This window comes from Onychomys torridus, chromosome 9 (assembly GCF_903995425.1).
Source record: "Onychomys torridus chromosome 9, mOncTor1.1, whole genome shotgun sequence".
Classification (NCBI taxonomy): Eukaryota; Metazoa; Chordata; class Mammalia; order Rodentia; family Cricetidae; genus Onychomys; species Onychomys torridus.
Window position 1 is genome coordinate 58,665,872 of NC_050451.1, and position 119,701 is coordinate 58,785,572.

At 46.0% G+C, this 119,701-nt stretch overlaps 3 protein-coding genes and 1 pseudogene across 4 annotated transcripts; 1 reads left to right on the forward strand and 3 right to left on the reverse strand.

Annotated features, from left to right (window-relative positions):
• Nucleotides 1-4,597: 4,597 nt before the first annotated feature.
• On the reverse strand, nucleotides 4,598-68,201 carry Piwil2 (piwi like RNA-mediated gene silencing 2). Of its 2 annotated transcripts, XM_036199875.1 has the most exons (22): nucleotides 67,992-68,201; nucleotides 65,271-65,358; nucleotides 64,967-65,105; nucleotides 56,671-56,874; nucleotides 55,852-55,962; nucleotides 46,577-46,694; nucleotides 45,844-45,968; nucleotides 44,768-44,848; nucleotides 44,357-44,470; nucleotides 35,093-35,281; nucleotides 34,472-34,556; nucleotides 32,859-32,948; nucleotides 30,895-31,035; nucleotides 28,581-28,694; nucleotides 27,265-27,453; nucleotides 25,767-25,868; nucleotides 24,463-24,579; nucleotides 23,073-23,161; nucleotides 20,520-20,625; nucleotides 7,085-7,338; nucleotides 6,464-6,571; nucleotides 4,598-4,850 (listed from the first exon to the last, which is right to left on the reverse strand). In XM_036199875.1, the coding sequence occupies exons 1-22, from the start codon at nucleotides 68,181-68,183 to the stop codon at nucleotides 4,694-4,696; spliced, it is 2,913 nt and encodes a 970-aa protein (XP_036055768.1). In that variant the 5' UTR covers nucleotides 68,184-68,201; the 3' UTR covers nucleotides 4,598-4,693. The 2 variants fall into 2 exon arrangements, with proteins under 2 accessions (XP_036055768.1, XP_036055767.1); XM_036199874.1 differs by lacking the exon at nucleotides 6,464-6,571 and having other exon boundaries at nucleotides 67,992-68,183.
• Nucleotides 64,508-64,614, reverse strand: LOC118591668 (annotated as a pseudogene).
• Nucleotides 68,202-82,945: 14,744 nt separating the features above from the next.
• On the reverse strand, nucleotides 82,946-88,341 carry Polr3d (RNA polymerase III subunit D). The gene is made up of 9 exons (XM_036199189.1): nucleotides 88,202-88,341; nucleotides 87,827-87,996; nucleotides 87,173-87,216; nucleotides 85,952-86,103; nucleotides 85,689-85,813; nucleotides 84,781-84,949; nucleotides 84,155-84,420; nucleotides 83,839-83,991; nucleotides 82,946-83,698 (listed from the first exon to the last, which is right to left on the reverse strand). Exons 2-9 carry the CDS (start codon nucleotides 87,989-87,991, stop codon nucleotides 83,576-83,578), a joined length of 1,197 nt encoding a protein of 398 aa, XP_036055082.1. The 5' UTR covers nucleotides 87,992-87,996; nucleotides 88,202-88,341; the 3' UTR covers nucleotides 82,946-83,575.
• Nucleotides 88,342-102,615: 14,274 nt separating this feature from the next.
• On the forward strand, nucleotides 102,616-114,074 carry LOC118591353 (phytanoyl-CoA 2-hydroxylase interacting protein). Its single transcript, XM_036199575.1, has 5 exons — nucleotides 102,616-103,394; nucleotides 106,935-107,119; nucleotides 108,445-108,619; nucleotides 110,634-110,751; nucleotides 112,013-114,074. Exons 2-5 carry the CDS (start codon nucleotides 106,955-106,957, stop codon nucleotides 112,545-112,547), a joined length of 993 nt encoding a protein of 330 aa, XP_036055468.1. The 5' UTR covers nucleotides 102,616-103,394; nucleotides 106,935-106,954; the 3' UTR covers nucleotides 112,548-114,074.
• Nucleotides 114,075-119,701: the final 5,627 nt, after the last annotated feature.

Genomic DNA, 119,701 nt, shown 5'->3' on the forward strand with positions numbered 1-119,701 from the left:
AAATAGAAAGTACTAGCAGGAAAGAGAGGAGTGAGGGACACCCCATCTCAGGGCCTGTGTGGCATTGTCACTTGTTTGTAGAACTGTCAAAGTCCACAGGGGCAACCGGAGGAGTTGATAAGCTATCTCAAGCTGATAAGCTATACACAAGAGAAATACAATCAATCATTAACATAGCTTAAAATCAAAAGGTCCTAAGTCTCTGTATCCGCCCCCACAGACATTTCTTCAGGAGGCATATCCTGAGTAGATGACATACCCTGACTAGGCCCTACCTTGTCCATGACAGTGATGTTCACCACACATAGTAAAACCTGACCATAGCCTTGAGACAGCGTATTGGGAAACACATAGTAACAGTTTGAAGCCTGGGTCCTATGTCATGACCCGTGTCCCTGCTCCCCTTACTGTACTGTCCCCTTTTGCCTCTCATCCCTTTCTCTTAGTAAGTTTCCTGAGTGTTCTGAAGTATGTTTGATCTATCCTTTCAGACTTTTCAGAAACCCCGTATTTTTAAAAAAGCAATATACTTAGTGTCTCACAACCCTCTGTAACTTCAGTTCTGGAGGGATCTGATCCCTCTCCTGGTCTCCACAGGCACTGCACACACATGGTGCACTTCTAGGCATGAAGGCAAATCACTCATATATGTAAAACTATAGATAGATAGATAGATAGATAGATAGATAGATAGATAGATAGATAGATAGATAGATATAGACAGATAATATAGTGCCACAACTGCAGTATAAATAATATACCAAGCAAAAACTCCATAAAATAAGGTCTAAGAGTGTAGTTCTTTTGGTACAACATTTGCCTAGCATGCTTGAGGCTTTGGGTTCAATTTACAGGACCACAGAACAAAGGGCCAGGCATGATGGTCCATGCCTTTGATCCCAGCACTCAGGAGGCAAGAGCAGTCAGATTTCTGTGACTTCAAGGCTAGTGACAAACCTACTAAATGTAATTTTGTGACCATTATTGGCTTATGATCTACAGAATTAATGACTATGGAACTTGGATTTTTCCCTTGAGAGCATTTCATTTCTAATACGAGCTTTTTATTATTACATTTATCTATTTATTTATTGCATATACGTGTCTGTACGTACTTGGGCACCATGACATGTGCATGGAGGTCAAAGGACAACTTTGGTGCCCAGGGAGTTGGCTCTCTCCTTTCTCCATGTGGGTCTCAGAAACTGAACTCTGGTTGTTAGACTTGGAAGCAGGTGCCTTTACCCACTGAGCCATCTTGCTGAGACCCAAGTATTTTATTTCTATCCCTAAACTTAGACCTTAACCTGCCTCAGTAAGAGATTCCAATGGGTACCTGAACCCCATAATATAGCAGTTTGTACATAACAGGTTCTCTTTAAATATTTGTTGGCCTGGCTAGTAACTCCCTCGAAATTGGATGTTGGGCAGTATTTAAGGGAAACTGACATGATCATGGCCCTGCCAATATATGCAGACAGATTTCCTGTAGGAAAGGAGAGGGAAACAGCCCTGCAGGAGAAGCCAAAGAAATGAGACACCCATCCTGTAATGGGGGTGGGGGGGTCCGGCTGAAGACTCAGAAAGCCACAGTCCCCTGAGTCAGCTATGCTGACAAGACAGGCAGGGGGTGAGCAGAGCAGACAAGACTCCTCATCCTTCCCATCGGTTCTGGACCATGTTGGTTTGGCCAAGAGTCCACAGCTTTTCTCCAGACTGTTAGATTAGTTCATTCCTCTGGGGGTTTTTGGGGGGTGGATTTTCTGGCCTTTTTTTTTTTTTTTTTTTTTTTTTTTGGTCTATGTTCTTATAGGACTTAACAAATTTAAGAGGATCAGAGAAAACATGACGATGTCCCTCACCTCAAATCCAGGCTGAAGGACCCAAGGACCCATGTGTTAACACCCTATGCTGTTAGGCAAAGCTCAGTTGATGGCCAGTGGCCTCAGCTGAGAATCGCACGTGAGCTTCTAACCTGGTCAAACAAGGGACAACTGGGAGAACACTTGGCTCTGGAGTGATTACCACTGGGAATTCTAACTGGGCAAACAAATATTACCAGTATTCCAGAACCTTTTTCTCCCTGCTTTTAGTAATTTGATTCTTCTTAGTCTGTTTCTGTTTTGGTATTTATTTCATGTTTATGAGCACTTTTGCATGCATGGATGTATATGCACCAAATACACACTTGGTACCTGCAGAGGTCGGAAGAGAGGCTGGACTGATTCCCTGAAGGAGGAGTTAGAGAAGGCTGTGAGCATCTGCGGGCTAGGAACCTGAGCCAGGCGCTCTGCAGAGGCAGCCGGCGCTCTTCATCTCTGAGCCATCTCTCTAACACCTTTAAACTTTTTTTTTACATTTATTTTGTGTATGGCAAGATGCTACAGTGATTGTGTGGAGGTCAATGGACAACTTGGGGAAATCAGTTCTCTCCTTCCACCATGTGAGTCCAGGGATTGTCAGGCTTGGTGGCAAGGGCCTTCTCGGACTGACCACCTCACCGGCCTCCCCACTCATTCTTCACTAGTCTAGCTAAAGGTCTACCCATTTTGATAGTCTTCTCAAAAAGACAAGTTATGGCTTTGCTGAGTTTTCTCTGTTTTTTTTTTTTTTTTTTGTCTTCTATTAATGTCTACTCTGACCTTTATTTTTAGATTAGCTGGGCATGTGGCACACACCTTAAATGTAATTCAGCTGGCTCCCTGGGAAGCTAAGGAAGAAGGACTACTTAAGTTTAAACATTTAAGATCAGCTTGGTCAACATAGTGAGACCTCCATCTCAGAAATTAAAAATTCCTTACACACTGTGGCATGTGTTTCTCCCTGCCTCCCTATATGTAATAAGGGAATGTAATTTTTAAGAACTTTTTAATGATAGAGGAGCACTTGGAATTGAGCTTACTGGCTCCCTTGAGCCAATGACTGTTAAGACCGACAGACAGTTCAAGCTCATACACAGCTTCAGTGCCTGACTGTCTGGTCCCCAGCCTGCTGGGGGAACCACCTGGCTACCAGTGCTGCTGCTCCCAACCTGCAGAGTAACAGATGAATAATGCTAACTTTTGCTTCTCTCTGAAGAAAAAGCATTATCGTCATTTAATAAACTATTTTTTTAGACACAACTACACACATTGATGGTTTTTATTTCACACCACAGGGCTCAATTACTTGGCACTGAAACTGAAAAACAAGGCAAGAACATCAGGTATGGAGAAGCACAGACATTCTGGCATTACGTTACGTACCTGCTCTACATAAAGACAAAGGAGTGCTGGAGACAGCAACTTCGAAGGACAAACCTAAACACTTCCAAAGAAATCCAAGAAGGAGAATTTGTTCAGCTAAAGACCCATTTTTCAGTCTGTTCTGTTTAATTCTGCGGCTTTTACATTTCAGGTCTCAGCCCAGCCTTGGTTACAGACGCCAAATAAAACCAGGGGTGCATTTGAAGAAATTAGAAGATTTTTGAAACAGAAGGGGAAAAAAACACACAGAAAACCAATGTTTCCCCCAAACACTGAAACCCACAGACCTGAGGACCACTTCTTAGATGTCGCCCTCAAGTGAGAGCGTCACATTTGTCCAAGCCAACTTTGGGAAGCCTGAACCTGGATTTTGAAATTTTCAAGCAACATCAGCCCACAGCTAGGAGAAACTCTTGCAAAATCTCATTTACAGACATTTGTAGAAAAAAATCTACACTCCATCTAGAATGTTCCTATGGTGAATCCTTCTCACGTACTCTGATGGAATTAAGGAAGGTCAGTCACAAAGAGCAAAGGAGTGTGCATGTGCATGCATGCATGCATCTGTCCGGGGCTGAAAGGTCCTGAGAAGCGGCTTTGGCTGGACTCTCAGGAAGCCAGGATAGCTGCACTCACATCCCTGGGGCAAATGGGTCCAAGGGCTTACTGTGCCTTGTGCTGGTTTAACTGCGTGTCTTTCACACATGCTCACAGCTGCGCTCTCTGAAGCACTATGCTGCACAGGCCTTTCTATAGCCCTCCCCAGCTGCCCAAGTAACTCTCTCATTTAGATGTCTGCAGTGACTTCCTATCACTTCTGGCACCAGAAACAGGATGGTCCTGTAGGCATGACCTCTGGGTATCACCAATGCTCACGCTGCCTTGGGGGGGCTTTTTTTTTTTTTTTTTGTCTTTACTTATTTTGGTAGGAGGATTGCTGAGGACTGGACTCAGGGATTTGACATGCTAAGTGCATGCTTTATCACTGACCTAGCCCCTAAATGTTCCTGACGCTGCGCTCCGCACAGGAGCGGCACCACTGACACCACTCTGCTCTACAAGAGCAGCAATGCAGCTTGTAGCAGGTGCCTAGAAACTTGCTTCCTGGACTGATGGCAAGGCTTGGTTTTGGTGTGGGCTTTTGGGGGATGGGTGTTTGTTTTCTGAGACAGGTCTCACTCTGTAACCTTGGCTAGCCTGGAACATGTAGTCCAAGTTGGCCTTGAACTAAAGATCCTTCTGCTTCAGTTTCCCAAGTGCTGGGAGAACAGACATGCACCACCACACTCTACTGTAATACCAGGGTTAAAAGAACAGAAATATAATTCTACAAGGATGGAGAAAGAGAAAATGCCAAGATAAAACCCCACTGCCGTTGCTGTTGATTCTGTGAGAATGAGCAGAGCTGGAGTCCAGCTGCTTCTTGTAGTCAGTGTCCATGCTGCCAGTTACAGGAAGAACAAGTTCTCACACAGCTGGATGGCTGGTTCATGATGCAGAATCTGTCCAGACAGGAAGGCTAGCTTGTGGGCATACTTGCAAGGAGCTGGAACTCGGATAGTACCAGGCCAATTCCAGTACATGTGGCACAGTTTGAAAGTCAACCTGAAGTTAGGAGGAAAATGTGTTAACACTTCCACCTTCACCTAGGGGTGGGCAGGGTTTCACTCACTTGGGGATACAACCCACAGCTCACTCACCAACAAACTGAGGAGTCCTGGAAACCTAATGCTATTTTCAGGAACTCTTGGTTTTGTATTTGCTTGGTTGGTTTGTTTTGGGGGTACATGCTCTCAACTATCTAGCCCAGGCTGGCTCAGAACTCCACTAGCCCAGGCTGGCCTTGAGCTGCCAATGATCTTCCTGCCTCAGCCTCTCAAGTGCTGAGATTATAAGTGTGAGCCAGTAGGTCTGAGAGAGTACTCATTATTTTTTTATCTGGAATTGTTTACATTTCCACTTAAGCCAAAGGACAGGTACCTTCTCATTTTAGGTATTTCCCTGGGTTTTTTTTTGTTTGTTTTTGTTTGTTTTTGTTTTTAGGTTTTTGGTTTTTGTTTGTTTGTTTGTTTGTTTGTTTTTAAAAGAAGGGGCTGGAGAGATGGCTCAGCAGTTAAGAGCACCTGCTGCTCTTCCAGAGGACCCAGGTTTGGTTCCCAACAACCACATGATAGCTCACAACCATCTATAACTCCAGTTCCAGGAGATCTGATACCCTTTTCTGGCCTCCTCAAGCATCAAGCACACATATGGTGTACATATATTCATGTAGGCAAAACACTGTACATGTAAAATGCAATACAATAAAAGAAGAAAGTCATCGCAAAGGGAAATCCTATTTTATCTACAGGAAAAGGCTAAAAGGCCATTTACCAGTCTCCTGGGTCAGTACATCATAAACATGGCTGTATGTCCTAGTCATTTGCAGTGGTTATCTATCTATCTTTCCATCTAGCTAGCTAGCTAGCTTTCTGAGGTAAGGTCTTGCTAAATAGCTGGGACTGGCCTGGAACTAACTATGTCCTTCAGGCTGGTGATTCTAGGTGATTTTCTGGCTTCAGCCTCCTGAGTGAGAAAATTATAAGCATGTGCTACCACATGCGCTGGAGCAGTCTGTTAAAATATAAATGCCTATAGGCATGGTAGTGTGTCCTGTAATCTCTGCGACTCAGAAGGCTGAGTGTTAGGAGCATGACTTTAGTTCGAGAGTTTGAGACCAACCTGGGCAACATAACAAAACCAATGCTTTATAACACACAGGAGTAAAGGCTAGCAGGTACCCATATTTTCTTAAAGCTCCTTAAGTGATTTTAATATAACACAGGAATACAAATCACTCCTCAAAAAGATAACTACTATATCAAGATCTGAGAGAGTCAAGGCGTAAAATACTGCTGGCCAGTTCAGTTGGTGAAATGCTTACTGCACAAGTGAGGATTGGAACTCAGTTCCTAGCAACCACGTGGTGAGTTCACGTAATCTCAACACCAGAGACAGAACTTGTCTAACTGGAGTTCTAGATTCCAGTGAAAGATACTGTCTCAAAAATCAAGGTAGACAGCTGCTAAGAAAAGACACTTGATGCTGACCTCAGCCTCTAGACCTGTGTTCATAAGAACACACACAAAAGGAATATACTATCTTGAGGGACAGTGACTAATGACTTAGCTATTAGTCAGGATGAACAGTGAGAACAAGTACATTTCTGACAGGCTCACCTCTGCATGTGATCAGGGCTCAGATTTGCCGTGTTCAGGACACAGATGTAGTGTGTAGGTATGCCACAGCCCTGCCGTACATGATGGGCAAGAAGGTAGAAATCCACCCTAGCAAAGAAAGAGCACCAACAAAACTTTTTTAGCTCGGTGGTGGTGGTGGTGGTGGTGGTGGTGGTGCACACCTTTAATCCCAGCACTCAAGAGGCAGAGACAGGAAGATCTCTGTGAGTTCAAGGCCAGCCTGGTCTACAGAGCCAGTTCCAGTACAGCTAGGGATACACAGAGAATCTCTGTCTCAAAAATAAAAAAATAAAAAAATTTAAGCCTCTGAACACAGCTTTGTGGTGGAGTGTTCATGAGACACAAGGTTAAACCCCCAGTAACAAAATGTCTATGCATGCCGTGTGTACTCGTGTGTGTGTGTGTGTGTGTGTGTGTGTGTGTGTGTGTGTGACAGAGATGCGCTTGTGCTTATGCAGGGCTATTGCTCCACCACTGAGCTCAATCTAAGCTTGCTTTCTTCAACACCTCAATGAGGAGGATTCCATTCTACACCTCTCCAGGAATATTCAGACAACAGACAACTTCTCCAGCTTACTCTTCCTCATTTTGTCTACTTACCACTCACAGCTGGTTATGGTATGATCAACCACAGTCCCAGGGGAGGGAGTCACAAAGTGATCGGGAGCGGCAAGGTACAGATTGGTGCTGATTTTCTTCTGAACCACAAACACCACCATCTTGGGGTGGTAGTTCTCAAAAGCTTCAAAGCACTTCTGCAGCTGAGGAATCTCATAGTTGGCAACTGTCTTTAGCTGGCCATCAGACACTCCATCTCGGTAGACCACGATCTTCTCTGGGAGACAGTGGTTCACCTGCAATGACAGCTGGAAGAGGTGACTCCAAGGGCCCTTGGCTCAAGGACCACAGTGAAAAGCTCACAGTCATTGTGCAGGCTGGAGTCTGGGCAGGTGGGAACTGTAGCAGTTAGCCCAAAGCACATGACTGCCAAGCATGCCATTTCTAGATTTGTTCAGAGTAGCAAACAGGCTTGATATGGCCGAGGTGCTATAAAATATGAAGGGAAACTCGGCAATGAGTGACGCGCTCACAGCCTGCCCTCAAACAGAGCAAACATGGTCAAAAGGCAATGGCAGCATCTGAAAGGCCGAGAGAGGAGGATCACCGTGAGTTCTAGGGCACCTGGGCCATATGGTGAAATCTAGTCTCTGGAAAAAAGGAAGGAAAGGAGGGAGGGAGGAGAAAAGGAGGAAAGAAGAAGGAAGAAGAAGGAGAAAGCAAGGACTCAAAAATTTTTACAAAGATAATGGCCAAAAAAGGTGAGTCAGTGTTTATCTGACTTGAATTAAGACTCAGATTTTAACACACAAGTAACATCCCAAGTTGCTGACAGGTGACAGCTTCTTTACTGAATGTCCCCTGACCGGCAGAATGTCAGATACACTTATGATACCTAATAAAGTAAGTGGGTTCTCACTGCATCAGCCCTGAGTAAACTGATCTGCTTACATGCAGTTTAATGTAGGTTCTTGTCCCTTAAAAGATAAATCACGAATAAAGCTCAAATACTCATTACACTCTGTAAAGATGGCTCTACAAGAAAAGTTTATCTCAAAAACTCTTTTCCAAAAATGATCTTGCTGAGCATGGTGGCTTGTGCTTGTAGTCCCAGCTGTCAAAAGTCCAAGGCAGGAAAACTGCTGTGGATATGACACCAGCCTAGGCTACACAATAAACTGCAGGTTAGCCTAAGCAGCGGGGTAAACTCTGGTCTCAAATTTCCTCCCTCAAAGCATCTTTTTAAAGTTTTCATTCAAATGTTTCAAGTTGGGTGTGTGATGATACATGCCTTTAACACCCCCCACCCCCACTCCAGGGGCAGAAGTAGATGGATCTCTATGAGTTCAAGACCAAGTTGCCTACATGTTGAGTCCCCAGGTCAGCCAGGGCTATATAATGAGACCCCTGGTTTCAAAACTTTTTTAAAAAAATGAATGTCCCCCTTTTCTGAGACACCTCAAACATTCCAACATTTACAAACATCTTCACAATCACTGGAGCTACTATCCCTGTCTGTGGTACTTTTTTCTGCCTCTCATCTCTCCCCCTGGGCCTTTTTTTTTTTAATGTGACAGGACAGAGTGACCGCAAGGTCTCCAGGCCCTAAACCAGGGTTTCTCAGCCCCAGGAGGCCAGTATCTGGAGCTGGACGAGTGTCCACTATTAGAGCTATCCTGGGCTCTGTACAGCTCTGTTTAGTGTTCTGGACACATGGCACTAAATGGCCAGGAGGGCACCACCTCAGTGCTCCTGGCACTGGGCAGCTGCTGAGCTGAATGCTACTTGACATGAGTGAGGCTCCACTCACCCACAAAACAAATGTGTCATCTCCACTAGATATGTGCCATCGCGCTGCCTCAGAAAACTGCAAAGTTCATTTTGTTTGTCCGTTTGGAGACAGGGTCTCATCCAGTGCAGGCTGACCTCAAAGTCACTGTGTACCTGGGGCTGGTCTAGAACTCTCAGTCCTCCTGTCTCTACGCCCAACGCTCTCTACTCTGCCAAGCTATTTTGTTAACATGCAATGCTCATGTGATTCAAATGAGACCTGGGAGCCAGACACACAAAGCAAATCTCCCAGCACTGCCAACACCATCAAAGAGGAGAAAGTAAAACCCTGCTGGCCGGAGTTCAGCTGCTACGTGCTTCCCTAGCATGCGCGGAGCCCTGTGCTCCACCTCTAGCACCAGATAAAACCCAGGTGGGGCGGTGCATGCCTGTAATCCTAGAATTCAGGAGATGGCGGTAGCAGGATCAAAAGTTCAAGGCCAGTCTCCGCTACAGAGAGTGTCAGCCTGTGCTGCCTGAGAACCTATCTCAAAAAGAATAAAAGGAAAAGTAAACCGCTCTGGGAACAGAAGAGTGCAAGAGGGAACATTGTGTCAGGACACACAGCCAGAGCCGGGAGTGAGAGACAAGGAGCAGTAAGGCCAGTGTGGCTGTCTGAGGCACGACACTGGAGAGACTTGTAAGGTTCCTCCACACTGACAGACTGAGAAGAAAGAGGGGCTGTCATGAGATCCCTTCACCTTAGGACCCGAAGACACAGAAGATCTGGGAATGATGGTGCACACCTGAAATCCTAGCACGGGGGTAGAAGTGGGGGTGGAGCTGAGGCAGGTGGCCATCAGGGATGGCTGGGATGGAGCTCATGGGAGAGTGTTTGCCTAGCATATGCAACGCCTTGGGTTCCATCTCCAGCAGCACAAGAAGGGCAGACAGGAGTGAGCAGGTCCTCCTTGGACAGCAATTGTTTGCTCAAGATAATGTTGAACCCCAATCTCTTCCCAACTATGTGAGAAAAGGGAAGCTGGACTTGAAATGCAAAGACAACATTGTCTCACAGGCCACAGGCACTTCCCTGTTCTGCTTTCTAGGATCAGATGTTCATCAAAAACACGCAGAAGCTGGACATGGCAGCATACCACTTTAATCCCAATAGTTGAGAGGCTAAGGCAAGAGGATCTGAAGAGGCTCCAAGACGCTGGGCAACACTGTGAGACTTACACAAACATAGTGACTCTCTACACAAGACAGAAAGTTCAAACAAACCAAAGTAGTCCAGCCCCAGGTTCTGTCAGCCCCAGGCTGAGGGCACCTCTGCAGCAATTTCAGGTTGCAGCAGTCAGGAGCTCAGGCAGAACTGTTAAAGCTCAAGTCAGTAGCAGGTCAAGTCAGTTCAGGGACTTAGTCATGAGAGAGAAAGCTGCAGAGGCAGGTGTAAACCTGTTTTGATTTCCACACGCAAGTGGTAGGCAATCTGGTACCCAGCCTTGTAAAGCTGGAGTGGCCAGGAAGCACACATGTAGACCAGGCAGCTGGACATGAGTGCAATGATTCTCAGGATGGGCTCTGGGGAAAACTTCTCTTCTCTCCTGCTGGAGACCAAACTAGGCAAGCACTCTGTTACCAAGCTTCACCCCCAGCATATCCTGATTCATTTTCATGAAAATTTTGACATAAATTACAATAGCACTTTTCAGAGTAAATGATGTGTAGTATTGCAATAGACTCAAGTCAGATATTTTGGCCATTTGCAAACATGTTAACATGTTAAAAAAAGAAAACAAACCAGCACTGGTCTCAAACTTTATTAGTTACTTTTCATTTAAACACCATTTATTCTAATATGCATTGAACTTAGTAGGTTGGGGTTTTTTTGTTTTGTTTTTTTGTTTGTTTGTTTGTGACAGGGTCTCATGTAGCCCAAGCTGATTTCAAATTCTGTATGTAGCTGAGCATGACTTTCCACTTCTAATCTACCCATTTCCTGCTCTCAAGTGCTAGATCGCAGCTTACGGTTATTTCAACTTCATACATTTCCTTTCTTCCCTCCTTCCTTTTTTCTTCCTTCCTTCTTCACTAGCAGGGACTGAACCCAGGGCCATATGCCAGGAAACTGATTTACTACCGAGAAGGTGCCTGGCCTTCTTTTTACTTTTTGAAACACAATCTCACTAACCTCCAGCATGGCCTTGAACTCTCAGTAATCCTCCTGCCTCACCCTCCTGAGTGCTGGGATTACAGACATGCATCATTATGCCTGGTCTCTCATTTCTTTTTAGCACTGAGTAAGCTCCTCATTGAGTATGCCAGTCATTTAGACGTTCACCCACCAAAGAGCACACTGGCTGCTTCCAGGTCTCAGTGAGCACGAGTAAGCTTCCAGGTAGTTTACTGTGGGCTCCTAGTTTTCAACTTGTTGAGGGAAAATGTCGAAGAGCAGGGCTCCTGGATTCTGGGGGAAGTTTTATGGTATACTATTAGTACGTTTAGTCGTGTAATGGCAAACTGAGCATTCTGACAGCTCTGCATCACCCCAGCATCTGGTATTCCCAGTGTCCTGGACTTAGCTATTGCCACAGCTGGATGGCAGATCAACGTTGGCTTACAATGTTGTGTAAGGCTCTAAGGGCATGGTTGAGCGTCTTTCCACATGCTTACTTGACATCTGGTGACATTCTTTCATGTCAGCTCTGGTCTTCTGTCTACTTTAGAGGAAAGAGAAGTGCAGTGAGTCTGGGCCTTCTTAGCCTTAGACAAGACCTATGTAGCCTAGCCTCAGCTGGCCTGATACTGATTTATGTAACCAAGGCTGGCGTCAAAGCTGAGGCAAAATCCTTCTCTCTTAGCCCCATGTACTAGGATTTGAGTATGGGCCACCATGCCCAACTGCTGTGTACCACCACTTCCTCCACTCCTGGACAGACAGACATCCCACACATGACACAGCCCTCTTGCCTCTGCCTCCCAAGTGCTGAATGACAGACTGCAGGCATGAGCCACCACAGTAGGCCATTTTGCCTCTTTTAATTGTGATTTATTTTGAGACAGGGTCTATGTAGCTCAGACTAGCCTCAGGGATTATAGCTATGAGCCACTGGGTTTTGCATCTTTAGAAAGACTCAGGTTGACTTTCAAACTGTGCCACATGTACTGGAATTGGCCTGGTACTATCCGAGTTCCAGCTCCTTGCAAGTATGTCTTCCTGTCTGGACAGATTCTGCATCATGAACCAGCCATCCAGCTATGTGAGAACTTGTTCTTCCTGTAACTGGCAGCGTGGACACTGGCTACAAGGAGCAACTGGATGCCAGGCCATCGCCAAAGGAGCAACAAGATGCCAGCAGATTGGTAACGCCACAGCTACGTGGCAACATATAGATGAATAGGAATGGGTTAAATTAAGATGAAAGAGCTAGTTAGCAGGAAGCTGAAGCCAGAGGCCATACAGTTTATAATTAAGATAAGCCTCTGTGTAATTATTTTATAAGCGGTTGCAGGACTGCAGGTGGGAGAGATTCATCTGGACCTCAGGGCCGGGCAGGACCGGAGAAACATCTGGCTACAAACTTTGGTCCTCTGCGAGAGAAGTGTGGACTCTTAACTACTGAACCATCTCTCCAGCCCTGGGTCTTAAACTTTAAGCATAGGTGTGTGAGGTACTGTCAGCTAACTTTTGTGCAGTGAAGGCTGTGCCAAGAGTATTACTTTTTGCATGTTTCAGGCCCACTGTTTCAGCAGCATTTGTTCAAAGACTTCAGTCTCCCACTGCCTTGTCTCCATTTCTTTAGCAAAGGTTATACCACTATACTTGCCCAGTATATTTCTGGGCTGTTCTTCTCCCTTAACTCTCTGTTTATCTTCCCATGAGACTCACACAGTCCCAATCACCACAGCTTTATGGTGAAAAGTGTTTAAGTTCTGTAGCATCCGTCTTCAGACTGTCCTTAGGTATTATGGTGGCTAGCCTGTGTCTTAGAATCACTCTGTTGATGTCCACAAAAGAACTTGCTGAGATTCCATTGACTCCGCCATTACAGCCGGGAAGAACTGACACCTCAATTATGTCAAATCTAACAATAAATAAGAATTATTTTTATTTCTTCATCAGTTTAATAGTTTCCACATGTGAATCTTACCATTTTCTTTTTTTTTCTTTTTTTTTTTTTTTTTTTTTTTTTTTTTTTTTTTGAGACAAGGTCTCATTATGTTGCTCTAGCTGTCCTGGAATGTATTATATAGGCCAGGTTAACCTTGAACTCATAGAGGTCTGCCCATCTTTGCCTCCCAAGTGCTGGGATTAGAGGCCACACCTCTAAACACCATAGTCAGATTAAAATTCCAGTCTGTCAGTAGCTACAGTGGAAATCAAATTTTAATACATGAAGCTGTGGGGCACGCCAACCATATTGGAAACATAGTTTCCTATCTTGCTAGACATTTTTTAAGATTTACTTTATATGTATGAACATTTTGCCTGCATGTATGCATGTTCACCATGTGTGTGCTGCCTGGTGCCCACAGAGTTCAAAAGAGGATGTCAGGTCCCCTACAACTGGAGATAGATGGTTGTCAATCACCGTATGGGTGCTAGGAACTGAACCCGGGTCCTCTGCAAGAGCAACAAGTGCCCTTAACCACCAGGACATCTCTCTATCCCCAACAGTTTCCTTTCTTATAGAACTGAACTTCAAATAAAACCACACACATCATTGCCATTAAGACAAAAAGTGAAAACATTTAGGAGAAATAAACCAGCTTCCTTTCTTTATTGCATTAGTTGAAACTTCCAGTATGAAGCTGCAATAAACAGAGACTGGAAAGGCAGGAAGCTACCTTTGTTTGCAGTGAGCATGCTTATTGCTGTTTAGCAAGGCTAGTTCAGAAGGGGACTTCAATCTATGTGACAAAAAATATCTTATCCAGGTCCTCCATGAAAAACCTCTACATTTAGTGGCATCACACTCACGAGAGACATAAACTAGCTGCTTCCCCTCTAAGATGAAGAGTAAAGTAGTTGCTTCCCCATGACTGTTCTTACGAAGAACCACAAACTGGGTGGCTCCAAACAACCGATGTTTGTTTTCTTATGGTTCTGAAAGCTGCAAGATGAAATCAAGATGTAAGTAGTGGGCTGAGGCTGTAGCCCAGTTAGTAGAGTGCTGACTTAGCATGCACAAACCCCATGTCTGACCCCCAGCACCACACAGAGTATGTGTGGTGGGACACTCCAAGAATCCCTGACCTTGGGCAGTAGAGGAAAGACAACCAGAAATTCAACACCATCCTTGGCTACACAGTGAGTCTGAGACCAGCCTGGGATACATGAGACCCCTTTTGTTGTTGTTGTTCTAAGACAGGGTTTCTCCGTGTCTGTAGACCTGCCCGACCTCTGCCTCCCAAGGGCTAGGTTTAAAGGTGTGCCACCATACCTGGTTGAGACCCCCTTTTAAAAAGTGTTTAAAGTGTCAGTAGAGCCACGCTTTCTCTGAAGACCCAGAGAAAGATCTGGTTTCGACCCCTCAAGCTCCCAGGGGCTATGGCTACAACACTGGAACTTCTGCACTGCTTTCACAGTGGAGTGGGGGGTGGCTCCTCTGTGGCTCGGCACTTCCACATGGAATTAATTCTCTCTGCATCTGCATCCAAGTTTCCCTTAGATAGCAGGCAGAGCTGGATGTGGTGGAGCATATCAGGACTTCTAGATGAGACAAGAGGATTACAATTCAAGGCCAGCCTGGGATGTGGGGAGTTTGAGATCAACCCGAGTTACACAGAGAAACCATATTTCCATACCCCACACTCACAGTCACAGAACAGTAGCCTAGGCTGGCCTCAAACTCAAGATCTTCTTGGCTCAACATTCTCAGTGCTGGGATTATGGACATGCCTAGCACAACATTCATCTTTATCACAATAAAATGTAACATAAGAGTGTCTTGTACTTTTTCCTCATAATTCAAAGTCTTAACATTGGAATGTTGTTTGCTTCTTCCTAATCATGAGCTGATATGCCACCTCTGTCATGGATGCCAGTGTAGACTCCCCACAAATGTATCCACTGCGACACTGCATGCTTTTAGATGTTATGCAGTCATTTAAAATTGCCCTCATATCTATTACTTTTACTGTTGCTTAGTCCTTTAACATTTCTATCTTTTACCTAGAGTGTCTTTTGCCTGTGAACAATGTTGTTTAGTAGTTTACCTTGGTGTTGATCTGATGAGGAGGGCATCTCCACTTCTCACGTCCCTGAACATCTTTCCCTTCATTACTGGAGTCATTTGAGGTGGACATTAGATCCAGTGTTGGTGGTCAGTGTCCTATAGCGCTTTGAAGTCACTGCTCTATATCTTATGGCTGCACTGTTTCTGTTGACAAGTTACCCATTAATCCATTAAGGATATAACCTCTTCTTTATATCTATTTTTATGCTTGCTCCCAACAAGTTTTTATAATGTGTCTAACTGTATCTCTGCACACATATACATAAACACATACACACTCACACACATACACATATTTTCATCTCCTGGGATCTGTTGGACTGTGTGTGTATATAAGACACACACAGACAGACCGACAGGCAGACAGACACCAGGTCTCACTAGGCTGTACAGGCTAGCCTTGAACTCAGGATCATCCTGCATCTACCTCCTGAGTGCTGAAATTACAGATGCACCATTGTACCAGCCTGCTTATTGGACTTTCTGAATCAATGACCTGACATGCTCTCTTCTACAGAACAGTCTTCTCTGCTGTCTTTTCAGATACTGCTTTGGTCCTTATGTTTTTCTGCTGCCTTGCATATTTTAAAACATGCTATTTTAATATTTTAAAATACATAGGAGGAAGAAAAGGGCAGTATGGAGTTAAAATACAAAATACAAGCCAGGTGGTGACAGCACATGCCTTTAATCCCAGCACTCAGAAGGCAGAAGCAGGTGGATCTCTGAGTTCGAGGCCAGCCTGGTCTACAGAGCAAGTTCCAGGACAGTCAGGACTACACAGAGAAACCTTGCCTTGAAAACAAAACAAAACAAAAAATACATATAGAAATGCATACCTGAGGCGCTGGAGAAATGGCTCAAGAGATTGAAAGCACCGGCTGTTCTTCCAAAGGACCCAGGTTCAATTCCCAGCACCCACAGGTCAGTTCACAACTATCTGTGACTCCAGTTCTAGGGGATCTGACACCCTCATACAGGTATACATGCAGGTAAAACCCCAGTGTACCTTAATTAAATAATTTCTTTCTAAAAAGAAAGAACTATCTGTTGGTTTCCCTGATTTTTAGCTCTTGCATCTCTGTGCTTTAGTCCGACCTTTCTTCAGCTGTATTTAAACCACTGTTACCCACGGCTCTGGATGGAGCATCCCTGTAAACCACTGTTACCCACGGCTCTGGATGGAGCATCCCTGTAAACCACTGCTACCCATGGCTCTGGATGGCAGCATCCCTGTAAACCACTGTTACCCACGGCTCTGGATGGAGCATCCCTGTAAACCACTGCTACCCATGGCTCTGGATGGAGCATCCCTGTAAACCACTGCTACCCATGGCTCTGGATGGAGCATCCCTGTAAACCACTGCTACCCATGGCTCTGGATGGAGCATCCCTGTAAACCACTGCTACCCATGGCTCTGGATGGAGCATCCCTGTAAACCACTGCTACCCATGGCTCTGGATGGAGCATCCCTGTAAACCACTGCTACCCATGGCTCTGGATGGAGCATCCCTGTAAACCACTGCTACCCATGGCTCTGGATGGAGCATCCCTGTAAACCACTGCTACCCATGGCTCTGGATGGAGCATCCCTGTAAACCACTGCTACCCATGGCTCTGGATGGAGCATCTCTGTAAACCACTGTTACCCATGGCTCTGGATGGAGCATCTCTGTAAACCACTGTTACCCATGGCTCTGGATGGAGCGCATCCCTGTAAACCACTGCTACCCATGGCTCTGGATGGAGCATCTCTGTTCACCCCAGGAAACTTATAAGCTGACACCCTACCCTGCTGAGTCTCACAATGTGACTGCTTTAAAAAAAAAAAAAAAAGATAATGACACCAACATAGAGGTAAGAATTGTGAAAATCCATTTAGAGGACAAAGAAAGAGACCAGGAGAAATCAACCCCACTGCCGCCTTCACCTCAAAGCTCTCACCTCAGGAACTGGGAGGAAACACATGTAATTCTTCAAGTCCTCCACCCACGGTGCTTTGTTATAGCATCCTTAAAACACTAACACACCTATCTATGGAGTGTGCAATCTTAATTATTGCAGTTTTCACTTCTAGAAATTGTAGATTTCATAGCTCCCAGTTCATTGTCCAAATCCTTAGTGCTTTTTAGAAAATCTCTTTGAAGATACTAAGTTGTTTTTATTTATTCATTCATTTTATTCTTTTTTTACATTGATTTATTGGGGGAAGATGCATGTTACAGTGTGTGAGTGTGTGTGTGTGTGTGTGTGTGTAGGGAAGCTATAGGAATAGGTTCTCTTCTATCATGTAGGTTCAGGGATCAAACTCAGATGGTCAGGCTTGTGGGCAAGTGCCTTTACCCTCTCATCTGTTTGAGACAGAGGGCCTCCCAAACTGTAATCCTCCAGTCTCAGCCTCTGGAGAAGCTGGTTCAACAGAAATGTGTCACCACACACAGGGTATCTAATCAATTAACTCAATCTGTGAGTTCCTCAGTTTCTTCTCATTTTCTCTCCTCACACCCTGGGGACTTGTGGGCTGCTCTCTGGGATGATGTCACTTCCTGCCGAGTATCTGCTTCTCCTAAGGCAGCAGTCACAGCCCAGCCCATCCACACGGGGGAATGAGAAGGAGTCAGAGTTCATTCATCTCTTTTTTTTTAAATTTGCTTTAAGCTTGGTAATATTTAGGATTTGCATCCCAAAGAGGGGGAAGATACATACTCAGAACAAGCATGTTGGGGGGCTCAGCTTTAGTTTTGGTCCTTGGAGACTTCCTCTAATGCTGAGCAATGTCTAACCTCTTAGCTGCATGTCCTTGGGGAAGGCACCTAAGAACCCTCACTTCTCTGCATTTCTGTTCTTTTGTTTGCATCTCCACTTCCTTATTTTTCTTCTTTCATTAGCTCTTTAATTAAAGTGAAGCACACTGGGCATAATGACTCACATCTATAAATTTAGCTCAGATTAATAGTGATTTCCAGGGTAACTTGAGCTACAATATAACACCTCAGCTCAAAAAACAAACAAACAACAACAAATAAGGAGAATGGCATATGTGTGTTCCTTTTTCAAAACCAAAAGCCAAACATGATGTTCACAATAAGCAAACAACAGATAATGTGGGTTCTGGAGTGATCCCTTTAAAGATCTGGAGGTTTGGGGCTGGAGAGATGGCTCAGAGGTTAAGAGCACCGACTGCTCTTCTAGAGGTCCTGAGTTCAATTCCCAGCACCCACATGGTGGCTCACAACCATCTGTAATGAGATCTGGCGCCCTCTTCTGTGTACATAATAAATAAATAAATCTTAAAAAAAAAAAAAAAAAAAAGATCTGGAGGTTTTCCCTGGGGGTTTTCCCTGGGTACCTGAGTACAGGCACTGACAAACTGGAGAACATCATGATCTTGGATCAGTAGATAAAATTCAAAACTTAAGATAATTCGAATGTGATTTCTCATGACTCTAAGGATCATGATTAACTTACTCCAGTGCTTTCTTTTCCCACCTGCAACCTTGATCCTGTGGTGACTAAAGATCAGCCATGACCACAGGATGGAGAGAAGAGGTTCACAACACCTGAGGAAATCCCTTAAGTTGTGTTTGGTGGTACACGCTTGCAATCCCTGTACTTAGGCAGCTAAAGCAAGACAATCACAGACAGAGTACAGCCTTGGCCACACAATCAACTCAAAATAGTTCAAGCCTTGTAGCAATTCTGCCTATTCATTAGCTATTAAGCTATCTGAATAGAGGCATCACAGGCTGCTTACAAGTCAGCTACAAACATTACAGAGTTCAATCAATCAAAAGGGTAATTAATCGGCCCACCACACCTATGTAAGCATCTCAGTGAACTTCTGGGTAGCAAGGCTCAGGTTATGGTTGGCAGTTCTCCACATGCCTTATCATATCTTGGTCCCAGGAAACAAAGTGCTCTGCTGTCACAGGGAGAGAACTACTGACTATGTTCCCTGTACGGTACTTCCTGACTCGGATGGTGCATTCCTTCTCCTAGATGACTTTAATCTGTTATCTTTTTCCTAAAACAAACCCCAAACATGGAAATATCAGCTTTTATTGAGTTCTGTGTCCCTTCAGTGAATTGTCAAAACTGAGTGAGATTTGGGGAGCCACTCAAACTTCCAACTGGTAGGCCTTCTGAACTGGGATAAGCTTAGGTAAAGTTCATTGTTCAGTCCTAGATTCTTGTATCAACAATGACATTTCTGAATTAACATTTGCTAGAAAAGCATAAGATATAAAAAATAGGACAGACACACATAAAAATCAGGAGACTTCCATCCAGAAAACCAGAAAAGGTAAGCATAAACAGATGAGAGGAAATCACCAAAGAAATGAATAGAAAAAACCCACTCCCAAGCCGAATATGGTAGCACTTGTGAGGCAGAAAAATGTTGGCTTTTATGAGTTCAAGGCCAGCCTGGTCTACATATGGAGTCTACATAGAGAGACCTTGTCTCAAAAACAAAAACAAAACAAAAGCAAAAATCCAGTGAGAGGTCTAGGAATATAGCTCAGAAGTAAAGCATTTACTTAGCATGTGCAAGGCCCTGAGTTTGACGCCAAACACCACCAAAACAGAGAAGGCTGGGTAATGACAGAAATAACAAACTCAAGTTATCAAGATGAGATGACCTGTAAACGGGACACAGTGAAGGACTCTGGGAAAAGAACACAAACCAATCATTTCAGCTAAGGGAGGGAACAGCAAGGAGAAAATAGGTTAGTGGCATAGAAATCATCTTTGAGTGAAGTCTGCAAAGAAACAGGAGTAAGAAAAGAAGTAACAGAGCTTGGGGATGAATTACCACATCATTTGGATCTTCTTAGACACAGAAGTCCCTATTGTCTAACATGTGCAGGACACTGAAAGAATCCAATTCCATAAAGAAACAAGGTGGGGTTTCAGAGAATGACTTCAGTTGTCTACTGTTGTCTATTCCCTGTCCAAAGCCCCACTGGCCCCACCGCCTCCTTTCATGTCCTGGCCAGTGCAAAACTCAGAACCCGGCTTGCTCACTCTTTTAGACCTCATATCAGTTTAATAACAGCAATTCTCCATGGGGAGCTTTCTTTGCAATTATGAGACGTGATTTACAGTGCAGCTTTTGTCCTGAACCAAAATGAAGAGTCAGCAGCTAATGATAGTCATAAACAGTTGAGTAAATTAGTAAGTCTTAATTGCTGAAGTTTACCTCCAACTCAGGCAGCAAGGGCATGGGAATTCTGTCTGAAGGCACCATGGTCAACCAGGTGGATCTGAACTGACCACACCAGGGTGCGGTGTCGGCTCTGAAGCTGCTCTTCAGCAGACACCTGACAGGACACTGAGCTCTCTACTGGGTTCCAGCTCTTTCAGAGATTCACCCTTGATTTCTTCCCACCACACCAGATTCCTGCTCAAAACTTAATAGGTAGCCCTTAAAATGAAGAAATGTTAGGATTTCTGGTCTCCTCACCTCATAATACTTTTTCAAGGAGCCCACCAGGCAGAGCTTCAGGCTGTCCACAATTTCCTGATGTGGCATCTGGAACACCACCCTCGAATACCATTTGGTGAGTGTGCTAGGCAGGTGCAGGGGGTGGGAGAGGGAGAGACAGAGAAGACAGTGAGCAGCCACTCCCACAGGAAAGCCTGTGGTCTGCTATGCACACACAAGATTCCTTTTGAACCAACTCAACACATATCTACCTGCCAAATGCATTTGCGGAGTCAGTATAGCCTGACAAACTGAGTTCCATGCCCACACCCATGTGGAGGTGAAAGGAATAACTGACTCCATCACAGGGATGGCTCTGTCGTCCAAGCATGTGCCACAGCCCTAATACCCCCCCCCCACACTAGTTAATACTAATTATTATTATTAAATAGCATAAAGTGATTGGGAGATACATGTAAGCTATATTCAGAATTTTTTATAAAACTTTCAAAGTGTGTATGATTATGGGTATTTCCTTCAAAACTGCTTCCAATAGAAAGGGTGACAAGTTGATAACCACCAGCACAGAATTACTGAAATAGTGAGGACACAGTATTCAGTCAACTCAGTGCAGAGCAGAGCTAAAGAGAGTTCCACATATTGATGGGGGAAGTATCCAAATTACAGCTTATGTACATAAAATAAACTGACAGGCTGAGGGGGTGTGGCTCAGAGGCAGAGCATTTGTCTAGCATGTGTAGAGCCTTGGGTTCCATACCTAACACTACACACAGATTGAAACTGATGAAGAGTGTGCACGGTAATATCCCATTCCTATAAATAAATACACATGTGTGTATTAGCTCACATGTATAGTTACCCTCAGTGTAATATTTTAGAAAAATACATCATCTAGTGATGGGACCTCCTCGATCTGTGTGAGCATGCTCTCTGATGTTCATTCTATAAACTGCTTCAGTGACATGGGACTGGTCTTGGATATTCACAAATGTGCATGAGAGAACATGAAGGTTCATCTGCATCAAACGTTTGGTGACAGTTAATCAAGGATGAACATTAGGAACTTTTGTTTTCTAAATTTCTACATATATGTGCAATGAGAATACCTTATTTTCATAATTATAATAAATAATAAAATCACTTCAGGGGCTGGACAGACAGCTCATCGTTTAAGAGCACTGGCTGCTCTTCCACAGGTCCTGAGTTCAATTAGCAATAACCAGATGCTCACAACCATCTCTAGTGGGATCTGATTCCCTCTTCTGCCGTCCGTGAAGACAAGTCACTCACATACATTAAATAAATAAATTAAAAAAAACAACAAAAAAACAAAACTTCAGGCTGGAGAGATGGCTCAGAGGTTAAGAGTACTGGCTGCTCTTCCAGAGGTCCTGAGTTCAATTCCCAGCAACCACATAGTGGCTCACAACCACCTGTAATGAGATCTGGTGCCCTCTTCTGACCTGCAGACATACATGCTGTATACATAAATAAATAAATCTTAAATTTTAAAACAAACAAACAAAAAAAAACTTCACTGGGGGCTGAGGAGATGGCTCAGTTGGTAAAGGGCTTGCTGCCCAAGCATGAGGACCTAGTTTGAGCCCCAATACTCTTGTAAAAACTGGGCTTAGTGGTATGTACCAGTAATCTCAGAGGTAGGAGGCAAAGAGGAAAATCCATGCACCTTGTGGGCCAGCCAATTTAGCAGAATTGGCAAGCTCCAAGTTCAGTGAGAGAGAGAGCCTGTCCCCCAAAATAGGGTGGCGGGGACAGAGAGATGGCTCAGCAGCTGAGAGCACTGGCTGCTCTCCTGGAGAACCTGGTTTGATCCCCAGCAACCACTTGGAGGCTCACAGCTCTAACTCCAGTTCCAGGGGACAAATGCCCTTTTCTGACCTCCTAAGCCTGGGGTGGTGGCCATGTCTTTAATCCCAGCACATGGGAGGCAGAGGCAGGCAAATCTCTGTGAATTTGAGGCCAGCCTGGTATACAAAGTGAGTTCCAGGACAGCCAAGACTACATAGAGAGACCCTGTCTTTTAAAAAAAAAAAAAAAAAGACAACTAATGTTGATCTTTGGCATGAGAAACACATACGTACACACACTTTCCCCAATGACAATTCCATATCTCTCTCTCTCTCTCTCTCTCTCTCTCTCTCTCTCTCTCTCTCTCTTCCCAAGACAGGGTTTCTCTGTGTAATTTTGGTGCCTGTCCTGGATTTTGCTCTGTAGATCAGGCTGGCCCCAAACTCACAGAGATCCGCCTGGTTCTGCCTCCCGAGTGCTGGGATTAAAGGCGTGTGCCACCACCACCAGGCTGACAATTCCATTTCTAAAAAGGCTAGTAACACAAGATACTGGCAGTCTCTGTCCTTCCAAGAGCTGCAGATCCATGCCTGGTAAGTGTGTCAATCCCACTGCAAATACAGATATGAGAGGACAGAAAAAGGAACTTATTGCTTCCTATACTATGACACAGAGTGCCCAAAAATCATCTGATGGATTTATAATAACATCAGGCATCAAAAGGAGGTAATCAACAGTAATATAACTATGACTGTTACTTACAGATTTATGCTGGCAACAAAGCCAACCACAGAGCGCATGCCTCTGCTGGGGTCATGGTATACATCCATCCCAATCACCATTAATTGTTTCTAGGTTGAAAAACAAGAACACAATAGCAAAAGTTCAAACCCAAGCAATCCATTGCTCTATATTTATTATCTCAACTTCAAAGCAACCTCCCTTAAAATTTACATATGAAAACAAGTTCTATTCCCATGGGGTCTTCATTTATCATAGTATCTCTTTCCTTGCATGGGAATAGGAAGAAGCAGAGTGCTAGAGAGGTCCCCAGAAATCCAGAAAGATATCTCCACAAAAGACTACTGGCAATGGTTGAGAGAGTGCCTAAGCTGACCTACTCTGGTGATCGGATGGCCAAACACCATAACTGTCGTGACAGAACTCTCATCCAATGACTGATGGAAGCGGATGCAGAGATCCATGGCTAAACCCCAAGTGGAGCTCTAGAAGTCCAATTGTCGAGAGAGGAGGGATACATGAACAAGAGATATTGAGACCATAATTGGAAAAAGCACAGGGACAAATAGCCAAACTAGTGGAAACACATGAACTGTGAACCAACAGCTGAGGAGCCTCCATGGAACTGGACCAGGCCCTCTGGTTAAGTGAGACAGTTGGTTAGCTTGAACTGTTTAAGGGGCCCCCAGACAGTGAAGCCAGGACCTGTCCTTGGTGCATGAGCTGGCTTTTTGGAACCTAGGGCCTATGCTGAGACACTTTGCTCAGCCTTGGTGTAGGGAGGAGGGGACTGGACCTGCCTCAACTGAATCTACCAGGCTGGGCTGAATCCCCAGGGGAGACCTTGCCTTGGAGGAGGTGGGAGTGGGGGAGGGAGGGAGGCTGGGAGGTAGGAGGAGGGAGAACAGGGGAATCCGTGGCTGATATGTAAAATTAAATTAATTATAAAATAAAAATATTTTTAAGAGAAAATAAGTTCTATAAAAGAAACAGACTGCATTCAACTTGACGTTTTCTAAACACAATAAACCATGTCAAATTTAGACCAGGTCAGCAAGTCTTTTCTATGAAGAACAAATGAGTAAATCTTAAGGCTTTGTGAGCTGAGCGTCTCCGTAGGAACCTTGTAACTGGCTTTTGAGGACCACAGCGGTTAACAGATGCAACCAATACTGTAGTCCAGTCAAAGTGTACTTAAAATACTGAGAACCCAAAGAAGATAATCTTCAAGTGTCAGAAAACATTGACCGCCACTTTTACACCACTTGAAGATGTTAAGTACATGCTTAGCTCACGGTCTGTCTAGTAACATGCAGCTGGACCTGAATCCACACTGAGAACAGAAAGGATGACAAGAGGGGAGGATGGGAAAGAGCCAAGCACAGAAAAGACACATTTCAACATCACTCACCAATGGAATATCCACTCCCCAGAGCTCACCACCCAGTTTACAGTTCATCTGCAGTAAAATTTTCTGAGCCACACTCCGAAGCCTGGTGGGTTGACCAATGGTTCGGACATTGATGACCTATAGTGACAGGACCAGAACATCATCAATCTCTCAGGAGATGTTAACAGTTCTAAAGCACTAGCATCTCTTGGCTCCATGCCCTCCCTACCTCTGTCCCTTCCAACAAGGAAACCAAAATCAGAGGATGCTCAACTCCCTCCCATGCAATGGTGCAGTGTCTGTCTAAAGCTACCCCACACCCTCCTGGGGCAGTGTCTGTCTAAAGCTACCCCACACCCTCCTGGGGCAGTGTCTGTACAGCCACCCCACACCCTCCAGGTGCAGTGTCTGTCTACAGCCGCCCCACACCCTCCTGGTGCAGTGTCTGTCTACAGCCGCCCCACACCCTCCTGGTGCAGTGTCTGTCTACAGCCGCCCCACACCCTCCTGGTGCAGTGTCTGTCTACAGCCGCCCCATTCTGGTGCAGTGTCTGTGTGTAACTGCCCCATAACCTCCTCTACACCCAGATCACCATTATTTTTAGGACTGAATGTAATCACTATGTAAATAGCTGTTATCCTGTATTGTTTAGGGAATAAGCATAAGGGTTTCCCTTCTGAATCTGATGAGCTCAGTAGAGGTCTAATTTTCTTTTAGGATGTTTTAAACTGTGTGTGATGAATCAGCTGATGCAAATCCACAGACAGGCCAGACATGGTGGCATGCTTGTAATTCCAGCACTTTATGTGTGTGTTGGGGTCGGAGGAGGTAGAGGCAGGAGGGATAGGAATTCAAAGTCATCTCTGTGTACAAAGGAATATGAGGCTAGTCTGGGTTACATGAGGCTGTCTCAAAAGACCATGAATACTGAGGGCTGAGTATACCATATTTAGGAAACTTGAATTATCATATGTCTGTCAATAATTCCATTTCTAGGGTCACTAGGCATATATGTGCATAACACACACATGAACATTCAAAAACTTTCCTCTTATTCAGAGTGTTATTTTTATAGCTCCCTAGGGAAAAATATCTTCCCTTCTCAGAGTGAAGCCCACACACCCAGGCGTGGTCATGGGGAAGCACCCAGGGATTAAGGGGCAGAAAGAGCTCTCACAAGAGCCACCTGTTGCTGCTGGCTCCTTCTGATCAGAACCTCACAGCATAAGACTCTCCCCATACTGGTCTCTAATGCTCTTTCAGCTTCCAAGCTTTAGAGGTCCTGAGCTGGGACCCCACCGCCACCTCCTCCACCTCCACTCACCTGGGAGGGCACTGGGGACTGAACACAGCACAGCTTCTTGATGGCCCCATAGAGATCATCACGTGTGCCCATGATGATGCAAACGACCATTTGTATCTTCCCCTAGAAGGGAGAAACATACACTGTCAGGCTCTGTTCACTCTGGGGACTTTCATGGGACTCAGATATATGGTAGACATAGAACTGAAAAACAGATGGTGGGCATTCCAACCAGAAACGTCCTTTGAATCTGAACTAACATTTGGCTCAGAGCTGCTGTTCATGGACAGGTAATACACTCCTAACATCTAGAGCTGGCAATGACTACTAATGTTTATTTACTAGGAGGCTTCAGATTCTAGATAAGGACCAGGCTTGGAAGTATACTAGAGTTCTATGACTACTATTCTAACTTCTCTCAATGACTTTCCTGTGCTCTTCAGCCAACAGAGCAACGTGTCAGACCACAGACTTCAGCTGAGGAAGCACGGCAGTCAAGTGCAGAAGGGACGAAGCCAAGGCCACGGTAGCTTATCCTCACTTTCCGTCTAGGGAGAAGAGACACTGCTAGCACCAGACCTGGCAGGAGCCTCTATCTCCCAGGACTCTTAGCCAGTGTCAAAACAGAGGACCTTCCAAGACTGGGGTGTCAAGCAGAATGCTAAGAGACTCCAACTCGAGGACTGATCTTCCCAGAACAATCAACTCACCAGACTCTTGGGCTCATGGGATAATTATTGCCACCAACTTTTCTTCTCCCTCCATCCTCTCTCCTTTGTCTTCCTCCTCTGCTTACAAAGGGCTGGAGAGATGGCTCAGTGGTTAAGAGCACTTGCTGCTCTTGCAGAGGACCTGGGTTCAATTCCCAGGACCCATGTGACAGCTCCTAACAGTCTGTTCCAGGGGACCTGGTACCCCTTTTTTAGCACCTCAAGTGCCAGGCACACACATTGTGAATAGATATACATGCATGCAAGACACTCGTACACATAAAATTAAAAAAATATTTTTATTTACAGAGAGGTAAGAAGGCAAAGCCTGGAAACTGGGACGGGGGTGCTCAGACCCAGTGTTCTGATCAGTTGTCACGGTCAGTTAATGTGTCTACGGTCAGTTAATGTGTCTACGGTCAAGTGCACCACTAGGGCAATCTGCATCCTGGCCCAGAGCATTCTGTTACAACTCAGAACTTAATCCAGAAGACAATACTTGGCCTAAGCAGTTGGTTCCTGAGCACAGCATGATCTACAGATAATGAACTAAGCCAGCTGTTCTTTCAGCCAATTTCATAAGGAAGTGGCTGGAGAGAGAGAGCACACAGGAGGAGCACATGAAAGCCGACACAGAATGAGAAGTGAGAATAACCAAAAGACATGAAGAATAGAATTTCATGTGAAAATGAGGAGGACAGGAGCTCCTGGGCACCACTAACAAACTGACAATCCAGGTAATTTAAGAGTAAGCATCCAAGTACATTCAGAGATCTTGTAAGTTCACTCCAATGAAGTTACTTTATTACCTCAACTCCCAGGAGGGACTGAATGGTCCTGATGTAGGTCTCTATTCGGTCATCCTTCAGCTCAACCCAGGCTGGGGGGCTTATGCGGATGCCAATGGGGCCAGCTATCTTCTCCAACATGTTAACCAGTTCTCTGGCCTGGTCCATTGCTCTCTTTGGGTAAAAAAGTGCCCAGAAATGTATGGGAATCTAGGAACAAGCACATGGTGTAGTTAGACTGTGGAGATTTTACTATAGAGAATAAATGACTTTGTACCCCCTCTGCTTGAGTTCCTCTGCCTTATATAGCCCCTATCATTCTCACAGACTTAGACACTTGGACAGTCCTATAATGGAATACTACACAACAATGAAGACCTACTAACACACCCAACAATATGAATGAGACTCATAAACACAAGGTTAAAGAGAGCAGCCAGGCATAGAAGACTGTTCACTCTCTGAGAATATATATATATAACTACAGACAAAAGAATGTACTCCTTGTCAGTTCAGGGCAGTTGTTATTCCCAGGGAACGGGGGTGGGGAATAGCCAGGAAATACAGTGAGGGGGTTGAGTGTACCTATCAATTTCTGTTTCTTAGCCTTTGGTTTGGTTATATAAAGTCTATTTCACTTGTAAAAATCAAGTTATATACTTCTAAGTGTGCTTTTTCTTTAACTATGCAGTATTTCTCTCTTCTTTTTCTTTCCTTTTTTTGTTTTTATTTGTTTTTTGAGACAGGGTTTTTCTATGGAGCCCTAGCTGTCCTGGAACTCACTCTGTGGACCAGGCTGGCCTCAAACTCAAGAGATCCTCCTGCCTCTGCCTACAAGTGCTAGGACCTTATAAGGGTGTGAACCACCACCACCCAACAACTATGCTGTATTTCACTAAAAGCTTTAAAAGTTGATATTTTCCATATATGACACAAAGACCAAGTTGGTCGAAAACATCCAGAAATAACTGTCTACTATTTTATACTTTGAGGCAAATAACTAACGTTTAGTTTGTCTCTTAGGGGAGCCCTGTTTTAATTTGACTTCTTTCATGGATAAAAATAAGACAGGGAATTCCCAGGGTCAAAGAAGAAGGGAGGAAAAAAAGCAGAAGAGCAGTTGAAGGGCTGACACCAGACAAATCACCACAGTAACGTTTCCTTCTCTTCAGCCTGTGGTCAGACAGGGCTTCCCTCCAGTACTGTGCAGCTAGAAGGCCTTGCTCAGAAGTCACTCAGTGGAATTCAGAAGGTACATCCTCTCAAAGAAGATACCGAATCACCCATTTCCACACTCTGGGGAATACTGATTCTCCAGCACCTCAGGAATCACTCACAGTCAGGATGGAGGCATCTCTGGTCACTTCCTTAACCCAGTTCAGGTCCTCAGACGTGACAAATGAAGTATTCCTTAAGTTAATCCTCTCCATTGGTAGAAGACGACCTTCAATCTACACAGAAAACAGAGTGCCTCTGACATGGAGCCAGCTAAGGTCTCTTCAAGGAAACACTGGCACTGCCGCCTCTGAAGCCTCTCAGCTCCACATGTGACCTACTAGAGCCCACCCTCCCTCTCTCTTGTATAGGTAGTCTTGCTGGCCTCCAACTTGCAACTTGGTAGAGCAGAGAGTCAATGCCAGAATGGCTGTCACCAGAGCCCGAGGCTTCTACCACATGGCCTGTGCCTCAAGACTGCCCAAAACTAGGTCAGCAGGTTTGGTAGGAAGTGTCTCTACCTGCTGACATCACTGCCTTCATTTCCTAATAAAAAGTTTCTGTATGTATATTGTAATATGTATGCAACTGTGTGTGTGTGTGTGTGTGTGTGTGTGTGTGTGTGTGTGTGTGTGTATTGTGTGTAGGCCAGGGGTTCACAGCAGGTGTTTTTCTCTATTGCTCTCTGCCTTATTTTGATGCAGCTTGTCTCCCAGAGCCCAGACTGTCTAGACTGGCTGGTCAGTGAGCACTGGGAACTGGCCTTTCTGTACACAGTCTCCACCTGGTGTGAAGTGGTACAGATACACAGCACCAGGCACATCTCTTTAGGTGGTGCTAGGGATTGAGGAACTGAACTCAGGTCCTCATGCTTAATGGTATGGCAACCTAAGTTTGATCCCCAGGACCCATGTGGTGGAAGGAAAGAACCCACTCCTGTAAGCTGTCCTCTGACCTCCATATGCATGCCGTGGCACACTCCTGTGTACATACATACACAATAAATAAAATGTAACAAAAAAATCTTTTTTTGCTTTTTGTTTTTTCAAGACAGGGTTTCTCTCTGTGTAGCCTGGCTGTCCTGGAACTTGCTTTGTAGACTAGGCTGGCCTTGAACTCACAGAGATCCACCTGCCTCTCCCTCCCAAGTGCTAGGATTAAAGTTGTGCATCACTACCACCTAGCCAAAATTTTTTAAAAAACAGAGAAAAAGAAAAGCACAAAACTCTAAGAATCATTTAGTTTAGAGTTCAATATCTAGCACCACAGAAAAATTGCCTAAAACATTAAAATAGGGCTGGCGAAGGCTCAGCAGGAAAAGGTACTAGTCTGACTGAGTTTGATCCCCAAACCACACAAGGTACAAAAAACTGACCCTGCATGATGTCCTCTGACCTCCACACATGCACTGTGGCGCGCTCTCTCTCTCTCTCTCTCTCTCTCTCTCTCTCTCTCTCTCTCTCTCTCTCTCTCACACACACACACACACACACACACACACACACACACACACACACACATGATAAACGGACAGATGTGAAACAAAAATGTTAATTAAAATAACGTAAGCCGGGTAGTGGCGGTTCAAGGCCTTTAATCCCAGCACTTTCGAGGCAGAGGGAGGCAGATCTCTGTGAGTTCAAGGCCAGCCTGGTCTACAGAGTGAGTTCCAGAACAACCAGGACTACACAGAGAAATACTGTGTGGGAAAAGAATAAATAAATAATGTAGAAATGATGTTAACAATAGTCTGGCAGCTGGAGCTTGGTGGTGCACGCCTTTAGTCCCAGAACTCCAGAGACAGAGGCAGGTGGATCTCAGTGAGTTAGGGGCCAGCCTGGTCTATACAGCAAGTTCCAGGACTACACAATGAGATCCTGTCCCAAAATAAACAAACAAATCTGTGTTGGAAAATGAAAATAAGGACAGTTGTAAATTAATGCTTTGCTTGCTTGCTTCCTATTTGATTAGAAATTAGTAGCTCTGATCTTTGGGAAATACAGAAGAAAAGTCTGCAAATGAAACTAGCAGGTTAGGTCAAGGGAAATTCGGATACGATGACTGACATGGGAAAGAAAGTGTAAGAATAAAACCAAGGGGTGGAGAGATGGCTCAGTGGCTGCTCTTCCAGAGGATCTGGGTTCAGTTCCCAGCACTCACATGGTAAGAACTTACAACCATCTGTAATTCCAGCCATCTTCTGGCCTCTGCAAGCACCAGGCAGGAATGTAATGCACATTGATAAATGCAGACAAAACATACACATAAAATAATCAAAATACAAATAAACAAAAAACAAAACAAAATGAAATCCAGAGCAATGCAAAAACCCCACAGCTGGAGACAAGGGAGGATACCCTCTTGCCTCACAGCTCCAGGCCCCTGATTCGGGGGGGGGGGGGGGGGGGAGATGCCACTCATGCACCTCTGGCTTACCTTGTGGACATCTTTTTGCAGACTGAGCCCCCAGCGGGTCAGCTCATTGTTGGCCGTATCATTTTGTGAAATTCTCTGCAGCAGGCATTCCAAAGCAGTGTGGTGCTGTTTAGGGCTCAGGTTAATCTGCTGAGTCAAGTCCTAGACAGAATTAAAAAGTAAGATAGCAAGTTCTGAGCATTACTCCCTCCAGCAGGCAGCTAATGAAGCCCAGTGGTATGAAATCTCATCAGTGGTGAGCAATCTTATGAAATCAGTAGAAAACGTCAAATATAGCCAAGGACTTTTGTACATACTTCTGAGGAATGTGAACAAGGTACATGGAGAAAATTTAATAACAAAATTAACAACCTTCAGAAGCCCCTGACTGTCGTCTCTCTTGCTGTGCACACACCTTTAATCCCAGCACCTGAAAGCAGAGGCAGGCAGATCTCGGGGAGTCCAAGGCTAGCCAGGGGTGCATAGTGTGACCTTGTCTCAAAATAATTTTTTTAAAAGTTACTGACTCTGCTCCATGACATCTGATCTCTTTTGCAAGGCATCTTATGAATTTAAAACTCCTAAGAGAGTCAGTCTATGAACAGGAATGAAGGAGGCTTAATTACACCTATTTAAAATCTGGGGAAGAAGTCAAGGGAGGGCTGGGGTGGAGAGCCATACGTTTATGCTAGGGCCAAACACAACAGGACAGTAAACCACACCCTATAATAGAAAGTCAGCACCACCTTAAGGCCCCCACCTCACCCCCAAAAAAACTTGCCCCAGTATTGCCACATTATAGGTGCTTTGAGAGGTAGTTAACGGGTGTGCATGAGGAACAGGGGTAGTTAGCAGCTGTGTAGGAGGAACAGGGGTAGTTAGCAGCTGTGTAGGAGGAACAGGGGTAGTTAGCAGCTGTGTAGGAGGAACAGGGGTAGTTAGCAGCTGTGTAGGAGGAACAGGGGTAGTTAGCAGCTGTGTAGGAGGAACAGGGGTAGTTAGCAGCTGTGTAGGAGGAACAGGGGTAGTTAGCAGCTGTGCATGAGGAACAGGGGTAGTTAGCAGCTGTGCATGAGGAACAGGGGTAGTTAGCAGCTATGTAGGAGGAACAGGGGTAGTTAGCAGCTGTGTAGGAGGAACAGGGGTAGTTAGCAGCTGTGTAGGAGGAACAGGGGTAGTTAGCGGGCGTGTATGAGGAAACTGGTCAAATAAAGAGTTCTCTGTGCTTCTGAGACTCATGAACCACACAGCTGCTGTTCAGAGCCTCTAGGGTTGTATGGCTATCACAGATCATAAAGTCATTAGGATGTTGGGCGTTGCTGAGAGGGAGCTTTGCCCTGCACAGGAGGGGCTGCAGGTAAACATGAAAGAAATCTCACAGGGCCTTTCTGCTTCTTCAGGCTCTCTGTAATGCTACTCAAAATCTTACAAGTCTGTGGGTGTGGACAGACCAGAAAGCAGGGTGCTGAGGGCAGCGAAAGCACAGAGCACCCCGTGGAAGGCAGAAGTGAAGGTCTGGCTGCAGGCTGCCGGGAGTGGCTGTGGAGCTGAGCTGATGCTCCCAGGGCCTCAGCTTCACTTCGCATCTCCCTAGTCACTGGCTTTTGCTTCCTTCTCTTCACATAAACTGATGATTTCGAGAAACAATGCAGTCATTTGGTGTTCTCAAGGAGTCTCATTACAGTTACATAACCAGTTAACCATCATCAGCTGACTGGGGGGAGGGGTGTCGGGTCCAGGGCTGTTCCTTTTCACTTAGATCCAGTGTCGGCACTGTTCGAAAGACCTCCAAAGCTCGTTTTCAGTGGTAAAGTATGTGGTTGAGATTCTACAGAAAGGAAAGGGGAGCCCAGAAGAAGTGCTTGCCCAGGGAGTCATAGCTAGAACCTGACCTACTTCTAGCTCAGGCTACTATCCCAAAGGTGGCTACTCAAGGTAGGCATCTCCCCCAAAGAGCAGGCATCCCCAAACAGTGAAAGTCCAACCTTCATGGCCCTGAAGTCCTTCTTCATCTTCTCAGGGATGCCCGTCATGAAGGAGAGCTCAGGCAACAGCAGGATCTCACCCTTCAGCAGCTTAGACAAGAAAACAGGGAAGCGAGGGAGATGGCATCTGGGCCCACTCAGGTGGGTGCAGGTCTGCCCTAACAAACCTGCCACTGAGGAACTTCTCCAGAACCCCAGGGAGAGGAGAAGAGGACAAGGGACAGTGCACATGTTCTCCCCTTCACTGCCTGACACGACACAGCTGCTGCTGTGTTAGGTTAATGGGGGCAGGAGGGAACTGTCACAGAAGAGGGAGGAAATTGAAATTAAAACAACAAGTTTTGGCCCTATGGAGCCTCAACACAATGGCAAGATGACCTGTCAAGCTCAGTGTTGCTCTGGGGATTCTCAGCAGAAGAGGTGGAGCTAAAGAGAAGGCTCAGTAGTTAAAAACACTTGTTGCTTTTGCAGAGGATTGGAGTTTGGGTCCCAGCATCCATACACTATTTCACAACCATCTGAAACTCCAGTCACAGGAGCTCAGACACCTTCTCTAACCTTAGTGGGCATCAGGCATGCACATGGTGCACACATACAGGCAGGCAAAATACCCACCCACATAAAATAAACTGAAATGTTTTCTAATTTAAAAAAATAATTAAGAACCGTGTCAAGGCCATTCTCTGGGCCCTTCTGTTAAAGTAAATGTCACACCTTCCCTTTTGACTCTCCAGATTTGCATCTGTTTTTTAAAGATTCATTTTTATTATCTGAATTATGTGTACGTGTGTGATAGGGTATACACACACATAAACGCAAGTGCCTAGAGGTCAGAGGTGTCAGATCCCCTGGAGCTGGGGTTACAGGCAGTTGTGAGCTGCCTGATGTGGGTGTTGGGAATTGAACTCAGGTCCTCAGGAAGAGCACTTTGTGCTCTTAATCACCGAGTCATCTCCCCAACCCCCATAAACTCAACATTTTTTCTTTTCTTTTCTTTTCTTTTTTTTCTTTTTTTCTTTTTTTCTTTTTTTTTTTTTGAGGCAGGGTCTCACTACAGAGTTCTGGCTGTCCTGGAACTAAGACCAGGCTGGCCTTGAGTTCAAGAAATCTGCCTGCCTCTGACTGTCTCCAGAGTCTGAGATTGCAGGCATGTGCTACCATGCTCATATGTTTTTAATCTTTTTTTAGTGTAAGAGTGTTTTGCGTGCATGTGTATATATATATATGTATATATGTACCTGATGCCCACAGAGGCCAGAAGAAGGCTTCACATGCCCCTGGAACTGGATTCACAGACAACTGTGAGCTGCCGTGTGGGTGATGAGAATGGGACCCAGGTCCTTTCGAAGAGCAGCCGGTGCTCTCAACCATTCTACCATCTCCCAGCCCCCAGAGTTTTCACCTTTACATACAGGGCATTCTCCTTCTGCCTTTAAATTGTTCATTTGTGTATTTAGCTCCTCCTGGTGTGGCCTAGCAACTCTGGCTGGAGGAAAAATCCAACCATGCCCAGTGTGCTCCACCACACTGCACACATGCGCACATGCATGTGAGTGCACATAACAAGTGGCCAACAGGACAGAGGACTATTGCTGGGGGTGTGAAGCACTCACCGTGCCGTGGCTGTTCTGCCTCTCGCTGGGCCTGTGGATGAGCAGCGGCTGGTCATCTTCCTTAACTGTGATCCCGTAGTTCTTGCTGAAGTAGGGCAGAGTAAGGAACAGCACGGCCACTCCTCCAACCATCCCGCAGCTCTTACCAATGCTACTGCAGCTTACGATTTGCACAGTACCCTCACCGAGAAGCCGGCAGAAACTGACCATAGTATACGTAAGTGGAAAATGCAGGCTACAGTTTCCTTGCTAACAGACAAAGACCAACAGCTATAAGCCCAGAAGAGAAGTATGTGGAAGATGCATCGGGGTTCCAACAATACCAAGGTAAAATAAAAGTCTACTGATTAAAGAGTGGAATTTCACTTCTCTCACCAGACAAAATCAACAAGAAAAATACAATTCATAGCCCAAAGTTCATTTATGTGGTTACTGCCAAAAGAATCAACTGTAGGAGTAACATAATCAGGCTGGACCCCACAGACAAGCTCATCTGGTCTCGGGTGTTTAAGGATCTGTACAGTGTCAGGTACCATGCTATTAATAGCACTCAATATCCCAGAGGCTGGGAGAACATATCACAGCCCTTCCCTGAGCCCCAAGTGCGCCTCTCTCTTGTACCTGTAGTACTCTAGGAATGTGATCTCCTTCCCATCTGACATCACAAAGCTGTCTTTGGGGGTCTTGTTCCAGTCCACATCGTCAATGCGGTAGGTACGGTTGTTGTAGCGTGTGATGACGATGCTGCCGACCAGCAGCTTGCTACACTCGTCCTGGAAGTGCTCCTTGTTCTGCTGGTAGATAGCATGCCTTTGGGAAAGAGGCAAGAGGCTTTGGATGGCATCCGTACACTCAGGGTGGTAAGAAAGGGACAGGGGACTCCCATAAACGAGGTAAGGGCTGAAGGCTGTGATCACAGCTTTGACTCCTCATTAGTTGCAGTCATGATGTAAGCCAACTACCTTTAATTTTTTCTTAGGATTTATTTGTATTGTTTTAATTCTATGCACGTGGTGTGTGTATATCTACAGGTGGGTATGTACACATGAGTGCAAGTGCCCCAAAACACCAGAAGCATCAGAAGCCCTGGAACTGGAGCAACTGCTCTTAACCACTGAACCATCTCTCCAGTCAACCTCAACTCACTTCCTCTTTCGGTAACATGGTCTCACTCTCATGCAGCCTTGGCTGGCTTGGAACTTACTATGTAGACCAGGATGGACTTGAATTCACACAGATTTGCCTACCTCAAGAGTCCTGGGATTAAAAGTATATGCCACCACACCCAGCTAACTTTTTGTTTTTTGTTTTGTTTTTTAACTGAGGTACCCCAAAGAAAAGCCACTTGTGTTGTTTAAAAAAAAATGCTGGCCAATGGTGGCACACGCCTTTAATCCCAGCACTTGAGAGGCAGAGGCAGGTGAATCTCTGTGAGTCTGAGGCCAGCCTGGTCTACACAATGAGTTTCAAGATAGCCAGAGCTGTTTCACAGAGAAACCCTGTCTGAAAAAAACAAAAAACAAAATAAAAACTCCAGGCCAGAAAGACAGCCCAGTGGTTTAGAGCACATGTGATCTTACAGAGGACCAGGTTCAATTCCCAGCATGTAACATGGAGGCTCACAACCATCTGTAACTCTAATTCCAGGAGATCAGATTCCCTCTTCTGGCCTCTGTGGGCACTGAGCATGCACATGGGGCACAGATATACACAAAGCAAGACACCCATACACATAAAATAAAATTTAAAAAACATTTTTTTTTTTGGTTTTTCGAGACAGGGTTTCTCTGTGTAGCTTTGCGCCTTTCCTAGATCTCGCTCTGTAGACCAGGATGGCTTCAAACTCACAGAGATCTGCCTGGCTCTGCCTCCCGAGTGCTGGGATTAAAGGCATGCGCCACCACCACCCGGCAAAATTTTAATTAAATCTTCATGACCTCCAACTAAAACAGTAGAAAGTTCTGTAATTTGTCCATAACTTTTATTTTAAACCACAAACTAAACTGTATGTGTGGGGCCTAAAGAAACATTACTAAATGGTTTAGAGCACGGAACATCTAGGTCTCATGGTTCTGTACGGTTGCTCCAGCTCACAGAGAAGCCCTTCTTTGAGATGTGTTTATATGGCGAAAGGATTTGTGGGTTCCTCTAGTGAACTTTGAATTGTTTTAATCCCTTTTTACGCCAATCTACGGCAAAGTGGTGACTTGGTGGCGTCAGTCCTGCACAGTGCCTCCTGGGCTAAGGGGTGCTTGCATGTCAGCATTACCGGTGAGGCACTCTAGAGAGGGCTGAGAGTGTGGGGGACAGAGTTAAAAGGTGTCACCCTGACATTATCAGCTACAAAAAGTTTAAAATACTGGTCTTTTCATACCTAAATGATACACACAAAAATGTTTTATTAGAAAAACTTTTACACAAATAAAAAATATGGATAATTTAAAATCTAATAATAATAATAATAATAATAATAATGCCCTTTAATCCCAGCACTTGGGAGGCAGAGGTAGACAGATCTCTGTGAGTTCAAGGCCAGCCTGATCTACAGAGCGAGTTCCAAGACAGCCAGGGCTACACAGAAAAACACTGTCTTGAAAAATTAAAGAAAAAAAAGTGCCATTGAGATGTCTCAGTGAGTGAAGGCACTTGCTGCCAAGCCTGATGACCTGTGCTGGATCCCCAGGGTCCATATGGGTGGAAAGAACACTGACTGTTCTCTCTGACTTCTATATGCATGCTGAGAGCAGGCATGCGCACAAGTGCACACAAACATATACATAAATATATAAAATGTAATTAAAGGCAAATAAAATATAATAAAAGAATAAATGGATTTATTTTTATCAAACTGAAAATTTTTATGTGCCAAAGTGCTCTACAAAAAATAAGGAGCCAGGCGGTGGCCCTGCACACCTTTAATCCCAGCACTCAGAGGCAGGCAAATCTCTGTGAGTTCAAACCAAGTTTAGTCTACAAAGTGAGTTCCAGGGGAGCCAAGAAAGAAAGAAAGAAAGAAAGAAAGAGGGAGAAAAGAAGAGAAAAATAAGGCAACTAGTCCTATCAGGAAGGAGGCAGAGGCAGGCAGATCTCTGTGAGTTCGAGGCCAGCACTGTCTACATAGTAAGTTCCAGGCCAGTCAAGGCTACATAACCATTTCCTGTCGGGGGATGGAGGGAGGAAGGGAAGAGGTGTGCTGGCTGGTCTCATGTCAATTTGGCACAAGCTAGAGTCATCTGAAGGAGAGAACTTCAACTGAGGACATGCCTCCGTAAGATCCAGCTGTAAGGCATTTTCTTTCGCTTCATTTCTTTTTTTTCTTTTTTTCCGGCTTCTCAAGACAGGGTTTCTCTATGTAGCCCTGGCTGTCCTAGAACCCACTCTGTAGCCCAGGCTGGCCTCAAACTCAGAGATCCGTCTGCCTCTGCCTCCCAAGTGCTGGGATTAAAGGCGTGTGCCACCACCCCCAACTGTTAAGGCATTTTCTCAATCAGTATCAATTTGGGAGAACCCAGCCCATGGAGAGTGGTGCCACCCGTGGGCTGGTGGGCCTGGGTTCTATAAGGAAGCAGGCTGAACAGGCCATGAGGAGCAAGCCAGTAAGCAGCTCCCCTCCACGGCCTCTGCGTCAGCTCCTGCTCCAGGTTCCTGCCCTGTGTGAGCCCCTGCCCTGAGTTCCTTCAATGGTGGACGTGATGTGTAAGTGTGAGTGGAACAGCCCTTCCTCCCCACACTGCTGTGGTCACAGTGTTCCAGCACAGCAACAGAAACCCTAAGACAGGAAAGACAGCTCACGAGAGGAAATATCTCAAACTATGTACCTGACAAGACAGCTGCATCTAAAATACACAAATCTTACAATTAAAAATGCATTGTAGGCACCTGAGAGATGGCTCAGTGGTTAAGAACACTGGCTGTTCTTCCCGAGGACCCAGGTTAAACTCCCACCATTCATACGGCAGATCACAGCTGTCTGGAACTCCAGTTCCAGGGCTCTGACATCGTCACACAGACACACGTGAGCAAAACACCAGTGCATGTGAACCAAAATGAATACAATTTTTAAAGGTGCATTCTAAAAATGGGCCAAAAATCTAAAGATTTTGCCAAGATACACAAATGGCCAAAAGGTGCAGGAAAAACTGCTCAATGTCACTGATCATACGAGAAATGGGATCAAAGTCACAGCGGAACTCACTTCCCTACAAAGGTGGTTAGAATAAACCATGACAGCAGGGGAAGCTGCAGGGAAACCGGAGCCTTCCAACACCACTGGTAGGAATGCAAGTGTTGTGGAATATGAGATTAAGATGTGTACATTCGTTTATGCTGTGGAGTATTTGTTTAATGATGCAAAGATGTGCTGCATTCTTTTATGCTGTGTTTGTTTAACTCTGTGAAGCTGTGTTACTTTGCCTGCCTAAAATACCTGATTGGTCTAATAAAGAACTGAATAGCCAATAGCTAGGCAGAGAGAAATAGGTGGGGCTGCCAGGCAGAGAGAATAAATAGGGGGAGAAATCTGGGGAAAAGAGTAAGGAGTGAGAAAAGGAGGAGAGGAAGACACCAGGGGCCAGCCACACAGCCAGCCATGGAGTAAAAAGGAAAGAAAGATATATAGAATAAAGAAAGGTAAAAAGTCCAGATGCAAAAATGTAGTTAAAGAGAAACAGAATAATATAAGTTAGAAAAGCCAGCTAGAAACAAGCCAAGCTAAGGCCAGGCATTCATAAGTAAGAATAAGTCTCCATGAACTTATTTGGGAGCTAGGTGGCAGGCCCCCAAAGAGTCAAAAAACCAACACCACATAAGAAATGTCTGTCTGTTCTTGGGTTAAATAAAGGATTAAAACAGAGCACATGGAAATGACAACACACCAAGATCTGAACATGAAAGTTCACAGTCAAACAGTGAACACAACAAGTATACCTCAAATAGCTCAGTAATCACAGCAAGGCCGGCAAGGTGCCTTAGCCTGTCCACCTGAGCTTGAAAGAACCAACGCCACAAACTTGTCCTCTGACCTCCAAACCCAAGCAGCAGACACACCTACAAACATACTCATGTACACACACATTAGTAAATAAAACATTTTAAAGATCACTTTAAAAAAAAAAAAAAAAAAAAAAAAAAACAGGGGGAAAACAATTGGAGTTAGAGAGATATATAGTTCAGTGGTTTTCCGGAGGACCAGAGTTTAGCATCCATGCTGGATGGCTCATAATCTCCTAACTCCAGGTCCAGGGGACCTGACATCTTCTGGTCTCCATCAGTACACATACACAGCATATACTCATACACACATAATAAAATAAAAATAAATATTCTTAAAAGGGAAATATAGTATACCAATATGGTAGGATATTGTTCCATGCAAAAAGGAATGTTATATCATGTTTATTACATGAGTGGATCTTGAAAACATACCAAGACACAGAATATTATACATAAGACAGTTTTTCATATGAAATGTTTGTAATACATTGTAATAAGAAAACAAATTAGTGAGGTAGGAGGATTACAAATCCGAGGTCAACATGGGCAAGACCCTATCTCAATCAATGGGAAAAAAATGGAGAGGGGAAGGAAAGGGAGAAAAACACACACACACACACACACACACACACACACACACACACACACACACAGTGATGGTTTCTGTAGGCCTGAGGGGAAAAAAAGGAAACTAACAGCCAAAGGGTGTAGGACTTCTCTCTGCAGTGATGGAAATGTCCTAAAACTGTCTGCAGTGACAATGTACAGCAGCACTAACAGTCATGGAGCAGCACCCTCCAAATAGGTGTACTTCATAGTGTGTACCTCAATCAAGCTCTTTAATAAGATCACATGGGGGCCATCTAGATGCTCAGTGGGTAAAGACACTTGCTACCAAACCTGAAGATCTGAGTCCGATTCCTGGATCCTCAAGGTGGAGGAAAAGAACCTACTTCTCCTTCAAACTCTCCTCTGCCCTTCACACATGTACGAATACATACATACAAATAAACATACAGATGTAAGAAAACTCATACAAAAGCTGGTCCGTGGCTCAGTGCTGGAGTGCTAGCTTAACATGCATGAGGCCTTGGGTTCTGTCTCCAGTCACAAAAACAATAGTAACAATATAAAAAGATCAGACATACACTTATTACCTCAGTCTTCCTGGGTCAGGAATTGAGTCTGGCCACAGGGTAGTTCTGACAAGGTTCTAAGGCGGCTGTAGCCACCTCAAGGCTGAACTGAACAAGATGTGTTACTGACATCAAGAAGTGAGTCACTCCACAGGGCTGCCCTGCGACATGGCCGCTGGCTTCCCCTCACGTCTTCCCCAAAGGACCCTGGGACAGCACACCCCAGACAGAAAGCACCATCTTTTCCTACTCTACCCTCCCGCATATTTTATAACAACGGAGGCTGATGTAAGGACCTCACAGCACCATTATTAGGAAGAGTCTCTCCCTGACCAGCCTCCATTTTCACCACTGTACTAGATTTTAGCAAGAATCTGACCGAGTCAGTTTAGCGAGAATTCCAGCCTTGATAATCTGATTGCCTTCCATACCTAATCAAAGCCTTCATTCCCATCATGCCCCCAGGTGATGTCCTTAGCCTGCCACAGCAAGAATCCTCTCCATTCTGCTTGGCTACAGTCCCTCCCTGTGGTGTTCCCTGTCAGTAACCCCCTCTACTCTCCCCTACACTGTTATCATTATACACATTCCCTGTCAGTAACCCCCTCTACTCTCCCCTCCACTGTTATCATTTTACACATACCCTGTCAGTAACCCCCCTCTACTCTCCCCTACACTGTTATCGTTTTACACATACCCTGTCAGTAACCCCCTCTACTCTCCCCTACACTGTTATCGTTCTACACATTCCCTGTCAGTAACCCCCTCTACTCTCCCCTACACTGTTATCATTTTACACATTCCCTGTCAGTAACCCCCTCTACTCTCCCCTACACTGTTATCATTCTACACATACCCTGTCAGTAACCCCCTCTACTCTCCCCTACACTGTTATCATTCTACACATACCCTGTCAGTAACCCCCTCTACTCTCCCCTACACTGTTATCATTTTACACATACCCTGTCAGTAACCCCCTCTACTCTCCCCTACACTGTTATCATTTTACACATACCCTGTCAGTAACCCCCTCTACTCTCCCCTACACTGTCATCATTCTACACATACCCTGTCAGTAACCCCCTCTACTCTCCCCTACACTGTTATCATTCTACACAATCCCTGTCAGTAACCCCCTCTACTCTCCCCTACACTGTTACTGTTCTACACATACCCTGTCAGTAACCCCCTCTACTCTCCCCTACACAATTATTGTTTTTCACACTCCCACTTCCCAAGTCAGATGTGCTGGTGTCTGCCTGTAGTGCCAGCCACCTCGGGGGCTACTGCAGAAGAACTGCTTCAGCCCAAGGAATTTTGGTTTTGGAGACAGGGTTTCTCTGTACAGCCCTGTCCTGGAACTCACTTTGTAGACCAGGCTGGCCTCCAACTCAGAGATTGGCCTGCCTCTGCCTCCCAAATTCTGGGATTAAAGGCATGCGCCGCCACTGCCCAGCTCCAACCAAGAGTCTGAGACCAGCCTAGCAACACAGCAGAAGCCCACTAGAACCACTCTGTGCCACTTGGCCTTGGGGTCGTCATAGCTGAGTCCATCTCTCCCACCAATGGTCCTCACAAAGTCCACCTTAGCATTCCTGAACAAATGTCACAATCTTTTCTCTTTAACAGAAATGAAACTAGATAAACTATAGCAAAACTTCTGAAAACACGAAAATTAAGAACAGTTTTAAGAACAACTGTAACACAGGCAGCTGACTAGTGATACAAACACTGTCAGCCAGAAGATAATGGAATACGGACTGATGTTAGAAGAAAATAGCTACCAAGTGCAGAAATTTAGTCTAAACAAGCAAAGTAAATGTCTAAATTCTCACTAGCAAATCCTAAACTAAATGACATACTATAGTGTTACTTCAGGCAGGAAGAAAACTATCCCAGAAAGGATCCTAAAATGCACAGAAAGGAACAAGTAATATTACAGGAGACTACATGGAGAAACCTGCAGGAGACTGGGCCAGTTGAAATTGCATCATGAAGGGCGAGGGCCACTCTCCCCAGAGAGTGACAGGAAATTGAAGGCTGCTAGTCGGGAGGGGCTAGCCAGGTCCCACCCTTCTCTGAGGAACCAGCGGCAGCTGGGTGATAGATTGGAAGCATTTTCTTTAATGGTACGTAGCTCCTGGTCAATCAACACTCACCCATGCTCACATGAGCAATCCTAAGCTGCTGAGTCACAAAAACTATGCCCAACAAAAGAATGCGTGTGACTGGTGGAGAGAGAGGCATGGAGGAAACGGGGGGGGGGGGGGGGGGGGGGGAGCGCAGACAAAAGGGGGGGGGAGTGAGCTCAAAATACAGCACACACTCGGGAAACAGCATGAAGCCGCCATTACTGTTAATTAATGAGACAACAACAAGAACTGTTTGGGGGTCTTCCAAAAGGATGAGAAGCCTGGTGAAGATGAGCTTGAAGACTGAAAAACAGAACTCCGCGTGGCCTTGCTCGCTCAGTGGTCAGAGGACTGGAAGGCAGCAATGCTCCAATTCTGAGGGAAAAGAACTTCCTGCCTAGAACTCCATCTAAGGTAAACACCTGAGCCCACAGCATTTTCTCCTATGTACCCTTCTCCAGAACAGGGGAACACCACTGAGGCAGTGTTAGGTCTAAGATCTGACGTGTGGGAGCATCAGGAAAAAGGTGGGGGTAGCCCAGCCGGCTGGCACCAGTACTCAGCAGACACTGAAGATGGTCCTGAATTCCCTGGGATGACCATTAAATCAATTACTGAGAATGTAGCAGCAACAGGTAACATTGAACCCATTGGGTAAACCTATTTGCTCGCTACCATTTAGAAGCATGTAAGTTATTCCTGGGTAATGAAAAAAATCTACTATTTCTAAAGACTGACATCTAGGAAAATAACTTCTCTTTGGCCATTTCCTGGGTCTGTAATAACACAAAAGGTCTGGAGGATGAAGTGCCCAGACCAGTAGCAGGGTCCCCCAGAAGCCAACGATCTGCTCTAGAGCTGAGTGGCTTTGTACTACAAACATACAGAGGCTAGCCTGGACCACAGTGTAAGTTCTAGGCTAGCCTATGATACTAAAATAAGACTATCTTACTTTAAGATACAGAATAAGACTGTCTTGGGGGCTGGAAAGATGGCTCAGAGGTTAAGAACACTGGCCCCCAGCAACCACATGGTGGCTCACAACCATCTATAATGAAATCTGGCGTCCTCTTCGGGCCTGCAGACTTACATGTGAGCAGAACACTGTATACATAACAAATAAATAAATCTTAAAAAAAAAAAATAAGACTGTCTCTAAAGTACAAAAATCTACCAATTACCTCAGCCTGTGTAACATAAGCAGGCGATGCCTGACTCAAGACTTAAAAACGGCTCAGAAGAACAACTAATTTGATCTCACCCACCCAAGAAATACGACTTCTTGGAGAATAGCAGATGCCCACTCAGATGCTCATCTTACTAGACTTCAGGAAAGAGCACATTCTTTCAGCTCCCTGTTTTGTTTTGCTTTGTTTTCTGAGACAGGGTTTCACACTGTAGCTCAGGCTGGTCTGGAACCCTTTATATAGTCTAGGCCGGGCTTGAACTTGAGGTTATCCTCCTGCCTCAGCCCTGGGGGAGTCACCATACCTGGCTTCAATTCTTTTAATACATTTTATGATTAAAAATTCTACAGAATAGAGTTCACCCTGTCCTCCGACTACCCATTTCTGATCTTCACAAAGTCATCGTTGTGTTAAAGGTGGATCCCACCATTCACTCACATGACATCCAGCACAGAGTCATTCCGAATGACTTTATGAGAGACATCAGCGAGCAGGAAGAGACCTCCATCTGTCCTCCGGATGCTAGCTGCATAGCCTGGCCAGATCTGCAATCTGAAGAGAGGTGTTTCAGGAGCATCAGAGCCACAGAATCCCATGCCCTATTTGACACAATGCTGATACTGCCCTTCCCAGTAATAATGAGGAAGACCTCAGGGGAAAACGTAATCAGATCAATATCAGTACAAATTTACTAAAAATATAAATAATCAAGAAGATTTACTTGATTAAATTGTACTTATTACCACAAAATACTGGTGAAGTTTATGTCCCAAGTATAGTGGGCATAATGAAAAGTTTCTTTCCAGAACATTCAAAAGTGAAAGAGGAAAAAAAAAAAAACCCACCAACCTGTGTTGCTGTAGTACCATGGCACTTGTAGGGTCGTAGAAGTTTCTCCCCACAAGCTTCATGTCCAAAAGCTTCATTACCCTGAAATAAACATGAGGGGTGAGTTCCTTTCTCCTTCTCAGTACTAGAGGTGGAACACAGAGCCTCATATTCGCTAGGCAAGCACTCACCATCTAGCTGCATCCCAAGCCTAACAGAAAAAGCTCTTTCAACTTAGCTATGGCGTCCTCTACAAACCTGAAGGTACAGAAAAGTTTTTGTTTTGTGCATAATGTAGCCTATGTTTAGAATGATCGTGTAAAGCTAGCAAAGCATCCATCTGGAGTATGCTCAATTGACTGAAGACTCTCTCGGTACCCCACCTCGCCGAACACAGGGTTATCTCATAGCCTCATTACATTACTATTCACCATGAACTAAAGAGAATGCACATGAATAGTTTCCACCGAGGGCACTGCGTATGCTCCAGCAGCTCACTTTAGGTTCTGGTTCATTAAAGGAGAGGTAGTTTGGGATGAGCACCTGCGCAAAACTGAGAGACTCTCAAAAGAAGATAAACCATTGTAAGCCATGTATAATTCTTCTAGAGTCTAGAAAATATCTCCCAGCAAATGTCTGTACTCTGAGAAGCCGCTTCACTCCTAACGTATTAAATACACAATACTGACATCTGCTTTGGCTGTGTACGGTCGCTCATGTCTGTAATCTCTGCATTAGGGAAGCTGAGGGAGGAGGGTCAGGGTGGGTAACCCTCAGCTACATATCAAGTTTGAAATTGCCTTAATTACATGAAATTCTATCTCAAAACAAACATCTGGTCTGAAAATTCTTAAGCTCATCCAAAGGAACCCATCTGCCTACTCAGCTACCCACAGGGCTAACTGCAGGGACCCAAACCCGACCTATCAAGTGAGAGAGAATTCTTGAGTGAGCGGATGCTAAGGCCACTCATTAAGGGCTTCCAAGCCCACCCACAGGCACGGTCGCTGTGTGTGGCACCATCCACACTTCCAGGGGAGCCTTCCTCCACGCACGCACGGTGAATTACAGGCACAAGGCCCCAGCGGCCTCCTTACCGTCGGAAAACAACATTGTAGAAGGGGATGCACAAGTCAGAGCAGGGCTCGAGAATCTTCGTCAGCTCGATCTTGATGTTGATCTCGGCGTCATCAGTTTTCCTCTGGCTTTTTAACTCAACAACCTAACAAACAAAAGTACACAACTAGAAATGACAGATATGAGGCCTTGGCCTCACTCACCGAGTTCGAGCCCCAAATGTAGCTTCTACTTCCTCCTTACTGTGCAGCTGGTGCTGGCAAAGTCAGTGTGGCAATCAATAAATAAATACACAAATAAAATTCAAAGTTGAAACTTTAGGTCTTTTTATTTTTAATTCATTCCATATGCATGTGCATGTGCGCCATGTGTATGCAGGTGCCCAAGGAGGCCAGAAGAGGATGCTGGATCCCCTGGTATTAGAAGGATGATTGAGAGCCACCCAGTACGGGTGCTAAGAACCAAACCTGGCCTCTCTGCAAGAGAGCTCTTCCCTGCTGAGCTCTCTCTCCAGGACCTGAAGTTGAAAAGTTGAGTAATCATTTGTCACAGAGTCCCCAAAGCTTCCTACCACTCTGCCCATGTGAAAAGTTACTTCTTTAACTTAAGTGGGGGGATTTAGGCTGTGTTCTGCACAAGTGTGTCTGTCTAACAATGGGAAGGTTCCCGTCACATGCCCAGGGCGTCTGTACTTCACCACCACTCCAACCATGCAGGAGTTTCACCCACACCACAATCCCCACTGCGTCTCACTTGTTGAAGCTTAACAGGAAGATAGAGAATAGACCCATCAAACGCAGTGACGTTTCCTGTGACAGCTTGGTGGTCCTTCAACATGCCAAACCTCATGCTTTTGCACTCCACATTGGGGCTGCAAAACAACAAAGAAGATTTTAGTTCAGATTGACAAAAACAGGGATCTTTACTACTACTGTGCAATAAATCTATTATTTTGAGAAGCCGTTTTTTTTTGTAACTGCACTCCACCTAGTGGTCACATTTATAATTACACAGCTGACTAAAGAGTGTCCCAAACACACCTGCTTGGGTAGAAACACTAGAAATTGTAAATAATCTGCCAAGTTTGGAGTGTATACCTGCAATTCAGCTATGTGAGAGGCTGAGGCAGGAGGATCATCGGTTTAAGACCTCTCTTGACAACAGAGAGACCTGGAAGGAAGGAAAACAAAACAAAACAAAAAATAATGTCATATATCATGTATACCCTTCTAGACATCAGAGCATGGATCAGAATACTAAGAGGCCATGTTGTAAGTATCTAAGGCTTTATAGGACCATATAATCGTGCAACTCTGCTGTCACAAGACAAAATTAGACACAGCATAGAAACTCTTGAGTGTGGCAAAGTTCCAATGAAACAAGCTGTGGGCCAGGCCTAACCTCGGACTGACTGTGGTTTGCCAATCCCTGCTCTGAGTCTTCAGAGGCACACATTTTTAAAGTGCTTTTTTCCCCCCAAGATTTATTTTTACTTCTTTGTATATGCATGTCTGTGTGTGTGTGCAGAGGCCAGAAGAGGGTAGCAGATTGCCTGGAGCTGGAATTACAGGGGGTTGTGAGTCACCTGATATGGACGCTGGTAACAGAACTCAGTCCTCTGCAAGAGCAGCAAGAGTTTTTGTGGTGGTGGTGGTGGGTTTTTGTTTTGATTTGGTTTTTACCTCTGAACCATCTCTCCAGGCCCTAAACTGCTTTTGTTTTTGTTGTTGTTGAGACAGGGTCTATGTACACCAGGATGGCCTTGAACTCAAAGAGATCTACCTGCCCCTGCCTCTCAAGTGCTGAGATCAAAGGTGTAAACCACAATATCCCACCATAAGGTTTTCTGTTTGTTTGTTTTTGTTTCTGTTTGAGACAGGGTTTCTCTGTGTAGTTTTGGAGCCTGTCCTGGATCTCACTCTGTAGACCAGGCTGGCCTCGAACTCACAGAGATCCATCTGCCTCTGCCTCCGAGTGCTGCTGTCCCACTGCCACCTGACCATGAGGTATTTTTAAAAATGGGATTTTAATCATTTTCCATCCATGGCAATTTCAACTTTGTATTAATTTAACAAACTGGCAGCTTAAAAAAAGATCCAACAGCTATCTTATACAATGATTGTTCCACTATATCACACTAAGATACAACCTTGTTCTACAACTATAAAATGTGAATAAATCCAAGACTAAAAAAGGATCAAATATATTCAAATATAGGAAGACATAAAAAAATCAACATGTCACCCCTAAAATTAAACTCTCAATAAAATTTCTCCTAAAATTTTTTTTCTATGCTGAGTATACCTTGTGCCAAATGATTAAACCCAAAGTGTTTTTGATCCTGGAGTATTTATTTGCATGTACATAGTGAAATATCCTGGGGATGAGAGCCAATTCTAAACATGAAATGCACTCATGTTTCATATATACCCAGTCCAAAGGTAATTTCATATAATTGAAAAAAAACTTTTTTAGGTTTGGAGGTTGTTCTTTTGTTGTTGGATTTTGTTTGTTTGTTTGTTTTTTGCCAGAGCTGAGGACCAAACCCAGGGCCTTGTGCTTGCTACACAAGTGCTCTACCACTGAGCTAAATCCCCAACCCCTTGTTGGTTTTTTGAGAGAGGGACTTACTCTGTAGCCTTGGCTGGCTTGGAATTCCCTGTGTAGACCAAGTTAGCTTTGACCTCATGGACATCAGCCTGACTCTGCTTCCTGAGTGCTAGGATTAAAGTCATGTATCACCACGGCTGGCCCAGATTTGTGTTATGTATGAGTATTTCACTGAACTGGTATATGTACCACATGGGTGCCTGATGACCATGGAGGACAGAAGAGGGCTGGATCCCCTGGAACTGGTGTTACCAACGTTTGAGTCACCATGCAAGTGCTGGGAACCAAACTTTGACCTTCTGTAAGAGCAGCAAGTGCTCTTAACTACCAAGCCATCTCTCCAGCCCCTTTCGTAATACCTTTTAACAATTTGATAGATGAAAGTTTCATGGTATGTAATTTTCTACATATGGCATCACGTCCACATTTAAAAACTTTCAGATTCTGGAGGATTTCAGGTTTGGTATTTTCAGATTAGGACAATCAACCTACACTTAGAGCAACATTCCGCCATTTACCTTGCTGTTCATATTGCATGCGAAAGCTACTGCCTAGTGCACTGCATCAGCATTTTCCATATTAAACCATATTATCAGTATCTTCTAAATGACCTCACATCACCCTCACATTGTGGCTTCAAAAGTCCCTGGAGCTAGAGAGATGGCTCGGTCAGGAAGGTGACTGACACCTGCTCTAGTTTGCTTTTCTGTAACTATGATAAAACCAGGACCAAAGCAAACTGAGGGAGGAGATGGTTTATTCCAGTTTACAACTCTCGGGCACACTCCATCACTAAGGGAAATCAGAGCAGGAACTGAAGCAGAACCATGAGGAGTCCAGCTTGCTGGCTTGCTCTCCACGCTTTCTTGTATCACCCAGGCCCACCAGCCCAGGGATGCCACCACCCACAGTGGGCTAGGACCTCCCATGTTATCACTAATCCAGAAATGCCCTCCAGACTTGCCTACGGCATCTAATGAGGACATTTTCTCAGCTGAAGTTCCTCTTCCCAGCTAACTCCAGTTTGTGTCAAGCTGACATAAAGCGACCCAGGATAACACTGCAGCATGAGGACCTGAGTTTGACGCTAGCACCCAAGATGGCAAACCTGTAGTTCCAGTGACAGCAGGGAGCAATACCTGGAACCTGCTGGCCTGCCAGCCTAGCCTAATTGGAGCTAGAGTCCTAGTGAGGGAGACCCCCCATCTTTATAAACAAGGCTGGCAGCTCCTGCAGACCACCACCCAGAGCTATCTGTACCCGTGTGCATGTCACACACAAACACCATTTAGACTACACAAACCTCTAGCCCTACAAGTCCATGGCTTCTCCATGGCCCAGTCAATGCAAAAAACCCTTCCTGCTTCATGAGAATTTGCCAGTCTAGTCACAGGGAAAGCTCTTCCCTGACACCCAGCCCTGTACTTATGGTCCAGGCCAGGCCTGCTTCAGGACTCCTCTTGGTGTTTTCTCCTCCTTGTCCTGGTGGAGATCTTCCGTTTTTTTTTTTTGTTTTGTTTTGTTTTCCCGGTTGGTTGGTTGATTTTTTTGAGACAGGGTTTCTCCATGGAGTAACCCTGGCTGCTCTGTAGACCCCGAGCTCTACAGCGATTCTCCTGCCTTTGCTGGGATTAAAATCCTGCTGCCTTCTTGATCACTCTTTCTAGCTTTTGAAGTGAGTGGAGGGTTCGTGGGCTATTCTTCTTGTGGCTTCCGTCCTCCCTGGTTCCTTTGATCTTAGGCATTTTCTCTAACTCTAGCAGAGTTCATAGAAGACCACTAAGGGTCGGCTGGAAGCAGATCAAGTAATGCTTTTTCTTGTTGTCCTTATCCAAGTGGATCCTTTCTCTGGTCATTACAATTCTTCTGGGTCATTTCCCTGTAACCATCACTTTCTTCTCTTACTCCACCTTTTCCTCCTCTACCATACCAGCATTTACTAGCTGTCCTTCAAAAATTCATGTTCCTTAGTAGAGCCATTTTGGAAAACCGTATGGAGGGTCTTTTAAAACATGAAAACAGGCCTGAGGAGATGGCTTAATTGGTGAAGTTCTTATTCCTTGCATGCACAAGGACCTGCATTAAATACCCCCACCCCAAATCCATGTAAAAATACAGGGCACGTTGGCATCACCTTGTGTACGCACATATGTGTGTAGTGCCTGTGGAGGTCAGAAGACGGTGTTTATATACAGTGTTAGAGATAGTTCTGAGCCACCATGGAGATGTTTGGAATTGAACACAGGTACTCTGAAAGAGCAGACAGTGAGTTTAACCACTGAACCATCTCTCCAGCCTTCATACTATGTCCTTATAGTCCCACAGACACGAGGATCTCTGGGATCTGCTAGCCAGTCAGTCTTCACCTAATTGGCAAAGTTCAGTCCAATCAAAGACCTTGTTTTAAAAGATATGAATTGTGCCGAGCAGTGGCGCACACCTTTAATCCCAGCACTCAGGAGGCAGAGCCAGGCGGATCTCTGTGAGTTCGAGGCCAGCCTGGTCTCCAAAGCGAGTTCCAGGAAAGGCGCAAAGCTTCACAGAGAAACCTTGTCTCGAAAAAAAAAAAAAAAAGATATGAATTGCTTTTCCTGAAAAGGACACCTGAGGTTGTTTTCTGGACTTCACATGTGTGTACATATGAACACCTACACACACATACATACGTTTATAAAAACCTAAAACTACCAGGCAGTGGTGGTGCATGCCTTTAATCCCAGCTCTTGGGAAGCAGAGGCAGAAAGATCTGTGAGTTCGAGGCCAGCCTGGACAGGCACCACAAAAAAAAAAAAAAAAAAAAAAACTATGTATGACCCAGTAATCCCACTTTCAGATATAGGCCTAAAAGATCTGCAATATTATTTCAACTAAACATCTACAAACAAACCTAGATTTACTTTAGTAATTTCACAATAGCCAAGACACATTCATCAGCATGTGGATACAGAAAATGTGAAATGTACAACAGAGTTCCACACCGTATCTTTTACTGTTTTCTGAAAGTTCCATGCATGTATATAATGAATTTTAGTAGTATTCACCCCGAGTACCCCACCCTCTCCCTCTTCAGATAGAACCATTCTTCCTAAGAAGTTCCCTCTCCTGAACATGGGCAGAGACCCCCTGCTTGACCAGAGGCCACACCAGCTGCCAGAATTCCAGGTAGGCTGCCCACCCTCAGACCTGTCCCACTCTCTCAGTGTTTCCACAATCTCCTTTCCTCTTCTCATCGACATGCTCCTGCCCCCAATGCAAGCAGAGACTCCCTGCTCAACTACGCTGGCCACCAGAAGTCTAGGTAGGCCACTTTGAGATTCCATCTTACACCTGTCAGAATAGCTAAGACCAATAACACAAGTGACAGCTCTTGCTGGAGAGGATGTGGAGCAAGGGGGACACTCCTCCATTGCTGGTGGGAATGTAAACTTGCAAAGCCACTATGAAAATCAGTATCGCAGTTCCTCAGAAAATTGGGAACTGATCTACCTCAAGACCCAGCTATACCACTCTTGGGCATATAGCCGATGGATGCTCCATCCTACCACAAGGACATCTGTTCAACTATGTTCATAGCAGCTTTATTCATAATAGCCAGGAACTAGAAACAACCTAGATGCCTCTCAACCAAAGAATGGCTAAAGAAATATGGTAGTCAGGTAGTGGTGGTCCATGCCTTTAATCCCACTGCCTGAATGACCAGGAGCTGGAGGCCTGACAGCCAGGGGAGCTGGAGGCCTGACAGCCAGGAGACCCAGACAGAACTGGGAGGGAAAATCAATGAAATGATTCCTAGTGATGGTCTGCTCTACTCAGAGAGGGTGCCTAACCCAGCTGTCATCAAAGAGGCTTCCTCCAGCAGCTGATGGGAGCAGCTTCAGAGACCTATGGCCAAACACTAGGTGGAGAGAGCACCCAGGGTGGAGTTCTCCATTGGGTCCCTCCCCTTGAAGCTTGTGGAACCTCCTGGAAGAGAGGGAGGAGGAACTGTGGAATCCAGAGGAGTCCTGGAGGCAGTCCACAGAATCAACTAAGCAGGGCTCACAGGGGTCCACAGAGACTGAAGTAGCAATCATGGAGTCTACACAGGTCTGCACCAGGTCCTCTGCATAGATGTTACAGTTATTGGCTTGGTGTTTCTGTGGGACTCCTGACAATGGGAATGGGGGTGTCTCTGACTCTTTTGTCTGCTTTATTTGTTTATTTATTATGCATACAGTATTCTACCTGTATGTGTCTCTGCAGAAGAGGGCGCCAGATCTCATTACAGATGGTTGTGAGCCACCATGTGGTTGCTGGGAATTGAACTCAGGACCTCTAGAAGAGCAGTCCGTGCTCTTAACCACTGAGCCATCTCTCCAGCCCTCTTTTGTCTGCTTTTAGGACCCTTTTCTTCCTACTGGGTTGCCTTGCCCAGCCTTGATGAGAGGCTTTGGGCCTGGTGTATCTTGTGCTGTATTCAATTGATGTTCCTGGGAGATCTGGTCTTTTTTGGGGGTGGGGTGGAAAAAGTATTATATGAGAGAATAAACTTAAAAAGTTTATGAAATGTATGAATGCTTAAAAAATCACAATCCAAAATAAATCAGTAAAACTAGTAAGGTTTTCCTGAATCCTGTCAGGAAAAGGAAAAAGAAAAATTCCCCTCTTACTTTCTTATACTTTTAAAAATTATTTTATTTAAAAAAAACAAAACAAAAAAATATTTTATTTTTATTATGTGTCTGTGCATGTATGTCTGTGCACCACGTGTGTGTCTGGTGCCCAGGGAAAGCAGAAAAGAGTGTCAGATCCCTAGAACTGGAGTTACAGATGGTTGGAGCCACCATGTAGGTGCTGGGACCTGAACCTCAGGTCCTCTGGAAGAGCAGCCAGTGCTCTTAACTTTGGAGCCATCTCTCCAGCCCTCTACTTTAATGTCTTTGTGTATGACCCACTGAGTTTCACTGAGGTTTCTTGCATGATTTATTAGAATATAGGCAATTGCTGGGCGGTGGTGGTGCACACCTTTAATCCCAGCACTCGGGAGGCAGAGGCAGGCAGATCTCTGTGAATTCGAGGCCAGCCTGGTCTACCAAGTGAGTTCCAGGACAGGCTCCAAAACTACTCAGAGAAATCCTGTCTCTCATACATATATGCATGCAACCAATGAAGAAAATTATGCCCTTTCCCAATGACCATCAACTACCAACTGTCTCTCTCTCAGGGAGGGATAGGGCCTCATCAGTCCCTCCTCCATCCATGATAAAACATTACCAGGCCCAATCTTGTGATATTTTGTAAGATGATCCAGCTGCAGTGAATTCATGAATGCAAGGGCTGTACCACGTTGGGAAGTCTATGTTTTGTTTCTTCCTATCCACATGTCCTATCCACGGGCTCTTACATTCTCTCCATCCCTCTTCCATATTGTTATGTGAGGCTTGTGGGGGGGGGGGGGTAATTGTTCCATTTTGAGCTGAGCACTTCACTTAATTCTTAACACTGAGACCAGTTATGATCTCTGTATCATAGATAGATGATAGATAGATATATAGATAGATACATATACAGACAGACAGACAGATAGACAGATAGATATAGATATAGATGAGACAAGGTCTCACTCTGCAGCCAGCACAAGCTAGCCAGGAACTCACTATGTAGCCAGACTGGCCTTGAATGAAAGACAATTCTGCCTTGGCCTCCAAGTGCTGGGACCACCATGATGTGCCTGTACCTTGCTTCGGCAGCTGTAAAATGAACTCTGTCATTTGCAGTATGGATGAGCCTATAAGACAATCTCTTAAGTGAAATTAGCCAGACAACTACTAGAAGATCTCACTTACAGAGATGGCTCAGTGGTTAAGGGCATGTACTGCAGCTGGGTGGCACTAGCTCACGGGGGAAAAAAAACAAAACCGAAAAACACAAAAGCATGTACTGCTCTTACAGGGACCTGAGTTCCGTTCCTAGAGTCTACATCCAGTGGCCCGCAGCTGCCTGTAACTCCAGCTCCAGGTGGATCTGACATCTCTGACCTCCAAGTGTACCTGCACACATGTGCACATGACCATACACAGACACATAAATAGTGGAATCTAAAAAAAAAATCATCCAACTCACAGAGACTAGGGCACGGTGGGATGAGGGGGAGACACCCGTCAAGGCAGCAGTGCTCTGTGACAGGGGGGTGAGCTACAGCCAGTGACTGTAACTATGACATACTGCTGAAGGGGACTGTAAACCTCACCACAAGCACATGACATTACAGGTAAGTCAGTTAGTTTCACAATGTGTACACTCAGGAAAACATGATGTTCTGCTCCACAGTTACAGTAACTATCAGAAAAACACAGGTTTCCATCTTCACATTTCTTCAAATCTATTTCAAAACATTTGTTTTTCACGATTCCAGTCAATAACTTCTAGAGAAAGGCTTTCCTATGACCTTACAAAGAGAACGTAAACTACTATGAACCCTTACACTTAAAAAGTAGGAAAACAATCCAAAAATGTTGCTATCAAATTAAAGTTCTTTGATTTCAAACCGAGTTTATTTTATTTTTTAAGATTTATCAAAACCAAAAAAAAAGCCAGGCGGTGGTGGCACATGCCTTTAACCCCAGAACTCGGGAGGCAGAGCCAGGTGGATCTCTGTGAGTTCGAGGCCAGCCTGGGCTACCAAGTGAGTCCCAGAAAAGGTGCAAAGCTACACCGAGAAACCCTGTCTCGAAAAACCAAAAAAAAAAAAAATCTTTATTACTTTTAATCATTTGTATGTATATGTGGCTACAGCTGGTGTGGTTAGATTCACCTGGAGCTGGACTTACAGCTGGTTGTGAGCTGCCCAATAAGGGTGCTGGGAACTAAACTCAGGTCCTCTGCAAGAGCAGCATAAGCTCTTTTTTTTTTTCTTTCAGCATAAGCTCTTAACCACTGAGCCATCTCTCCAGCTCGACACCTAGAGAGACATGAACTGTCAATTATGATAATGTGTGTGTATAGGAAGATCCAGGTTTTGTGAGTTATGGATCTTGTACAAGTGGTAAAAGTTTAATAAAAGGAATAAAAATTACAAAGGATGAGCCAAGAGATCATGGATGTTGCTTAGTAGTGGAGCACTTGCCTAGCATGTGTGAGGTCCTGGGTTCAAGCACCAGTACAGCCAGAAAAACAGGCAAGGCCATGGGAGGAACCCACGCAGACCACAGGCACGAGCTTACAGTCCATTACTTCCACTTTGATCTGTTTCTAGCCTCACACCACAAGCCTGTGCCTATGAAATCAAAACCTGAATTTGGAAAAGAGCTAACGTACACAAACACTAACTTGAACTTCCTCCCAGAACCTCGAGTGCAGGGTTACCACACGGGGAGTTGTCAGTCAGGAGCAGCTCAAAGGAGTACTGAGTACCTCCAGCGAAGCACAGCTGTACATACCTGAAAGTCACATGATACTGATACACTGCTTCATTATGACACTGGATTTTGATGAGGTTCAGTCCTAAAGACTGAGGGGTTCCTTTTGATCCTTGCTTGACCAAAAGCTCTCTGGAAAAGAAGGAAAGAAAGGAGGAGAAAAAAGAGCACAAAGCCAGGCATGATAATACACAACTTCGTTCCATTTACTTTGGAAGCCCTTGAGCCCAGAAGTTCAAGACCAGTTGGGACAAAACACACACACACACACACACACACACACACACACACACACACACACACAGCATATACCTCAATAACCAACTGACCACCAGCCCCCATCAACAAGGAAAAGATTGAGAAAATATTTTTTCCCATTTCACTTACAGATACACAAACTAGGAGTCAAGGTGTACAAATGCAGCCACGTCTAATTACATAGCAAAGTCACCCAGGCTGCCCTACAAATAGTGCTATAGTACCCAAGGCCAGCTACCTAAGGACAAAGAATTCATTCCACAGAGAGAGATGAGGGGCAGTTAATACTCCTCCTAGGTGACATCCTTATCTTCAACATGACAGCAAACTGTCAGTCTGATGTGGAGGGGACATGACAAGCCAACTGTTTATATTCACAGTTAAAACCACTATACTTCTTCAGGAATCTCTTCATCTATCTCCCCTGACAAAAGACAAACACACTCCAGCCCCCACCACCCCAGAAGAATGTGGACTCACAGAACTGTATCCACACTTCTACCCAGCAGCCTGAGCGCAGGCAGCAGAGGCGCCTCTTCCTCCACCATCCCTCCTTTAGAGCAGAAGGTGACCTTAACTCACTTTTCCTTTCGTTCCATAGTCAGGACTGGAGGGGGATCTGCAGAGTGCAGTGAGGTCGGAGACAGAGCTGGAGGCTGTGGCATCCGTGGGGGATCCCGAGCAGTCAGGCCAAAGGCACTGGGAGATTTATCCACTCCTCTGCCTATACTACTGGCTGCTCTTCCCAGTGGTAACAAGACATCAGAACTGCCTCTTCCCAGCATTCTGAAAAGAAAACGAGACAAATCGGGGCTCTTCTGGGCTACACAACATCTGGACCATCCTCTCAAGTGTACCACCCCTTTCACTTTTAGAAACTAGTTGTGGAGCAGCATGAAGAGTCCTGTGGGCAGGCCACTCCACCACCAGCGCTGCCACCCACCCATTGGACCCTCTAACCTACAGGACCCACTCTGCCATGGAAACCCCCTGAACCCGTCATCTGCCCCTTGGCCAACCATCCCCCACAAAATCAGCAGCCCCTAGAGGCACAAGCACCAACCGCCTCACTGGAAAAAGAGCATCCTCCCTGTGAACAGCCCTCTCCAGCAACATCAGCACACCCTACAGGCACAGGCAAAACCCACACCAGCTGGAAGAGCAGACCCCATAGGAACAAGGAAAGCCCACACCAGCCAGAAGAACTAGACGATACACTGGATCTAGACACCCAAACTGCCACAAATCTCAGCTGAGACAACCCTACTCAACCTGACAACCCGCCAATCATCAGACCCTTTGGCCATTCAGGCCAAAAGACAAGAAAGGAAATAGACAGTAAAGAAACAAAATACTCATCCAATAAAGACATCACAAGAATCAACACCTGTTCCTGTAATTATCCTAAACCCAGATGGGTAATCGGCAGTATAAGAATAATTCAACAACATTAAGAACAATATGGCACCACCAGAGCCTAGTGATTCTACAACAGCAATACCCAAACATCCCAACACCGATGAAGCAGAAGAAAACGACTTTTAAAATAACTTTATGAAGATGTAGAGGCCCTTAAAGATGAAATGAAAAATTCTCTTAAAGAAATCCAAGAAGCCAGGCAGTGGTAGCACACACCTTTAACCCCAGCACTCAGGAGGCAGAGCCAGGCAGATGTCTGTGAGTTCAAGGCCAGCCTGGGCTACAGAGGGAGATCCAGGACAGACACCAAAACTACACAGAGAAACCCTGTCTCGAAAAAAAGAAAAAAGAAATCAAGGAAAAGACAAACAAAAAATTGGAAGAAATCAATAAATCCCTTAAAGAAAGCCAAGAAAAAAAATCAAACAGGAGAAGGACACAATTCAAGACTTGAAAATTGAAATAGGGGCAATAAAGAAAATACAAACTGAGGGAATTCTGGAAATGAAAAACCTGGGTAAACAAACAGGAACTACAGAGGCAAGCATCACCAACAGAATGCAAGAGATGGAAGAGAGGATCTCAGGCACTGAAGATGCGACAGAGGAAACAGATTCATCAGTCAAAGAAAATGTTAAATCCAAAAAATTCTTAATAAAAACATCCAGGAAATCTGAGACACCATGAAAAGACCAAACCAAAGAATAACAGGGATAGAAGAATACCAGCTCAGAGGCACAGAAAACATATTCAACAAAATCATATATATTCAACAAAATCATATATATTCAACAAAATCATAGAGAAAACTTTCCCAGCCTAAAGAAAGGCACACCTATGAAGATACAAGAAGCTTTCAGAACACCAAGTAGACTGGACCAAAAAAAAAAAAAAAAAAAAAAAAACAACAAGTCCCCTCACCACATAATAAAACACTAAACATACAGAATAAAGAAAGAATATTAGGTGCTACAAAGGAAAAAGGCCAAGTAACATATAAAGGCAGACCTATCAGAATTAAACCCAGCTTCTCAATGGAGACTCTGAAAGCCAGAAGGTCCTGGACAGATGTTTTGCAGACACTAAGAGACCACGGATGCCAGCCCAGACTACTATACGCAGCAGCAAAACTTTTAATGATCATAGACGGAGAAAACAAGATATTAGAGAAAACTAAAAAATTAGCTAAAATGATTTAAACAATACCTATCCACAAATCCAGCCCTACAGAAAGTACTAAAAGAAAAATTCCAACCCAAGGAAGTTAGCTACACCCATGAAAACACAGGCAATAGACAATCTCACACCAGCAAATCCCAGCGCGCGCACACAGAGTACCAACAGCAACAAAACCAAAAAAAACAGGAATTAACAGTCACTAGTCATTAATATTTCTTAATATCAATGGACTTAATACATCTATAAAAAGACACAGACTAACAGAATGGATACGAAAACAGGATCCATCCTTCTGCTGCATACAAGAAACACACCTCAACCTGAAAGAAAGATATTACCTCAGAGTAAAGAGTTGGGGAAAGATTTTCTAATTAAATGGACCTAAGAAACAAGCTTGTGTAGCTATCCTAATATTTAACAAAAATAGACTTCAAACTGAAATTAGTCAAAAGAGATGGAAAAGGACATTACATACTCATCACTGGAAAAAACATCAAGATGAAGTCTCAATTCTGAACATTTATGCCCCAAATACAAAAGCACCCACATTTGTAAAAGAAACATTACTAAAGCTTAAGTCACACATCAAACCCCACACACTAATTTAGTGGGAGACTTCAACACCCCACTCTCACCAATGGACAGGTTTGCCAGACAGAAACTTAAAGAAATAAGGGAACTAACAGATGTTATGACTCAAATGGACTTAACAGACATCTATAGAACATTTTACCCAAACACAAGAGAATATACCTTCTTCTCAGCACCCCATGGAACCTTCTCTAAAATTGACCATATACCCGGTCACAAAGCAAATCTCAACAGATTAAAAAAAAAAAATTGGAATAACCCTTTCTATCTTATCGGGTCACCATGGCTTAAAGTTAGAATTCAACAACACTCAAATTACAGAAAGCCTACAAACTCACAGAAACTGAAAAATGCTCAACTGAATCAACACTGGGTCAAGGAAGAAATCAAGAAATTAAAGATGTCCTAGAACTCAATGAAAATGAGTGTACAAGATACCCAAACTTATGGGACACTATGAAAGCAGTGCTAAGAGAGAAATTCATAGCACTAAATGCCCACATAAAGAAGTTGGAGAAGGGGCTGGAGAGATGGCTCAGAGGTTAAGAGCACTGGCTGCTCTTTGAGAGGTCCTGAGTTCAATTCCCAGCAACTACGTGGTAGCTCACAACCATCTATAATGAGATCTGGTGCCCTCTTCTGGCCTGCAGGCACGCATGCAGGCAGAATACTGTATACAGAATAAATAAGTAAATAAATCTTTCAAAAAAAAAAAAAAAGTTCCTTAAAAAAAAAAAAAGTTGGAGATTTGGAGAAATCTCACACTAGCGACTTAACAGCACACCTAAAAGCTCTAGAACAAGAAGCAGCAAACTCACCCAGGAGAAATAGATGCCAGAAAATAATCAAATTGAGGATTCAATAAAATAGAAACCAAGAGAATACAAAGAATCAATGAAACAAAGAGTTATTTCTTTGAGAAAAATCAACAAGACAGACAAGCCCTTATCCAAACTAACCAAAGGCAGAGATAGCATCCAAATTAACAAAATCAGAAATGAAAAGGGAGACATAACAACAGACACTGAGGAAATCCAGAGAATCATTAGGTCATACTTCAAAAACCTGTACTCCACAAAATTGGAAAATCTAAAAGAAATGGGCAATTTCCTGGATAGATACCATAGACCCAAATTAAATGAAGACCCCTAAGGAAATAGAAGCAGTCATCAAAAGTCTCCCAACCAAAAAAAGCCCAGGACTAGATGGTTTCAGAGCAAAATTCTATCAAAATTTCAAAGAGCTATTACCAATACTCCTCAAATTGTTCCACATAATAGAAACAGAAGGAACACTGTCAAACTCTTATGAGGCTACAGTTACCCTGATACTCAAACCATACAAAGATGCAACAACGAAAGAGAATTACAGACCAATTTCCTTCATGAACATTGATGCAAAAGTACTCAATAAAATACTGACAAACCAAATCCAAGAACACATCAAAAAAATCATCCACCATGATCAAGTAGCCTTCATCTAAGAGATGCAGGGGTGGAGGTGGTTCAACATACAAAAATTTGTCAATGTAATCCACCATATAAACAAACTGAAAGAAACACACACACACACACACACACACACACACACACACACACACACACACACAGATGATCATCTCATTAGATGCTGAAAAAGTATTTGACAAAATCCAACACCCCTTCATGATAAAGGTCTTGGAGAGATCATGGATACAAGAAACATACCTAAAAATAATAAAAGCAATATACAGAAAGCAACAGCCAACATCAAATTATATGGAGAGAAACTCAAAGCGATTCCACTAAAATCAGGAATAAGACAAGGCTGCCCCCTCTCTCCATATCTATTCAATATAGTACTCAAAATTCTAACTAGAGCAATAAGATAACAAAAGGAAATCAAGGGGATACAAATTGGAAAGGAAGAAGTCAAACTTTCACTATTTGCAGATGATATGATAGTATACATGATATGATAGTATACATAAGTGACCCCCAAAATTCTATCAGGTAACTCCTACAGCTGACAAACACCTTCAGTAATGTACGCCTTCAGGGCTGGAGAGATAGCTCAGCAGTTAAGAGCACCGGCTGCTCTTTCAGAGGTCCTGAGTTCAACTCCCAGCAACCACACGGTGGCTCACAATCATATGTAATGAGATCTGGTGTCTGCCTTTGGCCTACAGGCAGACATATAGGCAGAACACTGTATACATAATAAATAAATAAATCTTTTTTAAAAATTAATTCAAAAAATCAGTAGCCCTACTATATACAAATAATAAATGGTCTGAGAAAGAAATTAGAGAAACAACCTTTACAATAGCCAAAAATAATATAAAATATCTTGGGGTAACTCTAACCAAACAAGTGAAAGACCTGTATGACAAGTCTTTGAAGAAAGGAATCAAAGAAGATATCAGAAGAGATGGAAAGATCTCCCATGCTCATAGTTAGGTAGGATGACCATAGTAACAATGGCAATCTTACCAAAAGCAATCTACAGATTCAATGCAATCCCCGTCAAAATTATAACACAATTCTTCACAGACTTGGAAAGAACAATACTCAACCCCATATGGAAAAACAAAAAACCCAGGATAGCTAAAACAACGCTGTACAATAAAGCAACTTTCAGAGGCATCACAATCCCTGACTTCAAGCTCTACTATAGAGCTATAGTAATAAAAACAGCTTGGTACTGGCATAAAAAGAGACATGTGGATCAATGTAATCAAATTGAAGACTCTTACATAAATCCACACACCTATGAACACCTAATTTTTGACAAAGAAGCCAAAATTGTACAATGGAAAAAAAGAAAGCATCTTCAACAAATGATGCTGGCATAACTGGATGTCAATATGTAGAAGATTGCAAATAGATCCCTATCTATTGCCATGCATAAAACTCAAGTCTAAATGGAGCAAAGACCTCAACATAAATTCAGATACACTGAACCTGATAAAGTGGGAAAGAGCCTTGAACGCATTGGCACAGGAGACTACTTCCTGAATATAACACCAGTAGCACAGACACTGAGAGCAACAATTAATAAACAGGACCTCCTGAAACTGAAAAGCTTCTGTAAGGCAAAGGACACAGGAAATAGGACAAAACCGCAGCCTACAGAGTAGGACAAGATCTTCACCAACCCTATGTTTGACAGAGGGCTGATCTCAAAATAGACATCAAAATAACGAACAATCCAATTTAAAAAATGGGCTACAGAGCTAAATAGAGAATTCTCAATGGAAGAATCTCAAATGGCCAAAAGACATCTAAGGAATTGTTCAACATCCTTAGGCATCAGGGAAATACAAATCAAAATGACTCTGAGATACCATCTTACATCTGTCAGAATGGCTAAGATCAAAAACACTGATGACAGCTTATGTTGGAGAGGATGGATGCAGAGCAAGGAGAATACTCCTCCACTCTTGGTGGGAAGGTAAATGTGTACAGCCATTTTGGAAATAAGTATGGCGGTTTCTCAGAAAATTGGGAATCAATCTTCCCCAAGACTCAGGAATACCACTTTTGGGCACATAACCAAGGAATGCTCAGTCATACCACAAGGACACATGCTCAACTATGTTCAGAGTAGCATTATTCATAATAGCCAGAACTTGGAAACAACCTAGATGCCCCTTAATCAAAGAATAGATAAAGAAAATGTGGTACATTTACACAATGGAGTATTACAATGACATGAAAATTGCAGGCAAATGGATAGAACTGGAAGAAATCATCCTGAGTGAGGTAACCCAGACCCAGAAAGACAAATATGGTAAGTACTCACCCATAAGTGGATACTAGATGTAAAGCAAAGGATAACCAGGCTACATTCCATAGACCTAGAGAAACTAGGTAACAAGGAGGACCCTAAGAGGGATGCATGGATTGCCCTGGGAAGGGGAAACAGATGAGCTCTCCTGGGTAAACTGGGGGTGGATAGTGTAGAGAGGAGGGGATGAGAACATGAAGGATCAGATTATTGAGTTGGGGGAGGGACAGAAAGGGAGAGCAATGAAAGATATCTTGATAAAGGGTCCATTACAGGGTTAGGGAGAAACCTGGTACTAGGAAACTCCTAGGAATCCACAAGGATGACCCCAGCTAAGACTCCTAGCAATAGTGGAGAGGGTGCCTGAACTGGCTTTCTCCTGTAATCAGATTGGTTACTACCCTAATTGTCATCATAGAACCTTCATCCAGTAACTGATGGAAGCAGATGTGGAGATCCACAGCCAAACACTGGGCAGAGCTCTGGAAGTCCAGTCAAATAGAGGAAAGATAGATAGGAGCAAGGTGGGTCAAGATCATGATGAGGAAACCCATAGAGGCAACTAACCCAAGCTTGTGGGAGCTCATGGACTCTAGATCAACAGCTAGGGAGCCTGCATGGGACTGACCTAGACCCTCTGCATGTGAGTGACAGTTGTGTAGTTTGGTCTGTTTGTGGGGCACCTAGCAGTGGGACCAGGATCTTTCCTGGTGAATGAGCTGGCTTTTTGGAACCTATTCCCTATGCTGGGATGCCTCACACAGACTTGATACAGGGGGGAGGAGCTTGGTCCTGCCTCAACTTGATATGCTACACTTTGTTGATTCCCATGGGAAGCCTTACCCTTTCTGAAGAGTGGGTTTGGGAGGGTACAAAGGAGGGGGGAACAGGAGGAGAGGAGGAGGGGAAACTGTGGCTGGTATGTAAAATCAATTAAAAAATTTAATAATAAAAAAATAGTCTACCGAGTGAGTTCCAGGAAAGGCGCAAAGCTACACAGAGAAACCCTGTCTTGAAAAACCAAAAAATAAAATAAAACTGGCTGTGAAATTTATTGCTGAAATGATTTGGTGGAGTTCTGGACAACACAGGAAGCCCCCAGGAGTGCAGGGCCCACCACTTGGTTTAGGGGATCATTACTGGGGTATATTTGACCCCACAGCCATCAAGGATGAGCTACTTCTCAGCTATCATGTCTTCAAAATCATGTACATTAAACTTAGTGAAGCATGGATCTTCCTTGAGGTAATGGGTCATCTGGTGGCCAGGGAACTTGAACTTGGCTCTACACAGGGCTTCAATGACATGTTTCTTAATCTGCAGTTTGGTGTGGATGGACAGGATGACCTGGTCAGTGTGAACCCTGGCCATGGCCCTACGACTACCCAAAGGCACCACACATACCTGATGGAGCATAGACTGGGCGTAGCAATGATATCAGAGACATGAATAGCCTCCACAAAATTGTTTCCAAGGTCCTTTAGGCAACCATGTCAGCAACATGGTACACACACTCCCAAGGAAGCTGCTCTTTGCAACCATTCCTACCATCCTTGTCTTAAAGGGGACACCCAAAGGGGCCCAAGCTCAGCCTTAGAATTCTCTTAAAATGATGACCCAATCACTAACCTCTCTTGGTATGCCCTCTCATACCATCTTCCTAGGCAGAATTGAGGGGAATGTGACTCAGATGTTAGCATCAGGGGACCTTCTAAGGAGTCAAAAGAAGTTGTGAGGTGCCCATTGGGAACTATTCTCCTTCCCCAATGACTTCCTGGGTGAGCAGCCACCCACTATCCCTGGGAGACAGCTACCATGGACACCCAGCTTGGAAATGCTCATCTGAATGGTAACACACCTGCCCCAGAGCCTCTCTCTGCATCCTACACTTGAGGTTACAGGACGAAGTGACTTCACCTACCTACTCCAACCAACTGAAGCCTCTGCCAGCTTGCTGTCCCCAGCTGCCAGTATGGAAGAATCAGGCAAAGAGGAACGGGGTTCTTCTCTGTCTTTGCGGACCATGTTAGCAGACAAGCCTCGACCTAAAACGCCTCTGCCTGCAAGAGCCAAACCTCAGCTTGTTACTGTGAGCTGAGCATGTTGTAAAGTTAGGTTTCTGAAGACAAACCATGTGCACATAAGACCCAAGCCAAACAGGCCTCCCCAGCACAAGAACCAAGCGACCACATGTTTCCCCATCTTTCCAGTTGACTCCCACATACCTAAAGAAGGTGCTTCTCGTTTTGAAGGGGTCCGGAGGGCTGTATCAAGGCCCATGCCACGGAACATGGACACCAAACCCACAGACTCCTAGGGAAAGGTAATTATCAAGGTTATCCTAAGAAATGGATTGGAAATAATGGCTTTCTAAACAAAAATCACCTTCTCCAAATCCTGTCAATGCTATAAAAATCAGAGATACCGGCTGGTGAGACGGCTCAGTGAATAAAGGCCTACTGCCAACCCTGAGAACCTCAGTCTGATCCTGGGACCCAAGTGGTGGAAGGAGAGAACCACTCTCACAAGTTGTCCATGCTGTGTTATGGGTACATGTGCACACTCAACACACACACACAAAATAAATGCAAGTATAAAAAAACTTTTTAAACAATGGATAGAATTCTTCATAAAACTTTTCAATACTTATTACCACCTCTTAGTAGACTTTAAAGTAAATGTAGTTGGGTTAAAAACTATGAATTTAAGGGGCTGGAGAGATGGCTGTGCAGTTAGGAGCACTGGCTGCTCTTCCAGAAAATCAGGGTCCAATTCCCAGCACCAAGGAGGCAGCAGGAGACCCAACGCCCTCTTCACCTCCTCTAGCACCTGGCATGCATGTGGTGCACAGGCAGACGTGCAGACAAAACACCCATCCACAGAAAATAAGAAATACATTCTCAAAAAAAGTCTATGAATTTGGCTAGGCTTGGTGGCACACGCTTTCGATCCTAGCACTCAGGAGGCAGAGGCAGATGGTTTTTTGAGTTTCAGGCCAGCCTGGGCCACACAGTGAGTTCAAAGGACAGCCAAGGCTATACAGAGAAAGCCTGTCTCAACAACAACAGTAAAAACAAACAAAAAACAACAAAATGATGGACAATATAACAAAATGCTACAAAATAGTTGTCTGTTTTTCCACGTTTTTAATTTTTATTTACTTATTTTGAGGTATGGTCACACTATGCAGCCCTTGCTGACCTGGAACTATGTAAACTGGGCTGGCCTTAAACTCACAGAAATCCACCTGCCTCTGCCTCCTAAGTGCTAGGATTAAAGGTGTGTGTCAGTATCCCAGTTACTTTTTTTTAAGTTTTATTTTTATTTATACATATGACTGGTTTTGCCTGTATGTATGTATGTGCACTATGTTCGTGCTTGGTGCCTGTGGAGGTCAGCAGAAAGCATCAGATCCTCAACTGCTGACTCTGCAGACTGTCATGAACTAGCATGGGAACGGAGGAGCAGCAAATGCTCTTAACTGCTGAGCCATCTCTTCAGCCCTGGTTGGTTTGTTTGGTTGGGTGGTTTTATTATTAAATTTAAATTTATTTCATTTTTAAATTTTAAAGTATTTTCTATCTTTGTGCATTAGTGTGACTATGCGTATGTGTCCACAGTGGGTATATACGTAAGTTGGAGGACAACCTCAAGAGCGGACCTCGTCTTCCACCTTGAGACCATTCTCGTTTGTTTGCTGGTGCCTACAGCAGGCTAGCTCATCTGGGAGCTTCTGTGGATTCTCCCATCTCCACTTCCAAGATCCCTGTAGGAGTCACGGGATTACAGACATGGTTACATATAACTGTGCCACTGTGCCCAGCTTTCCCATGGGTGATGGAGATTCAAATTTCTTATGGTAACACAGCAAGCACCTTACCCACTGAGTCTTCTCCCCAGCCTTTCCCAAATCTATTTCCTATATAGCCAAGATAAAGGGAACAAGAACATTGGTTCATCAGCTTTAAGAAAAAAAAGAAAGATCATTGAAGGAGATCAGAAGTTTAGGGTTTTGTTTTTTGCTTTTTTTTTTTTATAAGCTAGTCTCAAACCTGCTATACAATCAAAGATAAATACTGAATTTCTGACTCTCCTTTCTCCACCTCCACAGTGCCAGGATTACAGATTTGTACACCCACACCTGGCCATGAGGTGTTGGAGATCAAATCCCAGTGCCATGCATGCTAGGCAAGCACTCTCCCAACTGCGCTTCATCCTCAGTGCCCTTTTGTGTTTTTCTTCTCTTAAGCAATATCCACTGAAACCTGCAGCTGCACTGCTGTGGCAGTCCTCAAAGTTTGCTGTTATGCCAGTTAAAACTGCTAGGTGAATAAAGGCCACATACAAAGCAAAGCATTTCATCTGACTAAACATACAATATTGCTGTCGGCCTTCTTACAAAACCTTGTACCAAATCCTTCCAACTCTTCTCAGAATAATCATAACTCCATTATCTATATGCATTCCTTATCCTTGACATATTAATATAGGTGAACACTGTTCTTAACATTACCATACAATTGGAAGATTAAACTTGCTCACACTATAGCAGCAACACTGAGGATCCTCTTCATCGTCAAGGAATTTTTGGCAAGGGATTTTTGAAAGGAACAAACTGAACAATTATTACCTCAGAGGGAAGAGTTGTTGCCAATACTACAAAGCTAATCAGTAGAATCTGAACACTGGGAAGCAGCAGTTTAAACTCCTCCATTATATAAGAAAGGATGAAAATATGAAGAAACGAGAGGATGGAGGACTGAAGCTAGGAACCAGCCTAAGGCGCCCAAGTCCATCTAGTGCTTATTTCCAGGCACTTTCTCTAGAACTTGAATTGCACGACCTCAAGATGCAACTACTTGTCAAAAACAAACAAAACATACAAATAACAACCCTTGATTTACAGAGAACATCCTAGTTTCCCAGGCCCTCTGAAGTGGTCTTACCTTTTGTACTGGCTGGAGTTGTGGGCTGGATTCCTCTGGCTTTCTAAACACAAGGCCTCTGCCTGTAGGTCCTGCCCTACCCCAGGCTGACTCCAAAGGTCTAGGGGCTTGTGGCCAACAGCCTGGCATCCGAACACACTGAGAGGGATGGACAGGGGTGGGCCCCCTGAACAGTGGCCGGACAGGATCCATCGAGAGACTGTAGAAATGACTGTTGATTCTCTTCTGGTTAATTACCTGCCAGCATTTTCAAAGGATTAAAGATACACCATCTATTGTAAATAGAAGCTTTTCTGATGAAAGTTGAGAAATGTATTAATCCATGGGTGTAATAAGTCATTAGGAGTCAGTTCAATTCTACGTCCATTAAGCAGAATGACAGTAACAAGAATCTACCCTACAGCCTAGATCTGTCTAGTCACGTGTTCTTGGCCTGACAAATGGTGCCAGGTATGGCTTTCATCTGTGCACTTGGACTTACATGCAATCAGAAAGCAGTTACTACTCAAGCCCTATCAATTCCCAGCATGGAGAGGGGAAGTGGGCACGAAGTCCCATCCCTAGTCAAGGAGCTACTGGCAATTGATAGCTGGAGGTGGGGTGGGGACTTATCATTTTTCTTCAGCATTATAGCCTCTAGTAAACTGACCACACTCTAGGAAAAGGCCACACATCCAGGAGTATGTGGGTCGCACAGATTGGATTTGATGGGTGTTTAAAAAAAAGAGAACATAGGTTGGGCAGGTAGGGGAGGGGGGTAGTTCTGGGAAGAATTTGAGGGAAGGACCGAGTACAATCGTAACACATAGGTATAATATCCTCAAAGAACTAATAAAAAATTTAAATTCTCACTGCTTGCCTTTTCTTTCCTCCAAAAGAAGTCATATTAGTGATAGCACCAGTCTCCTGTAACAGATTCACTTCAAAGGTTTCTTTTTTAAATTAAAAAAAATGTTTTTCACCAGGAGACAGTGATGCACGTCTTTAATCCCAGCACTCAGGAGGCAGAGCCAGGCAGATCTCTGAGTTCGAGGCCAGCCTGGTCTAGAGAGCGAGATCCAGGACAGGCACCAAAACTACAGAGAAACCCTGTCTCAAAAAACCAATAAATTAATTAATTAATTAATTAATTAATTCCACCCACCCCCACCCCCACTCTAGCCAGTGGTGATCAACACCTTTAATCCCAGCACTTGGGAGGCAGAGGCAGGCAGATCTCTGAGTTCTGTGGTCATCCTGGTCTATAGTGAGTTCAGGACATCGAGGGCTACAGAGAGAAACCCTGTCTCAAAAAACAAAAACAAAATTTCTTTATAGGCAGGGTGTTGCTATGTAGTGTTACCTGCCCTTGAATGCTTGACAATTCTCCTGGCTCAAGCTCCCAAGTGCTGGGAAAAAAAACAGACACGTGCCATCACACCTGTCTTATTTTTAAGAAAGGGTCTTGCTGTGTAGCTCTGGCAGGCCCTGAACTTGCAATCTTCCTGTGTGCTGGGATTACAGAAATAAGTTCCCATGTCTCATTAAGGCTCCTATTTGAGGTAAGAACATTCTGAGCACCTCCCACTAACTAAAGCCTTCCTTGAGTTGGTCAATCTAAACAGCCTCTCTGGAAACTGTCCATCAATTAACCACCTATTGTAGAAAGGAACAATTTTTTATGTACGGGGATGATTTTTGTTGTGGTTAACACTTCTATACCATAAAATTATTGTCAACAAATATGATTTTTGCTTTGTTTTTCTCCTATGTCAGCTCCCACCTCCACCCAATCTATAATTGCATTCTACTCTCCTCTGTTGGGTTGAGCTGCTTTTCTGAATCTTTATCCAGCTTTTTCAAACACCAGCAGGACTGAGGTCTCCAGGGAACAAAACCTCCCTGCTTTGAGCCCATGCTACCTGCTGACTCTCACGGGCTCCATCGAATTCTTTCCCTCCCCAACTAAGTAGGGATGAGCCCCTGAGCCTATCTCAAACCTACCGGGGCTCTTCACAATCCTTTTATAATTTACAATTTCAAGACTCACTCTGTAAGGATATCTTTCATTGACCTGACATGTTCCTGATCCTTGAAGGATTTTTTTTTTCTTTCTTCCTTTTTTCCCTCCTATGTTGGGGATCAAACCCAAGGCCTTATGCACGTTAAGCATTCATTAAACCGCTGTGCTACACTCCAACCTCAGAAACCTTTTCTGAGCTTTTGAAAACCTGCCTGTGCTATTAGCCACAGAGAATCCAGCCACGTGTAGAAAGAAGACAAGACACTCAACTCCTCCGTGCTGGTCCAGATGGAAGCAGCTTTAGAGCTTCCAAAATCCTTTGGGCTAACGTGCTGTCTCTGGAACTATAAAAGCTACGAAGGCCTCCCATTCTCAACAACTGTAACAGTTCTACCTTTTGTTTGCTAAAACGGCTCCTTACTGGCTTGCACTTTTTTGCCATACCACCCTAGCCTTACCTCTGGATCTGACAGTCGGTTGTCTAACTGGTACACACGAAGCGATGCTATAATACAGACCTCTGGGATCCCTTGTACCCTCCTAGGAACACGTGCGCAGATTCGTCTCCTCTTCCAGAAGGTCCTTCCTTCTAGTGGGTTTCCTCACTGGGGTGGCCAGTGATGGGTCCCGGGCCAGGTGTATCCTTCGGGCTGGGGCACTAGGCCTCAAACCCAACCCGAGGCCACGTCCTTCAAAGTGAATCCCACCCGGGGGCCGCAAGAGCAAAGTACCTGTCGACCAACTGGGCTGCGGCGGGCCGCGCCTTGCCGAGATTTCTCTGTAGGTCTTGTGCCACCGAAGCCCGAGCCACCTTTCTTCCCTCCTATTCCAAGCACTGCGTTCCTCCCACACACTAGGCCTGGAATAACGAATTCTAGCCCGCCCTGCCCCCTCCCACCTACACCACCTCGTGCTTATGGGGGAGGGGCGTGGGGTCGGGGCTAACCCAAGGGGCGGGCCCCGGCTGAGCGCAGCCTGCGCACCATCACCATGGGGAGCCGGAGCCGGAGCCGGAGCCGAAGCCTATGGAGCTCGCACCAGAGCGCCTTGACCCTCCTGGCTGTCCCCATGTGGCTCCTCTCACCTGGCCTCGAGTCGTCGGGGCCCTGAAGCGCGATGCCTTGGAAGAACACCACCTTCCCCACCCGACCCGCCACTTAAAATGAGCCACGTGCCCCCGCGTCCTGATTGCCAGGCTCCCTAGCCCAGAGGCTCAGCCCATTGGCCGGACAACATGCCCCTCACAAGGCTTCACCACCTCATTGGCTTGCCCTTTCAAGCGGCCTTAGCTGTGTGGAGGGAGGTTGATCTCAAACGGGTGCTGGAAGTTATGGGAGTAGTTCTGATGTGTGTTGGGGGCGTGGGTGGTCCTGAATCCCTTTCAGTGGGCTGCTCCTGTAAACACGTTTAGTTAATATGTTCACGTTGACACTGCCCTCCCAGCTACAGGCTGTTAAGGGGCAGGTGGTAAATAGCAAAGCTTGATACAGGCAGGGCTGTAGCTCAGTGGTAGAGCACTTGCCTGGTGCAGGACTGAGGAGCTCACCAAAGCCACCACATTGGTGGGTTAAGACAAACCGTTCTCCAATTCTTGTCCTGTTTGGAACACTGACCAAAGCTTTCATGAAAGATCCGCTCGATGCACAGTTGCTTAGGGGAAGGATTCGGAGTCTTCCAGATGAAGTGAGACAACAGCACTTCTTTGAGCACACCGGATTGTACCCCAAAACAAGCAGCATTCATTACAAAGGATGTAGATTGCGTTCCTTAGCTTTTCGGTGTTGAACCAAGAGTGCTTGCAAGTAATCCGTACACCGTTGAGCGCTGTTTCACCAAAAGAAAAACCCACACGATCTTAGTGTTGATTGGAGATAAAGATGGAACACATTGGAACCAGCAGCATTTGTTAGGATTCTTTCCAGAGCTAAGCACTATTCCTTGCGGTTTATATTCCCTGTTGGGGCACTAAAGTTGCTAATTAATGTGTCATGTCCAGGATAGCAATTTTTAAGGCCCTGGCTACAATCCCCAGCACCTCCCCCAAAATAACTCTTAACAAAGTACACCCTATCTTACCAGGTGCATGCCCACAGAGAGGTAGGGGTGCTTGAGGTAAGAATATATTTAATCTACTGCAGTCATTCTGCAATGAAAAACATCACATTGTATTCCCATAAATATATGCAGTGACTGACTTGTCAAAACAGCACACACATATTGTCTGAGATAAAGTATATTGAGTTAAATGACAGCTGATATATATATATTTTTTTTAACTCAGAAAAGTCATAACTCCATCAGGCTCTAGAACCTGGGGATGAAAATGGGTCCTTAAGTATATGTGGTACAGCTTTTCCTAAACATTCATGGCTTCAAATAATGTGGCCCGTAAGAACCATGGATTCTGACTTTACTGTTGTTCTTCAGAACATAAAATCACAAAGCCACAGCAAGACTGAGCACAGGGAATTATATTACCCCTCTGGCCCAGAAACAACAGGGAGACTCCATTTAAAGTAGACATATGACTTCAATACCTTAGTCAGAAGTAAATACAAATTTTCCTAGGAGAAACACACCCATAACCTGGTCTCCAAAGCTCCCACAGAAAAGGTGTTAGCAAATATGAGTCCATACAAAAGAATAAAAATACAAAGCATTAAGAGACAACAACAAAATCCAAAACTGGGCAAGAGATTTGAATGGACTAGCAAGGGCGTGTGGTGCCACATAACTGCAGTCCTTACACATGGGGGATGAGGAAGGGACCTCCAGTTCAAGGCCAGTATGGGTTATACAGCAAGACCCTGTCTCTAAAATAAAATTAAGAAAACTGTTGTTGGTTGTTTTTCTCTTTTTGGGGTGCCACCACCTAGCTCCCAAATAAATCACACACAGAGGCTTCTTTCTTATGAATGCCCAGCCTTAGCTTGGCCTGTTTCTTGTCACTTTGCTTAACTTAAATTATTCTGTCTACCTTTTGCCTCTGGGCTTTTTCCTTTTCTTTCTTCTTTATATTTTACTTTTACTCTTACTCTGTGGCTGGCTGCGTGGCTGTGTGGCTGCGTGGCTGCATGGCTGCGTGGCTGGCCCCTAGCATCCTCCTCTCCTTGTTCTCTCGTTCTTTTTCTCCCAGATTTCCCCTTCTATTTATTCTCTCTGCCTGCCAGCCCCACCTATCCTTTCTCCTGCCTCCTATTGGCCGTTCAGCTCTTTATTTATTTATGGTCTCATCAGGTGTTTTAGACAGGCCAAGTATCACAGCTTCACAGAGTTACACAAATGCAACATAAAAGAATGCAACACATCTTTGCATCATTAAACAAATGTTCCACAGCATAAACAAAAAGTAACACAGCTTAAAATAACATTCTACAACAATTTGGGGCCAGCAAGGTGACTCAGCTGGTAAAGGCAACCACTGCAGCCAAGACTGATGACCCAAGTTCAACCACCAGAACCTAAAAGGTGGAATCAGAGCTGGAGAGACAGCTCATGGCTAAAAGCACTGGCTGCTCGTCCAGAGGACAGGACAGACGCCTTCTTCTGGCACTTCTAGTCTTCCTGGAAACTGAACACGTGGTACACTGACATACATGCAGGCAAAGCACCCATACACATAAGATGGGGGAGGGGTGTTAATGATGCAAGGTGAGGACAGACTCCCGAAAGTTGTTCTCTGACCTTTACATGCCTACCATGACAGGTGCCCATCCACATGCACACATAAATAAGTGCAACACATTTTAAAAACCTTTTCACCAAGAGGAGGAAAAGGAAGAAGGAGGAAGAGGAAGAAGAAGAAAGAAGAAAAGAGAAAAAAAAGGAGAAGGTGGAAGAGGAGGAGGAGGAGGAGGAGGAGGAGGAGGAGAAATGGTAAGCCAGAATGCCCTGCCCTAATGGGGCCCAGCTTACCCACTCTATTAAAGGCCTGAACAGAATGTAAAGGCTGAATTTCCCCCAACTAAAAATGTTCTCCTGTTTAACAGCCTTCAGACTGGGGTATCAGCTTTCTCTTGCCTTCAGATGCAAACAGAAACACGTGGTCTTCCTGGGTCTCAAGCCTGCCGGCTGCTGAACTACAGTTATCCCATTGGTTCTTGTGGCTCTCCATCTTTCCAGCTCCCCTCTTCATCCTGATTAGAACTCAGAAAATCATTTAAAAAAAAAAAGAGCCAGCCCTGCCAGTGACCCAAATGTCTTGCTGCTGTAGCTTAAATATGATTTGTCCCCATAAGAACTCATCTTCCAATTTGATTTCTGGATTGATGAGATGGCTCAGCCACTTACACCTAAGCCTAACAGATCCTAAGGACCCATGTGGAAGGAGAGAAGTGATTCTCACAAGCTGTCTTCCAGCCTCCACATGTGTGCACCCCAAACACTAGATGTAATATAAAAAATTAAACAACGAGATCGGATTTCTAATATGGCTAGTTGAATAGCCCATCAATACACTCTTAGTTTCTCAAGTGGTGTAGTTTTTTTTTTTTTTCAACTTCATAAAGCAAGCCTGGTGTCTCTTGGTTTCTCTTACACACATGCCTCTATTCACAACTTTACCCCCATTATCTGCCTCAGTGGACCTCCATAGAACCCCAGAACTGTAAGCCAAAATAAACCAATCCCCTTCAGTCCAGACACTGTTCTACAGAAACACAAACTATGGTGATATTTTACTTAAGATACTAGCTATATGGATCCCTAAAAGGGAAGTTGATATTATCTTAGTCTACTTAGCTCAATACCTACAGCTGGGCAATTTGCAAGGGAAATAAATTTACTTCTCACAGTTCTGGAGGCTGAATGTCCAAAATCGAAAAGCAGTGTCTGCTTGCTTCATCTTAACACAGTGAAAGACATCACATCCAACACACGAGATAAGTCAGGGAGAGCCAGGAACCAAACACACACACACACACACACACACACACACACATAAACACACACAAACACAGAGAGAGCTCCCTTTTATGATATTATTATGAATCCACTAACATACTTAACCTATTATTAATGGAGTCAGAGCCCTTATTATCTAATACCAAAAAAATCCTATGAGCTGACAAACTTTTAAAAAAACAAACGAATCTTTGGTGGGGGCTCATTCATATTAAAACTGTATCATCCAATCTTTGACATCTTCTTGGGTCTACTAGCTCACTATTGTGGGCTCTTAGATTCTACCCTTGGTAACAGCATGAATCTGAGAGTGGAGTCTTGGTGACTTCATTTCCCAATGCTGTTCCAGTGATAGTTAAATGTCATCATGAGTTTTTAAAGGGACATTCAACAAAATCAAAGGTAGAGTCAGAAACTGGTTTGAGTTGAATTCTGAGGAGGTCATTTCTTTGCTCCACGGTACCAAACGTCTATGTATAGTGAGCAGTGTTCTCTCACAACCTTGAAAGGCTAGAGAGCCTACTGCCATCACAAGCTGTCTTTGTTTGGCTGAAACATCTACAAAGTTGGAAACCATAGTTAAGATTATTTTCAAGAGCCACAGTGGGGCAGCAAGGACAGAACCTGAAAAAGGGGTCCACAATAGTGAGCTAGCAGCCTCAAGAGTGTCAAAGGTTGGGTGATATAATGGTATTATGGTTTTAATATGAAATGACACCCTCCTCCCACCAAAGCCAAAGGTTCATTTGTTTTAAAAAGGTTTGGCCGGGCAGTGGTGCACACCTTTAATCTCAGAACTTGGGAGGCAGAGGCAGGCGGATCTCTGTGAGTTCGAGGCCAGCATGGTCTACAAAGCGTATTGACAGCTAGAGCTGTTACACAGAAAAACCCTGTTTCGAAAAACCAACCAACCAAATAAACAAACAAACAAACAAAACCAAAAAAGTTTGTCAGCTGATAGCGATTTTTGGAATTGAAACATAAAGGGTTTGACTTCATTAATAGTAGGTAAATATGTTGATGGATTCATAATCCAATAGCCTTAAGTGCTGGAGGCTTGGGAGGTAGAGCCTAGTTGGAGGAAGCTGGCCATTGGGGGTGTGTCTTGGAGCTAGAAAGAAGACTCCGCAGTTAAGAGCACTTGTTGCTCTTACAGAGGATTCAGGTTTGATTCCTAGCACCCATACAACAAACAAATCACAGCTGTCTGTAACTCCAGTTCCAGGAGATCTGGCATCTTCTCTGGACTCCTTAAGTACCAGACATGCACATGGTGCACTTAAATACATGAAGGCAAAACACTCACATTTTACAAAAAGTAAGTAAATAGTTTAAAGAAATAAAAAGTACACCTACCTTCTCCTAGTCCCTTCCTGTCTCTGCTTCTCCTCTGCCATGAGTGGGCTTCTCTGCTCCACTACACCTTCTCACTGTGACATTCTCTTTAACTACACATCCAGAAACAACAGAGTCAGCTGACCTGGACTGTGATCTTTTAAGTTCCTTCCAACTGTCTCTACTGAATACTTGTCACGGCAAGGAAAGCTGACACAGAAAAGTTCAAGGGCCTCATGCTGTGCCATGTCTCCCTTACAAGAGACAGTTTATGTATTTATTTGATCTCATGTATTCTAGGCTGGCCTTGAGTTTAAGGCTAACCTTGAGCTTCTGATCCTCCTACCTCCACCTCCAGAGTGCAGGCATTATAGGCATGTACTGTCACATGGTTTACAAAGTGCTGAGAATCAAAATCAGGCCTTTGTTCATGCAAGTCAAGTGTCCTATCAACTTGAGCTACATCTACAGCCTACCTCTCCCTTTTTTATTTTGGATTTTCATAGAGTTGCATTATATCCAAAACTGGCCTGGAACTCACTATGTAGCCCAGGCTGACCTTCAACTTGCAGGAATCCTCCTGTCTCAGACTCCTTAGTGCTTGGATTACAGGTATACGCTACCATGCCTAGGTGACAGTTTTATTAGTTGTGGTTGGGTCTGTGGCAGTAGCAGCTTGTGCATGTGAACCATGGGTCCTTTAGCTGGTGCTCAGTCTGTGGTGATGGATGTGCTGCCAAGTCTAGGACACAATGATCCAAGTAGCAAAGGTGGCAACCTGAGAGGTACAGCTTCGGCCCATGCCAATTTCAGTTGGATCATTAGAGAATGAACTTTCACTATGAGCATCGACATGATTGACCCAACTGGGTCTATCAGCTTCTAACCATGTTTCATGGTTCCAAAAAGGGAAATCTCTAACCTGCCAGTCTGTAGTTTTCCAAATAGCAGACCAAACAGATAGGCTACTGTAGGCAGTTGGAGTCAGTAAAAACAGTTTTGGCCAGTGCTATGAGAAAAGCTTTGAGCGCTGTCCACTGAGGGAGCAAACACATCTATTTTCCATTCCACACATCTGGTGAGGATGCTGCCATAACAGCCCTTGGGAACACCACTGGTGTCAGCTTAGCAAACATCAGTGAAGCAGGGTCTGGCACATAAGGACACCTCTGTGAACTGGGAGCTTCATGAGCCAGTGGCTTTGCTTTGGGCTGTGGTACAGAGGATAAATTTTACCAAAGGGACAACTGCTGTCCCTCCTCCCAGCCCCCCATATCAACAGAGCTCAATGCTAGGCCAGCGTACTGCAATACACTGTACTACTGTGACATGAAAGGCAGGCTAGCCCTTTCTAGATGTTGAATCTGAGTTAGCCCACCTCAAAAAGGGAATATCTGTCACGAGGCCTTGACAAGTACAAGTTGGGACACTCTGCCAATTGGTTTTTTTGTTTGTTTGGTTTGGTTTTTGTTTTTTTTTTGGTTTTTCGAGACAGGGTTTCTCTGTAGCTTTGGAGGCTGTCCTGGAACTCGATTTGTAGACCAGACTGGCCTCTAACTCACCTGCCTCTGCCTCCCAAGTGCTGGGATTACTGGTGTGCGCCACCACCGCCCAGCTTTTTCTTTTTTTAAAAAAGATTTATTTATTTATTTTATATATACAATGTTCTGCCTGCATGTATGTCTCCAGGCCAGAAGAGGGCACCAAATCTCATTACAGATGGTTGTAAGCCACTATGTGGTTGCTGGGAATTGAACTCAGGACCTCTGGAAGAGCAGTCAGTGCTCTTAACCTCTAAGCCATCTCTCCAGCTCCCAATTATATTTTTTAATTATGTATGTATGTATGTATATGTGTGCATATGACATGGCACATGTGGTCTGAGAACTATACAATTGGTTCTCTCTCTTTCTATCATAAAGGCAGGTCCCAGGTGTAGGGGCCTGGAACCCCTAATTAGGGTAACTGTTGCCTGCTTGCTGACCTTGACCAGATGTCCTATGCTGATTCCCTGCTGGTTTCCTTCTTCCTGAACACTCACCAGAGGTTCTTTGTTTGTGTATCCTGCATTTGGTGTTAACAGCTTAGAATCAAGAATACAGAACATTGGGTAGTGAATTTCTGCCCTCTGGGGTTCCTCCATTGTGCTGTAAGCCTGTATTTAAGGTTTCCTCCCTCCGTCAATAAATGGCATTCCGCATTCTGCTCACACAAATGACCTGCTGTCTTTTGTCTGTTTTTCGATCCACAGCCCCTCACTCGGACATGGTGAATGCGTGGTGGTAGCCCAGGTGTTATCGCTACACCCAGGGATTAAACTTAGACACAAGGCTGAACAACAGGTCCTTTACCCACTGAGGCACATCACTGCCACCCCTACCCCATGTGTTCAATTTTAATGAGAACCTAGAAGCAATCTTAAGAGTTGTTTTCAAAAGGGTTATGTCAGCTGGGTGTGCATGTACATGCCTCTAATCCCAGCTGAGACAAAGTATGGAAGATCAGGAGTTCAAGGCCAGCTTCCTCTACATAGGAAGTTCGAAGCAAATTTGAGTTACATGAAAAAAAACTACCCGTTTCCAAAGACAAAAAAGACATGTATTATTCCCATCATAGAAGCAGCAAAATCCCACCCCACCATAGAACCACCACGCTATGGAGGCTATTTCCCTTAATCATGCTACAATCAGCAAAAGCCCAAAGACTTAGTTATCTCATGGCAACCATTAAGGATGTGTGGTCCCAACGATGCAAGCACCAAGTGTGTACAAAGCAACTTCCACCTGCCATGATTCCTTTGACATTTATGAGTACGTGTGACACATAAATGAAAAAAGAGTACTGTTTGTACACCCACAAAGGAAAACCACAAAGCAGTACAAAGCTCAACCCACAAGGTTAGCCTGACCCTTTCTTCTTCCTGGAAGAGGGAGGGATGTTATAGTTGGATCAATTTTCTCACAAATTTGCTTAGAAATGTGTTGACTAGAACACATGCAGTCTGCACATAATGGTTATTTCTTGAGTCTTTCAACCAGAACTACTGGCTGCCTGTTACGTGCAACAATCTTTTTTGTACTAAAATATCACTGGTGTACAAGATTCATCTGTGCTCTGCAGTTATATTCTAATGGGGATATCAGATTAAAAAGTCAAAAGTATCACAGGCAACAAATGCCATAGAGAGAAGGGAGGCAGGGAAGAGGAGTAAAAAGCATCAGAAATGTGAATTTTCTGTCTTTTTTGAAATAAAGCCTTGCTGTGTAGCCTAGATTTACCTGGAACTGGCTAGTCTCAATTGCATACCCTCTGGCTGTAGCATCCTAAGAGCCGGCAACAAGAGGAGAGCACCACACTTGAGCTTGCTAATTTATGTAGAACAGCTTGGGAGTCTCAGAGAACCAAAGGATTTCAGAAATCAGACCTCAAAACATCTGGGGAAAGTTGAATCTAGATCTGGGGGAAAGACATGGAGAGAAAAAAGGTGCAGCCTACCCACCATGCGACATGGCAGCAAGGTCTGTGTAGCTGAAGTGGATAACTCAGGAGACTGGGAAAGAATGCAGGAGGGTTCCATGCCTTATGATTATGAATAGACTGGCTTAGTTAAATCCTGATCACAGTGTCTGCTACTGGGACCTACCTATCTCATACTCAGTAAATTCTTTACTTGCATTCTAATTTAAAAGCAACGTGGTGGGGAGGAGGACTGGAGAGATGGCCCAGGGAAGAGCACTTATTCTTGCAGTAGACCTGGGTTTGGTCCCCAGCACCCATGTGGTGGCTCACAACCATCCACAACTCAAGCTCCAGGAAATCTGACACCCTCCTCTGACCTCCACAGACACCAGGCATGCACTTGGTACACATACATCTTTTTTAATAAGTTAAAAGCAAACTAGGGAACTGGGTAAAAGTACTTGCTCCACTTGACCTAAATCCCATCCCTGGAACCCACGTTGAAAGCAGCAGCAGGGCTGGGCTGTGGTGGTGGACGCCTTTAATCCCAGCACTTGGGAGGCTGGGGCAGGTGAATCACTGTGAATTCAAGGCCAGCTTGGTCTACAAAGTGAGTTCCAGACAGCCACGAATTACACACACACACACACACACACACACACACACACACACACACACACACACACACAGTCTCAAAAAAAAAAAAAAAAAAAAAAACCAAAACACCAGAATCAAGAGATCCTATATCAACAGGGTGGAAAGCTGAGAGCTGACTCCTAAAAATGTCTTCTGATGTCTTCTGACCTCCACATGTTATGAGCCCCCAACTCACACAAAGAAATCCTTTTCACTAAAAAAAAAAGTAACACTATACACAAGAACAGCTATGGTAACCAGTCTTCTTTTAAAAAATTAAGTAAAATAGACTGAGTGAGGACAAGGATTTTTTTTTTCTCCCCAAGGATACTCTGGAGTTGAAGGCAATCCCAGGCCTGACTGAAGTCTACACAGTCGCTTACACCAAGAAATGAACAAATCTATCATTCTTTCTGTTTCTAACACAATATATACACACACAGATGCAGGTAGTAATACATTTGCATTCATTTGCACCCTTGTATGAACTGCCTCCCCACCCTCCCACCCCCCCCCCACCCGTTATTTGCTCATATTTGTTGGTAGGGATGGATGCTTTGCTTTGGAGGCTCAGCCAAGAGAGCAGACTTGCCGCACTTCCCAGCCCTTTGCGGATGGGCTCTCTAACTCATGCATCTGGAACCTAGACAGGTGGTGAGAACCGGCAGTCGCAAGCTGCACTGTTACAGCATTTTAAACGTGAAGTGAGCACACAGGTGATACACGCTCTTCTTGGAAGGCTCAAAGAACTCAAAGGTCTCTGCCCGTGGCCGGAAGTGAAAGCACTCAGGAAGCTGAGGCAGGGTTTTGAAAGTTTGAGGCCAGACTGAGCTATAGAGAGAAATTGTCTCAATTAAAAAAAAAAAAAAAAAATCTCAAAGAACTATGGATTGCAAAATAGCTAACATCTAAAGACACAAGGTCAGTGGGTTACTCCAAAACAAGGAGGGCTCCGAATGACAACAGAGAGGATCCCACAGAGACTTAAGGGCGTATATCAGCTATTTAAAAGCACAAAGGGCTGGAGCCCAAAACTAATCAGAGCTGCCTTAGACCAGACAGGATTTCCATGGCACAGGCTCCCAAGGAACACTCCCTCCCATTCTCTCTGAGGACTAATCTACGACCCAACAGAATGGATATGCGCTTTTGGTCCCAGGATAATGGTGTCACTAAAGGGTCAATCTCTTCACACAGCTGGCTGGGCAGCCTGAGAGGCTCCATAGGAAGAGCCCCAGTGGTGCTCAACAAACCGGACTAGAGAAGGACAAAGGAAGGCTACCTGGCAGTCCTCACTGAGTCTGGGTTTCATCAGTATAGATGCTACATGCTAAGAAGACACCAGCAGAGGAGAGCCCCAATTTGAAAATGCCTCAGGCCTACTGACAAGGAAGAAAGCCATGTTCTTCTGATCCCACAAAGGAACCAAGGTGACACCGCACACAGCACTATGGTCGCCAAGGAACCAAGGTGACAGGCAGCACTAACAAGGGCAGTGGGAAGCAGGCAGGACGCACTGAGCAGCACACCTGGTGATGTTAGGAGACAGAGGGAACTTCTCCAACGCCAGCCTTCTAAAGCCCAATCCACCAAGCTTGTTCTGTTATCTTTTTATTTTTTGTTTCTTATTTTTTTATTTGTTTGGTTTTTCGAGACAGGGTTTCTCTGTGTAGCTTTGCGCCTTTCCTGGCACTCACTCTGTAGTCCAGGCTGGCCTTGAACTCACAGAGATCCGCCTGGCTCTGCCTCCCGAGTGCTGGGATTAAAGGTGTGCGCCACCACCGCCCAGGTATTTTTTTGTTTTTTCGAGATGGGATTTCTCCATGTAGCTTTGGACCCTGTCCTGGATCTCCCTCTGCAGACCAGGCTTGGCCTCCAATCACAGAGAACCGCCTGGCTCTGCCTCCCGAGGGCTGGGATTACAGGTGTGCGCCACCACCGCCCGGCCTCTTCTGTTATTTTATCACTACTGGATGTAGTGTGGTGGAAATTCTGTGGCACCAGATGTTTCTTTTGAGAAATACCTTTACAGAAGTTAATCTACCGGCCTATTGCAGGAAAGCAGGCCTCAGCACACTTCACCACCTAAAGCCTGAAGGTGCCAGAAGAGGCCTCTAACTTCCAGCAGAAACTCCAACAGGAAGCAGGTGGCTAAGACAGTAGGGATAAAAGGTCCAGAAGAGCTGACATGAACACTCACTCATCAGCCCAGGGTGGGAATGGGATGCAGAGTAAGGATGGACATGGGCTGGGCTCTGTGGCTCACTGGTACAGTGGTAGTGCACTTGCCTAGCATACTCCAGATCCCAGGCTCAGCACCAAAGAACAAAAAAAATTTTAAAAAGCAATGAAGTTGCCGGGCGATGGTGGCACACACCTGTAATCCCAGCACCCGGGAGGCAGAGGCAGGTGGATCTCTGTGAGTTCAAGGCCAGCCTGGTCTACAGAGTGAGTTCCAGGACAGGCTCCAAAGCTACAGAGAAACCCTGTCTCAAGAGAGAGAGAGGAAAAAAAAAAAAAAAAAAAAAAGCAATTAAGTCACAAAAGTAGGGATGTGAGCAGAAAGTTACTTCTTCAGAGTATAACATTCATTTGTTTAGTTTAGTAAATGACTCAATCAAAAGAAAGGGAAACTAACATTTATTGGGGGCATATATATATATAATGTATGCCTGGCCTTGTGTAAGGAGTTCTCAGCTACAATATTCCATTTGATCCTCCCACCAACCTGTGAGGTAGGTATTATCCTCCTGTTTGTAGGATTAGGAATATGAGGCTCAGAAAGGTTAGGCAGTTTGTTCAAAAACACAGAACCAGAAACCAGTGAGCTGGAACTGAGTCCTAAGTCTCAACTCTACCCTTGTCTTCCTTCCTGCTAGAACCCTCTGCTTCCTGTCCCCATAGCCCATGGCGCCCCAACAAGAAGTCTGCCCCATCCTACCTTGGGAGGATGCAGTCAGTTGTGGGGATTAAGACATAAATAAAAAATAAATAGCAGGGTCAAGTCCCAGCAGTGAGGATGTCCCTTCCATACTCAGGCTGTGGGAAGGTCACTGTGCCATTCACAGCTGCTGGGGTTGGGGCTGGGGGTGCAGCACGGGCCCTCATTGGGAGAAACTGGAACTACAGCTGCCAAAGGCTGCAGTGGGTGGGCTAAATGGGTCCCTTCTGGGCTGCATGGCTCTGAGAACGAAACGTCTGGAGCAGGCAGCAGCCGTGGGCAGTCACCATCCTCCTCCATCTGTTCATTTCACCGCTGTTTGTGATCCAAGAGGGATTCAAAATCGGGAGAACACACAAGTTTGTGCTTCACATGTCCCAGGACTGTCATGTCCCCTGTCCTGCTGTCTCCAAGGCCCACAGACACCAGTTCCTGCCATTCAACAGAGACATCAGTAAGAAACACACACCCAACTCAGCCCTCAGTCCTGGGACTCAGGAGTCCCCCCTCACTGCCTCAGCACAGGCTGCTTAGTACCTCCCAAAGCCTCTCCCTGGCTCCTAGGGTCTCACCTGCAAGAAAGAGCAGGTTGTTCCCATGGTCACATCCAGGGTCACCTTGCCCAGGAGGAGCTGCACCTTCCCCGATTTTCGGATGAGCAGCTTGCCCACTTGACCCTCTGTCAAGTCAGCCAAGGTACAAGCGTTCTCTGCCAACCTAGCTTCCTGTGAAAAGAAGCAGGAGATAGACACGAGGCAACAACTTTCATGAACGAACCCCATTCTGTTTCCCAAAGAGAAATGCATCTGCAGCAGAATTCACTGCGACAAGGACTGTGTCCCAGAGCTATCAGCCTGCAATTTCCCCAGAACTCGCTCTGGAGCATACCCGGTCTTTCTCCTGCTTTATGACTATCATCTGTCCGTCCTCGGCCTGCACCTCCGTCTTGACAGGCTTGATGTCTTGAGTAGGTGGCTGCCCAGGAAGGGTATCAGGCAGCTGAAGGAAGAGCAGCTCCTCGCCCTTGCTGAGGCTCAATTCCCTGAGCAGCTCTGCCACAGACACATCCTTCGGGAGACCAGGGGTCTTCCTGGCTGTTTTGGGAGGGGCCTTCACTTTGGCCTCCTCTTCCTCATCCCGTGGCTCCTCTTTCACTGTCCAAAGTGAGATAATGGAAAAGACATCAAGTAGCCACCCACCAAGCCAGCTCACCATTCCCAACTCTTCACACTCACATATCCCACCACTGCTCAGCCAGGAGGCTGGAGCTGCCAGTTATAAAGAGGAGCAAGAAAGAAATTCAAGAGGTGTGCAACTTCGCCAAAACGAGACAGCTGAGGCCAAGTGCACTGCTATGCAATGACATGTGAACTCGGAGGAGAGAGTCTGTCTTTGTTCTGTGCCTATACTTTTGAGTGGTAATGAAAAGGAGGCGATGGTGAGCAGCAGTCTTGGAGGTCATGTGAGGGCTTCTGGGGAGAGCTAGGGGAGAGAAGTGAGCTGACACAGGATACCTTTGACAGAAGGCACGTCCACTTCCATGTCTTCTTCCTTGGGGCCAGCTGAAAAAGGCTTCACATCTGGCTCTTCGCTCTCCTCCTTAAAAAGCCACCCTGAATGAGCCAGTGGCAGCTGCACTGGCATGTTCCGTGTGTCATTCTTTAGCCCTGGGTCATCGATAAACTGCCAGAGAGTTGAGTCACATAGAATGTCAGCATATATGATCTCTCTTTTCTTTCCTTTGTGAATATAACCGAAAGCTCCAGCACATCAATGAGCCCTGCACTCCCTGACCTGGCTCCCTAGAAGCCTGTCTGTTGTGGAATATTACTTTAACTGTGCTAAGATGTGTTGCATTTGTTATGCTGCATTTGTTTAACCATGTAAAGATGGGTTGCTCTCCCTGCCTAAGAAACCTGATTGGTCTAATAAAAAGCTGAACAGCCAATAGCCGGCCAGTAGAGGGATAGGTGGGGCTGGTGGGCAGAGAATAAACAGGAGAAATCTAGACTCGGGAGAGAAGAGAATGAGAAAGAAACGACAGACAGACAGACAGAGGAAGCAGGAAAAGTAGGACATACAGAGTGAAAAGAACGTAAAAAGCCTCAAGACAAAATGTAGATGAAAAAGAAACAGGCTAATATAAGTCATGAGAGCTAGCACGGCGGTGGTGGCGGTACACGCCTATAATCCCAGCACTCAAGAGGCAGAGCCAGGTGGATCTCTGTGAGTTTATAACATGAGTCCCAGGACAGCCAACACAGAGAAACCTTGACTTGGGGAAAGAAAAAAAAAAAGTTATAAGAGCTAGGGGGACAAGCCTAAACTAAGGCTGAGCATTCATAACTAATAATAAGTCTCCATGTCATGATTTGGGGGCTGGCGGTCTACTCCACCTGTCCCCCAGGCTCCTGGTACCTACATCATCCTTCTCCAGCATGCGCAGGATCTGCTTGGTTTCTTCGTCTGTTTCTCTCTTCTCTTTTTTGATGTTGATGATATGGGAAGGCCCCATGTCTGACATGTCCACTGTCTTATCCCAGTTTCCTGTAGGAAATCATCCTGTTCACTAGGGACAAATAAGATGGCCACAGCAAGGGAAACCAAATTGGGAATGGAGAATTCCATTGCTCTGCCTTCTCAGGCAGTGTGAACTAAAACCCAGAACGGACCCCTTCTGGGTACCTTTTTTTTTCATCATTTCTGCAGGGCCCTGCTCGAAGATAGAATGGGACTGGATCACTTCTGGGCGGCCACGCCCCCGTCCGTGACCCTCACGTTGGCGGTCTCTGTCCCGCTCACGCTTTTCCTTCTTCATGGTGACATCTTCCTTTGGTCTGGAAATGAGAACAGATAAAAGGGTCTGCCTGAGAACACCAACCCTCCCGGCCCACCCCATTTTGTCCACCTAAGCAGGAAGTACTTCAGGGGAAGCGGAAGCCAACCCTTGCTGGGGCCTTTCCTTCTTTCATAAGGCAAGGCCTTTCACTGCCCTACTTTACCTTCCTGTCTGAAATGTGGCGTTTTGTTTTGTTTTTCACTGCTGAAAGCAGAAAGGCTGGGACGAAGAGGAACTTAGAAAGTGTGAAGAGCTCAGCCCCACCTTAGCGGCCTAAACTAGAGCTGGATCCTTCTGGATGATGGTTGTGCGGCCCCTGAAGTTCCCCTTTCCTTCCCTCTCCTCCACATCTTTCTTCCCTCAGGTAATCTCTGCCATGTGTCCATTGCCACACCACAGAGCCAAAGAACCACCCCATCGTGGACTAAAATCTCCAAAACCTTGAGATTTTCCTCTCTATAAAATTATCTCAGCTATTTATTACAGTTAGAAGAAGAAGAAGAAGAGGAGGAGGAGGAGGAGGAGGAGGAGGGCTGGAGAGATGGCTCAGAGGTTAAGAAAGAACTCTGGCTGTTCTTCCAGAAGTCCTGAGTTCAATTCCCAGCAACCACATGGTGGCTCACAACCATCTGTAATGAGATCTGGCGCCCTCTTCTGGCCTGCAGGGATACATGCAAACAGAACACTGTATACATAATAAATAAATAAATCTTAAAAAGAAAAAAAAGGAGAATTAGAAGAAGAAGACCTCTAACACAAAGTGCCTTGGAGCCAGGCATGGCGGTGGGCACCTTAATCCCAGCACTCAGGAGGCAGAGGCAAGCAGATGTCTGTGAGTTCTAGGTCAGCTAGTCTACAGAGAAAGTTCCAGGATATTCAGGGCCATGTAGAGCCTGTCTCAAAAACAAATGTGCCTCTACCTAACCTGGGACAAAGGGAGAACCATTAGTGAATACGCTATTAAATTAAATTAAATTAAATTTATTAAATTAAAACTTCTGAGCCACACACCTAATTACGAATTCATAGCAATACAGGTTAAGTGTTCATTAGTCTTAGCTACTCACTCTTCTTTGATCTTCCGACTGATGATATTTGGGGTGAAGGTTTTCTGAAAAGTAAAGTACAGCAGTATTTTCAAAGTGCTATACGGACCAGTCAGTTTCACTGGGGAAACAATTCTGGAAAGGCTTAGAAAGACAGGTCTGTCAGCACTCACAAACGGATGACACAGTGGACAATTCCCAGAAGCACCCAAGGCAAAGCTAAGTGACCTTATTCCATGTCATTCTGCTTTTTCCTTTCAGACCTAGTCATTACATCTACAGTTTTGTACATAATGGAAGAGGGCAAACATCAGCTAAGGTCATGCCTAGAGTCACCACATACTAGATTATTAGTTTCGGTACCGACATCCAGAGTTCTGAACACTCAAAACTGCAAGAAAAGCTTACGGCTGCCTGGCTTCCATGAGATTTTTAAAGGTGTCCAAAACATAAAAAAGCCCTTCTGAAGGTCCTGAATTAACTAGGTTCCCTGCCTTTTAATTGCACGTGAAACCATCTCAGTATTTGGTACCAGCACCTTGACTCGAAGGTCTCCCTAGAGGTTTGACATGCCATCAGGGACACTGTAGGCCCGACAAGAACATCAGGAGTTGCATCCCTTACGGCCTGGAACTCAAGGTATCCGGGTTTCTGTACAAACAAGCTCGCAGGTACCTTCTTGACTCCGCCAAGAGTGAGGTCCCGGGAGCGAATGGAGGGAAGGCGGCCCGGCGTAAGGGGCGGTGCGGGCCGTCGGCCGATCAGCCCCCGGCCCCCAGAGAGAAGGGGTCGCGGCCCTCCAGGATTGCTGGGCTCGCCCGCAGAGTTTCCTTCCGACATGGTTCCTGGAGGAAAATGGGTAACGAAGTGACTCCACGGGCAGGACGCGCGGACCCGGGGCGGAACCCCACCCACGTGGCCTCCCGCCCCCCCCCCCCGTCCGTGCGTCGCTCTCGCTGCTCCTCAGCTCCTCCCCGTCCCACGTGGCGGGGCTTCCCGGAGCGCCCCACCTCTCGCCACAGGCCCTCTTCCCGGGACCGCCTGACGCACCTGCGCTGAGGCTCCACGCCGAGTGTCAACGACCTCACCTCCGACACGACCCGCCACGGGCACCTGCTCTCCCCGCCAGGCGGAAGTCTGCGTGGCAGGGACCGGGCGCTGCCATCTTGCCCTGGGGCGGAAGTGGCGTCAAAGGGGCGGGACCGGACCATAGTATTTATCCGACGGCGCCTCGCTGCCCTCCGCCTTCTCCTCCCGGTTCTTCCCGGAGTCGGGAAAAGCTGGGTTGAGAGGGCGAAACAAGGATAAAGGGGTGGGATGTGAGCTACGGCGGGGTGTGACCCGTGGGGGCGTGTCTCGGCCTTTGGAAGGGAGTGGAGGCGTGGTCCTCAGGGTCCGTGGTGGGGCTCCGAGGTCGCCCACCTGCTGTGTGTGGAGTTCCCACTGCTTAGCTTCTAGGAGCAGTTGGGGTCGCCGCTCCGAATGGGCTTGGGGACAGAGTAGCCTCAGGCCAAGGCTGGCTGCAGCTTCTCTCGGTTGACCTTGGAGTGGTCACTGTACCAGCGTCTTCTCTTGCCCTCCCCTTGGGTCCTGGGGTGTGTCACCTTTAAACGCAGCTGGGGCAGAGCAGCCAAGTAGCTCTGCTTGGCTTGGCTTGGCTTGCCTGGGCTCGTGAATGCTTGGTCAAAGTCTGGGGAGTTGGGTTTTGGTTGGTTGGTTGGTTGGTTGGTTGGTTTGTTTTTTGCTTGTTTTAAAACGACCCTGCTGTGTAACCCCGTCTGTTCTGGAATTTAAGTAGACCAGGTTGGCTTCGAACTCAAAGTAGTCCTCTCTCTACCCTCTCAGTGCTGGGATTACAGTTGTACACCACCAATCCCAGCTGAAAAAAAAACTTTTATGGTGATGGATGGTTGTAATTTAATCCGGGGGAAAAAAAAAGTCCTTTAATGTTACACTCCACTGACCCCCCAATATGGATAAACTGTAGCAACGTTATGTATTTCTAAGGAAGGAAACTATTCCTGCTAGAATTCCATTAACTGCTAGTATTAAAATATTTGTGATGTACTGTTTTATGCTACAATATTATATCCTTTGTTGGTGTCAAATGACTAATGGAAGGTTATAGTGCCTAATCAGGCACTTCATTTACATGGGTATTTCCTTGTAAATAACAGTAGTGTACATTTGATAAATTCAACTTTTTGTTTGTTTTCTTTTAGACTATATCCCTAGGAAAGAGAATGTGTACATTTTAAAAGTAAGTTTTGAGGTTGTACATATGCAGTTATTTAAAGGGAAAGAAAAAATAATGTGGAGAGGCAGGCATGTTGGTGCATGCCTGTAAATCCAGCACTTGGGAGGCAAAAGCAGGCAGGTGTCTGAGTTCAGACCAGCTAGGCTTACAGAATGAGATGCTGTTTCATAGGATGATGATTATGATTGAGGATGATGGTGACGGTGACGGTGGACGCAGCCGAGAGAGCCCAAGTTCTGTTTCCTTTGTTCCCCCAATAGTAAGATCTAGCACTTACATCAAAACCAGAAGATTGACATTTTTACAGTCATGGTACAAGACATTTTCAACAGGAAATTGCCGAGCCTTCTCTTCCCTCAATCCTCCACCACTAGTCTGGTCTCCATTTTTTTTTCTTTTGGTTTTTCCTGGCTGTCCTGGAACTTGCTCTGTAGACCAAGCTGGCCTCTAAATCGGAGATCCACCTGCACACACCCCCCCCCCCCCCCCCCCCCACCCCCATCTCCCAAGTGCTAGGATTAAAGACAAGCACCACCACTGCCCAGCTAGTCTCAGTTTCTATAATTTTGTTATTTCATGTGACTTGCTTTGCTGTCGTTGAGACAGGATCTTACCATGTACCCCTGGCTGAACTGAAATTCATAATAGAGACAAGACTTGCAACTCACAGAGATCCATCTGCCTTTGCCTCCCCAGTACTAGAATTAAAGGAATGTGCCATCATGCTCAGCTTTTGTGGCTACTTTTTTCTATCCCCATAATTCTGTTTCTACTATCCAAGTGATATGTATCATTGGTTTGTTCTGTTTCCACTGAATATCTATGGTTTATTTAGCCAATCTTTTGAAAGACATCTGGATTGTTTAGTCTGTGGATACTATGAATAAAGTTCCTGTGAACAAACTTGTGGTTTTTTGTATAAAGACAAATTTTCATTTCTCTGGAAGGAGTGCACCCGGTGATTTGTATGATTGATGATTAATTTTGGAAAAACCAACAAACTGACTTCCATAGTGGCTAGACTATTTTTGATGAGAGTATTTTGTGTTTCATCATCAATACTACTAAATTGCTTTCAAAAAGTATTTGCACTACAGGGCTGGAGAGATGCCCCCATGATTAAGAGCATTTGTTCTTGTTCCCAGCTCCCACAGAGTGGTTCACAGCTGTCTATAACTCCAGTTTCAGGTGATCTGGTCCTCTCTTGGCTGCTGGGGGAACCAGGCAAGCTCACAGTACACATGCATACGTGTGCAAAAACACTCATACACATAGAATAAGAACAAATCCCTTTTTAAAAAAGTACTGTGCATAGCCAGGCGTTGGTGGCACATGCCTTTAGTCCCAGCACTCGGGAGGCAGAGCCAGGCGGATCTTTGTGAGTTCAAGGCCAGCCTGGTCTACAGAGCGAGATCCAGGAAAGGTGCAAAGCTACACAGAGAAACCTTGTCTTGAAAAAGAAAGTACTGTGCTAGCTGGGTAGTGGCAGCACACACCTTTAATCTCAGCACTCAGGAGGCAGAGGCAGGCAGATCTCTGTGAGTTTGAGTTCTCTACAGATCTCTACCGAATGAGTTCCAGGACAGCCAGGACTGTTGCGCAGAGAAACCCTGTCTCAAAAAACAAAAAAAGTACTGTGCTAAGATGCATCACAACCAAAAATGTAAGAATAAAAATGGAGGGCCTCATGGATTCACCACTCCTCTCAGAGGACTTTCCAGGTAGTTAAAAGTTGATGGGAGGAAAGGAAAGACATGTTTCTTCAGTGGTGTAGTGGTAAGATGCTCATGTTCCCTTAAACAGCCCTAATGAAGTTCATTGAATCATTTGCACAAATACAGAAAAGCAGAAGGGCAGCTAGGTGGGAAGAGGAAGAGGACTAGTGGGATAGTGTGCTGCCTAGTTTTAGGTTAACTTGACACAAGCTAGAGTCATTGGAGAGAAGGGAGCCTCCATTGAGAAACTGCCTCTATAAGGTCAGGCTGTAGGCAAGCCTGTATATCATCTTCTTAATTAGTGATTGATGGAGGAGGGCCCATTATGGGTTGATGCAGAGGTCATGGAGGAGTGTTATTTATTGGCTTGCTCTCCATGGCTTGCTTAGCCTGCTTTCTTATAGAACCCAGGACTACCAGCCCGGGGGTGTCCCTAACCACAATAGGCTGGGCCCTTTCTCATCAATCACTAATTTAAAAAAAATGTCCTATAGGCATGCCTGCAGCCTGATCTTAGGGAGGCATTTTTTCAATTGAGGTGTCCTCCTCAGACGACTTTAGCTTGTTTCAAGTTGACATAAAACTAGCCAGGACAGCCACCATGCCTGGTTTATGGAAATGGAACCTAGGACATTGTGCATACAAGGCAAATTATCTTACCAGCTCAACAACATCCCCAGCCATATCTTTGCCATTTGAGAGATTGCTTTCTAACAGTGATTATTATAATCTATCTAGGGACTTTCTCCAGCCTGCCTTTAATTAAGCTAACAGACTCTGAGCACTTGGTTCCCATCTCTCTTCATTTCCTCCCAAAGATTGAGGGCTAGATTCTTTCATCCAGCCTCAGTGGGACCTTGGAAGTTATTTTTAGCTGAATCCTGTATAACAAATATGATTCTAGGAGACCTAGTTTTGTGATTAGTAACCTCTTATTGAATGTTGTGTTCATGAATGTCATAGTCAAGATAATCGTCATCCTTACTGATCAGTAATGAAACTAACAAACATTGGGGAGTCTAAGGTTGGTTTGGCAAGTTTTAGCCAGATTTTGCTAAGAACCACATGTCTGTGAATTCTTAATGGGCATCAGAAATATAAAGTGAGTAAGAAATCTTTAAATACATATCCTTAAAATAAAAGGAATCTGTGGTATGAGAACACTGCCCAAGTTCAAGCTGTGGCTTGTTTTCTATGTGTTATTTATCCTAACCCATTTGCTTCCCTTGCGGGCGGTTAGTTTACTGGTTTCTCCTCATTTGCCTGGACTTCTAGACATTCAGTCCTCGGGATCCCATCCCGCCCCCCCCCCCCCCCCCAACCCTTTTCCCTGTACTTTCTCCATTACCATTATCTAGTTGATCTGCTTCATATTTATATTACTTTAATTTAAAAAATTGGTCATTACTGTGTGAGTGTGGCCACACGAATGCCATGGCGTGAATGTGAAGGTTGGAGAACAACTTTAAGCAGGCAATTCTCCTACTGTCTGTTCTGAGGAGCTTGGGTCAGGCAAGCATACTCTCCCCCACCCCCCTGAGCCATCTCCCCTGCTCTGATCTGTTTCCAAGGAGACACTGTATGCATTTCTCAGGGCTCCAGCAGGGATGTCTCTTAGCCCCACATATGTGTATCTGTCTATCCACACTGCCATTTGGATGTCTGCTAGGCATCTGTGGTGGTTTGAATAGGTTTGGCCCCCATCGACTCAAGTGTTTGAATGCTGGATCCATAGGGAGTGGCACTATTAGCAGGTGTGGCCTTGCTGGAGTAGGTGTGGTGTGGGAGTCTGGCTCCAACCTGCCCCCACATTTAGAAGGGTTCTTAGGTGGAGGAGTAGGTTGGAGCTGGACTCCCAGCATGCTCCCACAGTGTGGCATTGTTGGAGGAGGTGTGTCAGTGGGGGCATGCTTTGAGGTCTCAGATGCTCAAGCCACACCTGCCCAGTGTGGCAGTCTCTTCCTGCTTCCTGTGGATCAAGATGTAGAACTCTCAGCTCCTTTTCCAGCATTTATCTGCCTGCACACCACTATGCTTCCCGCCATGATAACTGACTAAACCTCTGAACTGTAAGCCAGCCCCAATTAAATGCTTTCCTTTATAAGAGTTGGAAAACAAAAAAAGTTGCTGTGGTCATGGTGTCTCTTCACAGCAATAGAAGCCCTAAGACAGCATCTAAAACCTAGGGCTACATCCAAACTTTAGATATTCTATTACAAAGTGGCCCCAATTTACTAAATGGCAACTATGTCCCTCTAGTTGTTACATCAAAAATCTGCCCCCAGCCCCATAGTGGGGATTGAATGCAGGGCCAGAGGCATGCTAGGCAGTGTGTATCTCCAACTCAGTGTAAAAATCCTTGCAGTTCCTGACTCCCTTTTCTCATAGACTCCTTTACTGCATCAGCTTTTCTAGATTTTTCCAGAATCTTACCACACATCCACTACCTTTCTGATGCAGGCCACCATCACTTTTGGTGGCTCTTTTTATTATAATAACTTCCTGCCTGGACTCCCTTCCAGATGGGCCTCCTGGTCTAGTCTCCACAGCACAAGTGACACAGTACTCATCAGGTCACAGCTGTGCCTAAACTTCCCAGTGGATGCCTATTTCAGCTTTACGATGGCTCCCTGGCCCAGCATAACCTGGTTATCCAACCACACACTCTCGCTGGCCTCCACTCCTCAGTCCCTCTCTGACTGTTCCTGCTACTCAGGGCTCCTTCTGCTTAGAATGCTGCATGGGATCCTCCCTCCCTTGAGTCAGGTTCCTTATCCCCCGTCACTTTCACACAGAGGCCTTCTCTGGTGACCTTACTTAAAATTGTAAAACAAAACACAAAACCCTCCTCTGACTCTATTTCCTGACTTATTTTTCGATCACCTCCAAACAGGCTGTAGCGTCTGGCTTGTTTATGTGTCTGTATTCTTCCCACCAGGAAACAAGCCCTATGAGAAGAAGAACTTTATAGGGGTGAGGTGGTTGTCCGTCACCTATTCTTCCTGCCTCCAACAGTGCCTGATACATAATGAGTGCCCAATAGACCTTTTAAAATGAATGAATGACTTCCAGTTTGTGCTGAGACTAAGGAGCAAGTCTGGCTGTGGATAGAAATATAAAGGTGGATTGTTTTTAAGAGGTAAATTTAACTCTGACACCATTCATGTAAAAGCCATTTGGAGCCTAGGGCAGGTGCAAGTGAGTAAAGCCATTGCCTGGCATACACAATCCCTGGGTTTGATTCTCCAGATGCACAGAAATAAACACATAAATAGATAAATGCTATTTTTAAGTTATATTTTCATATTTTCTCTCTCTCTGGCTCGAAATACTAGGATCAAGCCTAGTACCTCATACATGATGCTAGGCGAGGGCTCAACGTTTGATCGGTGGTAGTGGTGTGTGTTCCTAAATATATAAAAACAACTTGCTCAGTCTGTATAATGTTACTTGTATGTATGTTTTCAATTCTGACCATTTGGTTTTTCTGTTGTTTGCTTGTTTTGAGACAGGGTCTCTCTATGTAGCCCTGGCTGTCCTGGAGCTCTTTTATATAGACAAGGCTGGCCTCGAACTCACAGAGATCTGCCTCTGCTTCCTAAATTCTGGGACTAAAGATGTGCAGCACCACACCTGACCTTGACCATTTGGTGTGGAAGAGTATTTCTCCTTCTCTCAGCATTCCCTAACTAGGGTCTAGTTCTTTGTCTGGGGTTGGGGGCTCATGGACTTGGCCTCTTCCATGTTAGCATGCCAATTGGGGTCATCCTTGTTCACGTCATGTTTAGGCAGCCACATTGGTGAGACTGCATGGATGTAGCTTCTCTCACTTTCCTAGGAGGCACCACCTCACGGCAAACTCCCTGTTCCTCTTACAGTCTTTCCGCCCACTCTTCTGCAATGAGCCCTGAATCTTAGGCACAGGAGTTGTGGATGTATCAGCCGGTACTGGGCTCCACAACTACATTTTGATCAGTTGTGGGTTTCTGAGTGGTCCCCATCTATTACAAAGAGAAATTACCTTGTTGAGGGGTAAGAATTACACTTATCTGTAGGTGTTAGGATAAGTAATTAGAATGTAGTTAGGGATTATGCTGGTTTAGTAAATTGGTGGTTGTAGATTCTCCTCCAAGATCCATGACTTCATTAGTTCCAAATAGTTAGCTAAGTTTCCAGTACCAGGCTTTAGTTCCCTCCTGTTGAGCGGGCCTTAGGTCCAATTAGAGAGCTGTTGGTTACCACTAAGGAATGGGTGTCAACTGCTGCACCCTTAGGATCATTGTGCTCCACAGGTGTCATAGCTGAGTAGGAGTGTTGGCTGCTTCCCTCCTTTGGAAGCTTGTATGACCTTCTGGTACCATGAAGGCTAGTCCTCAGGGAGGAGACTTTTAGGACAGCGCCAGGGTCCTCTGAGTCCTACATCCAAAGTGCATGGTGTCATCAGTGATGGGGATTCAACTTTCCAGAATGTCTTAATTCATTTCTATTGCTGTGAAGAGGCACCATGACCCCTACAACTTTTTTTTTAAAGATTTATTTATTTATTATGTATACAGTGACCTGCATGTATGCTTGCAGGCCAGAAGAGGGCACCAGATCTCATTACAGACGGTTGTGAGCCACCATCGCTCTTAACCACTGAGCTATCTCTCTAGCCCCAACCCTTTTAACGCTAATAAAGGAAGGTGTTTAACTGGGGCTTGGTTATAGTTTCAGAAATTTAGTTCATTATTATCAGCATGGTGGCAGTCATGGTGCTGGAGAAGGAGCTGAGAGTTCTATATCCAGATCCAAGAGCAGCAGGAAGAGAGAGCCACTGGGCCTGGCTTAGGCTTTTGAAATCTCAAAGCCCGCCCCTAGTGACACACTTCCTCCACCAAGGCCACACCTTCTGAAGTAGTGCCACTCTCTGATGACTAACCATTCAAGTATATGAGCCTATGGGGGCCATTCTTATTCAAACTGCTATACAGAGGCAGGGTTGTTGTTTTGTTTTGTTTTTTTCCAAAGCTTCCCTGATTAGCAACCAAGTTGTGATCTTCCAGCCTCAGCCTTCTGAATAGCTGTGCCGCTAGGCCCAGCTCGTTAATGTTCTTTATTAATTATGAAAAGTATAGCCACTGGGAGCTGCAGGGTATCTAAATGCAGTTTCAAACAGCGTTAAGTAGGTAAGCAGTGCTCATAAACAGCCGTTCCCCTCACCTCTCTCTCACTGTAAGGACAACTGAATGAACAAGTTGCTTTATGGATATGTGTGCTTTGTTGGCTCATGGGATCCTCACATTCAGCTTACCGAGAATGAAAATCTATCTATACACTTGGATTTTATAAAGTGCATAAGCAGTATTAAGACTGTATTGAGGCTGTTCTTGCAGAGAACCCAGTTTTAGTTCCCAGCACATACATGGTGGCTCCCAACCACTTGTAGGTATACATGTGGGTCACATACATACACAGAGACAAAAATACTCATAAAATATGGTTGGGGATTTAGCTCAGTGGTAGAGCGCTTGCCTAGCAAGCACAAGGCCCTGGGTTCGATCCTCAGCTCAATATATATGTATATGTATATGTATATGTATATGTATATATGCATATATGTATATATACATATATATATGTATATATATATATACGTGTATATATATATATATGCATGCTGTGGGATGTCTTTCTGTATGTTGTGAATATGTGTTGCTCTGATTGGTTGATAAATAAAGGTGCATTGGCCTATGGCAAGCCAGCCTAAAGGCAGATGGGAAATCCAAGCAGACATATGAAGAGAAGAAAGGAGAGGAGAGAGACACCAGCCACCACCAAAGGAGCAGCAAGATGTCAGCAGACTGGTAATGCCATGGCCACATGGCAACTTATAGATTAATAGAAATAGGTTAAGTTATAAGAGCTAGCTAGCAAAAAGCCTGCCATAGGCCATACAATTAGTAATTAATATTAAGCCTCTGAATGATTATTTTGTTTGTTTGTTTGTTTTGTTTTGTTTTGTTTTGTTTTTTCGAGACAGGGTTTCTCAGTGTAGTTTTGGTGCCTGTCCTGGATCTCCTCTGTAGACCAGGCTTGCCTTGAACTCACAGAGATCCACCTGGCTCTGCCTCCCAAGTCCTGGGATTAAAGGCGTGTGCCACTGCTGCCCATCAAATGATTATTTTATAAGCAGCTGAGGGATTGTAGTGCTGGCTGGGCAGGCTGGGCCAGGACCGGAGAAACCTTCCAGCTACAAAAATAAATACATCTAATTTTTTAAAAGACCAGTTCTTTCTATAGTATATCAGACTCTGTATTTACTACCTATTTCTCTACGGTGTAGAATATAGTCTTAGCATTCATATCTGAAAATGAATCTAGTTTTCTAAGTTTGGGGCTGGGCCTTCTTTCCATTTCCCTTTCCGTTATGAGGTTGATGAATCAACCTCTCAAGTCTACCTTCCAAATCACATGTCTGGCACTGTGTCTTGGTGCTTAATAAGTGCCTTTGTTATTGTTGAAGTCTTGGCTTAGGTATAATGTTTAATGTGGAAACTTCCAACAATGCACAAAAGTAGAAGAAAATAGCTCATTAGATCTCCAAGAGACTACTCTTGTTTTATCTCAATCACCACCCACCAAGATCACTTTGAAACAAACCATAAATAGTACGTTATTCATTTTTTAATATTACAATATATGTTTCTAGAGAATAAGGACTTTAAAAAATAACTACAAAATCACCACAGAGCTGGAGAGGTGGCTCAGACATTAAGAGCATTTGTTGTTCTTATCTTGTTCTTGGGAGGACCTGGCTTTGGTTCCCAGCATGCACATGGCTGCTCACAACCACCTGGAACTCAAGTTCCAGGGGATCTAATTCCCTCTCTAACAGCCATGGGTGCTACAGACACACAGTGCACAGACATGCATGTAGGCAAAAACAAACACATAAAATAAAAATCTTAAAAAAAAAAATACAACTAGCCGGGTGGCGGTGGCAAACACCTTTAATCTCAGCACTTGGGAGGCAGAGCCAGGCGGATCTCTGTGAGTTCCAGGCCAGCCTGGTCTACAGAAGGAGATCCAGGACAGGCACCAAAGCTACACAGAGAAACCCTGTCTCGAAAAACCAATTTAAAAAAATAAAAATAAAAAAAAAACCAAAATGTGATCATCAGAACCAGTGATTCCTAAATATTACCAAATGTCCAGATAAAGTGGTGATGCATGCCTTTAGGCCTACAGAGTGAGTTCCAGGACAGCTAAAGCCACACAGAGAAACCCTATCTTGAAAATAATCAAAACTAAAACATATCGGTTTCCACAATTGTCACATAAGTGGGTTGTTCTGTTTGGGTAGTGTTTTTTATTATTGTTTATTTTTATTTTATGTGCATTGATGTTTTGCCTGCATGTATGTCTGTGTGAGGGTGTCGTATCCCCTGGAACTGGAGTTACAGACAGTTGTGAGCTGCCACGTGGGTGCTGGGAATTGAACCTGAGTTCTTTGGAAGAACAGCCAGTGCTCTTACCTGCTGAGCCCTCTCTCCAGTCCCTTGGGTAGTGATTTTGCTTTGTTTGCTTTGCTTTGGTTCTTTTGGAGGGTTTCAGTGACAGGATCTCATTCTGTAACCCAGACTGACCTGGAACTCAAGACAACTCTTTTGACTCACTCTAAGTGCTGGACATATGAGCCATCACATCTGGCTGATCTTTTAAAAAATTGTTTTTTAAATCTGTATTTTGATAGCTTACTTAAGCTTTCATATTTATTAAAAGTGTAAATAAGGCATGAGAAGAAATTTTGGCATAAGTATATTCACTGCAGTGTTGTTTAGAAGAAAGAATCAGATGAGAAGAGGATTCCAAAAGGGACCCAACAATGGAACACAAGACAGCAATTTAGATTGTATCATTAATAAAAGGGTATTGTTAAGTCAGAAAATCAGGTTCCAGTCCTTCTTCCCACTTTTGGTAATAAACCATGTGTGTATCTCATATACCTATTTCTGAAAGATGTGAAAACTAGTGATTTTAATTCCCTCTTATTTTTTTTTATTAACTACAGTGTTCTGCCTGCATACTGGAAGAGGGCACCAGATCTCATTATAGATAGCTGCTGGGAATTCAACTCAGGACCCCTGGAAGGGCAGCTGGCGCTCTTAACCTCTGGGCCCTCTCTCCAGGCCTCCTCCCATCTTAATTTTTACAATGAAGTACTCACATATTTCTACAGTGACTGTGTGTGGCTTGTGTTAAGAAAAAGTTATTAAACTAACATAGCTGGCTAGGTATGGTGGTGCACTCCTTTAATCCCAGCACTTGGAAGGCAGAGGCAGGTAGAGCTCTGTGAGGTCAAGGTCTATAGAATGGGTTCCAGGCCAGCCACCGTGTCCTAGTGAAACCCCATCTAAAAGAGAGAAGCGGCCAGACAAAACTAAGACAGCACAGGCTCATCCACTTGGTTGGTTGGTGGATTTCCTACACGCAGCTAGTTATACTTGGCTGTGCTTTGTTCTGACCATGCCTTGCCCTCCTGCTTTGAGAGGAGTCCTTGTGAGGCATGAAGAGGCATGAGCCATAAAGGGTTGCGCCCTCACCTGCTCAGCTGGCTCACGGGCATACAGCTGCACAAAGGGTCATTCATGCAGCTGCTGTTCACCACCACGACGATGGCTCATGATCTCAGGCAGACTTCCAGTGCCATCTTGAGAAGGTGAGAAGCATAAGTGGTTCAGGACTCTTCCATTTAAAGGCAGGGAAACTGAGTCACAAAGAATCTGCCTTTTCCTCCCTTGCTGCCCTTCAGGTTGGTCTTAGAGTTTTAGGCTAGACAACTGAAACTGTTCCTGACTGGGTGGTGATGTCTCAGATCTCTTCTGAGTTTCAACATCTTAGTGTGGGCGTGTGAGGGGCAGGGCCCCGTGTTTGGCCCAAGGGGTGCTTAATCCTGCCCGTGTGACACACCACTCCACATTCTGTGGTACATGATCTGACCAGACTCGCTCAGGTTCTCACGCCCATTTAAGGAAGGCCGGGCTTCTGCCTGGCTTTTGCACCCTGTGGATTCTTCATTCTGTCTTTGTCACCCATAGCTGACCCTTGCCACCAATAAATACAGACCCCAAGTCCCTCTCCCTGCACGTCCCTTGATGCTCAGCTCACACCTTCTGCTTCCTGGGGTCCTCACTCCAGGGTCAAGTGGCATCTGCTGTCCCCATATTCCCCCCTTTTCACCCCATCACCCCTTCTCATCTTGCCATCTCCTGTGTGCTCTGCAGTTGGCCTCTCTCCCTGCTCTGAATCCTCATCTGTACCCAGAACTTAGCTGGACACCATCTCTATGCACTGACGGGGGTTAGTTCCAACATCTCCACAGATGCCCAAACCAGACGATGTTCAAGTACTTTACATAAAGACGGCATGGAGTCTACCTGCAACTTAAGTGCATCCTCTATAATTTACTTCTACTATTTAATTCAATCTAAATATTATGCAAGGTTTAAGAGATAAAAGTCTGGTCGGGTGGTGGTGGCACATACCTTTAATCCTAGCACTGGGAGGCAGAGGCAGGCAGATCTCTGTGAGTTCGAAGCCAGCCTGGGCTATAGAGTGAGTTCCAGGAAAGGCTCCAAAGCTACACAGAGAAACCCTGTCTCGAAAACAAAACAAAACAAAAAAAGTCTGTACATGTTCAATACAAATACAACTAAATAAAATTCTACGTAGCTCAAGCTGGCTTCAGATTCACTACATAGCTAAGGATGATCTTAAATTCTAATCTTCCTCTGCATCTGCCCCCTAAGGTCTAGATTACAAGCATTCATCACCATTCCTGGGGTAAACTTTTGTGCATTCTGGGCAAATACTCAAACGCTCTACCAAATGAGCAAAATTCTCATCACTACAATTTCAGTAGTGGAAAAAAGTTTTAAATTTTATTGTATGTGGATGGGTGTGTTGCTTGCATATATGGCTGCTGCACCTGTTGTGTGACAAAACTTTTCCTGGGAAGACAACACATACATCTACTTACCCCTGACAGGGAGCTCATGACAAATCAAAGTCCAACTTGGTGAACCAATGAGTTTTATTGGGGTTACTTACATGAATATGGGTGAGGGGTGACTTGCAGGAGCAGAAATGGTTCAAAGATGGCTGCATCACCAAAGCCCACCCCAGCAGAACAGCTCACAAAGCCTGCAGGCAGCTTAGCAGGTTGGAGAGAGTGTCCTTTCCAGGTTTTTCTGTTGGTCCAAACCTTTTCCAGAAGCTCAGCTTTTCCTAGGCAGCTGGTCTGGTCTCAGCAGTTTCCTAGTTTGTCTGAGAGCCTTCTTTGCAGCTCAGCTTTGCTCTTCTGAGGACTCTCCGCTTTTATTGTTTACTCTGGCAGAGGAGAGCCCAGTGAATCTGGTCAGTTTCAGGGACTTCCTGAATTTCTTTTGAGTTGTTTACCTTCCTGCTTAAGGAGCTCCCCTGTAGGATGGAATGTTTCAATCTTGGATGAAACTGTTATACAACTACACCCCATGTGTGCATTGTGAGCCGAGGCCAAAAGAGGGCAAGGGATTCCCCTGGAACTGGAGTTACAGATGGTTGAGAGCTGGGAATAGAACTTGGGTTCTTTTCAAGCGCTCTTAACTTCTGAGCCATCTCTCCAGCCCCTAAACCATCTTTTATTTATTTATTTTGAGACAAGGTTTCTCTGTGTAGCTTTGCTCCTTTCCTGGAACTCACTCTGTTGCCCAGGCTGGCCTGGAATTCACAGAGATATGCCTGCCTCTGCCCAGGCTAAAAACATCTTTTTGATCCTTGGTTGTATCAGCAGATGCAGAAGGGCCAACTAAAGGCTCTTATTCTTTAAATGTACCCTCTAAATATCCCTCCTACCTCTCCTAGAAGACTGTGGGCTCTTTGCAGGGCAAAGACTGCCAACCAACGATGAGAAAGATAGCAGCTTCAACTAAATGACAGACACTTCTCAGGTGCCAAGCCCAGAGCTAAGCGATTTACGTAATGATCTCACTCCACAATAACAATAAACCTGTATTATCATCCCACTTCACAAATGAAGAAACCGAAGCTCACAGCTAGAGTCCCTTGTCCGAAGTCACCCAGCTAGCAAACCATAGAGCTGAAATCATGTCCATTTCCCTCAGACTACAAAACCTCGTGCTTTAATCGTGGTAGCGACTCTTGGTCACTGTTCCTTAGGTCAAATGTCCTCGAATGTTCCATTGGGGACTTGCAGCCATCCTCAGTCCTGGGTGGTAGACAAGCCTACTGATAGTCGTCTCTGACTGCGGTCTCGGGGTTTTGGTGGCCTCGAGCCTGGAGGGTGGCTGGCTGGGATGAAAACACTCAAAGCTCTGTGTATCCTTCCACCCCCCACGTTCTTGCTTCTTTGCATCCCTCCCTATTTTACACGCCTGACTCCCACACCTTTTCTTGGGGACATTTAAGCAGCTACAAGATTCTCCCTGGACACTCCTGAGTCTCCGAGGCTGCGGGACTGGTTTCTCTTGATAAAGAGTTGGTAAGAAAATGGAGCCGCACGTCAGTGAAAGTCCCCTAGGAGATCACCTAGACTGAAGATAAGGTCCCTCCAACCCCAGCTCAGCCACCTCTTTGGGACCCTTCCCCTACCCAGTCTCCTGAGCCCTTGGAGTAAGCTCCACCCCTGTCCCAGCCCCTTAAAGTTTGGGGGGCTGCATTCAAGCCTGAGATTTTCCAAGCAGGGGGTGTGTTGGACTGGTTCGGGAGGCATCTTGTCCTGGAAGAATGGGGGAAATGTGGCAGAAGCCACAGCTGCTGCCTCCAAGGACATCTGTATAGCTCCCCGGGGACCCTCTGCCCTTTCCCCCTCCCACAAGCCTGGGCGAGCAGGGACCAAGCTTGCTTGTTATCACCTGACGCTGTGCAGCCTCTGATCCCATTGGTGGAGCCAGATTCGGTCTGGCTCTCCCGTTCCTTCTCGATTTCTCTGCCTCTCTCTCCTCCACGCTGCTTTGATTTCGCTCTTGCTTCTCTCTTCGTGTGCACTCACTCGCTGGGCTGCGAGCAACGTCCGTCTTCTTGCCGGGGGCAGTAGCAGTAGCTGCAGAGCTAGACAGAGTGGCTGCCTGTGGGGTATGGAAGCAGCCTCCCAGAGAGAAGCGAGCGTGCCTGGCTGCCTGTGACCTAGGCGTCAGGCTGCTGTCCCCTGCCTGGGGAGCTCATCATCCACAGAGAGGTCTCTCCTTTCCTTCTCTTCCAAGTCTCCCTCTGCAAGGCCGGCTGAAGCCAGGTAAGTGCGCTTCTTCCCCTAAACCACCCTGCCTATCCTGAAAGGTTGAGAGCTGTGGCCACCAGGGACCCCCACAACTGCCCTGGCTGACCACCTGGGTTGCCAGGCCTGGAGACCTTGTCCCCTTGGCAAAGAGCTTAACAGCTGGATCTGGTCTCTGGGGCGACACAGTTAGTTACCCCGTGACCATTCTGCGCAGTCCGCGATGCCAAAAGGTTCAGCTGGGTGGGGGAGGTTTCCCTATGGCATACCAGTGGCTTTAGGGAATGGGCTTGGGGAAGGGGCCCCAGTGTGTACAACGTGTCTGCATGATTGGGAGGAGGCTGGAGGCTAGCTTGCGTAGATAGGTCTGTCTCCACGCAGTTAGGTTCCTTTGGGGTTTCTGACCGGCTTATGGCATGTTTCAGAACATTTTTACGCGTGAGGTACATGTGTGCGGGGGCAGCGTTTATCTGAGTAGCCTGTGGGCATATGTGGGCAGGAGCCCCAAGAGGCAGTATTTTTAGGGGGTGGACATGTCACTTGTCATGTGGGTGGGAGTACATGTTGAGGGAGTACTGTAGCAACCAGGCTGTTTCTATGCCGGGAGGGGCAACTTCAGGGCAAGAGAGGTGGGGAGGTGGGAAGTGTGGGCCCAAACCTCTGTTTGTGGGCAAACTTGAGTAGGTGTTCAAACCTGTTGGCCTGTGAAGAAGCAGGCTGACCAATGTGGCCAGAGACAAACATGTTTTCAAAGTCTGTGTCTTGGAACCTACAAAGGCTCCATGGAGAATACCAGAATCCACGCAAGGATTGACTGGTGCTCAGATGTGCGTGTGTGCACAGGCAGCTATGTGGGTTGCTTGCCTTCTTGGGGTGGGGGGAGGCAGCATGTATGTGTGTTGGTGCTTGTGGCTTCCTCTTTTCCGAAAATGTGACTTGTGATGATGAGTGCGGGTATGTGTGAGCCTGTGGACATGAACATGTGTGCGTTGGCATGAAGGCAACCAACAGCTTTCGAAGGGGAAATACTGGGGCATTCTCAGAATGTGCAAGGTGGAGGAGGGTACATCCATGCGTAGGTGAGTGTGGAGGAATGAGGATGTCTAAGGAGGCGTGTGGGCACCCCTTGCGCATGTGTGTGTGCATGCATGCCTGCCTGCGTGGGGGTGTGTACATGCTTGCTTAGGGTGGATTCACATGGGACTGTGGGTGTTCTAAGGGTGTTGCCTCAACCTGTCCCTCACAGACTGCCCTTCCCTAGGCATCTGGGTGTACAGAGACTGAGTTGATACCCGCCCTTTGTCCATGTTGGCTGGCTGCCCTTGCAGGGTCGGGTGCTCCCACTCTCCCAGACCTTAGGCTAGGGTGGAGAGCAGCTCTCTCAGAAGTGGAGAGAAGGGATAAGCAAGCACCTAACCTGGAATCTCCACCCACCACCAAAGCTGCCCTTGCCTCTAGGAAGACTGGAAAGTGAGGAGGGATCAAGGCAGGGACAGGTGTCTGCTCAGGGCAGGTGTAGGCTGGATCCCATGTGGGTGGGAGCCACTCAAGTCCTCAGGTGGGAGTGTGGGTTCATATTGGCGGGTGCAAAAAGCTTCCTCAGAAGCTCCTTGACAATATCCAGGGCATTGCTAACCCCTTGCTGCTCCACACCCCTCCCCCAAATTACATACAGAAATACTATTGTAGGTATGTTTCCAGATACCTCATCCCATTTTTTCCCTCATTTTGGAGGAGATCTGGTAGCACTCCCATGTTTATTGACCATAGATTTCTTATGCATGAAGCCAGGGTTGTTTGGCTGCAGGGTGGGAAGCTAAGAAAATATTGGACTTCAGGAACATCTGGGCAGATAAGGCCATCAACCTTACCCTCATTTTTTTCCTGTACCTGCCTTCCAGGTTAATTTAGTGGTGCCAGGCTCTGGAGCAGGCTTAATTGACAGGAAAATGTGGGTTGGATTTTCTGGGAGCTATAAATAAAAGTACCTGATTTTGCAGGCACAAGGTGCCCTCACCCTAGCTCCTGGGCAAGGGAAGCAGAGGAAGGCTAAGAGCAGAGAAGGAGGTGCTGTGAGATGTGCTGGGTGATGAACTGCAGAAGAGAGGCCAGAAAAGGCCCCGAGCGAGTGCGCCAGAGCTCTGTGTCTCCCCTAAGATCCTCATTCCTGGGAGAACCAGGCTATAGGCAAGCCCGGCTAACTCTAGCCCAGTCAAACACGGTCGAGAGAAATAATGGTGTAGTCTTTTCATGCCCAAAGGGCACAAAGTCAGGGTAGAGCTGAAGGAATGGAGTAGGAGGCAAGGGAAGATTCAATCACTTGAAAAACACTGATAGGAAGAGGAAAAATAAAGTCATAAAAATGTACACACTACACATGCACACAACACAACCTCAGTCCACAGTAAAGAACTTGGCCTCCAGAATGTACGTAATTTGCTGGTTGTGTGGACATGTCAGTGTCCCCAACCTTGGTTACCTGTCTGTAAAATAAATAAGGAGAATAACAGTACCTGTATATCTCCCAGGCTTGTGTGAGATGTTATTAGTTTGTGTTGGCCCCCAATAGATGTCAGTGTTGAAAGTAATTCTTTAAGTGGTGCACATCTTTAATTCCAGCACTCAGAGGCAGAGGCAGGCAGATCTCTGAGTTGGAGGCCAGCCTGGTCTACAGAGTCCCATGACAGTCAGGGCTACACAGAGAAACCCTGCCTCAGAAAGACCAAAAGTAATCCATGAAAAGAGCAAAGTGAGTACACACTTGTAATCTCGGTGCTCGGGAGGCTGAGGCAGAAGGATAGTGAGTTCGAATCCTGGGCTGCATAGCAAGATCTTGTCTCAGAAAAGAAGAGAAGAGAGAAAGAAATAAAAGAAAGAAAAATCAAGTGAATCTGTGAAAATAGAAACCGCACGTCAAAGTAACAGACCGAAAAAGAGTTTAAAGCAGGCTGTGGTCCATGCCACTCCCACCCACAGCAGATATATCCAAAGCATTTGTCCCTCCAGCCCTCCATAGGATCCCTCACTGCTCCAGTCACTACAGAGAGGAGAGAGGCTAGAGCCTCAGGGTCTTGGCACCTGTGGACTCTGGCTGCCCCTGACCTGCCACCTGCCTCAACCCTCAGGCATCAGCCCCTCAGCAGGTGCTTCCTGCGGACCTCCTCCTCCCCATCCTCTCCACTCCTACCCTTTCTCTCTTCACGCCTGCTGGCTAAGGGCCCCTCCCTCCTCAGCTCCATCTGCTGCAAATCTGTCCCTGCCCAGTGTTTGCAGCATTCCCACTGCCTCTGCCACCTGTCAGGTGCCGTCTGCTCTCTGGACCCTCTAAGGAGAGCCAGGACCCCACCCACCCACCCAGAGGGCGCCCTGTCTCACCTTGGGTCCCTCCTATCCTGTCTAGCCCCCTTGCAATCTTTTCTATCACATTATGAGGCCAGGGGCATTCGATGGGTATGTGAGACTCCACCTCACAAAGCATGATGGGAGCAGCACATTCCAGAAAGCTCTGTGGGATGGGAGGGAGATGCTAATCTTTCCTCTGGCTTGCAATCCCCATAGGAGCCAAACCAGAGGGGAACATGGAACTGCTGTCCACCCCCCACAGCATTGAGATCAACAATATCACTTGTGACTCCTTCCGTATCTCCTGGGCCATGGAAGACAGTGACCTGGAGAGAGTCACCCATTATTTCATTGACCTCAACAAGAAGGAAAACAAGAACTCCAACAAGTTCAAGCACCGGGTGAGTAAAGGATGCCTTGGTACCTCTTCCCGCCCCTGTGCTACGTGGAAGCAGATTGATGGGCTCTAGACAAATTAGGGATGAGGCAGATGCCTGGCCCAAATCCAGATTCTTTTCACAGGGTCGTCTTGCCAAAATGATCTGACCTTTCTGAGCTTTGGTGTCTTCCTTGGTAAAAATGGAATGACCACATCACCCTTGTAGAGCTTTTGAAAAGGTTCCGTGAGAGATGTTTTTGTGCTGCTTGGCCGTATGCCTAACACAGCTCCAATGTTGCTGTTCCCCATGACTGGAACTTCAGATGGGAGCAGAGCACCTGGGTTTGTAGGATGGGGCCCAAGGCCTCACATGTCCAGATAATGTTCCAAACCCAAGACTCAGAAGTCATTCTTGTGGCTGGGTGGGCAATGTAGGCCCCTTTAGCTGAGTATGTGATACTGCACACAGTCCTAGGTATTCTCTGCTCCTTCCCTCCGCTAGTCTGTTTTCTTGGTGTAGAAAGACATGTAGGAGGGTTCTCTTCAGTGTGTCATTTCCCCAGGTTAAAGCCAGCATAGGAGCGAGCAGGTAGGAGGGAATCTCTCATCCTCTCCAGCTGCATGCATAGGCAGGGGAGAGTTTAGTGTGAAGGAGCTGACTCCCAGGGTGACAGCTTGCTGTGGGCGTTCTCGTTCTCTCTCTCTCTCTCCCTCTCTCCCTCTCTCCTCTCTCCTCTCCTCTCCTTTCCTCCTCCTCCTCTTTCTCCCTCTCCCTCTCTCCCCTCTCCTTTCCTCCTCCTTCTTCTTCTCTCTCTCTCTCTCTTCTCTCTCTCTCTCTGTCTCTCTCTCTCTCTCTCTCTCTCTCTGGCTCCCCAGATCTGGGTGTCTTTTGGCAGGCCAGTTGCCACGGTGATGTGAATGTTCCACACCACCCCCTTGGCCCTCCCCCCAAAGAATAAGGCATATTTTTCTCTTCCTCCCTGGCTTCCCAGCGTTTGCCGTTGCCGTGGAGACAGCACTGTGGTGTGCAGATTTCTCAGTCTCCCTCACAAATGAAGGTCTTGCCACCTTCAACTTTAGGGCCCTCTTCCCTAGTGGCCTTTCCCATTAGTTCTCAAGAGAATGGGGCATCGCAGGGCTTGAAGGAAGTATGCTCAAGCCACTGTTTGTTTCTTCAGTGACATGGTGGCCAGGTCATAGAGCTGTGGAGTCTCTGAAACTCTGGCCCTCCTTGGGAGGAAGAGGAGAGACCCTTTGAGGGAGCGGAGATGTGGGAATAACGCCAAGATGGGGTGTGACTTCAAGACTGACGCTTGGTGCTCCATCTATCTGTACCTCACTTCTCAGGATGTCCCCACCAAGCTCGTGGCTAAGGCAGTGCCTCTGCCCATGACGGTGAGAGGGCACTGGTTCCTGAGTCCCCGCACAGAATACAGTGTGGCTGTGCAGACAGCGATAAAACAGAGTGACGGGGAGTACCTGGTGTCTGGCTGGAGTGAGACCGTGGAGTTCTGCACAGGAGGTGAGGCCCTGATGTTGTATTGTAATACCCTGCCTCCATAACACAGCTGGCTTGGTTGGCCCATGGTGGGACACTTCCTCATAGCCCAGCATGCTCAGAAACAACTGCTGCACACTGGGTGCTATGCTCAGGCCATACAGAGGACATAGAGCGTGTGTAGACAGATGCACACTCTACCCGTCAGCAATACCACCTATGTGAAGGGATGGAACTACTTTTCTGGTGTTTTTTTGTTTTTGTTTTTTTTTTCAAGAGAAAAAAAATTATATATATAAACTTTATTTTTATTTATATGTACATGTGTGTCTGTGTGTGCACACTTTCATTTGAGTGTCCACAGAGATGAGAGGAGTGTTGGATCCCCTGAACTAGAGTTGCAGGTGGTTGTGAGCCACCCCACACTGACGCTGGGGACTAGATTCCAGTCCTCTGAAAGAACAGCAAGTGATCTTAACTGATAAGCCATCCCTTCAGCCCCAAGAATATATATTTCTAAGTACAGAAGTGTTAAGTGGTTTTATATTGTTATTGTGCAACCCATCTCCAGGACTTCTCCATCTTGCAAAGCCAGAATACTGTACCCTCAGAGCCTCCCCTTCCCATTTCCTCTCCTCTGGGCCATGCCTACCTCTGTGCTTTCTGATCTTTGACTCTGCAAGGTAGCTCATATGAGTGAGATCAAGTATTTGTCCTTTGGGGACTGACTTATTTATTTTCCCAGAATACCAGTAAGATACATAGGTGCTGTACCACATAAGATTAGTCAGTATTCCATTGTATTGGCTAGATCATGTTTTGTTCATCAGTCATCTACCAGTGGTCATTTGGTAGCACAATAGCATTTTGTTGGTCCTAAGTATCCCCTTAGCCTGGAAAGACGGTTCCCATCTGATGGTCTTGTAAGGTCTCTTAGGCAGAGCCTAACTCACAAATTCTCACATGAACAAACACTACTTTGGGTGTGCTTGTCACTGAGAGCCAAGGAGCTGTCCCCAAATATTCTATCCCTTTGGTGTCCATGTGAGATCTGCTCCAGATTGCTCTCTGTCACAAGGAAGGGGCAGAGAACATTCCCTGCCCTGGGGCCTCCAAGGCTGCTGGCTCCATCCTCTGCCAAAATCTGTGCCCCTAGTCTCCTTGAGTTGCCATAACTGGACTAGAGAGGCACCTCTGCTCCTTGTAGGAGAGGCATCTTGGTGTGCACCCCCTCTCCGAGCTGCAAATGCAGTGGGTGTTTAATTGAAATTGAGCATCTGGAAATGCTGTCGTTGGGTCTACCCTGCTTTTTCCCCAAGACCCGGCACAGAGAAATGCGCTGGTTAAATAAGCAGAGGACACTGCCTCGTAATTTGTTCCAAGGTACTGTGTAGCCTAACTACTCTGCCAAGACCCCTGGTCCAGTGTCAGGGGACAGTTTTCCTATCCCCCAGAGCTGAGGACCGAACCCAGGGCCTTGCACTTATTAGGCAAGCGCCCTACCACTGAGCTAAATCCCCAACCCCTGGTATCAGCCTTTTTGATTTCTCCCACATAGAGAGTCAAGTAGACAGCCGGGTGCCTCGGCCCCCTCCTGCTGAACACTCACCTGAGGCCCAGGCTCTGTTCTTTGATTCATCATTAGCCCCCACTTAAAATTACAGTTAGCCACCACACTAGCTGTGAGGCAGGCTCTCACCTAGATTTGAAGGGCCCGCCCCCAAAGGACCTTGTAGTTTACCTCTCAAGGCTTTATTTTTCCTCTTGGCCCTCTTTTCACTGTGGTGACAGTCTGGGAGGCCCTCGAGTGATAGCAGGCATTCCTCCCTCCTTTCTGGACTCAGAGGTGAGAAAAGACAACATGTTCCCAGCCAAGGCCAGCTGGCCTGTCCCATCTGAGTCCAGGTTATTACAGAAGCTCCCCTGTTGGTCCAGAGGATGAGGTTTGCCTGCAGGCTTGGTGGATGGTGGAAAGAGGAGGAAGTCGTGATCCTGCAGCGGATCCTTCGCTTGCCTCACCCTGCCTGGACTCTTACAGATTATGCCAAGGAGCACCTGGCCCAGCTGCAGGAGAAGGCTGAGCAAATCGCTGGCCGCATGCTCCGCTTCTCTGTATTCTACCGCAACCATCACAAGGAGTATTTCCAGCACGCCAGGTAAGGCAAAACAGATCTGCTAGGGCTTCTCCCTTCCCAGCCCTGCCTCCGTCCAAGAATGCTGAGGCAGAAGTATAGCTGCAAATTTAGGGCCAGCCTGGGCTACATAGCAAGACCCTATCTCAAAAACACAACAAAACAAAACAAAAAAAAGTGACTACCACTTTGAGGCTGGGGCTAAGGAAGGATCAAGGACATTTTAGTGGGGCTTCCTGGCAGAAGATCCTGCTGGCAAAGGTTAGGTAATAAGTTCTGGGTCTGGCTCCGCCTTCTGGGGCAGTTCCTTTACGGGGTCTTTTGTATATACGTCAGCTCTCTCTCCATTTCAGGACCCAGGAACACAGGGGAGGTGGCAAGAAGATGACAAAATGAAACAGTCCTGAGCACGTAAAGCTCTGGAGACTCTCAGTTGGCTAGCTTTCTAGTTGAGTGCTAAGGAGTCCAGAGGCCCCAGAGAAACATTTTGGGGAAATCTTTTTGGATACTGATGAGAGAGGCAGGTAGGAAGCCAAAGGACTGGGCTTGGAGGATCCCACCCACGCACGTGATCCAACCAGAGTAGCCTTGATCTTATTTGTCAGTGGCTCACATACGCATTGCTTTCTTTGGGGGGCGATGGCGGGGGCGGGGGAGAGAAAGAGAGGCAGACAGACCAGTAGGCACTTGAGCCTACTGATGCTGAGCCCTAAGGCATCAAGGGCTGGCAAGTCACTTGTCTCTCAGGACAGCCAGGACCAGGCAAGAATGAGGCTGGACCAGGGCTTCTTCACCCTCCCCCACGCCTGCTGACACTGCTTCAAGTCCATGTCCTTCTAAGCTAGGTCAGGGCAGTCTGCCACTGTTACTGTCTTTATCATTACTGGCAGCTGTGGTGGGCGTTTCCCCTTGCCCTAAGAAAACAGTAAAGAACTGGAGTCTTTGGTATTTCTATTCAAGAAGAGGCAATGGTCCTGTTTAGGATCCCTTTTTCAGAATGAAAGAGAGACAAGGGGTACCCACCTGTGCCGGGCTCCTTATTAGGGGCCAGGACAGACAGACTAAGGCAGAAGTTACTCTTATCCTCAGAGTCTGGTGAGGGAGACAGCGTGAAAGGACGTAATGTCTGTGACTAGTTAGCTATTAGACTATTAGCTGCAGGCTAATAGGAATGCTGCAGTTGGGCTGGCTCATTCTCGTCTCAGCTACACATTGCAGCCAGGCTCCAGCAGAGCTAACCCATGGCATTTTCCCCTTCTCTTTGGCGTTCCTCCCTGGTGGGCAGGACCCACTGCGGGAACGTGCTGCAGCCTTACCTGAAGGACAACAGTGGCAGCCACGGCTCCCCTACCAGTGGCATGCTGCATGGTGTCTTCTTCAGCTGCAACACGGAGTTCAACACAGGCCAGCCCCCACAGGACTCCCCTTATGGCCGCTGGCGCTTCCAGATCCCTGCCCAGCGCCTCTTCAACCCCAGTACCAACCTCTACTTTGCGGACTTCTACTGTATGTACACAGCCTACCACTATGCCATCCTGGTACTGGCACCCAAGGGCTCCCTGGGGGACCGCTTCTGCCGTGACCGTCTGCCCCTCCTGGACATTGCCTGCAACAAGTTCCTGACCTGCAGTGTGGAGGATGGAGAGCTGATCTTCCGCCATGCTCAGGACCTCATCCTGGAGCTCATCTACACCGAGCCGGTTGACCTGTCCCTGGGCACACTGGGAGAGATCAGCGGGCACCAGCTCATGAGCCTGTCCACGGCTGATGCCAAGAAAGATCTCAGCTGCAAGATCTGTAACATCAGCGTGGGCCGCTAGGGGCTCCTGGGGAGAGACGGCGGCAGGGGGGCGGGGAATGTGTGGCTTAGGTTTGGGGAGCTGGCTTTCTCTCCCCTCCCCCTGCTCCCTCCACTCTGTCCATCCACCCCTCTCCCACCCCGTCCGTGTTGGAGACAAGGAAGGTGGTCCTTCTAGGTAGCATTGCCCATTTCAGGCCTGGTGGACTCGGTGGGGGTGGGGGTGGGGGCTTCTCGGCAGGAGATAACTTCCTTTTCTGTTTTCCTCTTCTGTTTTGAGGCCTCAAGCGGGCCTCCATCTCCCAGAGTCCTCCCTGCCTCCTGGGTCAAAGCCCGTGTGTAACCCGGCCTCCATGTAGATGCAGAAAGTTGTGGGGCACCTTCTTCTTAGCTCCGCCCACCCCACTCAGGGCCGCCTCAGACAGCACCCTCCCTACTCAGTGGGCCCCCGAGGTCTTTGACTCCTCCAGTCCAGGACCCTCCCTCTATAAATAACCTCCTGCACTGCTGCCGCCTCACCCTGGCTGCTCCTTCCCATCCCCCCCCCCCCCCACCCCCCCAGAGCCCTCTTCCCGCATGGGAGAACCGTCTATCCATACTGTCACTGTCACTGGTCCACCTGAGATACCCTCCCACTCTCTGGAAAGGTACTCTCTCTCATTTCCTTGTTTGGAGGGCTCTGAGCTCTTGAGATCTTTACTTTCTGCTGTCTGGGGATGATATAGTCCTTGGCAGACCTTCTCCCTTGCTCAGAGAACACCAGGGCCTGAAAAAGGAAAGAAAAAGAAAAAAAAAAACCAAACAAACAAAAAAACAGCTACTGGGGTCAAGGAGGGGGAAGGCGACCCCTGAGACCTAGTCCTCAGCCAGAAGTGGGCCACCTCGTGTCTTCTTGGGCCTGGCAGAACTGGAGAACTAAGTGTGACCCACAGAGCCCTGGCACCTTGCCCAGCTGTGCATTTTGCTCGCTCACTCACCTGCTCTGCCTTCAAGTCATGACTGTTCTGTACCACCTCTTGCTCCGAACACCAGCCCTATAGGGGCTGCTCCCATGGGGAGTTCTTGATGAACCCCCCTGCCACAGTCCCCCATGTTTTCATCTTGCTCCACTATTGTCTGGGTCAGGAGGGTGGTGAGGGTGGTGAGGGTGGACGCCCTGAGACGAGACCAGCAGGTGGAGAAGTGGAGTAGAGGAAGGGGAAGTCATAGTCACGTTTTCAGAGGTGACAGAAGATGGTACACAGGCCGCTGGATTTCTGTGAAGGACAGAGGAGCTGGCAGGCCCACAGGGCCATACCTCTGAGGGACAGGTGAATGGCTGGTTACCAGACAGTCCCGGTAGACAGTCAAGCACCTCACCGGGATGGGCCCAGGAGGTCTGAGATCCCAGAAAATGTGTGTAGAAGAGGATCTGACCCCCAAGCCTCTTCCCCTCGGCTGACAGCATTGCTATGGGTGTAGCCTGCTGCCTTGTCCTCTGTCCCTGGGTGGGGCACATCCTCCTGTGTTGTGCTTGCCATGTGCATCAATAAACCACCATGGCCCAATGGCTCTGTCTGTCTCAGTCCATTTAGGCAACTACAATGACATGCCACAGACTTAAAAACAGCAGGACCTTTTTTCTCACCATTCTGGAAATTGAGACTCCATGTCTGGGGAGGGCCCGCTTTCTGGGTGCATAGACAGCCATCTTTGTCGTCTTTCTGTGCGCCCCACAACCCTGCCATGATAGAAGGGGTAAATAGTTTTCCCTAGCCTTTAAAATTCTTTTTTAGTTTTCTGTGTATGCCAGTATACCATCTGCATGCCTGGTACCTAGGCAAAAGAAGGCACTGAAGGTTGTGAGCCACCATGTAGGTGCTGGGACTTGAACCTGGGTCCTCTGGAAGAGTAGCCAGTACTCTAACTGCTGAGCCATATCTCCAGCAGGGCCCTCTTTTAAAAGCTAGGGTTTCTAGCCTTTAACTCCCTGTGTGAGCTGAACTTGAATTTGTGATCCTCCTGTTTCTACTCTAGGGTGCTAGGATTACAGACATGGACTGCCATGCCTGGTGTATGAGGAGGCGGAGACTGAACGCGGGGCTTTTTGCATGCTAGACAAGCACTCTAGTGAACTACAACACAGCCCACCCTCCAGCCTCTTCCATAAGGGCACTAATTCCATCCATGAGGTTCTATCCTTAGCAAAGGCAGTGCCTCCTAAACCCATCACTATGGGAGATGAATTTCCATAAGAACTTTGGGTTTGGGGCATATACAGAGCAATCAGGGCAATGTGGTAGTGCCTCTCTTTGAGACTGAGGAGAGATGGATAGAGTGGTGAGTTGCTTTTTCCACCAGGGAACTCACACAGGGATGCTACCTGAAGCCACGTGGAACTGCCCAAATAGTGAGCCTAAATCCTACAGTGGGTAGCAGGGCTCAAAATACAGAGGCACAGCTTCACCCATGGAAGAGACTTCAGAGATCATCTGGTCTCACCCCATGCTTTCCAAATGCGGCATGGGGGTGTCCACAGAGGCCTCTTTGGGATGTGTGCCTAAAATGCCTAGGATGGAGTCCTCCCTATTGCCACAGCCTGCCATGGCTCAGACCCAGGTACCACTGGATTTCCCTCTCCCAAGAGCCCTGTATCCCCTCCTCCCTGGCAGGATTCCTCATTGCAGATCTGAGTCACCTCTGCGCCTATTATTATAGGCTTATTAAAATGGTTCTCAGCTGCAGTGGGAATGTTCCAGAACGGTCAGAGGCACCTTACCAACACTGCCTGAGTCAGGGCCAGGTTTACGTGTGTCATGGGGGCATGGCTGCTTTGGAATAAAGGAAAACTGAAGGGCAGTTCACCACTGCTGAGAGCCTCGTGTGCGGGCACCGGGTTGGTACTTCCACACAGCAGCTAGGTTGGTCTACACAGCGTGGTATTCCCACCTCACATACAGGAAACTGAGACACAAAGAAGTTTAGAGGCTTGTACATGGAAATTCATAAACAGGAATATTCCATTCGGAGCCCCCTGCGGCTGCCTCTTTTAGAATATATCAGTTTATGTGTGGGACAGTTAGACACAGGCAGGACCTATCTCCCACTTAGTGGCCCTTCCCACCGCTCTTCCAGCTAAACGACCACGTGCCTAGCTTCAGAATGACACCAGGGGGGGCTGTAGAGTCAAAAATGTCACCAAGGCTTATTTAAAAGGGGTGGGAAGCAGTGAGCCCAGGGTTAAGGACCTGCAGTGACTCTTTGGCCTGTGGGGAGTGTGGATTCTCAGAGTCCTTAAGAAGGGCGGGATTTGACCTTCCTTTTGTAAGAGGGACTAGCTTGCAGAGAGTCCTTCACTGGGGGACAAGGGTAGAGAACAGGGATAAGATTGCTTCTTCCTCTGTCTGGATGGCCATTCCCAGCACATGACCAACCTGGACTGTAAGTACCCTGCAGAGAGAGAATTGTCAGAGCACCCACTACAGGCTGTGCTGGGATTCTTTCTAGCTTAGGGTCCATCTGACCCAGGAAAAGCAGATGCATACCCACATACACACCATCCATGTAGGAATACACACCCCTTCCCTTGGGCTGGCTTTGGAGGGAGCATAGGAGGCCCAAAGTGAGGCCCAAGGTGGATTGCAGCTAAAGGACCTGAGTTTGTCTCCAGTGCTGACTGTAAAGGGGTTATATATAGGTGGGCGTTCCCCTGTATATAACACAGACACATGGTCATACGCATTTCCCTCTAAAGCACACATGATTCCCCATATTCTCCTCTGCACTACAGTGCACCCAACATCCCTGCTTCCTCTTTCCTCCCTGGGCAGTGTCTGTACTTTCAGTCCTTGGTGGAAAAGAGCTCTGCCTGCCATAGTGGAGTGGGCAGAGGCCAGCTCTAAGAGCTTCAGAATTTCCTCTGCCTCCTGCTTGTGACTTCGCTCATGTTAGGAAAAGAGGTAGCTGAGGTCCCAAGGAAAGGGACAAAGAGGGACTGTACCCTGAAATCAAGAGAGGCCTGATTTAGGAAGCTGAGCTGAGGTGATTGCCCATAAAAGTGTGGCCGAAGCATCTGGAGAAGATTGGAACCAGATGTTCCAGGATGGGGGCAGGGAGGGCGTCAGGCAGGAACAGCAGCTCTGGTCAGGAGGTTGGGTTGTGGGGTGGTGGTGGGGCAGTGGGGTGGCTCATGGCACTCTGGGGAGAACACCTGGCTGCCCTCTCCCCCAATTCTCCGAGGCAGGCACTACTATTTTTGCAAACTGGAGCAGCCAAACTTTTCACAGATTCCAGAATCCGCCTTGTGCATAGGGACAATCAAGTACAGGGTAGAACTTGGGAGGTACCCAGAAAGGCCACCAGCTGGCCAGAAATATGTCCTTGCTGCCCCACAGGCACCTCCTTGCTACAGGCTAAGCATCCTCCCTCTCTGGCAGAGGAGGAGCCCTGAGCTCTGAATGTCTAGCTGGAAACCAGTGTGCCCAGAAGTTTGTTTCCAAACAGGAATAGAGAGCAGTCCGGGATGGGGAGCTCTTTGGCAGAGAAAGCCTGATCATTAAGAACCTACTATTTGCTAGACACAGTGACAGACTGTCTTCAGAGGTCACTTCCTTCCTTCTCCATAACCGTGACAGGTGTTCCTGTCATTAGCATGATGGTACGGCACAACTGAGAAGTTGAGTCATCCAGGGTCACACAAGCACCCAGTGATAGAACCAGAGTTCCAAAACAGTTGTTGGGGTTGGGGATTATCTCAGTGGTAGAGTGCTTGCCTAGCAAGCGCAAGGCCCTGGGTTCGATCCTCAGCTCAAAAAAAAAAAGAATATGAACCAAAATGGTTGTTGGTGTGGAAGCTTGGGGGGGGGGGACCTTTCTGCTTCTGAGAAGCACAACAGGCTAGGAGGAGGGGAAATGAAAGTGAGGGGCAGAATTGGGCACCTAACTTTCCTAATTTGACCATCGAGGCATCAAGTGGGCCCTGGGTTCCTTGTAAGGATCCCAGGGGCTTCTACATCCTAGCTTGCATCCTGGTGGCTTCAGAGCCTAGATGTTGAAGTTTCTTGACTGTCTCTGTAACCACAGGGAAGCTGACGGTAGGTGGCAGGTTTAGGGAGCAGACAACCAGAGGTGGAGCATGTGGCCAGTATCACAGAGGTAACTGTCCTCCAGCTGTGCTGGCCTCTCCGCCAAGGTTAGAGGTGTGCTCCCAAACAGCCCAGATGGAAGCCTCTGTGGCTTGCTGCTCTCTTCCTGACTCTGGGTCTGGAGGTGAACTGGACCTTCTACTTGGTTTTTCCATCATCAGCTATCTGGGTCCGAGGGACACTCAGGGCTGGGAGACAGTGAAGGAGCCACTGGGCCTTCCTCAGCCATGGCATCACCTGGACTGCACTGCACTGGAGTTGACTGAGCTTGGATGGCTAGGTGTTTAGGGGTGAGGGTGGGCTGGTCCTGGGGAGCATCATGATTTACTCAACTCTTCAATACTGTTTCCATAAGCCAGGCGTGGTGGCACACACCTTTAATCCCAGCACTCGGGAAGCAAAAAAGGCAGGCAGATCTCTCTGAATTTGAGACCAGCCTGGTCTACAGAGAAAGTTCCAAGACAACCAGGGCTACACAGAGAGACCCTGTCTGGAAAAGCAAAATCACAAAAAAGACAAACCACCCCAAATATGTTTCCACATCCTGCAGTCGTCTTGGAATAGCTCCCAACACCCTAAGGAGGAGAGCCTTGCTCCACATCCTCCTCCTCCTCCCCCACATCATACTTTGGTATTCTGTCCTCAAAGCCCCCCTCCTCCTTCCTCACTGTCACAGACCACTCATCATTCATGCTTTTGGCAGCCATTGCCTGACTGCAAGCATTTGGAGGAGAACATCTGGGCATCCAGGCTTGTCCCCCTACTTCTCAGCCCAACAGTGATGGAAAACCTTGAGACGGCTCCAAGGACCTACTCTGTGGTCTTCACTTTGCACCTACTCCACACTCTTGTTTAGGAGCCGATACTAAGGCTCTGGTCCTACACAAAAGCGAGGTAGGTCCCCATGATGCTCTGCAACATCTATTATTGGCACAATGCCCCCTGTTTGTCACTCCCTGGAACTGAAGTGTTATAGCTTCACTAGCAGCCTCTGATGGGCCCAGAGAAGGCCTGAAGGCGTATCCTGGAGTCCTCGGCTGAATACAAGTCTTCTTGGGTGATGAAATCTTGGGATATGTGCTTGTGCCTGGGGTGGCTGCATGGATGGGTCATCTGTCTCTAGATATGCTGTTATTGTTGTTCATCACACACACACACACACACACACACACACACACACACACACACACACACACACCCCTCAACTGCCAGAGTGGATGCATCTCAGTGGGTGGAAGCCTCTGGGTTCAGACAAGGTTGTGATCTTCTTGGCTTCTTTGGGCATGCATATGCCTTAAGATCTGGGATCGCCTTCCTTTGGATTTTACAAGGCTGGTAGAGAGAACTGTGACCACTGACTACATACTCTGTCACGGAGGAGCCAATGCTAAGTTGGTAGGTGAACAGAGGGTACGGGAGATGCCGTGTGACTGGCATCATTCAGGAGCCCTTAAATTCTGCTCATGGCCCTACAGGTTGTGTTGAACACCTTGCCCATAGGAGGGGGAGTAAGGGTAAGTGACAGCACCTCTGAGCATCTCCTGTGTGCATGCAGGTCTCCAGAGCCTCATCTATAGTCCTGTCTAGGGGTACATGGCTTCAGGCTGGAAGGGGAGCATTTGATGTCCTGGAAGGCCCTGGGTGTACTGTCTACTTTCTATTTAAAAGGCCTATATGAGGTCCACCATGCCATGCTGCTCCCTAGGGGTGGGTCCAGATGGCCTGGTAGAGTGCCTGCATCTGCTACAGAGAGGAGCTTGGGGCTGATGGAAGAATCCTAGCGTCTCAGGGAGTCCTGCCTTGGGGCAAGCCACTGGCTTGCTCCAGCATAAGAGTAGAGCCAGAATAGGGAGAAAAGCCTTGCCCTGCTTTCTGCGAGGTACAGTCAGAAATCCCTCAGAAAGGAGGGGGCAGGGCTCTCTTTTGGCTTCTCTAGGCTCCAGTCTGGGCCTCACTGTTGGCAACAGCAGAGAGGAGGAGACTGGACAAGACAGCAGCCTTTGTCGCCTGGAAAGAGGGGCCCAAGCTGGAATATTTACTCAGTGACTACTGA

Bases quoted from the DNA above. Each gene is read 5' to 3' on its own strand.
- LOC118591353 (XM_036199575.1), top strand. From the start codon at position 106,955: ATGGAACTGCTGTCCACCCCCCACAGCATTGAGATCAACAATATCACT. The intron at 108,620-110,633 runs GTGAGGCCCTGA...GGACTCTTACAG, and splicing joins CGTGGAGTTCTGCACAGGAG to ATTATGCCAAGGAGCACCTG. The intron at 110,752-112,012 runs GTAAGGCAAAAC...CCTGGTGGGCAG, and splicing joins GAGTATTTCCAGCACGCCAG to GACCCACTGCGGGAACGTGC.
- Piwil2 (XM_036199875.1), bottom strand. From the start codon at position 68,183: ATGGATCCTGTCCGGCCACTGTTCAGGGGGCCCACCCCTGTCCATCCC. The intron at 35,282-44,356 runs GTGAGTGAATGG...TCTTTCCCAAAG, and splicing joins GACTCTGTGCTGGATGTCAT to GCATGCTATCTACCAGCAGA. The intron at 25,869-27,264 runs GTAATAAAGTAA...TCTCCCTTCTAG, and splicing joins AGTCCCTCCTGGGAGTTGAG to GGGAAGATACAAATGGTCGT.
- Polr3d (XM_036199189.1), bottom strand. From the start codon at position 87,991: ATGTCGGAAGGAAACTCTGCGGGCGAGCCCAGCAATCCTGGAGGGCCG. The intron at 86,104-87,172 runs GTGAGTAGCTAA...TCTCATTTCCAG, and splicing joins AGTCGGAAGATCAAAGAAGA to ACCAAAGGAAGATGTCACCA. The intron at 85,814-85,951 runs GTACCCAGAAGG...GATTTCCTACAG, and splicing joins AGAAATGATGAAAAAAAAAG to GAAACTGGGATAAGACAGTG.